The sequence below is a fragment of the Saccopteryx leptura genome, chromosome 3 (genome assembly GCF_036850995.1).
Source record: "Saccopteryx leptura isolate mSacLep1 chromosome 3, mSacLep1_pri_phased_curated, whole genome shotgun sequence".
Taxonomy (NCBI): domain Eukaryota; kingdom Metazoa; phylum Chordata; class Mammalia; order Chiroptera; family Emballonuridae; genus Saccopteryx; species Saccopteryx leptura.
The window spans coordinates 134,179,270-134,323,448 of NC_089505.1; positions in this window are offsets into that span (position 1 = coordinate 134,179,270).

A 144,179-nucleotide genomic window follows, 5' to 3' on the forward strand; every position below is an offset into this window, starting at 1 on the left:
TGAACTTGGAGCTGGGGAGAGATGTTTCAGATGAAAGGAAGAACATTAAAAGTCACTGAGGCAAAGAATTGTTCAGTGTGCCTAGATCTTAGGATGTGAAGAGGGGGTACGAAGCTCTAGGCCTGAGGTGATGATTAACCCAACTATGATGACCTATGTGTGCCCTGCTAAACTGGGATTTATTTTCCTAAGGGCAATATAAAGCCACTGAAAGGTATGAAGCATCTCAGAGGCATTTATATTTTCATTTTAGACTGTGCATTACTACAAGTATGTGAAGCATAAATATGAAAAAGGAAGGAAAGGAAGTAGAAGATTGTTTAAGAGGCCATGATCATAATAGAGACAAGGAATAACAAAGGTTAGAGCTAAGGAAGGGATAGTGGAAATAAGTACAAAGAAACATTTCAAAAATAATCTTTAGAGAGAATCCTCTCTGAGATTTGAAAATCGGTCCATTGAAGAAAAGGGTCAAGGATAATCCCAGATTTCTTGTTTGGAGGTGATTAAGTAAGTACTGGAATACAGGTAGGTGGAAGAGCAACTTGAGAAAAGGACAAGATTTCATTCTGAAAATGATAAGACTGAGATGCTATGGGAATATTCAAATTGATATGCAAATTTAGATATATAGATTTAGAGCTAAGCGTAGAGGATGGGATGAGGTAGAGATTTAGGAATAATTAGCTTAGAGATAATAATTATCAGAATAGATGAGATAACCCACAGAAAGCCTTTAGCAAGATAAGAATATGGACAAGGGTGGGAGGACTATGGGTAATACCATTTATAAGGAAAGATTATTGTCTATCTATTTGTCTCTCTATCCTTCTAAGAAACATAGACTTTTAGTATATCAAACGATTCCCTAGATTTGCTGAAAGGCCCTAAATTAGCCCTATGATATATTGTACTTTTCCAGAAATTGTTTACTATCTCTGACAAATTGAAGCCATCTAAATTAAGAACAGCAATTTTAAGCCCATAGAGAAAAGTAATTAATAGAAGAATTAAAAATTTGACGACCACTGTTTGGAATGGCACATCTCATATTTTCTCTAACACAATAAGGGATAATGGGACACTTGACTCTTAAAGTAATTAAGCATCCAAAAGACACGACTCTATTATATAAGAAAACAGTCATCCATGTCCAACATCGCTAAAATAAAACAAGACATTAAAAGGCCCTATTCATACAGTAATAACAAGTAATACACTCTTTTTTTAAGGGGCAATTTTTTTTATTTTATCTATTTTTAGAGAGAGAAGGGAGAGAGAGAGAGAGAAGTGGGGGAGGAGCAGGAAGCATCAACTCCCTATGTGCCTTGACCAGGCAAACCCAGGGTTTTGAACTGGTGACCTCAGTGTTCCATGTCAACGTGTTATCCACTGCACTACCACAGGTCAGACACAATCATCTTTACATTGTTGTTGGTTGGGAGAATTTTCAACTCATAAACTAAAGGTCTCCAAATGATGTGGGTCCTGTTCTTTTTCTCAGACAATTTAATAAATATGAGACCCAGGACTAATTTAAACAATACATTTTTTAGGAAATCTAGAGTGAGAAATAACCTTAGGACATTTCTTAAGAATCAAAGTCAAGTTCCAATGAATTGGGTGGAGTCGATAGAATCTTGAAGTTTATTTTCCTCTGTATGAAGGACACAATCTCACCGTGATAATGTAACTGGGATTTATATGCTTCATGAAAGTTTCTTTTTTAAAAAAGTAATTATAAATAAATTTTCTAGCTCCTTAGATTCAAAAGGCACCATCCATTTAAATAATTTAATTATTCTTTGGAAAGGGACTTTACAAATATTTGGGAAAAGATTTAGTTTTGGATAAATTAAATCAATGAGTTTTTTTAAAGAAGCATGACAGGTATAATAAATTTATTTACTCTTATGAAATTGAGCTCTGGTAACTATTCTATTATTAGCTGAACTTTGGCCTTCTGCCCCTGTAACTCCAAAACACCAGTGTTTCCTAAACTCACCTAAGTCACATGTTATTCAAGCTACCTGACATGCCTTCCTCTCTTCTTAGTAAACTCTTCATTCTTCAAGATCTGCCACAATTTTATCTTCTGTAAAGTCATTGCCAATTCACTTTATTGTTCCTTTTTCTGTGCCTCAAACATAGTTCGATCATACCTTTTATGAATGTTTATTAACTTATACTATAGTTATTGGCTATATCTCTGTAGTTCCACTGTGCTTAGCTTAATGCATGAATGCAACACACATTCAGCAAATACCTGTTGTCATGATGACATGACTATTCTTTTTATTTATTTATTTATTTATTTATTTTTATTTTTTGTATTTTTCTGAAGCTGGAAACGGGGATAGACAGTCAGACAGACTCCCTCATGCGCCTGACCAGGATCCACCCGGCACGCCCACCAAGGGGCGATGCTCTGCCCCTCGGGGGCGTCACTCTGTTGTGACCAGAGCCACTCTAGCACCTGGGGCAGAGGCCAAGGAGCCATCCCCAGCGCCCGGGCCATCTTTGCTCCAATGGAGCCTCGCTGCGGGAGGGGAAGAGAGAGACAGAGAGGAAGGAGAGGGGGAGGGGTGGAGAAGCAGATGGGCGCTTCTCCTGTGTGCCCTGGCCGGGAATCGAACCCGGGACCTCCGCACGCCAGGCCGATGCTCTACCACTGAGCCAACCGGCCAGGGCCGATGACATGACTATTCTTCAATCATCATCATCACCCATATGTATATATGTATATGTACTTCTACCTGTCTTGTTATGTTTCTATCTCTAATTTACACAGAAAACTCACAGATACAGTCTCTTTTGAATCTGAAGATAACCACACAAGACTGTAAGGACAGCTACTTTTAATACAATTCTTTATATAAAAAAGGTGAGATGACTGGGACTCAAGAGAAATCTTGTCCAGTATTCCATGGAAAGTAAACAGGAGACAGAACATCAATTTTATTGCAACATAGTCAATTAAGTGGAATTTTAAGGCCAATTGCTCATACATTTATTTCTTGTAGTTCTTTTTATTTAAATAGATCTCAGGTGAACAAAATTGGATTAAGCATATCCCTAGGATTATCACTATCATCAGTAGTTAATGCATGTCCCTGATTTTTTTTTTTTTTCTTTTTCTGAAGCTGGAAACGGGGAGAGACAGTCAGACAGACTCCCGCATGCGCCCAACCAGGATCCATCCGGCACGCCCACCAGGGGCGACGCTCTGCCCACCAGGGGGCGATGCTCTGCCCCTCCGGGGCGTCGCTCTGCCGCGACCAGAGCCACTCTAGCGCCTGGGGCAGAGGCCAAGGAGCCATCCCCAGCGCCCGGGCTATCTTTGCTCCAATGGAGCCTTGGCTGCAGGATGGGAAGAGAGAGACAGAGAGGAAGGGGGGGGGTGGAGAAGCAAATGGGCGCTTCTCCTGTGTGCCCTGGCTGGGAATTGAACCAGGTCCCCCGCAAGCCAGGCCGACGCTCTACCACTGAGCCAACCGGCTAGGGCTGTCCCTGATTTTATGTGCATGTGTTCATTATTTAATAATATGAGTAACACTCATAAATCCATCACTCATACAACTAAAACACTACTATTAACTACCTCACTGTACTCCTTTTCTAGCTCACCAACCCCTGATTAATCACCTAACCCTAAGCTATCTTTAATTTAAATCTTATGTTTATCATTTGTTTCTTTATAGTTAGTATAGTCTTCTTATTTTTGAGCGTTATATTAACATCATATTGTATGTAGTCATCTGGAACTTGAGTTTCTTAATTAAAGATTATATTACTAATATTTATCCACAGTATTTTATATAATTCTAGTTCCTTAATTTTCACTGCTAAATAATATTCCAATTCATGAATATACCACATTTAAAAATTATGCTAGCCACAGAAAATTGGGTCATTTTCAGGTTTTTTATTTTTGCTACTGTAAATAATGTTGCTATGAATATTTCAATATTCATTTGAGTATATATCTGGGAGTAGAATTGCTGAGTTGTAAGTTATGTAAATATTTAACTTTACAAAACAAATGCCAAATTGCTTTTACAAAAGAATTATTATAACAAATTTATAAACCCACCAACAAGGTATGGGAGGAGAGTCTGATGGTTCACATTCTCTGGAGTTATTATAATTGTCAGGCTTCTTATATCTTGTCAATCAAGTAGATGTGAAATACTATCTCATTATGGTGCTAATTTGCAGTTCCCTTTGAGCTTGAGAATATCTTTATACATTGGCCATCCATATGTATTTATTTTTATTTGTAAAACTTCTTTACATATTTGTGATACAAATCCTCTGTTATTTATACATCGTATAAGTATCTTTACCTGGTCTGTATCTTGTCTTTTGATTTTCCAAGTAGATGCAGTTTATGAATAAATGTTAAACATTAATAGTAGTTTACAACTTCATTCCTCTTATAATAATTGTACCTGGGCACTAGATGCCTCACCCAAACCGTGGTGATCAACCTGAAGCCAATAACTGACTAATGCTATACAAATATAAGATGCAGGCCCACATCCCTCAAGGCAGGACTTGCCCTGTGGTACAATTTGTGCCTCAGAGCTTCCCAGGAGATTAGGTTAAAGCTAGACTGCTGCTGAAACCACATCCTTGCTCAGTGTTTTCTCCACCCTATACTCCTTCCTCCTCTCTCTAAAGGTTCCTTCCAAAAGCATGTCCTCAATAAATTACTTGCACTAAGTTCTCTAGCTTGAACCTTGTTTCTAGAAAATCCAACTTAAAGATACTTCCTTTGCAATATCATTTTTCCTGATTAACACTTTTGATTTTAGTAGTCAAATTTCAGTCCTTTATGGATTTATTTTTTTTAAATCTATTAATAGATTTAAAAAATATATTAATAAATCCTTTCTTTTCCCATGTTCAGAAAGATATCATGATCTGTAATTCCCATAAAATTTCTAAATTTTACTTTTGACATTTATGTTTTTAATCATTCTGGAGTTGATTTTGGTATATAGTATAAAGTAGGAATCCAATGATTTACTTTATAGTAAATAACCATTTTTTTTTCTATTTTCAGCAACCTCAGTTTTTGAGTGCTGGCTAAGAATTCAGAGCCAAGGCTCAAACTATAAGTGAAAGTTTATTTAGAAAGTCATAGGCCCTGGCCAGTTGGCTCAGTGAATAGAGCATTGGCCTGGTGTATGGACATCCCAGGTTTGATACCCAGTCAGGGCACACATAAGTGGCCATCTGCTTCTTCTCTTCTACTCCTTCTCCCCATTTTCTCTCTTTCTTCTCCCACAGCCATTGGCCCAGTTGGTCCAAGCATGTCAGCCTCGGGCACTAAGACTAGCTTGGTTCATTTCAGCACTGGCCTAAGATGGGGGTTGCTGGGTGGATCCGGGTTGTGGTGTATGTGGGAGTCTGTCTTATTTCCCTTTCTCTCACTTAAAAAAAAAGTCACAGAGGTAGGAAAAGTGAGCCAGCTGTGTGTGGACTCAGGAAACAAGTTTCAGAGCCCAAAGATGGGCCCCTGAAGCTTAGGAAAGATAAAGGCAAAGGTAACACACCTGGGTGGGGGGAGAAGAGAGGGAGGGAAAAACAGGAGAGCCACCAAATAACCTTTTTTTTTTTTTTTTTGTACTTTTCTGAAGCTGGAAACGGGGAGAGACAGTCAGACTCCTGCATGCGCCCAACCCGGATCCACCCAGCACGCCCACCAGGGGGCGATGCTCTGCCCACCAGGGCACTGCCCCTCCGGGGCATCGCTCTGTTGCTACCAGAGCCACTCTAGTGCCTGGGGCAGAGGCCAAGGAGCCATCCCCAGCGCCCGGGCCATCTTTGCTCCAATGGAGCCTTGGCTGCAGGAGGGGAAGGAAGAGACAGAAAGGAAGGAGAGGGGAGGGGTGGAGAAGCAGATGGGCGCTCCTCCTGCGTGCCCTGGCCGGGAATCGAACCCGGGACTTCTGCACGCCAGGCCGACGCTCTACCACTGAGCCAACCAGCCAGGGCCCAAATAACCATTTTGACCAAAGTAACTTATTGAATCTCTCTCCTCCTTTTCTTATCAATGTATCTTTTTAGAAAATGTGTGTTTTATTCAATGTTTATTTAACACATTTTTAATGCTTTTTATATATTAAGGGCTTGACTTGATGTTGTGGAGATAAACGTAAAATGATACAGTCAATCCCCCCACTGCTGCCATTTAAAGGGACTTATATACTGTGGAAGCAGGATACGTCTACAGTGGAAATACATACAAAGAAAATTGACATCTACTAACAGGAGTTGGGATAAATGTCTTAGAGGGAGTGAAACTAAAAGAAATATTTTCTAGTTGAGAATGGTGGATGATTCATGATGTTTCCAAACTGAAGAAATACCATTTGCAAAACCACAGATTGTATACCAGCATAGACTATTTTATAATGCCTGGAGTTCTGTATGGCACAAAAAGTGTGACAGCAGGTAAGAATTGAGAAGTGTCTACAGCCATACCATCCTGAACTTGCCTGATCACATCTGATCTTGGAAGCTAAGCAGGGTCATCAGGCCTGGTTATTACTAGGATGAGAGAAATAGACAGGGGTCTATTTATAAAGGCATTTTTTGATAGAGTACCATGATTACTATCCTGCGTCTCCCAGCACACTCCCCTTCCCTTCCTAGGTGGCTTCCACTCTTCCCACTGGTTGGAGGGAATAATGTGACCCACCCTTGAACATGGTACTCTAGTCCTTTGGACACAGGGATTAGGCTAGCAGTGGGCATGTGATGCAAACGGGTCCAACTGCAATCTTCTCATGAGATGAGTATGGTATATAGATGTTAATACAAAAAAGTCCTTCCTTTCTGTTCAAGTTGCTCATCTGAGGCTGAGAACATCATGTTCCCTACCACACAAAAAACACCAGAATATCATAGTAGAAAATAAAGCCCAGATTCACAGAAAAAAGAGAGAGAGAGAGAGAGACTGGAAAGAGAAATAGTAGAAATGTGAAATAAACATGAAAGATATTAGTGTAGCATTGAAGTTCCTGTTCCATTACTTGAGGCTCTGTGTCCTATAGATCTTTAACTTATTAGCTACCCAGATTTATTTGCAGCAATATAAGTCAATCAGTTATCCTTTTTTATTAAACATACTGACATTGAATCTGATATTTTCAACTGAAAGAGAGAATAAACAGGAAATGATTTATTCCTGATGCCAATAGAGAGTTTCACAAGGCTTTTCTTAGGGAAGTATCCTGGTTAGATTTGCCTGATAGAAAGTCTCCTGTGGCTACAAAAAGGAGAGTTGATTACAGGGGGTAAAGATAATCTGGTAAAAGAAAAAACAAAAATAAATGGAAAAGGAAAGTGATAAAGGGCATGGTCTCTATCGACTTGATTACCCTTCCTTTCCTCTCTGAAAGCAGGCAGACTTGATTATCTACCTGTGTCAAATGGTTTAATAATACTTTAAGATTCCTAAAAAATGGTTGGTGATACATAATTTTATTCTTGAGAAACAAACAACAAAAAAAAAGAAAAATACATTGAAAACTTGTATTCTTGTTAGCTATAAGTCATTAAAGACATAAAAATTCAGAATAATTAGAAAGTTCTAAGAAAATTAAAATCACCCATAACCCTAACAATTCAAGGAAAATATCCTCTTAAAACATACAGTTAAAAACATACTGTCTTATCCTTCAGGCTGATAAAAATGTGGAGATTTTATATTACAAAATATAATTTATCTCATTTTAATCAAGTATTATACCATAAATAATTTTCCATATAAAATATGTTGTGAATATTCAATTGCTACATTTCATAATATGGATGTATTATATTACTTAGCCATTAGTCTGTCTTTTAAAGACTTTGGTTGCTTCCAATTTTTATAATTTTAAATAATGTTGCCATAAGTATCCAATATATAGATCTTCTTCTGCATTTTAGATTTTGGGTTGGACAAATTCCTAATGCAATTCCTGGGACAGAGGTTATATACATTTTTAAGACACTTTCCACAAGAGAACTTTTCAAATTAGACTATATGTTTTATTTTAGCAGAATATGACAAGTCTGAAATGACAGATGATCCCAATTCCCAGAATTTCACAGCACTTAAGGTGCAGGGCAATCAGATTCAGCTGATCTTCTGCATTGCGGCATAATGTGATGGACTGATTTTTTTTCTCTATCTACGGTGTTTTTTGACTGATGCAATCTTTTTAAAGTTTCCCCTGCCCCATAGGAATGACATAGTCTAAAAAAACACAGAACTGGAGATTTGGAGTCTCCCCTGAATTTTTAAATGCTACTTTGAGGGTGAAGTGGAATGTGGTATTATTTCTCTTCCTGAAAACAGAAAATGGATTACATATTGAAGGCTGGTTTTTTTAAAAATATAATTATACCAAAAATCTTACACTCGCAGTCTCATTTAATCTCTCTCAAAGCATTTGAGAATTTAAGTAGTATGTCAGAAAACATGTACGTTTTGCAACCAGCCTCATTTGTAAATTGAAAGGTAAACTCAGGTGTCATCAATTAATTACCAGTAGTGTTACTTGAGTTACCTTCTGAAAATTATTAATTTCTCAGAGTAAAGTATATTTTATAAAATCCTGAGGGTATGAATCAATGAACAACTAAGGTGCCACAACAATGAGTCGGTGCCTCTCATCTCTCTCCCTTCCTATCTTTCCCAGTTTGACCCTCCCTCTGTCTCACTTAAAAAAAAAAAAGAAAGAAAAGAAATCATGGGGATATAAATAAATATATTACTGAGTTGATATTTTAAGTAAATGAGAAATGCAGGTGTGGGGAAAACAGCTGTGTTAGTCTTGTTCACTAGGTTCCTGCCTGTAAGCACTTTACACAATTAGTGTGTGAGCACATAGCAGAAAGCCATGTGTGTCTCTCTATGAAAAGTTGTGGGTGCTTTCCCTTGGGGGTGATTTTCTCAGATTGCTCTTCCACCACTGCAAGGTGTGGTTCCCTGATCCCTTGTTCTTCACTGTAAAAAGCAGGTTTCCTTTGTTTATTTGCTTGCCTGTCTCTGTAAGCCTCTAATAAACAGGAATGACCTGACACTTTCTGGCTCTGTAGTGTCTCTACCATCTTCCCAAATTCAATGTGAACCTGCCTGGCCTCAACCACCAGCATTACATCTGGCATCATGAGCAAGACTCGGATCAGATTGGTATGGAGCCACCAAGTGCCTTGAAGGGTGGGATAGAGGAGAGTAGTTATTGTTCTCCAGCATATGGTTCCCCGTGGCTGTCCTTCTGGGTTTTTTATAGCTCTGTGAGAAGAAACCAACAGCTCTGTGTGAGAGGTTGCCCATGATCAAAAGATCCAGAACGAACTGCAGATTGAGTGTCAATAATGACATGAGCTGGAACAGTCACTGGAGAGTTACAGATTTGAGAACTGCAGTTCAGTCTACAGGCTAAGAAACAGCAATGACTTGAACTGGAACGAGTGTTAGAGAAGGAGGCTGACCACTATCAGAGCTGCAGTGTGAAATGCAGACTGAACACCAAGGCGCCCGGAACTGGAACAGTCACTGGAGAAGGAATTATGGGTTCATGAGCTGCAATTATCCCTAGAAGTTGAATGTTGGCAGCAACATTTGTTGAAGAAACACTCGTGGGTTAAAGCACTTGAGCTTCAGCTTCAAACCAAGAACCAAAGCAGGCACTAAAGAAGGAGCAGCAGCCTTGCCGGCAAAGTGGCTCTGAGCCAGCAAAGGCAGGTGTTTCTAACTTATTTTCTGAGGAGGAGGTTCAGGCTGAAACTGCCATCAGCAGACTCAGAACCTGGCTGGTGGTCACCAGAAGGTAAAAACCCAGCAGCCAAGAGTGCCTCAGGGGAAGGCACAACCCCCTCCACAGGTAGTGGAGCACTCTGTGGTCTGGCCCTACACCCAGGCAAAGCTGATGGAGTTAGGGGCAAAATTCAGGCAGAAACCCACCACGCCCCTGGCAGCCTGGTTGCTGCGGTTGTGGAACAGGGGGTGGATGGCATCATGCTCTCTGGAACAGAGACAGAGAAATTGGCTGCCATTACCATGCACTCCTCAAGACAACATCTTCAGAACTGCCATGACAACCCAGAAACCATACCTTAATAGGTGATGGCTGCCATTCATACAGTCTAGCAGAATACTGGGGACATGCCAGGGGCAGTAAGTTGGTGGCAGTCATCATATATGGAGCTGCAACAAGTCTTCCAGGAACTGGGTATAAAAAATGCTGCTTTCAACTTGAGGTCCTGTGGGCCAGATAAGGAAGTGTCTATGGCAGAAATGAAGAACCTTCTCTGCAGTGCCCCATCAGCCCTTTCTGGGTCACTAGTGGCTATCTTGAGCCCCTATGTGGGGCAGCCTATCAGCACAGTTACACAGATGCTAGGAGATCTGTGCTAGGTATAGGCAGCACAAAATCATAAAGCTGTGAGGGCTGCTGCCTATGCTGCCCCCCACCAACTAACAAGAGAAACAGGCCTGTAAAGGTTACCCCAACACAGATGTGGGTAGATTTGACTGAAGCTTGGGAAGATAGAGAGAATTTAGATGGCAAAGTCTAATAAAGTTCTGTTGGAGCTTTGGTGGAAGCTTAAACCAGAACTGAGGCAAATGCCCCCAGCAGCTACCAAAAAAACAGTTGGTGAGTGGGTGGCACAGTTACAAGATTACATGATGGAGACAGCTGAGGGAGAGGATTCCCAAGGTCTGTTCTTCCAGTTTAAATAGGGGGAAGGCCAAGGGACATGTCTAACAGCTATGGGCAGGGACCAGAGGCCCCAAGTGGAATTGAAAATCTACTGGTCCCCTTCTAACTATGTAATGAGTGTTGGCCTTGGTGGATAGAGGTGCAGAATGTTGCTTCTTACATGGGAACTCAGAGTGGTTCGCTGGGACCCTGGTGGCCATTGATGGTTGTGGGGCCAAATTCTTCAAGTGAAGCCAATAATTATCCCATTGGGGATAGGAAGACGGCTTCCTAAGCCATACAAGGTTTACATATCTCCTATTGTTGAATATATTTTGGGGGTAGATATCTTACAAGAACTGTGGTTGGAAACCACAGCCTGGGTGTTCTGTCTGCAGGTCCAGGTCATGAAGGCAGTGTTGTGGGAACATACAGTACCTTCCTCTTTGCAATTATCCATTCCCCAGCATGTGACTAGCACAAAGCAGTACCACCTGCCAGAAGGATATGAAGAAATCACAAGGATAATCCTCGAACTAGAGAAGGTGCGGATCATCCGGCTGGGACACAGCCCTTACTCCCCATTATAGCCTGTGAGTGAGAGTAGATTACAGAGAACTTAATAAAGTTGTTCCCCTTTTGCATGCTGCTGTTCCTTTGATAGCTAACCTGATGGACTGGCTAAGCCATGAGTTGGGGACATATCACTTTGTGGCAGATTTGGCTAGCACCTTTTTCTCTATTGATATAGCTCCAAAGAGATAAGACTAATTTGCCTTCACTTAAGAAGGGTGGCAGTGGACATTTACAGGGTTATTTGCATAGCCCCACCTTGTGTCATTGGCTGGTGGCTGCTGACCTGGCTAAATGGCAACAGACAGACATGGCTTGTATGTACCATTATATCTTTGATATTATGCTACCCAGGGACTCTCTTCCAGAACTGAAGCTAGCAGTCCTTAGCCTCCTATCCCATTTGAAAGTGTGTGGCTGGGAAGTCAATGAGAGCAAATTACAAAGACCTGAATTATTTGTTAAGTCCTTGGGGGTTTTTTGATCGGGTAAGACAAAAGTTATCCCTGAAGCAGTTATAGGTAAGATACAGGCATTTTCTGTGCCCACTATGGTAAAACAGTTATAGGAATTCCAAGGTCTGTTGGGGTATTGGTGAGCATTCATACCCCATTTGGCTCAGTTTCTGCACCCCTTATATAACCTTATTCAGAAGGGAGTTCACTGGAATTGGACTGAGAAGACACAAGGCGCATTTGAAGTGCCTAAGAGAGCTGTCAAGGTGGCACAGGCCTTGAATGTGTTTGATCCCACCAGGCCCTGTGAGCTTGATGTCCATGAAATCTCTGAGGGGTTTGGATGGGGCTTGTGGCAACGAACAGAGTGCTTACAGCAACCTATTAGGTTTTGGTCCCAACTGTGGAAAGACACTGAAGTCCATTACTCATTTGTGGAGAAACAGTTGGTAGCTGTGTATGCTGCCCTCCCAACCACTGAGAGTATTATGACCACAACTCAAATTATGGTCAAGACAATATACCCTATTGCAGAATGAGTGAGAGACTGGCCAACCAAACCTTGTAGTAGTACTGCCCAAACTGCCACCCTGGCCAAGTGGGGTGCACACCTGAAACAATACTGTGCTCTTAGCACCAGCCTGTTGAGGGCAGAACTGCAGGAAGTATTGGGTCCCATCACCTATATGACCTTAAAGTCAGGTGCAGCTGGGCCTCAGGAGGCAGAACCTGAAGTCAGTCCCTACCAGGAGGGATGGATATCCATCCCCTAGAATGCCGGGTATACTGATGGTTCCAGCAGGGGTCAACCTGCCAAATGGATGGCTATAGCCTTCCATCCAACCACTGAGACTATTTGGATGGACACAGGTATGGGCCAAACCAGTCAATGGACAGAATTAAGAGCTGTATGACTGGTTGCCCATAATGAACCTTCACTACTTCTGGTGATTTACAACCGTGAACTGACCCTCAGATAGCTACTTGGTACATTAACCAGTGGATGGTAATGCACCACCCACTATGGGGTCAGGCCATGTGGCAGGACTTATGGGAAATAGAACACCAGAAGCAGGTGACAGTATATCATGTCACAGGGCCTGCCCCTCTAGCCTGTCTTGGGGATAATGAGGCAGACACCTTGGCAAGTGTGCAATGGTTGGAGACTGTGCCCACAGGTGATGTGGCACAGTGGCTCCACCGGCATTTGCTTTATGCAGGGAAGAAAACTATGTGGGCTACTATTAAGGCATGGAACTTGCCTTCATCTTATGCAGAGATAATTATAGATTGCAATCAATGTGCAGTGCAGTAATCAGTGCTCAGAGACAACTGGCATCACCTGGATAGACATCACTGGACCCTTACCAAAGTTAAATGGGTACTGATACGTAGTCACCTGTGCATATACTGCCACCAGTCTGCTTGCTGCTTACCCTACCTATAACTCAGAACAGAGGGCAGTCATACAGGCTCTGGACCACCTGAGTACTGTGTACAGGTAGCCACTGGTCCTTGAAAGTGACAACAGTACCCAGTTCATTTGTTCTATGCCAACAGTGGTCGGCAAACTACAGCTCACGAGCCACATGCAGCTCTTTGGCCCCTTGAGTGTGGCTCTTCCACAAAATACCACATGCAAGCACTACCTCAGTAAGGAATGTACCTACCTATATAGTTTAAGTTTAAAAATTTTGGCTCTCAAAAGAAATTTCAATCATTGTACTGTTGATATTTGGCTCTGTTGACTAATAAGTTTGCCGACCACTGTAATCTATGTTGAAGCAGTGGGCTCAAGACCTGGGGGTGGACTGGAAGTACCATGTTCCCTACCACCCACAGGCCACTGGTATCACTGAGCGTTATAACGGACTATTAAAGCAGGGACTGTGACAAGAGGGGGGCACTAGCTCCTTTACTGGATGGACACGCCGCTTGTGGATGGTACTCTGGATTTAGAATGAGAGACCTTGATGGGGGTTGTGGTCAGCTCTGGTGGAGGCTCTCCTGTACTTGGCAGCTGCTCCCATCCAGTTGCAGATATGTACCAGCACCAAGCACACTTTACTCAAGCTGAGCTTTGGATGGCAGGGCAACTTGCTCCTGCCTTCCCCACAGCCTTCCTTAAAGACCAATGGCTTCAATGGACAAGCCCATGGACTACATGCCCTGCACCTACAAGGGGTGGCCTTGTTGGCACCATGAGGTAGGGGGCTGGAGGTGGGTCTCCAGTTAACTGCCTGGGCAACCAGCACCTGGCCACCTAAAATAGAAGTGAGTGCTCAGAGAGACAGCATTATGAAGGGCACCTTTGCAATTTCCTTATGACCTGTAATGAGTTCTCCCAGTTGGTTATGCATAGAACCAGTAGATCCTGGGGTACAGGCCAATAAGGTTCGGTATGCCTGCCCAGGGCGGCCTCTGATACCTACTATTGTGCTGTCTGTGGACAAAACTCTGGCCTGTATTCTGCCAGAGGGAAAGATTTGCCCCTCTTGGGGCCACTGACAACTCTCTTGCTTCACCCACAGCTTGTGTTCATGTAATTCTGTTGCTGTAGTCTGTACTGTTTCTGTTTATGTAATGTACCTCACTCCTCACACAGGGATCATCGTAGAAGATACTTGTCCACCCAGATTGTGAGGTGAGCAACCCTAAAGGGGTGAAATGTGGAGAAAACAGCTGTGGTTAGGCTTGCTTGCTGGTTTCCTGGGTGCAAGAACTTTGCACAATTAGTGTGTGAGAACATGACAGAAGTCACGTATATGTCTGTGAAAAGATATGGGTGCTTTCCCTCGGGGGCGATTCTCCCAGATCGCTCTCCCATCACTGCAAGATGTGGTTCCCAGATTCCCCCAGCCACCACCATGAGGGCGGTTTTCCTGATCCCTGGCTCCCCACTGTGAAAAGTGGTTTTCCTTTGTTTATTCACTTCCCATTCTCTGCAAGCCTCCAATAGTCAGGTAAAGGCACAATGCTTTCCAGCTCCACAGTTCTTCTACCATCTGCCCAAATTCATGCAAACCTGCCTGGCCTCAACCAGTACCACTTTAACCAGCATTACAGCAGTTAAAGCAATTAGTGTAGTGCACGTCTCTGAGTTGGGGAAGTTCTCTGGTCAGAAATGGAAGCATGCTTATGGTTTATTCTACAAGTGATCTTCAGGAGCAGAAGTGAAGTTCAGGGAAAAGAACAGGGAAGAATGGAAAACTAGTACAAAGATGTTATCGAGTTTGTCACCAGCATAGATGACTGGTGTGTGACTTTTGTCCCTGGAGTGTTATAAAATGCAACTTAGAACTCATTCCCGAAGGAAAAAATGAAGTATTTATTCATCAGCACTGATCCTCACTAGTCAACGACAGCTCAGGGGCACACATTTCCAGGGTGTAATGTTTCCTGGGAGTCCCTGCAGCCATCAGAGAAACCTTCAGCAAGATATGTAAGGGACAAGGTGCACCTGGCTGCAGCTTCACAAAGCTAGTCAGGTCACTATAGCAGCAGCTGGGCAAAATATGGAACCCATAAAAATGTTCAGTGACATACAAGTTCTGCCATTGTTTCCTAGTACTAGTATGGCACATTATCACAAAATTAGAAGCTTAAAATAACACCAGTGTGTTACCTTAAATGCTGGAGCTCAGCAGTGTAAAAATCCTTTTACCTGGCTACAGTGAAGGTGTCTGCAGGGCTGCCTTCATTCTGGTGACTCTGGGGAAGTTCACATCTTGCTTTTTCCAACTTCTAGAAACTGTCCTCATTCCTTGGCTCATGGCCTCCTTCCAGCAGTGACATTACTCTGACTTCTCCTTACAGCATCACACTTGCTTCTCTAGCTCCGACAATCTTACCCCCACTTATAAGGATGCTTGTGATTACATTGGGCTCACCTGACAACCCATAGTAATGTCCCCATCTCAAAATCATTCATGTATTTGCAAAGTCTCTTTTGCTATTTAAGATAACATTTCCACAGGTTTCATGGATCAAGATATGAACATCTTTGGGGAATTAGTATTCTGCCTACCAGTGTCCAGTATATGAATCTAATAAATGTGTATTAGAATTTTTCCTTTTGTTGATCACTGAGTTTATATCCTGCCTCCAACTTCACCTGACACAAGTTTTGATGAGGACATTTAAGTAGTAAGTAAATAGGTAAAGCCACAAATTCAAATCATCTGGTTGTAAATCTGTTGATTTGGGAGTCTCGGCCATCAACCTGGTGAAGGATGTGGGTGTGGTGCTGCTGCTAGAACAAGAACCAGTGTAATTTCACTAAAAAGGTGAATCACTAGAAGCCCCAACAATTATAGCTTCTGCTTCCAATGTGATTATATTAAATTTCTTTAAATTCACAGGGAATGAGAATGTACTGTTTTTAAGGTGTCAAAGACAAGAATTTTTTTTTTTTCTGAAGCTGGAAACGGGGAGAGACAGTCAGACAGACTCCTGCATGCGCCCGACCGGGATCCACCCGGCACGCCCACCAGGGGCGAAGCTCTGCCCACGAGGGGGCAATGCTCTGCCCCTCCGGGGCGTCGCTCTGCCGCGACCAGAGCCACTCTAGCGCCTGGGGCAGAGGCCAAGGAGCCATCCCCAGCACCCGGGCCATCTTTGCTCCAATTGAGCCTTGGCTGCGGGAGGGGAAGAGAGAGACAGAGAGGAAGGGGGGGTGGAGAAGCAAATGGGTGCTTCTCCTATGTGCCCTGGCCGGGAATCGAACCCGGGTCCCCTGCACGCCAGGCCGACGCTCTACCGCTGAGCCAACCGGCCAGGGCCAAAGACAAGAATTTGTGACTGAACAATCAATTTTCAGAATCTAAAATAGATTATAATTTATCTGGAACCTTGACTAAATACTAAAGAAGAAATAATATTTAGCATGCCTTCTTAGCAGAACAAAACTATTCTCAGGCTTTTTGTAAAAATCAACACTTATTAGAAGGTCTAGGTGAAATTACAACACAATTTCTCCAATTGGAATATTTATTTAAAATGTACATTTAGAAAATAAACATTTCAGGCCTGACCTGTGGTGGTGCAGTGAATAAAGCGTCGACCTGGAACGCTGAGATTGCCGGTTCAAAACCCTGGGCTTGCCTGGTCAAGGCACATACGGGAGTTGATGCTTCCTGCTCTTCCCCCCTTCTCTCTCTCTCCCCTCTAAAATGAATAAATAAATTAAAATAAATAAATAAACATTTCAGCGTGTGGATGTCCCAGGTTCAATTCTCAGTAAGGTACACAAGAGAAGTGCCAATCTCCTTCTCCACCCCTCCACTCTTGCTCCTCTCTCCCACACACCCTCCTGCAGCCATGGCTCGATTGGAGCAAGTTCGCCCTGGCTGCTGAGGATGGCTCCATGGCCTCTGCTTGAGGCACTAAGAAAAACACCTAGATGGCAGAGCATCGCTCCCTAGTGGACTTGCTGGGTGGATCCCAGTGGGGGTGCATGTGGGAGTCTGTCTCTCTGCCTCCCCTGCTCTCACAGAATTAAAAATAAATAAATAAACATTCATATAACTACTATCTAATGAGAAAAAAACACTTTGCCACAACATGGTACATGATTATACAATGCCATGAGATTTCCTATACAGTACTTCTCTCTGACCTAATTTTCTACTTCACTCCCTAAATTGTGTATTTAATATACCTTTTCTTTTCTTGATTGTTTTTTCAAATTATCTATATATCCCTGAACAGTATATTGTTTGCTTGTATTTTATATAAATGGGATCATGTCAATGAGTTCTTATGCTATTCAGCAATGGTGCTGTATGTAGCTTTAGTTGATTCAACTTTTTACTGCTGTGTATTAATTTGCTGCATTAGTGAACTACAATTTATTTATCTACCCTCTTGCCAATGGAGTTGTTTCCTCTTTGATGGTACTTGTTGTTATTGCTTTGTTTTTGTTCCTTTCTTGGCTTTTACAAACCAATAAACATGTTTGTATTTGTCTTTCCATGCACATGTGCAAGAATTTCTTTAAAGTTCTAAATCTAAGAGAGGAATTGCTTATTAGGAAGATAGGGGTATCTTCAAGTTAAAAGATAATTGAAAATTGTTTTCCAAATAGGTGGTAAAATGTAAAATAATTAAATGTACAAAAATTGATTTTTTTTTGTGGTAGTGCTTTTGTGTCTTTTTTTATAAAATCTTCTCCTACCCAAAGGTAACATAAATATTCTCCTATGTTACATTTTAAAATTTGATAGTTCTCTTTCAGATTTGAGTCTGTAATCTAACTGAGATTAATTTTTGCATATAGAAAAATAGAAATCCAACTAACTTTTCTCAGTGTTTTTCAACTGCTTGTCGTAGACTGGTCTGCCAGAAAGTTCATGCCACTGTGGGAAAGAGTTAACCACCCTAATGTTGAATAATGATTACAGACCCAATAATCTTCATCAAATTTTCTTATGCTCAGGGTGATTTTTGCCTCAGTGGTTCCCAAAATAATTCTACTGTCACCTGTCCCCAACTGTAAAAAAGATTGAAAATCATTGAGATAGACACTGTTATATATTGTATCATTATTTAGTCTCTTTACCCAATGACTTGCACTGCATGTTTTGTTATATATTGTTTATATATAACTTATGAGTTGGTTTTTGCTACTTTTATTCTAATTTTGTTGGTTTATTTGTTCCCAAAATTAAGATGCACTATTAATTATTAGTGCTTTATATAAGGTTCTTGATATTCAATAGGTCATATCCCTACTTTCTACTTTTTTTCTCTTAGAATTGTCTTGGATTTTTTTTTTTTAGTTCTTCCTCCCTCATAAAAATTTTAGAATCATTTTGTCAAGTTGCACAAAAGCCTTGGTAAGAGTTTCAAAAGAATAGATAAATTTGAAAAACCTTGAAAGTTTTAAACTTTGTATATTTTTTTATTGTTTTAGATCATTTTTAATTTTCTTAAATTAAATTTTATACTTTTTTCCATTAAGTCTTGCAAATATTTTTAAGATTTCTTCTTATATGTGTATATGAATATAGGTAATATTTGTTATTATATCACTTATTAATTTTTAATATTTCCATTGGTAATGCAAAGACAATTTTATAAAATGATATTGCTTTGTTCAATGGTACAAAATTTCCTAGTCAAGTCTAGCAGTTTATTAGTACATTCTTGGCATTTTATATTAAAACAATCAGTGTATGTACAAATAAGAATGGCAACAATTTATCTTCCTTTTCTATATTTATTCCTGTTATGTCTTTTTCTTTTCCTGGAACCCTAGGAAATCATTGAAAAGAAGTGGTTACAGCAGGAGTCAGGAACCTTTTTGGCTGAGAGAGCCATGAGCCACATATTTTAAAATATAATTCCATGAGAGCCATACAATATGTCTAACACTAAATACAGGTAACTGTGTGCATTTTATGTAGGACCAACACTTTTAAAGTACAATAAGTCTCGGCCCTGGCCAGTTGGCTCAGTGGTAGAGCATCGGCCTGGCGTGCAGGAGTCCCGGGTTCGATTCCTGGCCAGGGCACACAGGAGAAACACCCATCTGCTTCTCCACCCCTCCCCCTCTCCTTCCTCTCTGTCTCTCTCTTCCCCTCCCGTAGCCAAGGCTCCACTGGAGCAGTTTGCCCGGGCGCTGTGGATGGCTCTGTGGCCTCTGCCTCAGGCGCTAGAATGGCTCTGATTGCAGCAGAGCGACGCCCCAAGATGGGCAGAGCATCGACCCCTGGTGGGCAGAGCATCGCCCTCTGGTGGCCGTGCCAGGTGGATCCTGGTCGGGCACATGCGGGAGTCTGTCTGACTGTCTCCCAGTTTCCAGCTTCGGAAAAATACAAAAAAAAAAGGACAATAAGTCTCTGAATTCTTTTTAATAACATTGTTATGCTGTTGCTAACCAATGATGAATAAAGTACTTCTTACCATTAATGCGACTTCTGGTGCTGCATGGTTTTGCTGATGGCTTTGTAGTCTGGTTGATATGTGGTGAGGTTAAGCTTCATGCAGGCACTGAGACTTCCATACATTAAGCCTGATTGTAGGTTGGTCTTAACGTTCTTTAGATGTGAGAAAGACTGCTCACATTCATATGTAGAGTCAAACATTGTCAGTACAGCAATACTCACACGCTGCAGTGTGTGGTATGTGACGGGAAGTGTGTTCCAATTTTTTTTTCTTTTTGTATTTTTCTGAAGCTGGAAACGGGGAGAGACAGTCAGACAGACTCCCGCATGTGCCTGACCGGGATCCACCCGGCATGCCCACCAGGGGGCAACGCTCTGCCCACCAGGGGGCGATGCTCTGCCCCTCCGGGGCATCGTTCTGCTGCAACCAGAGCCACTCCAGCGCCTGGGGCAGAGGCCAAGGAGCCATCCCCAGCACCGGGGCCATCTTTGCTCCAATGGCCTCGCTGCAGGAGGGGAAGAGAGAGACAGAGAGGAAGGAGAGGAGGAGGGGTGGAGAAGCAGATGGGCGCTTCTCCTGTGTGCCCTGGCCGGGAACCGTACATAGGACTTCTGCACGCCAGGCCAATGCTCTACCACTGAGCCAACCAGCCAGGGTCAGTGTTCCAAGTTTTGACAATCAGCTGGTCCACGGGTTGAAGTTTTTTTCATTTCTCCCCACTTATGTTTGCTCGTCAACTTGCTTGCTGTCGTGCAAGTCTTTCCAAATCTTCATTCAGTGACTTGAACTTATTCACCCACATGTCTGAGGCCTTCAGGTCAGCAGCTTGTAGCTCAAAATCTCTGATGGAGACACCGGGGATGTAACTCAGGTTGGCGCTGTCCACTGCACACTCATGTGGATGGGTAATGAACTTAAAAAGACAAGTGCACTCATGAAATTCTTCAAAGTGTGCTTTGAATGACTGCAGGAGATTAGATGTGAAGCCTACTAGCTGCTGGAGATCAAGATGTTGAGCAGGGTCACTTGCTGTGCATGCATCTTTAAACTCTCCCTGTTTTTCAAAGTGTAGTAAACGACCTGTTTCAATGTCAGTGATGAAGAGTTTCAGCTTGTTTTCAAATGCAAGCACTGCTTGTTGAAGGGATAAAACTGTATTTCTAACACCTTGCATTTTCACATTGAGCTGGTTCAGATGTTATGTCCAAGAGATAGTAGAATTTCAGGAGCCACTCAGTGTTAGCTAAGTCAGGATGCTTGATGTTTTTCATTTCAAGAAAAGTCCAGATTTTGCTCAGACAAGCCAAGAAACGGCTGAGCATCTTCCGTCTTGAAAACGAATGCATACTGCTGTGCAGAAGCAGACCAGGATAATTCCCAACTTCATCCAGCAGTGTTTTAAACTGGCCATCATTTAAAGCTCGGACAATAATAAAGTTGGTCATCCAAATGACCAGTGACATCACCTCACCAAACTGCTCGCCACACATCTGAGCACAAAATGCCTCCTGATGTAGGATGCAGTGAAAACTTTGGATTGATCTCTTTTCATGTTCACAAAGAAGCGTTATGAATCCTCTGTTTTTCCTTACCATGCATGGAGCACCATCAGTTCACACTGAAATAAGTTTATGCATTGGTAGATTTTTTTCTTTAGCAAACTCAGTGTAAGACTTAAATAAATCCTCCCCTCTTGTTGTCTCTTTCATAGGCAAAACAGCAAGACTTTCCTCACATAGTGTGTCACTGACAGCATACCTTGCAATCACGCTGAACTGGGATAAATGGCTTATGTCTGTTGGCTCATCCAAAGTGAGAGAAAAGAATGCAGCGAGGTGCTGCATTTATGTCCTTCACTTGTGTTGCCTCAATTTGATTTTCCATCATGATGGTATGATCGTGAACAGTTCTTGCCAACAGAGGCGTGTCTTTTATTTGTTTGATTATCTTGTCTTTATCTGAAAAGTCTTCAAAAAGTTTATTGGCAACATCAAGCATGAATGTTTTGGCATACTCCCCATTTGTAAATGGCTTTCCGTTTCTCACAATTGCTAAAGCACCAGCAAAGCTAGCTGAATTCCAGTCACCTTGTTGGGTCCAAACACGGAGTTGCTGCTGACTAGCTTGCACTCTGCACAGTAGCTCTTGACATGCTTTCTTCCTGCTGTCCCCCACTGGATATTTCGATGCAAATGTAATATGGCATGTGTCGAAGTGCCGCTTTATAATTGACCATTTCACTTATGCACTTTTATCATTGCATATTAGACACATTGCAGAACCTGCTCTCTCCACAAAGGCGAATTCCTCTGTCCATTCCTGCTGAAAAGTAAGATACTTCTCATCTTCTTTTCTTTTAGCTATCTTCTTCGTCAAAAGGGTTTCTGCAATTAGCTAGCTAACTACTTGATTAAAAGGAGGGAAATTTACTTCCTGACCTCACAACAACTCGTGTACATTACACATTATCTAATAAAAATTTTGTATTATCCTGGAGGACTGCTGTGATTGGCTCCAGCCACCCACAACCATGAACATGAGCGGTAGGAAATGAATGGATTGTAATACATGAGAATGGTTTATATTTTTAATGTTATTACCATTTTTATTAAAGATTTGTCTGCGAGCCAGATGCAACCATCAAAAGAGCCACATCTGGCTCGTGAGCCATAGGTTCCTGACTCCTGGGTTATAGTGAAGCTTTCTGTTTTGTAAATATTTTAATATTTCTCTATTAAATGTCCTTCCATAGATATCAAAGGGAAAGTAAAAATACAATGAACGTTTTTTTGAAAAATTACTATTTTTTCAAAATATGGGTATTTTCTCATTGTTACATCTACTCCTGAAAACAATCCTTGATGTAGGTATTATTGCACTTTTTTTTGATGAGCAAACTGAAATTTGTAAAGGATAATAAATAGGTTCAGGAGTTCATATCTGAACTGCACTGTCTGGTAAAGGCAAGAGTCATTGTTAGTGAAATTGCATGAAAGATATTAATCTCAGTAAATAGAATTCCTTGCCTCGCAGTAATAAGTAGAGGATTCATGGACGAGGTAAGGCTCCTCTGTCAAGATGAGACAATGTCCAGTATTCACCGGAGCAGACCACAGATTTTCACACTGAGACTGGAGAGCTTAGCCATTGAACTCAGGCAGATTGTGACTAGTGTCCTAGAGTTGAGGATGTGAATTGTTGCAATTTTCTTCTTTTTTACCTTGTTTTTGACATGATTTTGGATTTAAGGAAAAATTTATGAGAATAATACAAAAAATTCCTCTATATCTTCTCCCTAAGTTTTTAAATGTTAACACATTTGTTTTATCACTCACATACATACAAACACACATTCATTTCTGAACCATTTGAAAGTTAGTTATAGATATGATGACCTTTAATAGTTCAGTGTGTATTTTCTAAAAACAATGGCATTTCGTTACGTAAACATAATACAATTACAAAATCAAAAATTTAACATTGATCTAATTCTATTATAACTTTCAGATTGCATTCATATTTTCCCACTTGTCCCTATATTGCCCTTTAAATATATATATACATACATAAAAAATAATAATCCTGGAGTACATGTTACATTCAGATTCTGCCTTTTATGACACTGACATTATCAAAAAGAACAGGTCAGATACATTTGGCCCTGGCCAGTTGGCTCAGTGGTAAGGTATTGACTAGACGTGTTGATATCCCAGTTTCGATTCCCGGTCAGGGCACACAAGAGAAGCGACCATCTGCTTCTCCACCCCTCTTCTTTCTCTTTCTCTTTCTCTCTCTCTCTCTCTCTCTCTCTCTCTCTCTTTTCCTCCAGAAAATATAAATCAGTTGGAGCAAGTTGGCCCTGGGCGCTGAAGATGGCTCCATAGCCTCACTCAACACAGGTACTAAAATAGCTTGGTTGCCTAGCAACAGAGCAACGGCTCCAGATGGGCAGAGCATTGCCCCATAGGGGGCTTGCTGGATGGATCCCAGTCAAGGTGCATGCAAGAGTCTCTCTGCCTCCCTGCTTCTCACACACACAAAAAAGATATATTTTAGAATGTCCCTCAGTTTTGAGTTTTCTTCTGAGTTTTAGTCTGTATTTTTTACATGATACTCCAGAGGTGATGTTGTGTCCCTCTCAGTACATGACATCAGACAACAAATAATATTACAGTACTTGTCTAATTTATTTTTAATTAATAATTATCATATAATACAAAACTTTTGGGTTCAGATAGATATTTTAGTCCCATCAATGTTTTTCACTGACTAGTTTTATCATCAGTGTATAATTTTACTCTTAATCAATGAATATTGAGATGCTTGCCAAGTGGTGACTTTTTTTCTTTTCTTTTTTTTTTTTTTTTTAGTGATAGGAGGGGAGATAGTGAGACAGACTCCCACATGCTCTGGACTAGGATCCATCCAGCAATCCCCATCTGGAGCTGATGCTTAAATCAACAGAGCTATCCTCAATGGCTGAGGCTGATGTACCAAACTAGGCTCAGTACCTGGGGCCATACTCAGATCAACTGAGCCACTGGCTGCAGGAGGGGAAGAGAGAGAAAAGGGGGAGAGGGATAGAAGTAGATGGTCACTTTTCCTGTGTGCCCTGACTGGGAATCAAACCTGAGATGTCCATACCCCAGGCTGACACTCTATCCACTGAGCCAACCAGCCAAGGTTGGTGATTTTTTCTAATCTCATCATTATTTCACCATTATTTAGCTGAAAGAGGAATAATCTAAGGAAGACCTTTTGCTTTTTGCCATTTATTTATTTGCTTATTTATTTATATCATTCTGTACAGAATCTATGTTGCAATTTTCTTAATCTTCACAAGCCTCAGTTCTTTCTCTGTAAAATGGCAATGATAATATCTGTCATCTAGACTTGCTGTATAGATTAAATACACTGACATATGTAAAATTCTCAAAAGCATAACCATCAAATAAATTGGAGCTATTTGTATTTGTAATAGTAATAATAGTAATAGCCTAAATCTCTCTGTTTATATAGTGAAAAGATTTAGATGCCATATTTTTTCAGTACTGTATGATCTTGAGCAAGCCATTTAACCTCTCTTAGTCTCAATTTTCTTACCTGTAGAACCACAGAGTTTGGTTAAATGGTCTCTAAAGTCAATTAGAGTACACGTGTAAGAAACGAAGATTCTGAACCTATAATACATTTGTACATAAATCCATTTTCTTTCAACAAACTCTCAAGTATTCTGTAATAGCTTTGCAATATAAATATCTTCCATTATTCTTACTGTTCTTTCAAAACTTCAAAGAATATATTTTTTATCTCCAAATAAATATTTTTGTATTTTATTTACGCATACTTTACATTTAGTAATATTAGTTGGTCACAGCTATTTTCTAAATATGTTGATAATTTTGACAAAATGTGAAATAGCTAAAGACAGATGGCTTGCAGCTCCAACTGTTGGCGTTTTTTTTCCTTTGCCAGCAGTGTCCACGATCCTTTAATGAACTGTGGCCTCAGACCACATGATGGTTCTAATTTGCATATTAAAGGAGAAACAATGTGTACTTTTAAAATTTCTTTCTAAAAAACACCTCTTATCATAAAGTATGACCAGAAAATAGCATGGAACTTTTTTATAGGTAGCCTGAACAAGTCTAAGCATATCTTAAAAATGAAGAATTTTTTAAATGTATTACTCTTATTAGTAAACATTTCCCATAGGAAAGATTGTCTGGAATAGTGGAAAGGTCTCTGGACCTGAAATTTGAAAATCAGGGCTTAAATCTTATTTCTTTCTAGTGCTGTCAACTGGGTAAAATTCTCTGAGTTTGAATTCCTTCTCATGAAAATTGGAATAACATGACACATCTCATAGAGATATTAGTGAAGCAAATAAGTCAGTTTTAGTGAAAGTACCTATCATATAAATGGAGCTTAATAAGTATTCAATAAATATAAAAGAATAAAATAAAGTCCTAGGATAAATAAGGTTCATGGTGGCCTAAGCAACCATCTTTAAAACTTTCTACTAACTCTTGAATTTTTGTAATCATCAGTGACTTCCTGTCATTCCCAACACAATAAAATAGTCATATATTTTTAGTTTTCTCTTTAAATCATCTCCCTAATCTATTATCTCCAAATGAGAGAATATCTTGAATATAAGCATATGGGCAAGAAATATTAATTAATTTTCACAGTACTTTATAGTTTACAAAGCTCTATCCTTCAAATATTATCAAAACAATCGTATAACAGTGAAAGAACAAAATATTTGATTTGCCAAGGTTATGTAACTATATGTTGCTCTTAAACCCAACATGGATTCTAGACCTTTGATTTTGAATCCAACACTATTTTACTGTATACATTGGATATGCTATATGAACATAGGTACAATCACTAGAAAGTGTGTGCAGTAAGAACAAATTATTTTTCCAATCTTAAAGAAGAAAGGCAAAGATAAAAAAAATATGGGCACCCTTCCATTTAGAGTTACTAAGGGAGAAAACAATGATTACCTGGGGGTCTCCTTGTTTCCCCCTGCTGGAGGAATGGGAACTACTCCATACTAGTCTGTAGATAAAGAGGGAGCAGCCACCCTTGGTGACCAACACCTGATAACTGGATTTTCTGAATTGAGTTGTTTCTTATGCAGAATTATTTTTACATAAATTAATCATTAATATTCTGAATCAGATTTCTCAATCTGACATTATTTTGTCCACGAGGGGACATTTCACAACATCTGTAGTTACTTTTGTCAGCACTGGGTGGGAGTTGGGGGTTGCTACCAGATTCTAGTCAGTTGAAGCAAGGGATGCTACCAGATATCCTACGATGTACAAGATAGCTCCAAACAAACAATTTTCCAGTTTGTGGCACATGCCACAAGGAAAAATTAAAAATGAGAAAAATGTATGTACATTGAGTAAAAACCCACTAGCACCACAACTCCCATCATAAGCACCAAGTATTTTTAGAGGACTACCTGGGCTTCTCTGCAGATAACCAGAGCAACAAAAAAACCCAAGCCCTTCTGTAATGCCAGTGGCTAAGGCCAGGCAGGTCCACATTGGATTCAGGCAGACGGTAGAGGAACTACAAAACCAGAAAATGGTGGACCATTCCCGTTTAATATATTCTTGCAATGGCAGGGGAGCAAGTAGGCAGGGGGGAACTGCTTCTCAAAGCAGCAGGGGAACAAACAGCAAAACCAGCCCCTCACAGTGGCAGGCAAGCAATCCCCCCGAGAGGAAGCACCCATTGCCTTACATAGACTATACACATGTGGTGCTGCCAAATGATCACACACTAATCAGCAAAGTACAAGCGAGCAAGCTTAACACAGCTGTTCTCCCAACACCCACTTAACTTTTAGCTAGAGTTTCTCACACCCCATGGTACTGGCCTGACAAATGTGTGCTGGTTTCTTTGAGAAAATAGAATTTTCTCAAGTCTTATTATTCTGCATGAAATGTCTAATATTCAATAAAAAATTACAAAGACGCAAAGAAAACAACCCATCTTCAAGAGGAAAATCAATATCAAAATCAGAAAGTCCCCAAGTGTTGGACTTTAAAGTAACTGTGGTTGATATGTAAACAATTTTGAGGAAAACATATGAACATTATTGGGAAATTTCAGGAGAGAAGTAGAAATCAGCAGAGGCAAATGGCAATAGGATAAATTAAAAAATGACTGCATTGGAGATGAAGAATTCCCTTGTCAGGCTCATCATTATATTAGACACAGTCAAGGAAAGAACCAGCGAATATGAAGACAGATCAACTGGAAAGTGAAAACAAATAGTACACAGAAACAAACAGAACACAGCATTCAAGAGCTGTGTGATACTATCAAACAGTCTAGCATACAACTGGAGTATGAGAAGGAGAACAGAGACTGAAATAATTATTCAGAAAACAATATCTAAAGGAATAAAGGTCAAGAATATCATGAAGAAAAAAAACAAAATGAAGCAAAAAGTAAACAAAAATCAAATGGCATCAGCCACAGATCCAAGAATCTTAGAGAATACCATGCACAATAAATACTAAATACCCCATTTTGCCTATCCTCTCAAGAACTATGATGGAGCCATAGTAAATGTCCATATTTTTATTGAAAAGGAAAGACAGTGTTTTGTCTACATTCATACAAGTTGTATGGGAGACAGAACTCTCCAGATTACCAAAGGCTTCTTTTTTCCATCTGCTACTTTGTTGAATTTGCCACCTCTCCTACATACTTGCTGTGCAATCATGGTCTTATTACTTAAATCTCATTTCCTCCTCTTTAAAAAACAGTCTACTAATACAGGGTTGTTTTGGGGAAATATATTTAGAGACTATAGCACCAAACTTGGCATAATTCTGCATTCTACAATTGCTATGACTTAGTGCTGAGGGGACCATCTGTGAATCTACTCTCTCAGAGTTATGGGCAGGAGGTGAGGATGGGCTTCTCCTATTCTTAGATCCCCATATTTATCTGAGGTTCTATGGTGTATTCCTCATCATGGCTGGAGGAAAGGGGGGAACAGGAGAGGCCATCAGTGGGGACTAACTTTTCTATTCTATATTCTTCAAATTTTCTCTTCTTCCCTAGCTTAGAGAATCATATTTAACTACTGTATTGCTTTGGGGTGAGCATGGGAAGGAAGAATTGGATAAAATAACTTCCTGCCTCATCTTTTTCCAAGTCTTTCTTTTTCATACCCCAACTATTGTTTTTTCTTTATTTTTTTTTTAATTTTTATTTATTTATTTATTTTAGAGAGAGGGGACAGAAGGAGAGAGAGAAAGAGAGAGAAGGGGGGAGGATCAGGAAGCGTCAACTCCCATATGTGCCTTGACCAGGCAAGCCCGGGGTTTCGAACTGGCAACCTCAGCATTTCAAGTTGATATTTTACCCAATGCGCCACCGCAGGTCAGGCCAACTATTGTTTTTTAAAACATAAAAACAATTTTGTTTGTTTGTTTATTTATTTATTTATTTATTTATTTATTTATTTATTTTGCTTCTCATTCTCTACTGGCAGCTCTCTTTTGCAGCAATACTTATTTCTTGTTTCTGAGCTGGAATGCAAAACTATCTCAGGGTTAAATAAACATGCAAAGTAAAAGCATAAAATAAAATTACTTTAGTTCATTCTATCACATACTATCACTCTCATCAATAATGATAATACTGATTATCATCATTATTAAATCACAACTATTTTAAAAACAAAATTTTTTGTTGTTTCTTAAAGACATCTATCCCCATGGTTTACGAAATAGCCAACTAAAGTATGCTGTGAACACTCTGGCAATCAACTAGCAACCTCTGCAATTATTTATAAAGTATCTCCTATGCCTTTCCAGTTCCTGGTTCCTGCCCCTTAGCTTGGGGACTTTCTCTTTGTTTTGGTTTCCTGGCCCTTAGAAAACTTCTTACTTCTAATGCATTGACTCTTTCCATGCTGACTGTCTCAACTAAGATACTTCATCCTTGTTCTGACCCCAGAGACCCAAACTCCAAAGTAGACCCTTCCCAATAAACAGGCAGGCTCTTTTTAAGACTGAGTGATAAAAACATTGCAAAGGAACAAAGTTTCAACTTGCTCCAGCCATAATTTCTGTCTGTCTCCCTCCTTTTCTTTTTTCTTTCTCATAAAAAAAAAAAAATCTGCTCCAAAGTATGCAAACATTTATTGTGAAACATATTTCCTCTTTCTGTATAAAAGAATATAAATACAACGGCTGACATATGGGCCCATGTGTTCCATCACCAAGATGTGATGAGACTCGGAACAGCATATGGACCAGGTGATGGAGAGCTTGCCATGGTGCAGGCGGGAGTGTTGCTGTCTTGTGAAACAGGTGCACTAAAGCCCATGTGAATAGAAAGCCCTGTGAAGTGAAATTATGGTTACTCAGACCCACCGTACTAACACAGGACTATTAAGTTCAGATTCAGCTCGGTTTATTTAGCACCTTCCATTTGAACTTAGTGGACATTAGGACTTATTAAGGCACAGTAATCACTTTGCAGAATGAAAATTATACCCACATATCTTTGAGATTTGGGGACTCAAAGAAAATAGGTAAACTTTTTATAGTGGTCATTCTTAAATGTTAGCATCATAATAATTATAAGCCATTAAAACACAGATTGCTGGGCATGACCTTCCCACCCCCAGAGTTTCTGAGCCAGCAGTTCTGGAGAGCAGCTATATGATTTGCACTTCTAACATATTCCCAGGTGATGTTGCTGCTGCTGCTGGCCCAGGAACCACACTTCCAAAACCACTTTTCAAGCATGCAGTGCATGTGCTGAGGGAAAAAACCCTGAGAGACTAAAGTCTGAAACATCTGTACTATTACTCAAAACCTGGAAAGCCCAATCACTCATTATGCTCAAGGGCAGGCATAGGGTGCAAAATTAGATACCAAGCCAAGGAAGTCAGAGTAGTTCCAGAAGTAAGGAGCCAAGTCAAAATGTTTGAGGTGATTGCCACAGGTACATCTAGACTTCCCCGACAGTTAACTGCTAAGGACGGGGTTTGAGGTGGGTCCATCAAAGTTTAAATATATAAGATTAGAGTGATCAGGATAAGATACCAGTTTTTGATTTTTAAACGTTTCATTTTTACTGTTCCTTTGCCATATGGTAAACTCAATTTACAACAAAAGTCAATAATCCCAAACAGAAATGATCAGTCAATGTATGTGTGCATGTGTGTGTTTTTTACTAAGAATAGATGGGACTCCATTCAACTCATACACTGACATTTTCTTTTTAGTATGAGCACCCCATTGACTATGGGAGCAGGAATGAGTTCAGGACTAAAAGTAACTGCCTTTGACTTTAATGATCTTATATCTAGTGAGATGTGTCTACCCCAGGTCAGAATGTGACAAGGGGCTGGCACAGAGGGAGGAGGGATTAATTAATTAATTCTAATTAGAGAGAAGCAGTGTCTGAGAAAGACCTTCTCATGAAAATGGTGTCATTTAGGTACACCCGGAAGATGAGCAGGAATTTTACTGGCAGAGACACGTGAAAATGACCATTGACTAACATGAGAAAGGAACAATATTTTCCTGTTTTAGTAAGGAAATGATATTCTACCTTAGAATTATTTCTATCCTTATTGAAAGAAAACTATTTTATATATTTTTTAAAAGACTTCCGAAATAGCCTGACCGGGCGGTGGCGCAGTGGATGGAGCGTTGGACTGGGATGCTGGGGACCCAGGTTCGAGACCCTGGGGTCGCCGGCTTGAGCACAGGCTCATCTGGTTTGAGCAGAGCTCACCAGCTTGGACCCAACATCGCTGGCTTGAGTAGGGGGTTGCTCTGTCTGCTGAAGGCCCACGGTCAGGGCACATGTGGGAGGGCGGTCGATGAGCAACTGGGGTGTCGCAATGTGCAACGAAGGGCTGGTGATTGATGCTTCTCATCTCTCCATTCCTGTCTGTTCCTGTCTATCCCTCTCTCATCTGTCTGTCCCTGTCTATCCCTCTAAAAAAAAAAAAAAAGACTTCCGAAATATAGAGTAAATACATAGGAGAGAAGGCAGTTAAAGAAAAACACATTTTACAAACATAAAATGTCTCCCTGAGGAGGAAGCATTTTGTTTCATCCTAATTTCTTTCCTGCTTTATTCTACAAAGGAGTGTTACCTTTAGACTTGAGACGTTTCCTGAATTCCATTGTGGGTTTGCACAAACTTCTGAGAGTCAGAGTTTAAAACAAAGAAAGTTTTGTACCTCAGAGGCATCCTTTCTCATTCTATACAGTATATTGGTTGTAAAAATTAGCTGCTAGTATTAATAGTAGTAAAATATAATACTTATAATATGTATTGTTTTATAATTTCCAAAAGTAGACTTATATTAGTTTGCTTGAGCTGCTATAAAATACCACAGACTGGGTAGCATAAGCAACAGGAATTTATTTTTCACAGTTCTGGAGGCTGGAAGTCCAAGACCAAGGTGCCAGCAGGGTTGGTTTCTGGTGAGAGCGCTCCTCCTGGACTGCAGGCTGCCCCTCACTGTGTCCTCGCACAGCTCCTCCGCTGCACATAGGGAGAGAGAGAGGTCTTTGGTCTTTGGTGTCTCTTCTTTCTTATAAGGATATCAATCCAATCAGATTACAGCCCCACTCTATGATCTCATGAAACTTAATTCTTTCCTAAAAGCTTTATCTCCACATACAGTCACACTGAAGGGTAAGGCTTCAATACATGAATTTGGGGGCAGCACAATTTAATCTATAACAGGACTGTAAGATCTTCAATGTCACATGCCTTATTTAGTTTATTTTATTCCCCTTTTTCCCTTGCATTTCCTACCCTATTTCCTAGTACATATAGGTTATTTGACTTGAATGTAACTTACATTTACTCTCTGAATCATCCCAACATGATGAAATGTGTAGGGGAGCCCTTATCATCACCCCAAATTTACACACGAATGACCATGGCTCTCAGTTATGTATATACAGTATATGCCAGAGACTGTTCTAAGCTGTGCATGAATTAACTAATATATTCTTATTTTAGTAATAAGGAAGTGAAGCCCAGAGAGGTTAAATAATTGCCCATGGTAGTATCTATTATGTGGCAAAATCAGTATCCAAATACCAGTAGTCTGGCTATAGAGCCCCTGCTCTTAATCACTATATTACATGTTATCCCCTGAGAGCCACTGAAGTCATACAACTTGCCCTAGATTTCTTATCCTGCACCTGTATTAGTTTCCTAGGCCTGCCATAACAGGTTACCGCAGACTTGGTGGCTTAGAACTATATAAATTTTCTCTTTCACAGTTCTAGTGGCTAGAAGCCCAAAACCAAGATATTGACAGGGCCACACTCACTCCCAGCACTCTAGAGGAGCACTGTTCCTCCTCTTTCCAGCTTCTGGTGGCTCCAGGCATTCTTTGGCTAATGGCTATATTACTCTAATCTCTGCCTTTATCTGTACATGGCCTTCTCCTCTCCCTGTTCTCCTCTGTGTGTGTCTCTTATAAGGACACTTATCATGGTACTGAAGGCCCACCTGGACAACCAGGATGATCTCATCTCAACATCCTTAATTATACCTACAAAGACAATTTTTCTCAAATAAGTTCACATTCACAGGTTCTAAGGGTTAAAATGAGGACATATCTTTGGGGGAACTATCATTCAGACTACTACAGCACCAATAGCAAGCAGTGAAACAGTATATGGAGCAAAAGCAACACATTCTCCACCTAGCACTTCTTTCCCAGAAACTTTTCCTCTTGCCTCTTCCCAAGTCTCATCCAAATGGGCACCACGGTCCTCACAGTGTGAACTGTACCCAACTCCTGACCACAGTTAGTTGAATCATGGTGCACACTAACTCAGACTGATCCGAGACATACCTTCCCTGTTGGCTTGTGACCAAGAGAGAAAAATGACAGAAAGAGATTTTTTTTTAAGTTTGGTTTCTCTTGGAAGCCATATTTTTCAGAAGGGCAGGGTCTAGGGTGAGGCAAACAAGACACCCAGGACACACATTTCAAATCAACACTTGCAAGACCTGAGAGTGAGAGTCTCATTCTACTTCAGGCCCGAGGTGCCACACTTTTCCCCCCTCATCTTGAGTCTGTCTCCCAGAATGAGCTCCAGAGGTTTAGAGGAGACCAGCATGGAAAGAGAGAGAAAGAGGAGCAGGGAAAGAGAATATAAACAGACCTGTGAAGATTAGCTGTCATGGAGGAAAGACAGTCCTGGTGGCATTCAAGCCACTGGCTCCTTTAGCCTTAGTAGCATGATTTCTGGGATTTGTTTCTATGCTTCAGTGACCATATTAAGATATTAATTAATATATATATGTGTGTGTGTGTGTATGTTAGCATAGACTAATTACCATTTAATTTTTAGCTTATCAAAAAAAATCTCTATTTCTTCTGTAAACTCTAGATCTCACTCTGACTTTGAGAGAGCCCTTCTCATGTCAGACACAGAAAATAAAGAGTCCTAAGTAAGACTGCCATAACATGATGCCCCCTTCTAGAAACTTTAAGGGGAAAACAAAAGGAATTATAGAAAGTATTGAGTAAGGCCAATTTTATTGGTCTCATTTGCTAATTTGCTTATATGGCAAATGGGTTCCCCTTCTGTCTAGGGACACCATCACCTTTGAAGGAATAACAGTAATCGCCATTTGCTGAATGCCTATTCTGTCCCAGGAATTTTATATAGTCTATTTCAGGGGTCCCCAAACTATGGCCCATGGGCCGTATGTGGCCCCCTGAGGCCATTTATCCAGCCCTGGCCACACTTCCGGAAGGGGCACCTCTTTCATTGTTGGTCAGTGAGAGGAGCATGGTTCCCATTGACATACTGGTAAGTTTGTTGATTTAAATTTACTTGTTCTTTATTTTAAATATCGTATTTGTTCTCATATTGTTTTTTTACTTTAAAATAAGATATGTGTAGTGTGCATAGGGATTTGTTCATAGTTTTTTTTTATAGTCCAGCCCTCCAATGGTCTGAGGGACAGTGAACTGGGCCCCTGTGTAAAAAGTTTGGGGACCCCTGGTCTATCTCGTTTAATCCTTGACAGCTCTTAGTTAAAGATTAGCAGCCCCATTTTTTTTTTACAGAGACAGAGAGAGATAGATAGAGACAAACAGACTGGAACAGAGAGAGATGAGAAACATCAATCATCAGTTTTTTGTTGTGGCACTTTAGTTGTTCATTGATGGCTTTCTCATATGTGCCTTGACCATGGGCCTTCAGCAGACCGAGTAACCCCTTGCTCGAGCCAGCAACCTTGGACTCAAGCTGGTGAGCTTTTTGCTCAAACCAGATGAGCCCACGCTCAAGCTGGCGACCTCAGGGACTCGAACCTAGGTCCTCTGCATCCCAGGCCAACGCTATATCCACTGCACCACCTCCTGGTCAGACAAGCAATCCCATTTTATAAGTGAGAAAACTTGGGTTGAGAGTAAATAAGGAAGTAGGTTGCCCAAATGCACAGACCTACAGAATGGTAAAATGAAGTGAGACCCAGCACCTGTGTTCTTTCCATGGCTCTAGACAAGGCCAGGGTAGGTCTGCCCTTACTTGGCCAGCATTTAGCCTCCACTCCAGGGGAATGGGGAGAGGGAGCCTTGGGATCTGTAGTGCTCTTGGGAAGTTCACAATGATTTATTATGTACCTCCATTTGTTTCAGAGTGGCAAAGTAATCTATTCTACCCCAAAGCTATTGAGAATTCTTTTCCTCTCCAAAGCCAGACCCAGCATCAGGCTGGCCTCAGTCTGATATATAAGTTAATAAATTTTCCCCTGTCTCTTTTCCTGCTGTAGTTGTTAGTGCATTTTTCTTCATTTGCCAAATGTTTAATGAATTTTTATTTTCAAACCCTTTCTATAAGGATAGTGGCTAATGGTTCTTTTCTTATTTCCCCAGGGCTGTTCTATATCTCCAAATTGTTCATCATGGGTTCCCACCTGGGCCCTTCTCAGAGTTATGTGACTATGGGCACGTTTCTTTCACCCTCTGAGCTTCAGCATCTGTTTGTAAAGTGAAGAATTGAGTTTCAGAGACTCCCCGAGCCTTGCCTGCTAAACTCATAGCAATCTGCACAGCCTTTTGTGTTGTGAGCGCTACTGTGTAAGACAGGACTTTACTTCAGAATTCTCTTCCCAAAAGAAATCAGCTACCACAAACCATCTTTCTCAGGTAAGAGGAAGGTTTAGTTTATTCATACTCCCAGGATTCATCCCTGTCATTGTTCAACATTCATATGTTTAACTAACCATTAAATTAATAAACTAACCATGTGGTAGAAACGGGAGATTCAAAGAGGAGCAAGACACAGACCCTGCCCTTAGGTACACAGGCAGGTACATAGCAGGGACTCTAGAGAAGGGAGCCTCCCTCACCACGGCCAGTCCCAGCATTCAGGAAACTCCCCCAGAAGAGATAATAGCTAAACTACGCCTTTAAGCTAGTTACTGGGTGTTTATGAGCCTGGATCCTGCAGTCAGACAGATCTAAGATCAAGCCAGGCTTAAATAATCAGTAGCTATAAGACCTTAAACAAGTTGCTCAGCCTCTCTAGGCTTCCCTTTCCTTCTGTGAAATGAGAATCACAACACTAAAACCATAGGATTGTTAGGAAGAGTGAATAATATGATTCATTAGAAACACATAAGTGCATATCATGTGCCAGGAACTATGCTATATTCCAAAAAACAAATATGAATTAAGAAATTATAAAAATTATATATCTTCAAATAAATCCTAGGCACCGTCCTAAGGGCTCTGCATGTATTAATTAATTTAATACTCACTACAACCCTATGAGATAGACACTATTATTATCTATACTGCTCATTATCACTTTATATTCATTTTGAAATATCCCCCAATTATTGTGAGCAGTATATTACTAGTCTTATTTCAGGATGAGGAAATAGGCTCAGAAAGATTAAGTGATTATTGACAGAGCCAGTAAGTAGTGGATCCCCACATCTGACTGAGGCAGTCTGACTCCATAGTCTCTTCCTTTATCCACTATATCACCTGCCCTTACAAACCTACTCACAGCCTTTTGCTACTTCTAGAGGGTTCTGTGACTCTCTAAGTGCAGTGAGCCCTTGTGAAGCTGTCAGTAAGGTGGGGAAACACAAGCAAACACAATCAAAATGAAGTAGAGAGTTGCCCTGGGCTCTAGGGCTGGCCCCGCACCCAGGCCTTCCGATTGGAGTACTATATCTCCCTATCCAAAGAGATTGGTTCAGTTATATAAACTGGCCCTAGAAATTCTACTGGGATGAATGAGAAAGAAAAACTCTTTCTAGAGACTTTCTGAATTGGGAGTATGCAAGACTGGTGGTACTGTTGGTAACAGGGCTAGCATGAGACCAAAGCCAACAGGGGCGGCAGAGCCATTAGACCAGGGGTCCCCAAACTTTTTACACAGGGGGCCAGTTCACTGTCCCTCAGACCACTGGAGGGCCAGACTATAAAAAAACTATGAACAAATCCCTATGCACACTGCACATATTTTATTTTAAAGTAAAAAAACAAAACGGGAACAAATACAATATTTAAAAAAAAGAACAAGTAAATTTAAATCAACAAACTGACCAGTATTTCAATGGGAACTATGCTCCTCTCACTGACCACCAATGAAAGAGGTGCCCCTTCCGGAAGTGTGGTGGGGGCCGGATAAATGGCCTCAGGGGCCGCATGTGGCCCCCTGAATTAGACCCTAAGGGACAGAAGCATGATGACAACCATCCTTGTATCATGAGCCATTAAAAATATTTTGTTTCAGCAAGTTTGTCTTGGGTTTCTCACTTGCAACCAACAGTCCTGACTAGTACACTCAAGAAATTATATGTAATATGCATTATTCATAGTACCACTACTCACTTGGTAAGCCAGTAGGGATTAATCAAAGTAGAGAAGGAAAAGGCATTCTTAGCAGATTGGCCAACATGTGCAAAGGCAGAAAGGCACAAGAGATCATTGCCTTTTAAAGGAAGGACACTGAATGTCCTATTAACCCAACGATTACATCCAGACCTCATCTTATTAATGTCATCTGCTGACCTCCAGAGAACTCATTTTTAATGAGGACTTTAGTATCTGGCCTAGAAGTTTTCTTTATTTTCATGCTCTGGTGAATTTTATGCAACTACAGAAATATATTCTACTTTGCTACTTCTGTTACATCTGCAATGAATTGGCCAAAAATGAAAGATTGCTGATGTCAGGGCATTGGGTTTTTAAGATAGACAAAAGTATAATCTCATCAAGTATTTTATCAGGCAGCTCTAGCATATTGTAGAGCAGGGGTCCACGGGCTGCATGTGGCCCCCTGAGGCCATTTATCTGCCCTGGCTGCACTTCTGGAAGGGGCACCTCTTTCATTGGTGGTCAGTGTTGATTTAAATTTACTTGTTCTTTATTTTAAATATTGCATTTGTTCCCCCCTTTTTTTTTACTTTAAAATAAGATATGTGCAGTGTGCATAGGGATTTGTTCATAGTTTTTTTTTAGAGTCCAGCCCGCCAACAGTCTGAGGGACAGTGAACTGGCCCCCGGTGTAAAAAGTTTGGGGACCCCTGTTGTAGAGCTCAGTCCTTTCTCATCAGCCTGTCCTTCAGCATGTAATCTTTATAGCTGCTATCTTTATTTCATGGTAAAGAAACAAAGTCTCAGAAAGTGTGAGTAGTTGAGTTGACATTGTAGTAGTTGACTTGACATTGTAGTTAGGCTATCCTGGTTCTGGAACTGGCCCAGAGTTTGCCTGACTCCCAAGCCCATGCTGTTTGCTTTATGCAGCCTTTAGTTAACACTTTTGTCCCAACTGAAACGTGACACTTGGCAATAATATTTTTTATTACCCATTACCATTATGTGATTTCACAGAGATCATTTTTATTCGTCTTCAAACTCCTATACAGGCTTAAGCGACTGTGTCTTGACTCTGCATGGAACACAGATAACACAGAATTACTGCTAGCCACCCACTGGGAGAGACTACAATGAGAAAATAGATAAAAAAGAAGACAGATAAACTTCCCTTGTCAACACTGGCTGATTGATTAACTGTGGCAGGGACCTCTTGCCTGGAACGACTAGGACTCTTTTCTCCTTTTTATTTGTTAGTTTCTAATTCATATATTTTTGGGTCTGTTATAAGGTAAATATAATTTTAGAATTGAAATGTTTTACTGGTGGATTTGCCTCACCTCTTTAAGCAATTATGAAAAAATCCCTGTTTATCTCTATCAATACTCTCTGCCTTGTGATCTACATTGTCTGATAATAATGAAGCTATACTAGCAATTTATGATAAATATTTGGTATATCTTCTCCCATACTTTTAGCTCTAAATATTCTGAGTCCTTATATTTAAGATGCATCTTTTATAAACAGACTTTATTTGAATAACTACCTTGATATGCTTTGACATTTTATTAGAATATTCTGATTACATTTAATGTGCTTATAGGGGTATTTGGGTTAAAATTTCCTATATTCCTATTTGGTTTCTCTTTGTCCTTTGTAATTTTTATTCTTTTTCTCCTTAACTTTATGGTGTATTCTTTTATTATATCATTTCCCCTCTATGAACACACTAAGTATGCATTAATTTTTGTGATAATTTTACAGATTACAATATATATCTTTAGTTATCAGAATCTTCTATATATTAGTACTTTTATCACTTAACAGACAATTCAAGAACTCCACAGCACTTTAACAAAATTCATCCCTATTGTACCTCTTCTGTTCTTCTTGTTATGAACTTTGATTCTATATACATATTAAATGCAATAAGCAATTATTAGTTTTGTGCAGTCTATTTTTATTTAGATTCACCACACGTTTACCCTTTTTATTACTTTTTATTACATTTTGAATTTCTGTATTTCCACCTGAGATCATTTTCCTTTTGCCTAAAAAACTTACTTTAGTATTTTTTCTTGATAGATCTCTGTCAATAAATATCTCTATAAGTTTATTTTAAATGTCTTAATTTCCTCTTTATTTTAGAAAGATGTTTTTATTGTGATTATAATTCCACATTAGCAGTTATTTTTCTCTTCATACCATTAAGATGTCACCCCATTATCTTCTAGTTTCTACCAGTTAATTCTCACCAAATTGATCAGCATAGCTCAAGATGGCCCTAGAATAGACAAAACAACTTTGAAAATAAAGAACAAAATTGGGGTACTTAACTTGATTTTAAGACTTATTGAAAAGCTTCAGTTTTCAAAGCAGTTTGATTTTGGCTAAATGATTACATATAGGTCAAGGAAACAGAATGGTGAACACAGATATAGATCTACACAGATATGGTTCATGGCTTTCTGAAAAAGATGTCAAGGCAGTTCAATGAGAAAAGAAAAGTGATTTCAACAAATGGTACTGGACCAACTAGACACCTATAAAGCAGTAAACATCAACTCTTATTCCAGACACAAAGTATACTCAAAAGAATTTATAAAAATAAATATAAAACCTAAAACTATAAAACTTATAAAGTCTAGAAAAAATATCTTTGCAGCTTTTGAAAAGGTAAAGTTTTCATAGAACATAAAGAACATGAGCTATAAAAAAGTGATAAGGCTTTATCAAAATTAAAGTTTTGCTCTTTAAAATTCCTTATTAAGAAAACCAAAGGAAAGTCATAAGCTATAATAAACTATTTTCAACACATACATCAAAAGACTTCTAGCAAGAATATTTAACAAATTCTTACAGATTAACAGTAGGACAAACAACAGATTAAATAAATGGGCAGAGTTTTAAATGGACACTTTATGGACAAAGATATATTAATTGTCAATAGACATTTAAAAACATGCTCAAAAATTTTAGGTATATAAAATATTCAAATTGAAACAGTATAATATACTAAAAATTCTTTAAAGACAAACTTTATCAAGTGTTGGTGATAATATAGAGCAGGTGAAAAATCTCTTTCATTCCTGCTGGGAACAGAGAATGTTACACCGATTTAGAAAACAACTTTATAATTTCTTACCAATTTATGCATATATCAGTCAGAGGATCCAACTATTCTACTGGTAGGCATTTACTCAAGAGAATCAAAATCAAATGTCCATGCAAGAACTTTTACACAAATGTTCATAGCAACTTTATTTGTAATAGGCAAAAGCTGAAACCAACTTAAATGCCCACTAACAGGTAAACGGATAAACAAACTGTGGCATAATCATGCAATAAAAAAATTATTTATACTCAGAATAATGTGAATGAATTTCTAAATCTCTACCTTGAGTAAAATAAAATAAAATAAAATAGTGTATACTATACAAAGTGTATACTAAAAAGACAAAAAAAGAGTGTATATTATATTGGTCTATCCATATAAAAAATTATAGATGATCAAAATCAATTTTCAGTGACAGAAAGGAAATCCATTACCTGGGGATGGGGTACAGAAAGGACTGGATTACAAAGGGGCACAGGAACTTTTAGGAGTAACAGAAGTATTTAGAACCTTTATAGTGGCTTTGGTTTCACTGGTTTATGTGACATATGCCAAAACTAATCTAATTGTACATTTTAAATACACATAGTGTAGTGTACTTCCATTATACCTCAATAAAGTCTTATTGATCTTTTAAGGGCAATATGTATTTTTTTTCATCTAACTGCTGTCAAGATGCTCTCTTTGTCTTTAGACTGTCAGCAATATGCATGAAATGTTTACCAAAATTATTTGTAGTGCTGCTTCTTCTTTTTTTTTTTTTAATATTTTATTTATTGATTTTTTAGAGAGAGAGGAGTGAGAGAGACAGAGAGAGAGAGAAGGGGGAGGAGCAGGAAGCATCAACTCCCATATGTGCCTTGACCAGGCAAGCCCAAGGTTTCGAACCCGCGACCTCAGTGTTCCAGGTCGACACTTTATCCCACTGCGCCACCACAGGTCAGGCTGTAGTGCTGCTTCTTAAGGTATATAGAGTTCTTCCATTTCTGTTGCTTGGTGTTTTTTGTAAGTTTTGGACAATTCTTACCCCATTGTTCTTCAAACATTCCTTCTATCTTCTCTTCCTTTCTGACTAGGCCTCTAATTTTATATATATATATATGTATTATATATATATATAATACATATATATAATATAATATATATCTATATGAGACCTTTTCTCCATGCTCCACATTCTTTTGTGCTCTTTCCTATATTCTTCATCCTTTTTTTCTGTTTTTTATCTTTTCTGTTAATTTTTATTTTAATTATTTATACTCTCTCCTTCTGTGTTAAATCTATTAACAATTTAAGTTTTTTATAATTAAATTGATGTGGATAACATTGGGTAATGTACAATTCCATGATATATAATCTGTATATGGCATTGTGTTTCCACTATCCAAAGTCAAATCATCTTCCATCACCATATATTTGCCCTCCTCTACCCTATACTACTTACCTGACCCCACCTTCTGGTAACCACTATACTTTTGTATGTGTTCACGGGTTTCAGTTTTATATCCCACATATGAGTAAAATCATATGGTTCTTGGCTTTTTCTGACTGGCTTATTTCGCTTAACATAATATTCGCAAGGTCCATTCATGTTTTCACAAATGGCAATAATTCATCTTTTCTTATTATTATGGCCAAGTTGTATTCCATAGTATATATATATATATATATATATATATATATATATATATATATACCACATCTTCTTTATCCAGTCCTCTATTGAAGAACATTTTGGTTGTCTTCATGTCTTGGCCACTATAAATATTGCTGCAGTTAACATAGGGGCGCAAATAAGTGATTTTGAGTTTTTCGGTAGATACCCAGTATAGGAATTGCTCTGTCATATGGTAACTCTATTCTTAGTTGTTGAGAAAGTACCATACCGTTTTCCATAGTGGCTCTACCAGTTTACATTCCCATCAGCTGGGAATGTGGGTTCCCTCTTCTCCACAACCTCTCCAGCACTTGATGTCTTGTTCATAAAAGCCATTCTACCAGGTATGAGGTAGTATCTCATTGTAGTTTTGATTTGCTTTACCTTAATAGGTAGTGAAGTTGAGCATATTTCATATATCTGATAGCTATTTGTATGTCTTCTTGGGACAAGTGTCTGTTCAGTCTCTCTGCCCAGTTTTTAATTGGATTGTTTGGTGTTGAATTGTATGACTTTTTTTATATATTTGAGATATTAACCGCTTTTGGAGCTGTTGTTTGCAAATATCTTCTCCTATGCAGTTAGTTGTCTGTTGGTGGTTTCTTTTGCTTTAGAGAAGCTTTTTAGTCCCATTCAGTGGAGGGATTCAGCTAGTTTGTACCAGTTCAGCAGAACTGATACCTAATTCTTTGTTGAGTTTGGTGAACTGGTTGTTAATATGGGACTTGTAATCAGAGTTCTCTCTAAGGTGGGAGCCTAGGCAACTGCCCAATGTGGAAATCACAAATTTACAGTCCTCTTTTTTAATGTTCACCTGTGCAACAGCGTATTCTAAGCACCTGTAATAATGTTTATTCCACCCATAGGTGAAGAAATTTCATAGAACTATGCTTGTAATATTAATTTATTCATTTCATAAAACTCATTATACCTTTGATGAAATACTACATTTTAATTCCCTCATGTTTGTTACTTCACTAAACAAACATAGAACGTAAAGAGAAAAAATGCCAACCAACCTGGGAGTGACAAGCAGTCATTTGTTTTAGCTTTGTGTTACTCCCAAAATTCCCCTGAGATATTATGAGTGCACTGATGTTACCTGAATGGTGAAACCAATAGGAAGCTAGGACACAATGAACCAATAAAAATATAGATTTCAGAGGTTATCTTATCATTAATTTCGGAAGCTGTAGAAGTATTAAATGCATGAAATAACAAACTACCTTTCAGTATATCTCTTTTTATACTTAAAATGGTTATTAAGGCAAAAAACTAGTTGTTAAATTATTTGAATCCCACCACTAGTCCCATTCATTTATTTTTTCTTTTACTACCCTTGCCTTTGGGATCAAATAACAAAATCTTCTCTAAGACCTAGGTCCATAAGTTTAGTACCTATGTTTTCTTCTATGTAATTATTTCATATTTTAGATTTAGGTCTTTGATCCATTTTGAGTTAATTTTTGTGCAGGGGGATAAACTAATCTTTTCTGTGCAGGGGGACAAACTGTAATCTAGTTTCATTATTTTTCATATAGCTTTCCAATATTCCCAGCTCCATTTATTGAAGAGGTTTTCTTTATCCATTGTATATTTTTGATCCTTTGTAAAAAATTATTTGCCCGTATAAGTGTATATTTTAGGGGACTCTCAATTTTGTCACATTGGTCTATGTGTCTGTTTTTCTGCTAGTACAGTGCTTTTTTTCTTATAACTTTGTAGGATAATTTGAAATCAGGTAGTGTGATACCTCCAGCTCTCTTCTTTTTTTCACAGGATTGCTTTGGTTATTCAGAGTTTTTTGTGGTTCCATACAAATCTGATGATTTTTTTTTTTTTTTTTTTTTTTTTTGCTGTAGTTCTTTAAAAAATGATATTGGGATTTTGACAGGGATTACATTAAATCTGTACATTGTTTTGGGTAATATGAACATTTTAACTATGAGGATTTTTCTACTCCATGAACACAGTTTATCTTTCCATTTCATTGTGTCTTTTTCAATCTCTTTTAATAATACTTTGTAGTTTTCAGTATATAGGTCCTTCAGATCCTTTGTTAAATTTATTCCTGGGCATTTAGTTCTTTTTGTTGTAATTGAAAAAAAAGAATTTATTTTTATTTCTGAAGTTTTATTGTTAGTATATGGAAAGCAATTAATATTTGTAGATTGATTTTTGTATCCTGCAACTTTACTGTTTATTGTTTCTAATAGTTCTTTGGTGGAGTCCTTAGGGTTTTATATACACAGAATAATGTCATCTGCAAACAGTGACACTTTTACTTCTTCATTTATTTTATGTCTTTCTCTTGCCTGATTGTTTTGGCTAGGATTTCCAGTACTATGTTGAATAACAGTGGTGAGATTGACACCCTTGTCCCCTATCTGATTTTAGAGGAAAAGTTTTCAGTTTTTTACTTTTGAGTATGATATTGGCTGAAAGTTTGTCATATATGGCCTTTATCATGTTGAGTTATTTTCCTTCTATACCCATTTTTATGAGTGTTTTAATCATAAATGGATGTTATATCTTAACCAATGTGAGGACATTGAAACAACCATCAAAAACCTCTCAAAAAATAAAAGTTCAGGACCAGAGGCCTTTGTTAGTAGATTCCACCAGACATTCAAAGAAGATCTGGTACCTATTCTCTTCAGACTCTTCCAAAAAAAAATAGAAGAAGAGGCAATACTTCCTAATATATTTTATATATTAGGAAATATGATACCAAAATCTGGCTAGGATAACACACACACACACAAACAAACTATAAACCAATATCTCTGATAAATACAAATATAGAAATTCTTAACAAAATACTAGCAAATTAAATGCAACAATACATTAAAAATAATATATCATGATCAAATGGGGTTCATTCAGGAACACAAGGATGGTTCAACATATGCTAATGTAAAGCCAGTAGCCACAGCCACCATCACAGCCTCCTGGCCAGTGCAGGTTTGCATTTGATTCGGACAAACGGTAATGAAACAACAGAGCCAAGAACTGGTGGGCCATTACCTTTAATCCTAGTTCGCATCTGGCAGGCGAGAAATACACACAGTGGGAAAACACTTTCCTTTCCATTCAGGGTTCCCAGAGCCATTGACTTATCCAAGTTTCCTAGAATCAAAGGTTTCTACCTCACTAGGCTCATTAATCTCAGTTCCCCATCTCCTTCTCTCTGCACAAACTGCACAAACTGGCTTCTCCTTCAGCACTCCGCCATCTTGGCTGCTTCTCCTCTTCTCCACATGGCCTTTCTCTGCTCTCCTTCAGCATAGGCTCATCTTCCCCATTTTAGAGTGTAGAAATCAAAACCTTTAATCCAATATACAAACAAGGAAGTCTCTGATACAAAGTCACTTATCTGAGGCATAATGGAATTCCTCATGAGAGTGCACCACCCCACATCATGCAACAGTCAAGGGTGTGGGGAAAAGCTTAGTGTTAGAAGATCCTAGTATTAAAAGGATGGGAAAGGTTTAGTCTTAAAAGTAAGCCTTAGGCTATAACAACCCTGCCTGCTTACAGCCTGTCCCCCATACCCTATGCAAACTATAAGCAGGCAAACATATACATCATATCTGCAAACTTATTTGACCCACAGCTAATCAATCAATATAATACACCACATTTGCAAAATAAAGAATACAAATCCTATGATCTTAACTTTTCATTCTCAATACTTACATTTTGCACTGTAGACTTTCTTTTTGCTTATATTTATAGATTTGTTTCACTGATGAAATTTTTAATCTTATAAAGGCATTTTATATTTTATGTGATGCCTGTCTTACATATAAATCAAGATGAGGCTGTTATAACAAAATACTATAGACCATGTGGCTTAAACAAAAACTTATTTCTCAAAGTTCTGGAAGTTGGGATGTTCAATATCAAGGTTATAACAGATTTAGTTCTTGATAAGAGCTCTAGTCCTGTCTTGCAGACGGCCATCTTCTCCCTGTATACTATCATAGTAGAAAAAGGAAGTTCTGTTTCTTCCTCTTCTTACAAGGACACTAATCCCATCATGAGGGTGACTTGCTTGGCCTTATCTAAACCTAATCACCTCTCAAAGACATGACCCCCTAATATCATCACAGTGGGTATTGGGGTCTCAGCATACGAATTTAAGAGGACACAAACATTCAATCCAATGTCCTTTGTATGTAATTTCACTTTAGTCATTAGTCATAGGTTTGTTTTGTTGCTATAAATTTAATTCATACCAAGAGGACGTGAAACAGAATATGTATAACTAAGCTTGCTTTCTGATTGCTGATTCTACAATGCAGTTCTCTGAAAATGTTAAAGTTTTTTTTCTTCTAACAAAAATGACGACTACTTTGCATATAAAAATGACCACTATTTCAGACAGACTCATACATAAAGAGCAGGATGACAATTGTCAGGGGGGCTGGGTAAGGGCGGTCAAGGTATTGCACAGAAAATGACAAAAAAATACTCATGGATATGAACAACAGTGTGGTGATTGGTGGGGAGTAGGTAGAGGAAGGTATGGGGGGATAAATGGTGATGGACAAAGACTTGACTTGGTGGGATGAACACCCAATATGTTATACAAAAATGTGTTGTACAATTGGGCACCTGAAACCTATATTATTATGTGAACCAGTGTCACCCCAATAAATTTATTTTAAAATGATCACTATTTCATATGATCTTATTTCTTTTGGGCTACCTTTATTTTACTGGATTTAAGCCAACCCATGAAAGTGTTAAATCCAGTTTGTTGGTAAAGTATAATGTGGGGGGAAAAGTAATCTAAGAATTGTATGTGGCTCTCGACTCTGCCATATACTAGCTTTGAACAGAATCAGATTTCTTTCCTGAAAACAGAAATTCAATGACAGAAGAAAAAGATAGGAAGAAGAGGAGGGGTAGAAAGTAAATCTGGCAGAACTTCACTATATTATTGGCAAATTTTCTCCAGAGTCAATGCAGGCCAACTCCTTAGTGCTAACCCAGCCATTCCATTTGAATGAAGATCAAGACAGGCTGGAGGAGTAGGTAAGGGTAGAAAGCAGAGGGAATGTTTAAAGATGTAAGAGAAATAAATTTGCCCAAAAATGACTGGTCACAGTGGTTGAATACCAGATAAGCAAAGATATACCTTTGTCTGTGATTCAAAGACATATCTGCAACTGGTGATTTAGCATTTATGGATTTGAATATTACAGAGAGATTGTGCTCACTCCTGCTTCTCATAGCCCCCAACAGACCAGACTGACTTCCATTCTGTGTTCACTCATTTCCCTTGACCCTGAGGCATGAGAATTTGTGATGTCTATAGTCTTAGGTGGAACCTGTACACATTACCATTTTTGCAATGTGAAAAGGATTATATTTTCTGGCCTAGTCCTGTTCTCTCCCACTTACAGGCATTGGAATCTTACAATAATTATTTTATAATAAATAACTAATTATAGATACTTCACTTTTTCAAATGATCTAAATTGAATATTAATGTCAACCGTTGTAATTTAGAAACTGACCTTTTAAAAATGAATATAAAAAGCTTTTCAAAAGCCTGAATGGACACTCCTAACTTTCTTTGCAGTCTAGTTGGTCATCAGAATGTTCTTCATTTACTTTACTATTGTGTATATTGTGGTTAGTACCCTGCTATGAAATCATGATTGCTGCATTATTTACTCCACAGGATGTAATAGCTTTATCAGTTCTAAATAAATACTGTACAGTGTGTTCGTAAAGTCATGGTGCACTTTTGACTGGTCACAGGAAAGCAACAAAAGATGATAGAAATGTAAAATCTGTACCAAATAAAAGAAAAATCCTCCCAGTTTCTTTAGGATGATGTGGCAGCATGTGCGCATGCGCAGATGATGACATAACACCGTGTATACAGCAGAGCAGCCCACAGCCATGCCAGTCGAGATGTGGACGGTACAGAGAAAAGTTCAGTGTGTTCTGTGGCTCGCTAAATTTGAATCCGTGACCAAAGTGCAATGTGAATATCAGCGCGTTTATAATGAAGTACCACCACATAGGAATAACATTACTCGGTGGGATAAGCAGTTGAAGGAAACTGGCAGTTTGGTGGAGAAACCCCGTTCTGGTAGGCCATCAGTCAGTGATGAGTCTGTAGAGGCTATACGGGACAGCTACCGAAGGAGCCCTAAAAAATCTGTGCATGAGCCCACATCGAACTGCACTGAATAGGTATGAAACTGGGAGAGTTTTCCTTTTATTTGTTGCAGATTTCACATTTCTATCGTCTTTTGTTGCTTTCCTATGACTGGTCAAAAAGTGCACCATGACTTTACGGACACACTGTATATAATTGTATCTTCTCCAATGGATTTTTCAGCTAAAATGCCCCAAGGCACAAAGGCCTTTTCTTAAAAGGCTCAAAATATATAACATTTATATTATAAAGTTTACATGACCTAACATTGTATACATGAAGAGAAAGTCTCTTGTCTTGTAATGACTAAGTGCTGAGTATTCCCAAGATAGGTAAGTAGGTATCTACTGTGATGAGACACTCATGTTCTATCAGCTCGCCTTACAGATAGCAACCGTCTCTGCCACTGGAAACAAAAGGGGAAATGGCCTATGTATTATTATGGAGTCAGTGGCCGAGATGGAATGTGCCAGGTTTTTGTCAGATTCTTAGAAGATCTTTCAGTCCTTTTGGATATAATACAGTTGGGGTGAATGGGGCAGGACATGTTGAAGGTGGCATTTAGGAAAATCCATTTTTCCAAACACATATGTGTACATTCTAAAGGAAGTGGAAGCCATATGTTTCTGATTCATTTACATGTAATCCATCAAAATATTATTTTGTAAAAGATATTTAATGTCCAAGGAACCTGCCAAGCCTTCTTTATAAACATTTTTTTTTCAAAAAAACCAGCTGCCTTGAAGCAGCTGTATAAGAAGTTATACTTTAAAAATGGAACTGGTTTCAGTCTTAAGCTCATTTTAAACTTCCCAAGGACAGCTTGGCATGATAGAAATAGCACAGGCTTTGGATTTGAAAAGACTTGGATTTAAAATTTGGTTTCCATCTCATAACCTTCAAAGAATATATTTCTTTGTATTTATTTGTTTGTTTAGAGTCTAATTTGTGCTGGGCAGAAAATACAATATTGAAATAAGGGTATAACATTATGAGTGGAATAATCAACATCCCTCCTGTCATTAATATAGTTACTTAACTTATCTAGGACTTATCTGGACCTCTGTAAGGCTGGTGGCCAAGGCCATGCAGGTTCACCTTGGATTTGAGCAGACGGTAGAGAAACTGCAAAGCCAGAAAATGCTGGGCCATTCCATTTATTAAAGTCTTGCAACAGCAGAAGAACAAGCAAGAAGGGAAAATCGCTTCTCTCTCAGGGTTGAGGAGCAAACTGGCTAGGGGAGAAACCCCTTCTCTGCCAACAATAGCAAAAAATGGCCCCTCCCAATGATGGCAAGGAATCCTCAATCTACAATCTGCTATTCTGAGGGCAAGCACCGGCAGCCTTACATGGACTATACACACGTGGTGCTGCCCAGTGCTCATGCACCAATCAGGCAAGGTACAAGCAAGCAAGCCTATCACACTTGTTTGCCCAGCATTCCAATTCTTTAGAGTTGTTCACTTCACAATCTACATGACCGGTATCTTCCACAATGATGGTCCATGTGTGAGGCATGAGGTATAAACAAACAGACTACAACAAAAGCACAAGTTATACAATTACAATAATTAGAGGTACCCTCACAATGTCTCCCAGAGCACTCTGCCCAAGGCACTAACTGGAGGCTCATCTCTAGCCCCCTACCCCACGGTAGGTTGGAGGGGGCCTATACATTCAAAGGCTATGTCCATTGAAACCATAAAATGTTCTTGGTGCATCTCTGCAACTGGGTCAGAGCAGCTTCTGGGTGCAGGAGGGCTTCCACCAGAGCTGCCCCTTGCGCCCCCCCATCAGGGTCTCTCATACTGTCCAAAAGCTGCATGTCCATCCAACAAGGGAGCTGGTGCCCCCTCTGGTTGCAGTTCAAGAGTTCATTACACTGCTCAATGATCAGTTCATGATAGACAGCCCAACTGTCTGTGCAAATCACTAAGGTAAAAATCCATTACAGGCAACTAGGCATACAGTTCTTTATTAACAAACCTCAGCACCTTTCCATAAGTGCACTGTCTATTGCCACAATCCCCATCCAAACCCCTCAGCAAGCTTATAGGGCCTGGCAGGTCAAACACATTCAAGGCCTGTGCTGCCTTGATAGTTCTCTTATCTATTGCTGCTGCCACTGCAAAAAAAAAGCACCTATTATCTTCTAATGCCAACACCTGCTATACATTAGAAGGTGATCAATGGATTGTTGATTTCACATGGGGCCTCAGGCCTCCCCACCCATTGCTGTTAGGCAGGTCTTTCTGCCTTCCCCTTATTCAAACCGGAACAATAGGTTTTGGGGAGGGTCCTACTTTCACACAGCTGTCACCAATGAATAACCCTGCAACCGTGCAATCTGAATGCCAGCCATTTTCTTGGCAGCTGCAGGGGCTGCCCACTTTTTCAGCAACTGAAACTTCTGTTTCAGCTCAAGCTGCCACCAAAGCTCTAAAAGGACTTTATTAGACCTGCCATCCAATTTCTCCCTATCTGCCCCAGCCACAATAAAGTCTACCCACATCTGTGTTTGGGTAACTTTTACAGGCCCATTTCCCTTATTAGTTGGAGGGGGCAGCATGGGCAGCAGCCCTCACTGCTTTATGATCCCGTGCAGCCTCAAGCTCTCCCAAATCTGCTACCATCTGAGTAACTGCATGGATGGGCTGCCCCATATAGGGGCCCAAGATAGCCACTAGTGACTCAAAAAGGGCTGATGGGGCACTGCAGAGAATAAGGTCCCTCATCCCGGCTATAAACACTTCCTCATCTGGCCCATGGGACCTCGGATTGAAAGCAGCATTCTTCACACCTAGTTCCTGAAGGACCTTTACTATCTCACTATAGAAATGCCACCTACTTACTGCTCCTGGCACATCTCCAGCCTTCTGCCAGACTATACAAATGGCAGCCATCACCCACTCTAATAGTGTATGGTTTCCTGGGTTGTTATAGCAGTTCTGAAGATGCTGCTTTAAGATGGAGTGCATGGTAATGGTGGCCAATTTCACCATCTCTGTTTAGGAGAGAGAGCATGATGCCATCCACCCCTATATCCCACAACCATAGCAACCAGGCTACCAGGGCCTTGGAAGGTTTCTGCCTAAATTGCACCCCCAACTCCATCTGCTGTGCCTGGGTGTAAGGATGAACCACAGAGGACTCCACCACCTGTAGAGGGGGTTGTGCCTGCCCCTGAGGGACTCTTGACTGCTGGTTTTTTACCTTCTGGGCCACCACTGGCCAGACTCTAAGTCTGTGGACAGCAGCTTCAGCCCAAACCTCCCTCTCCTCCTCAGAAGAGACAGAAACTTCTACTCCCATTGGCTCAGAGCCACTCCACTGGCTCGGATGCAGCACCATCTTCAGCACCTGTGTTGTTCCTGCAGCTGCTGGGTCTCAGCCTGAAGCTGAGATTCCAGCTCTTGAACCCACAGTTATTTCTCCACCATCTGTCAGTACCAGCATTCTGCTTCCAGGACAAACTGGAGCTCATGAACCTGTAACCCCTTCTATGATTTTCAACCTTTTTTTTTCATGGCACAAACACACACTAATTACTAAGGTCAGTGCCCCTGACTAAATACAACCATTTTCATCTCATGGCACAAATAAATTAGATACTGAAGAAGAAGAGGTCAGGGCCCCTTTTTCTTTAGTAATTAGTTTATGTGTGCGTGAGAAACAAAGGTTGATTGCTTCCATTCCAGATGACATTGGTGTTCAGCCTGCATCTCATACTACAGCTTTTGAGAGTAGTTGGCCTCCTTCTCCAGCGCTCGCTCCAGTTCAAGCCATCTTTTGTTCTAAGTTTGTAGCATGACCTGCAGTTCTTGGACCTGCAGCTCTTTCTCCAGTGACCATTCCAGCTCATGTCTTGTTGCTGTTTGGTCTGCAGCTCATCCTGGAGCTTTTGACCTCAGGCAACTTCTTGCACAGAGATCTTGGTTTCACTCAGCCCATGATCCCTAAAAGGAAAACCATGGGGAACCATTCACTAGAAAGCAATGACCACTCATCTACCCCACCCTTTAAGGGTGTTGGTGGCTCCATACCAATCTGATCCAAATCCTGCTGGCTGTGTGAGATGTAAGGCCGGTGGCATTACCACACAGGTTTGCCTTGGATTTGGGTAGACGGTAGAGAAACTGCAAAGCCAGAAAATGGTGGGCCATTCCATTTATTAAAGTCTCGCAATGGCGGACAAGCAAGCAGGCAGGGAAAACTGCTTCTTTCTCTCAGGGCTGAGGAGCAAACCAGCCAGGGGAAAACCCCTTCTCCGCCAACAATAGCAAAAAATGGTCCCTCCCAATGGTAGCAGGCAACCCGCAATCTACAATCTGCTGCCCACAATAGCAAAAAATGGTCCCTCCCAATGGTAGCAGGCAACCCGCAATCTACAATCTGCTGCCCTGAGGGCAAGCATCTGCAGCTTTACATAGTCTATACACACATGGTACTGCCCCCTGCTCATGCATCAATCAAGCAAAGTACAAGTGAGCAAGCCTAACACACTTGTTTTCCCAACAGCCTCTATTTTCTTATCCCAAGAAATGAAGCTAGTAACGCTCATCCTAAATGGTCTTCAAGAAAAGCATCTAGAACAGACTCATAGATAACAGAAAAACAGGCTGATGACTGGCAGGGGAGAGAGCGTTTGGGAGTCTGGGTAAAAAAGGTGAAAGAATTGAGAAGTACAAATTGGTAGTTACAAAATAGGGTCAAGGATGTAATGTGCAGGATAGGAGATATAGTCAATAATATTGTGATAACATGTATGGTGCCAGGTGGGTACTTGAAATATTGGGAGGAACATTTATAAAATATCTAATTGTCTAATCACTATGATGTACACCTGAATCTAAAACAAAATAATGTGGAATGTAAACTGTAGCTAAAAAATAAAAATTTTTAAAAAGGAAGAAAAAAAGAAAGAAAATCATTCTACATATTCTACAATGCCTGGCACGCTAAACACACTCAACAAGTTTTTTTTCTTTTTTAACCTCTTTCCCTTTGAAAGCACTTCCCCCTGCAAACTGTCTGCCCATATACCTTCACACAGGCCACTGCTCCTGGAGACCCACAGAGACCACAATCATTAAGTGCCTCACATATATTTGGCTCATTATTCACAATGTCAAAGTGGCTTCTTTCTTAGAAATACAAAGCCATATGCTTTAAACTGGGAATAAATGACAATTTATATTGAGGGTAGTAGGGAAAAAAACAGCACAAACTTTGGACTCAGGACAAACCAAACTTGAATTTTGGATTTGCCATTCACAGCTTTTTTTTTTCTTCATGGTCAAGTTTCTGAACTTCAGTTCCTACATCTGTAAAATAGGATTAAAATAACCTAATGTGCTGTATTACTGTGACAAATTAAATGATATAATATATGAAAGGTGCCTAGCTCAATAATAACAGATCTTACTACTGCCATAAAAAGTAAATCAAAATATTGAATACTTCAATTTAAAGGTTTAATGTTCAAAGCCACAATTTCATAATCTTCTTGTAAGCAACTTAATGAAATTATCAACACCATCCACAAAAAGTACCTACATATATATACCTGTTGAGACTCTTGATGATGCCCAAGCTTAAATCTATAACAAGAATGCAAATATGCGATAAGTGGCTTGCTGTTCACCTCTTAATAGTTCCATTGAAGCCATGAATAATTAATCACAGAAAAGTTTTCCACTAAGCATATGCTGCCTCAAAGTCCTCTGGTCAGCACTTCATGTGGCCACTACAAATCATTTGGAGCTGGCAAGTAAGGTAGCACATTCGCATCCCTGATGTAATTCATCAGTTTGCATGATCCTCCCTTCTGAAACCTCAGGTCTATTTACCCAACATTTATTTAGCCCTTACTGGGTACCTGGGCATGGAGTTATAGACATAAGGAAGCAATGGCCCTGCCCATCAGGTTTACTACAAGGCAGAATAAATAATTGCCAAATGGAGATATGAATTGCTACAGGAGAGGAACATTAAAGAAAAGAGGAATTTGTTGTTTCTTATTTGTCCATTTTATCCGGTGTGCCTAGAACAGAACTGGCAAATTATAAAGACCAAAAACTGTTTTAAGCAAATGGATGAAATGATTGTGCCGAGCACCTATTGTCTTCATCTGACAATGGTTCATTTAGAGAACAGTGCATACTAAGTGGGAAAGTTGGGGGACATCAAAAGGAGAGCAGCAGTTCAGCTGGATTTAAAGCTACCAGAGAGAAGGAGGATGACAATGCAAACAAAGAAATGACCTGACAAAAATACAAATAATATGAAAATTCACAGCCTAAAGATACTTTATATTTTTACAGATCTGGACTATATGCCTCGTCCAGGCCACCTTGTTATGCTGGACAAACAGCAAAATAACAGTGCCTGTGGTTAAGTATATAGAATAAAAGAGCTTGGTCAAAAAAAAAGATGGTGAAAGATGCCAAAGAAGCTGCTATTTGTGGTTTTTTGGACTTTACTAATGCTATTTTTCCCAGCAGTCACTGCTGCCTGCTTGATCATTAGCACCCGAACATCTTGTTTGTTTCCACCAGACGGAAGTAATATACAATTATGCAAATTATCTTTACTCCAAGTAAGGAATCACAGGCCAGTCAATAATGTTGATGCATTATGAAAGGGCAGTTCCTCCCGGAAGAAATAACACGAGGAGCCGATCATAAGCAAACATTTTGAAGCCTGCAGAGGACTGGTCCCTGCAGCGCAATCTATTATCATATTTCCACATAATTAGTTTGTTTTCCACTTGAAATCAGAAAACGATTCGACATTGCCTTCCCTGCCTCAGGATGGAAGAGCATCCAGTGGAATTCTCCTGCGAAGGTTCATATGGTGAATAATTAGTAAGAATTAATCTGTGGAAATTAAAGTTTGGAATATTGTAGAACTCATGAATAGTGCATGGGACAACGGGATGGAGGAAGAGAAGAGCTGCACTTCCGTAGTAGACAATCACAGATGACTGCTGGCAATTCGGTTTTTAATCAGTGCTGCACAAGCCAGAGGGTTCTATCTGGCTACAGGCTGCAGAGAAGTAATGTCAAATTTTACAGGCAGGAAACAGAATCATTTAAAGACACCTATCTTTCATTTTTAGTATTTTTTATTTGAGTGGAATACCCTGGAATCAGAGGGGTTTTCTTCAAACGATGCTGATGGTATTAACTACTTTAATCCTTGCAACTGCCCTGTGTCTTCAACTCTCTTATCCCCATTTTACTGACAGGAAAACTGGAACTTAAAGAGGCACAGGAATTGGCTGGAGTCAACAGCTGCTCAGTGGAGGCACTGAGATCAAAAGGCATGTCTTTCTGAATACAAAACCCAATAACTTAAGGGTAAACGTGCCTGGCACATAAAAGGACATAATGAATTATATTTCTACAAAAAATGATAAAACAAATAATTTCTCAAGGATTACTGTGACACTAAAAAATATAGGCATCTCAAATACACCTTGGAAATAATGGCCTCAAATGATTTCAGGATCAAATCAAGTAACTGCCTGGGTTTTACAGCACCATGAAGGCAGGTTTTCCAAGTTTCTGCTAACCTGAAAATAAGTTTCAATGTGAAATTTGCAAGTGATCAGGGTTAATGTCTCCAATTATTAAGTAAGTACAAAAAAAAATGGAACAGCAGGAACACACAGCAGGGGAGCATTTATTTAAGAAATAGAAAGCAAAGATATTTTTTGTAGATTATAGAGTGGTTTCATTTTCCATAACTATAGCACACTATTTAGCACAACTATTTAGCAATAGTTGCTTATGATTACCAGAGCAATATGCTCACCAGAGTTAAAAATACAGTAAAAGAAACAAAGCATGTTTCCAAAAGGAAAAAAAAAACAGTGTATTTTCTTTTTCTCCAATTATGAATTTAAAACTTATTATAGATGTGTGTGGAGTATGTGTGTATGCTCAGACAATTGTTTGGTTAAGAATGTGAATTCAAGTGCAGTTCAATATTAACTTTAGTATAAAAGCTGCAGAGTTTTGTATAGCTGATCAAGTTCTTTGTACAGAAAATACTTTTTTAAAAATGCAGGTTATAGCTTTCTGAGGGGCTACTGCATACAGTTAGATTTTAAGTCTTCTGATGTTAAATGTTTCTAAATATTTAATTGTTTCTTTAATTTCTTAACTTATGTATGTAGCAATGCAGACTCATAGGAATTAGTCTCAATAGTAAATTTGGGGTATTTTAGGATGTTGCATTTTGGTTTTTAAAAATTTTTTGTAATAAAATTGTGTATATTAAAAAAACTTATTACAGAAGAAAAAATACATAAAAATAGAAAGAAAAAATTTAATATATACTTAAAGGTCTCCCCTGTTAACATTGATATTTTGGTTGTTTTCTTCCAATTATTTTTTTCTGGACACATTTTTTTCCATAATTGTTGTCATAGTCTATCTGAAATTTAAATTTTTAGTTTTACTTAAAATAATAAGTGCTTTTACAAAGGTTTTTAAAAGTATGAAGAATTTTTAAAGTAAGACATAATCAATGTACAGAATATTAATTGCTCTCAAAACAAGGAATTGTTTTCGAGTCCAAAGATCACCTTTTGTTGCTTTATCTGAAAGAGTGGTTTCTGATCCAAATGCACATTTGCCTCTCAGGCATCTGTTGGACTTGGAAGAGGTTTTCAGATTGAGTTGAGAAATGGTCATTACAGTTAAGCTGCAACTTCAATCTTGAAAATGAATGAATGGATCCAGTCCAGTCCTTTGGCTGGGACCCAGTCTTTAAAATACAGCAGAACAATGAGTGTGTGGCTTCATAGCCAGCTGGTATCAGACTTGGGCAGGGAGAGTGTCAAAATATTAGTGACTTTTTTATATTTGTCAAAGCTGAGGCCAATACAAGAAATGCAGACAGCTTGCAAATGTGGGTTGGGTTGTGCACCAAAAGGTTTGTGTGTGTGTGTGTATTTTTTCAGTCTTGCCCACCGGATGTCAACATTTCCTTGCTTTCCGTCTACATGTCCAACAAAGACAGAGTGAAATATCTTTTACTTTGAATATGAAAACCACTATAGGTTTATCATGAACTCATCAGCCATTAGTTTATTGTTCTAGGGCAATGTACTCAGCCGGAAGGAAAGAACCATCAGCATTTCTACGGCACTTCTTCCTTTCCTCTCCTCGGTTTATAACTCGTCTGCTTACTCAGTTGTTCCGGAACCTGGCAGGCAAGGTCTCAGTGGGAAAATAAATATATTTATACAAAATGTTTAAGAAAGGCTGCCCACATTGAGTTAGAAAAATAAGCATATGCTAGTGCTGTCTGGCACTATCTTTGCAATTCCTGTATCTCTCCAAAAGAAAAAAAAATCTACAACTGAACATTTTTATTTTATTTTTAAAAGAAACATCACTGGCAGCCAATGTGCAATATGGGCTTGATGAGGTTTTTTTTCTTTCTCTTTTTCCTCTTTATCTTTTCCTGGAAACACACACATACACACACACACACACACACACACACACACACACAAACTATACAAATGACTAAGCTCATTACTTTCTGAATAAAATAAAATCAAGTATTCACATGTATATATAGCTGAGGTGTCTCTTTCTCCATCTCTCTTCTTCATTCCTGAGATAAAAAGTGGGCTGTTTAATGCACATGACCAGCTTATGTTCGATGTACCTGGTGAGAAACAGAGTGAATCAGACACCTCTAGATTCATGTCATCTTCTACCACGTGTGAACTGTGTAAGCTTAGGCATATAAACCTATTTGTAATATGGACACACTAAATATACATTTGGGAATTTGCAGTCTCAGATGAGAATTATCTTTATTAAAATGGAGGAAGGTGAAGGAGGAAAAGGAGAAAGAGAATAAGAGGAAGAGGAAGAAAAAGAAAAAGGGAAAAGAAGGGGGCGGAGCCTATAGAGCCACTAATGATGATAATGAAAGATGAAATAACATTTCTACAACATTTAAAGCTATGAGGTACTTGTATTTTCAAGGTCACTTAAGCTTCACTATATTCTAGTGAACTAGTTGATATTATCATAATTATTCCCATTTGGCTAGTGCAAAAACTGATGGTCTGAAAAGTTAGGCAACTTGCCCAAAGGTAGTAGATTTTGAATGACTAACCAGACACAAGGAAAATAATAACGGTGATTTTTGACAATGTTGAACTGTATATCTAAACCTTGTGTTCCTGGGAAACATCAAGGGTCAAGTGGCAGGTCTAAGTTGGGAGGCAAGGGACATAAAGCTGCAAGGTGCCAGTGGCTGGGAAAATAGGTGAGGAGCTTTGGGCAGATAGGATATACTTTATTAGTCACAGCAGCCAGGTGTAGTACAGTGGCAGGAACAGCAGTAGCCTGATGCAGTTAGAAGGCATTTTATAGTATATAAAAACACACAAAACTAGAACCAAGCCATGATTACAAAAAGTGGAGGTAACATTATCAGTTATATAAGACGGCACACATGTGTACTATACTGGGCCTGTTGCCCTCAGTCGTACATGGTTGGATCGGATGTAGAGGATCTGTCCATACTGACTCCATCTTGTGCAGGCTGTTGACCAATTCTGGGGAGACCAGCTTCCCCACATCAAGAAATCCCCTTAAACCCTTTTTATGTTTCTAAAAAATGGCTCACTGCGAAGAACCATTTTTCCCTGTGACTTACCCATGACTCTGGATGACTCCCTTATTTATCTTTGAAAAGACCAGAAACAGACTTTTCAAATTCTCATTCTTTATCTCATACAGAATTAGCTGGACTATTATTATCTTTCAACCGACTGATTTGGACAAAATGTCCTTAACCTGCCTTGACCAAACTTAACTCAGAGTTCTCTAAACTTTGTCCCACCATTGAGCATGTAACTGGAAACGATCCCTCCTTAATGGCTCCTCCTGAGAATCAGCTGACTTTGGTGGTATTGACTGTAAACAAAAAATTCTTTTTCTGTCTGAAGTTCTTACAGATCTTATGGTCAAAGCATTTTCTATATTGCCATAGTCTCACTTTTGTTCTTACAATATAAGTACAGGTATTCTTTTCCAATAATGTTTTTATTACTTAAGCTCAGATTTTTTGTTATTATTTTTTAGCGCGCATGAGAGAGAGAGAGGAGAGAGGTGGGGGGCAGACAGGGACAGACAGACAGGAAGGGAGAGAGATGAGAAGCATCAGTTCTTCGCTGTGGCACCTTAGTTGTTCAGTGATTGCTTTTTCATATGTGCCTTGACTGTGGAGCTCCAGCTGACCCAGTGACACTTTGCTCAAGTCAGCAACCTTGGGCTTTAAGCCAGTGACCTTTGGGCTTAAGCCAGCGACCATAGGGTCATGTCTATGATCCCACGCTCAAGCCAGTGACCCCGGGCTCAAGCTGGTGAGCCCGCACTCAAGCCGGCGACCTCAGGGTTTTGAACCTGGGTCCTCAGCATCCCAGGCCGATGCTCTGTCCACTGTGCAACCACCTGGTCAGGTCAGATTTGTTTTTTTAATTTGACATGCTAGTAATAACATTAATGATTATTAACATATGTGTAATACTTAGAATTAAGAATTTTTACAAGAATCATAGCCTATATTTGCATGGAGCTACATGGTTATGTTTTGTTTTGTTTTTAAAATTACTTCCCATTAATTATCCCTTCAAAATCGTTCTTTATCATTAATAGGACAATTATTGCTCTACTTAAAAACTAAAACGCATAAGGATGAAAAACTTCACAGACTCTAGTAAGTGGAAATAAAGTGAGTAGTTCCGGACAAGAACATAAGCCTTCAGTTTGTTATCTGGTTCATTATCCTTTTACTTTCTGTGTGAAAACAACCAAGCTTGGCTTACACCAATTTGAGAAAGGCCAGTCCTCTGTGGATTGATGATAAAGGTAATGAAGCTTAAGCTGGAGGGCCTTAATTTACACAAAGCACCTCCAAAACTTAATTTTGATTCATAATTGCATTTTCTATTTGTAAGAAAGTCCCTACCAACTGTATAATCTTCAAGTCCCACAAAGCCCCTGAGAATAATGTTGATATGTTATATTTGAAGAAGCATACTCATATGACTCTACTCTCACAAAAATCACTCCTTCCGGGCAGTACAATGCCAGAATTTCCACAAAGACAGTTTTTTATTAAGGCCCTGGGTTTCCCAAAGTGTGTTTTGCATCATGCTGATTTTATGAGACATTAACCGGCAATCCACAAAAAGAGAATTTATTCAAACAAAGAAAAATCATTAAGTTAGAATAGCTAATTTTTTTTTAATCTTCATGATTCCTCAGAGCTTTAATATGTTAACCAATAGAGTGATTTTTAAGAATTCTTTTTTATTGGAACAAGTCCTTGCATTTACATTTCTAAGAACAGCTTTAAGACATGCTGGATTAAGGAACTGGGTCTCCAAGTAACTTCTGTATAAAAGAAAAGATACAATACAAGGACATGAAAATAAGCTAATAAAAGTCTTTTATATCTTAGGATAAATCAATTAATCAGATGAATTTTAAGTTCTTAGTAAGACCCTAATGCAATAATAGATACCAGAAACAAGTCGATTTGTACAGGTAATCAGCGAGGACCTTGAATCCAGGTTATTACCTTGGTAGCAGTGTAGGTGGTACTCCAAGATATGTGGAAGCACTTTGTTTATAACAAGAAGCAAGCCCAAGAAGACACAGGAAACCTGAATGACAGAAACCCTGGGAAAGGGGGGGGGGGGTTTAGCAGACATTGACTTCACCCACTGAAGAACAATAACTAGTATGTGTACATTTTTAGTTAAAACACAGTTATTTTTAAAAATTCTCCTTTGCTTTTTTATTATTAAGCAGCTGTGGTCTGGACAGATAGCCCTGGATTTTAAGTCCAACAGATAAAATTTTGAATACCAACTTTTCTACATCTACCTTATATGAAACTGAACAAACACTTTACTTCCCTGAGCCTGAGTTTTCCATTTTAAATGAGGAAACAATGATTTCTCCCTCAAGAGATGGCTATAATTAATTGAGAGCCTGCCTATGAAAGAGTAAGGTCAGAAACTGACATATAGTAGGACTCTAAAAATACATATGTTAGATCTGAATGATAACTCTGGGAAGTAAATATATTTTAACTTCCATTGTATAGATGAAGAAACTGAGACTCAGAAACATTAAATTTCTTGTTCAATGCTACTCAGCTGGAGAGCAGGTGAACAAACAGAAACTGAAACTTCACACTGTTCATTTTGAATCTTGGCTCCTTTCTACCTGCCATGAGTTTCTTTTCATAAGTGTGCTTTGGGTCACTCCTAGAAAAAAGTTCTGAAATAGCTGGAGGACGCCTGAGAAGATAGTCTGGATCTCCTCAGAGAAAGAATCAGAACTGGTCATTTGACAGATTGGAAACTGAAACAATAAAGCCCAAACTCCTTAGAACAGGGGTCCCCAAGCTTTTTACACAGGGGCCAGTGCACTGTCCCTCAGACCGGTGGAGGGCCGGACTATAAAAAAAACTATAAACAAATCCCTATGCACACTGCACATATCTTATTTTAAAGTAAAAAAACAAAAACAAAACGGGAACAAATACAATATTTAAAATAAAGAACAAGTAAATTAAATCAACAAACTGACCAGTATTTCAATGGGAACTATGGGCCTGCTTTTGGCTAATAAGATGGTCAATGTGCTCCTCTCACTGACCACCAGTGAAAGAGGTGCCCCTTCCGGAAGTGCGGCAGGGGCTGGATAAATGGCCTCAGGGGGCTGCATGCGGCCCGCGGGCCGTAGTTTGGGGACTCCTGCCTTAGCATCTTAATTGGTGGATCCACTATGGTGAATCCTCAAAAAATTAAGAATAGAGCTACTATAAGACCTAACAATCCCTTTCTGGGTATCTACCCACAAAATTTGAAAACATTTATTCATAAAGATATAGATACCTTTAGGTTTATTGCAGCATTATGCACAGTAACCAAGACATGAAAAAAAACTGTGTCCCTCAATGCATGATTGGATTTAAAAGATGTGGTACATTATACACTGGAACACTATTCAGCCATAAGGATGAAATACTGCCATTTGCAACAACATGGATGGATCTTGAGAGTATGCTAAGCAAAATAAGTTATACAAAAAAGGACAAGAACCATATGATTTCACTCATATGTAGAAATATGAAACAGAAAGCAACAAACTCATAGATACAGACAACAGTATGGGAACACCTGGGGAAGGGAGTCGGGAGAAGATATAGAGGGTAAAGGGGTCAAATACATGGTGATGAAAGGAGACTAGACTCTGTGTGCTGAACACACAGTGCAATATACAGATGATGTATTATAGAATTGTATACTTGAAACTTGTACAATACTATTAACTAAGGTCAACCTAGTAAATTTCATCAGAAAAAGAAAGACACCCTTATGGTCTAGCCTATACTTACTTTTCCAAATGCTTTCTTGCCATTTTATCACCACATCCTTGGAGCTCCAATTATATTAACTTGTATTACTCAAATATGCCTACTGTTTCACAGTTCCTTGGATTTGTTCATGCTGCATAAACCTCCCTTTTCCTCCCCCCCTATTTTTAACTAAGATGATTATTACTATTCATAACTCACTGTAGGTGATGCCTCCTGTAAGCTTTCTCTGACCTTCTGGGCCGGGTTTAAAGCACCCTCCTATTTGCTAACATAGCAACTTGCCCAAACCTCTATCATAGCACTGATCACACTGAAGAAGTATATAGACATTTTGGTTTATGTGTCTCTTTATATACATAACTGTTTTTTATAAAATTTTTATTGCAAGATACAGAAGGCTACTCAAATTCTCTTGAGGCCACTCTAAGATCCAGAAAAGAAAGAAACAATCAGGTCTCAGGACACCAGGTGGCCTTCCCAGGGATCAGAGCAGGAGGAATTCATATACATCTGTGTTTGATCATTTATATAACCAAGAGGCTAACTCCCTCAGGATTTGTTTCTTTAATTCAAACTTTTAATAAAGAGAAACTGCCTCCACTGGGTCAGGTGACTACCTATAGACAAATACTGTGTCTAGAAGAGGAGACAAACTGTTATTAACACCTGACTCATCTTTTTTTCAAGGATGTGAGACCCTTCCAAGGATCTTGATTATGCGAACTAGAGACAGCGAAGTCCTTAAGAAAAGGGACAGTATCTTAACCAACTTTCTATTCCCACTGGTCAGCATAGTGAGAGAACATTATGGACACACTATAAATAAAAATAATGAGAGAGATGACTTTTACTGTTTAGAAAGCTTGCAGCCTCCTTGAGTCCAACTCCCATCACTACAAATAGATAAGACCTTGAGTTACGAGAGATTAATTTCATTTGGCCATCAGGCAAGAGTGCTCACTCAGCAATTTTTAAATGCAAATCCAATTGTGAATTGCTCACAAAGTAATTTTGCCTTATTTTCTCCTTTTTTTTGAAGGAAAGGACTAGGATTCAATTCCAAAGGATAATGACCACAACCAGTTATACTAAAATGTCAGATATAAAGTAGAAGTAATTATCCATCCTTCAAGAAAATCTTGATATATGGCACCAAAAGCCCATTATATAATCCATTCATCAACATTTATTCAATACCCACTATGTATACAATATTGTACTAAATGAATAAGAAACGTTCAAAGGGAGGTGAAGGCCAGCTTCTGCTCTGAGGAAGTATATAGAAAGTTGGCTGGAATAGATTGTGACAATGGAACAGATTCTAGTCAATGAACTCACGCTGTACTCATATACTATACTTTACCAAGTATTGGAAAGAATGGGAAGATTTAGCCTGAAAAAGGAATTAAGGAGGAAACCTTTAGTTATTCATTTAACAAGTATTTATTAAGTAGCAATTATACACTACACTTGTTATAGGCACTTAGTGTATTGGTGTGACACTTGTATTCTACTGCAGGAAGATGGATACTAAGTAAACAGATATAACAATTTTACATAAATAATTATGTGAAAATGAAACAGGGTGATTCAGTAAAAGTGATATATAGCTTTAAAGTGGTTTATTTAGATAGGGTAGTTAGGAATGGCTCTCTGAACTGAATTTTACATGACAAGGAGAAACTAAACATAAAAAGTTTCCAGTCTGACTAGGTGATGACTCAGTGGATTAGAGCGTCGGACTGGGATGCGGAAGACCCAGGTTTGAGACCCCGAGGTCGCCAGCTTGAGCGCGGGCTCATCTGGTTTGAGCAGGGCTCACCAGCTTGGACCCAAGGTCACTGGCTTGAGCAAGGAGTTACTCAGTCTGCTGAAGGCCCACAGTCAAGGCACATATGAGAAAGCAATCAATGAACAACTAAGGTGTCACAACGAAAAACTGATGATTGATGCTTCTCATCTCTCTGAGTTCCTGTCTGTCTGTCCCTATCTGTCCCTCTCTCTGACTTTCTCTCTGTCTCTGTGAGAAAAAAAAAAGTTTCTAGGTTCAAGGAATAGCAAGTGCAAGGTCCCTCAGAAATAAATGAGTTTAGTGTTCAAGAACAGAACACCCAAGAGGGTAGTGTGAATGAGCAGAGAGAAGAGTGACACAATGGATTCGGGCAATAGCCAGAACAGGTAACATTAGCAGGACACAGTAAGAAGTTTGTATTGTTTTTAAATTGTAATGGAACATCATCATGATCAAAGCAGGAAGCTTCTTATACTATTTAGATAAAGAAACAATAAATTTGTAAAGGTTTGACAGAATAACAAAACATAGTTTTGGGTGCTCATTTATGAGAAATCTAAGCAAAATCTTGGCTTGGTTAGTAAATTAGTAAAGAAGTGACAAGGCTTTGCAAGCTATATAGTCTCTGTCTCAATTTTGCAACTTAGCCCATGTAGTGAGAGAGCCATAACAGTATGTAAATGAATGAACCTATCTGTGTTCCAACAAAACTTTGTTCATAAAAACAGGAACTGAACAGGATTTTGCCTGTGGGCCATAGTTTACTAACCCTGATCTAATGTATGGTGCAAGGTATGAGAAAGGTTTTCAGTGGTATCCTTGGTGTACAGGTGATGGAGAAAGTCTGAATTTATCTGGATTGCTATTTAATTGCTCTTAGTGCTATATTTATAAGACTGACTGCAGGAAATAACTAGGTAAGATTAGATAGCCAATTTCAAACGGAGGGTGAACACAGCATTTTCTCCCCTGAGAGTGCTCTCTTTGCATATTACAGGCTGTGTATTGCTATTGCATTAGGAAAATGTTTGAAACGGGGAGGTGATGTACTACTTAGGAGAACTGCTCCTTAGTTATGTGGCTTGGACAAGTTACTTAGGTTCTTAAGTTCAAATTCTTCTATAAAGTGTGGATAATATTAAGACATATTTTATTATCTTACTGTGATCATCAAATAACATAAGTGGAAGACAGCACATTCTCTAACAAACAAATACTCTAAAGTCATAATTAGGTGTAAATACAATTGTATATTTAAGCATATAAAGTCATCAGTAGAGCTATTGGTATATGAACAAACACAGCAGTACGGGGATAACTATAGACATGGATGAAACAGTGGGCTCTTGCCCATTGGAGGTGTTCAAGGGAGGGCAGGATATGCAGCTTTTACAAAAAGAACAAGTTAGACAAGGAAATGCCCTAAGTTTCTGATTTTTTATTGAATTTATTGGGGTGACATTGGTTAAGAAAATTATATCCATTTCAGGTGTACAGTTCTCTAACACATCATCTGTTCGTTGTGCACTGTGCTCACCACCCCAAGTCCAGTCTCCTTGCTTCACCATCTACCCCCTGTACCCTCTTCTACCTCCCCCACCCCTCTGGTAATCACCTTCTTATTGTCTGTGTCTGTGAGGGCTCTTTTTGCTTATTCTTTCACCTTTTTCATTCAGCCCCCCAACTTTCCTCCCCTCAAATTTATTTTGTTCATTAGATTCCACATTTAGGTGAATTCACATGGTACTTGTCTTTCTCTGACTGGCTTAGTTCACTTAGTGTAAACTCTTCAGGGTTATCCATGCTGACGCATAGAAAATCAGTAGCTTTCTGATTTTATATTTGCAAGTTAAGGACAGGGCTAGGATGTTTAGGCACTGCTTAATATTTTTAATTAAGGTTTCCCATCAGAGCTAGGTTAATTAAATATCACGCAATTTAAAAAGGCAACATACTGCAGTGGAAGAAGCGTGGACTTTGGCATCTAACAGGTATGAGTTTGAAATACCAGCTCTGCTATTTTACTATCTATTTGACATTAGGCATGCTGTTTCATCTACTGCACCTCTCCCATTAATTCAAAGAGGATCATACTCCCTAAAATAATTGAATTAGAATATATATAGGAACTTTCATGTATTAGATAAAGTTACTCCCTTCTTAGCATTTTATTTTTATGCTGAATACCCCCAATATATCCCATGTGTCATTCCAAATGAGGTTTCCACCTTAAGTTTTTCCCTTAATCTTCCCATTTTCTTCATCAGGAGCAAAATTAAGTTTTTATGTAGTGCTCAGTGATATTACACTGGCATCTGAACTATCCAATGTGACACACACACACACACACACACAAATATTTAATGTGTAGACATGCTAATCAGAAGGGAAATGTCAAATCTGCATACATTTCAAGTGACCCAACAATATTTACCTTCCAGCTAAATCTCTTATTTTTCTGACAATTGCCTCATTGAGGAAGTGACTCATTCAGCATACCAAGCCCTGCCTCTTCCATAGGAGAACTTTACCTCAGACTGGTTTGGAAGCATCAAAAAGATGGATGTCACTGTCTTGCAGTTAGTAATAAACCTAATTTGATTTGACAAATGATGTTGATTTTGAAGGGGTCACTAACCATTAGAACTGCTGAGGACAAAGAATGCCTTGGAGATGGATAAAAATTGAATGTTGAAACAGTTTGCTATGCAAATTTGCTTTTTACCTGTCAGGAGAGGGTAAAGGATAGGGTAGAGAGCTTGTGGTAAGGTCATCCCCAGGATTGATGGCCACCTGGCACAGTCCTTAGTTACTGCACAGAGAAGGTTTTGCAGGGCACAGACTGAGGGCATGCTGCTCCATTTACCCAGGCCGGGAGGGGGAGGTAAGCACACTTCCACAAGGAGTTCTGAGCTGCTCCGTGCTCCAGCTCCATATCCAGTTCTCTAAGGCCAACAGAGAAAGTAAGAGTTCAAATCAAGCTTCACCCGGAATGCCAAATCCTACACTGGCAAACCAGCTTTCAACTGGCAGAAAGAGATAAATGCATCCTCTTGAAGGGGAAGCTGACATCCTCAAGGACCGTGAGCCTGTCACAGAGTCAGTGCCTCCTTCTTGTCTCTTGTGCCCATAGGAAAGTCTTTGTCTCTAAAACTGCCCACTCTCCATCTTTACTAGAGACTTCTTTGTTGTTGCTGGTTCTGTTTTTAAGCAAAGTATCCTAAAGGAAGGCTGTGGTCTCCTTTATGCCCCAAACAGTGACTGCAACTTAGTGTGGTTCCCTGAGAAATGGCTCTGTCTTTCAGATGGCACTGCAGCCCTGTTTTTCTCTCTGTGCTCTGTGCATGTGGGGCGGTGTTCTATTCTTTTTTTTTTTTTTTTTTTGGTTTGGGTTTTCTCAAACCCCACCACGAAAATGGAAAGGTTTGCCCCCGCTTACTTTCCTGGCTAGAGCCTGAGCTGAAGCCGGTTCTCTCACATGGGGCAGCATTACGAAGACCATATTATTCCCGTGCTATTCCATTGCACCCCCCCCCCCATATCTGCAAAAGTGCAGATGTTACAGGTGTTAATCTCACTCACAATATTGTGTTTCCTACACTCAGTTTATGATAGCATATTGGTCATGAATGGTTTTGTGAGCTGTCATGAGAACATTTGGCACTACCTTGAGTGAGACAGGAAACCACTGTAGAGTTCTGAGTACTTTCTTATTTTACAACTTCTGGACAACAATATGCCCTAAGAGGGTCATTGTAAAATAATGTATGTAGAACACATAGCACAAGGCCTGTTACATAACCGGTACATAATAAATGTTAGCTACTGCCTCTATGAACATTAAATTCATAGCCTCTTCACCATGGCCTTTTCATCATATTTTACTGCATTACTCTTTCTTTTGGTGGAAGGGAGGGTATATAATAAATCGAAAGGATGCCCTTGCTCTTGTAACACTGATATATACTTCTGAATAGTTTAACAAACACCCAGCAGTTCCAGACTACACATGCTTTTAGCCACTGAACCAAAGCCAGATTCCTTATTTTTAAAATCTTCATGGCAAGAACTAAAAGAACATCTTGTGATTAAAGGAAAATGAAAGCTGGGTATGATTCGCCTTTGTCCATTAATTCAATAAAAAATGTACATGGAATACTTCTGTAAAGTACTGTGCCTTTGAACCCAAAAGTCCTGGTTCAAATGTCAGCTCTGACATTTATTTAATGCAGGCATCCCTAAACTATGGCCCCATGGGCCGCATGCAGCCCCCTGAGGCCATTTATCTGGCCCCCCGCCACACTTCTGGAAGGGGCACCTCTTTCATTGGTGATCAGTGAGAGGAGCACTGTATGTGGCGGCCCTCCAATGGTCTGAGGGTCAGTGAACTGGCCCCCTGTGTAAAAAGTTTGGGGACCCTTGATTTAATGTGTCACTGTGGGCTTGTTACACAATTTCTCCAAGACTATATTCTCACCTTCAAAATGGGAATACTTTAGAAGGGACTTTGTTGAAAGGATTAAAAAGATGAGCTAAAATAATATAGTATGATCTTGGTAGGAGAGATCAGAGAATAATAATAATAATAATAATAATAATAATAATAATAATAATATAAAATTGTGTTATATAGGCATCTATCATCTTCCTAAATAAACTAATTGATAATTAGAAATAGTTTGGTTCAAAATCTACCATCCTGGAAATTTTCATTTTAATCATTGAGTACCTATTAGGAAAAATATTCTGCTAATCCCTGAGAAGGACATAAAATTGAATGCTGTCTGACTCATTTAGGATCTACACTGGGGAACAAATTTTTTTTCATTTTCTGTTGCATGAGGTCTTAGAACTGTTTCTATATATTTCTTCATTGCTGATTCCAAATCTGAAATCCATTTTTTGGTGCATGCTCTAGTTTTTATGCAATTTAAATTTCTTTTTGTTACAGTTAATGGCATGCATTGGTTTTTAAATTGGGCAACGACTCTTGATTTGAACATAACCACAAGGCAATTAATGTTTTACAAACATCACTTTTACATAATTGTAGTTGTTTTTAAATGTAAAAAATTACTATCTTATAAAAACACCCTCTTATTTTATTTTATATTGAATCATGGCTTCTTCAAGTAGGCATAAATATGAGAATAGTCCTGACACCTTCTGTTATATATGTGGCTGTTACACACTTCAACGTCAAAGGCACAATATATCATCATTTGTGACACGTGCATATATTGCCTATTTTCAAGTTCTCCTTGGCAATCAAGACAAGAACTGGGCTCCTCATATTGTGTGTCATAATCGTGAGAAAATGCTTCATGACTGGACAAGAAGAAAATGCAAAGGAATGCCTTTTGGTATGCCCATGGTTTGGCATGAACCTAAGGACCAAAACAATGACTGTTATTTCTGTCTGATCCATACAAAGGGCATCGGCAAGAAAAAACAGCATATGATTGCATATCCTAATATTCCTTCAGCAATAAGACCTATCCCACATCTGAGACACTTCCGGTTCCAGTTTTCAATGGTTTTATTTCTTCTAAGGATGAAGAAAGTGAACAAGGTGATCAAGTGTATTTTGATAAGATGCATGAGGAAATAGTTGTACCATCTGAAGGGTCTTCTTCTGATGCCAAACAGTCATTAACCCCTCAGCAGTTTAGCCAACCCAAATTGAGTGACTTAGTAAGAAATTTGGGCCTATCAAAGAAAGCAGCTGAGTTATTAGCCTCCAGGCTTCAAGAAAAGAATGTATTTCACCTGTCAGCTAAAATATCCCATTTCAGGAAGCATGAAGAAATTTTTGTGGACTTTTTTCCTCGAAAAAATACACTTTATTTACTGTCATGATATCAGTAGTTTTCTCAGCCAGGTAGGTATTACCACTTACAGTCCAACAGAATGGTGGCTATTTCTTGATAGCTCTATACGGATTCTGAAATGTGTTCTCCTATACAATGGTAACATTTATGCAGCGGTTCCAATTGGTTATTCAACTCATCTGTGAGAAGATTATAATGACATTAAAATTGTCCTCGACTTTCTGAAGTATGAGGAGCATAACTGGATCATTCGTGTGGATCTTAAAATGCTAAATTTCCTGCTAGGACAACAGAGAGGTTTCACAAAGTATCCTTGCTTTCTGTATTTGTGGGACAGCCGAGCTCGGGAGAAACACTGGACACAGAAGGAGTGGCTGAAACATGAAGCTCTGGAAGTAGGGATGCAAAATATTGTGAATGAACCTGTAGTTAATCGAGACAGAATCATTTTTCTCCACTTCACATCAAACTTGGCTTAATGAAGCAGTTTGTTCAGGCTTTGAATAGAGAAAGTGAATGCTTTCAACATATTATTTCTACTTTTCCTGGCTTGTCTTTCGAGAACATAAAAGCAGGTGTATTTGATGAACCTCAAATTTGAACCCTCATATGTGACAAAGAATTTGCCAGGAAGATGAATAAGGAGGAGAAAGCAGCAAGGAAGTCTTTTGTGACAGTTACAAAGAACTTCCTTCGCAACAAAAAAGCAGAAAACTATGAACTTCTGGTTCAAAGGATGCTGTTGACTTTCTGCAACATTGGATGTAACATGAACATTAAGATTCACTTACTGAACAGTCACCTTGATAAGTTTCCTGAAAATCTTGGAGCTGTTAGTGATGAGCAGACTACCGCTGGAGCATCAACTGAGATTGTCCTCAACAAGTACACAAATGCAAGAGCTACAAATGCAAATTTTTGCCTGAATAAAATTTAAATAAGTTTTGCACATATTTTATGATTAAAATAAGTGTTTTAATATGTTCTATTTTGAAATTGTAGGCAAATTCTGATGTAATCATTTTTTAGTGTATTAGGGTATTTACTGCATTATATAAATTATTATATTTTCACAAAGATGATACCCAAGAAGACATTCTCCTTCATTATGTTAAACTAAATGTTAAAAATTTTACAATAAGATGAAAATCTAAAATCTTGAATTCCAAAAAAACTGTAGCTTACAGAGAAAAACTAATGTCAGATTTGGGATCAGCACACTCGAATTAGGTAAGAACAAGTGTTTCTGTGGATGCAACAAAAATTTTGCTCCCCAGTGATATTGTCACTATCCAGCAAAGCATGCTGGGAAACACATGCTGGAAAACAAAGCATGCTGGGAACCCCCAGGTTATAACCTGGGTTCATGGTCTATCTACCAAACTATCCCACTCCACAAGCAAAGATCTTGCTTACTTTCATTATGGCTATAGCCCTTACAATATTTCTGTAAATATTATCATCTCTATTTTCAGATGAAGAATGAAAGGCAAAGTCACTTATCCAGTTTTCCAGTTCTGATTCTCACTTTATTAAATTTTAGCAAATATTTGTGCAGTACCTACTTTGAGTCAGAGACTTTCATAGGTGCTGAAGTTATATTACTGTGGGTAAACCGTTTCTGACCTCTTGGAGCTTATGTTCAAGATTTGAACCCAGATCTGACCTGCTTCAAAACCTTAATCTTTCTACCAACTCAATTGCATTGGTACTGTGTGGGAAGATGGACCTGACCCCAATTCAATGAATTATGATGTTCCTGTTATGCTATTTTCATTCCCTTTATGATTTAATCAGAACACTTGCTGAAATTAAAATATAGCTTAGTCATGTATATGATCTTTTTCTCCAAAACATTTTTTCATTGGGCTGTCAGTTTTGCAAACTGGCTTGATTTAGCAGAGATTTTATTCAGAAATAAATTGAATTAACAATTTAAAATGCAGAACAGAAAAGCCTGCCAGTGTGCTAATAGCTCCATTTCCCTGATTAAGAGGGCTTTCTCCAAGATGGCATAAAGAACAGAGCCCTCTTTGACCTAAAACTCATTTAGACAATGGTCTTGAAAAAGGTAGATTCTAGAAGAATGTTATCTTGTCTGAGGAATAGACATCCACCCCAGATCTTACCACTATACTAATCTTTAAAAATATTACTTTACACAGGTATGTTGATCATAAACTTTTGTGGTTTGAATGCTTACAGAATAAAAATTCCAAAGTCACTCAAAGTCACAATCTTTTTTCTGACTTCTATAGTCTTATTCCTCGCTGTACCAGTTTCCTACATCCTAAAAGGTTGCAGATTATAGTTTGAGGCTGCACACTACTACTTAGTAGAGGTGTCACCTTAGTCAAATCACTCTGCCTGTCAGTTTCTGTTTCATCTTTATGCTTCAAAAGGAGATACTAGAATTTGTCCACTTCTCCTCTAAGATGGGAGGAGAAGCTCCAATGAGGCAAAATAGTTTGTAAACTTCAAAGCACAATACATAACCTACCGTTATGTATCTCTGCTTCTCCCATAATGAGAGATTCTTCTTCCATACTAAACTATTCACATTTCTCTTAGAAGTCATAGTTTCCTTCCCACAATGTTCTTGCTCCCTACTTCCTGTCTGTATAAATAAGAGTTGGCCTTCCTTCAGAAGCCCAATCTTCTAAAAGAAGTCAGTTGTTCTAACTCTCCTAGCCCTCAAGAATTTCTACTAACCTGCCAATATATATATATATATATTTTAACTTGGCACTTGGTATTTTTCTGCCTTAATGCTGTCATTCTTCAGTGTCTTACCAATTAACTGTAAACCACAATGAAGAAGAGATTGAGATTGAATTTTACACCAATTAATATTAGTGCATAATACTATAATTCAGATTCAACTCACATTTATTGAATGCCAACAATATGCCTGCCCTGTGTCAAGGACAGTCGTAGGTGCTTTCCTGTTTACTATCTCACTCTTCATAAGATAAATATTTTAAACATTCACATTTTATACATATGGAGATGGAGATTCAGAGGAGTTAACTCCTCATTGTTCCACATCTCATGGTTAGTGAGTGGCCGAGCTGAAAACTGATTCCAGGACAGATTTCAAAGCCCATGTTCTTTCCACCAAATTATGCCGTCTCCTTTATTAAGTGTCGGCTGATGCCCGTCCTGATCGTGATGATGGTGGGTAACTGGGGCATCAAATGGGGTCTCCAGTAGCTCAGAGCACTAACCATCTGGACTTCATTATAATTGACCATACGGATTCATATCTGACTATTCATCCTATAACTGGATGTTTCTCTGGCTTTTATTTTTTACATAGGTTAAGCACGTAAAAGCAAAGGAAATGATATAGATAAAAATGTATAATTCAAAACTGAAATGTCCTTTGTACTTTTGTTATACTTTTAGTTATTTTTACTTCCTTGTGCCCTAGTTTCCTCCTATGAAAAATGAGAGCACTATTACTAACTTCACAGGGTAGAGCAAGGCTGAGATATATAAACCAAAATCTGCCTTAGTAGTTGTTACAATAATAGTGGAAAACGCATAGGAATTACGTTCAGTAAGTTCGTGCTTATGCCAATATCAGGTGAATGCTCTCTTTGTAAAATCTCTGAATAGTGATTATTCTGGGCAGTATGAGAGGAAGAGAAATGTGTGTGGAGATAAAAATGGTTAAAACTACTTATGAAAAGGCAAACTCTTCACAAAAATATATAAGACATTTTAAAAACCTGTACTCTAGTATGCTTTTTATTACTAGAGGATTTCTAACACAGAACTGTTGAGAAATAAATTTCTGTTGGTTAAGTCACATAGTCTGTTGTAATCTAGTGGCCCGAGTTAACTGAGACATCCTGCTTCTCCTGCCCCATTCTGCCAAAAGCATTCATAAGATGTGTACTTAGTAATGTTAAATATGTGAGTAAGTTCACAGCAACCCACTCAAAAATGGTCCCTTCACCCTCCTACACAATATATAAAGCTATGTTGTTGAGCTTTCTCACGCTGTCTGCAATAGCCAACGCATGTCTAGTGTAAAGGGGAAAACCAGAGTTCCTTTCACCTTCCTTTCTAGAGGTTTAGTTAAAACCTCTTGATTGGCTGGGAAAAGGTTATTGAGCAAAAGTGATGTAATCAGAATTTAGGTACAGGAAAATTAAAATGGTGAGCATTTGTAGGATTAAACAAACGGGGAGAAAGGACTGGTGAGACCATTTAGAACTCTAATTGAAAAATGTGGCATGAGACTCAAAGGAGCAAGAAATAACCGTGTCAGTAAAACCTTAACATTTGTAAGTTTAACATCAACATATTTTAGGTATATATTGAAGACCTAAAACAAAGCAAAACAAGCAAGGTCCTTAGTACAAAAAATTTCTCATTCTATTGGGCCATGAACATGAATTAAGTGCTCTGTAGGACAGATATATAGAAATGAGTCCCTCAGTCTACTAACTGAACCTAGCTGAATGCCCAGTAACCACCCCTCAACACAATGTACTCTACTGCCTCAAACATGGAAAGGGGCCAATAGTCACATGAATAAATGGTTGGCCAGATACAAATTTAAAGATTAGGAGTTCATTTGAATTCTACTACCCAGTGTAGCTTGAAGCAAGGAATTTTTGTCAAGTACTATAAAAGAAGCAGGAATATTAGATACCTATTTCCATATCTGTTGATTTACCTTTATCTTTTTTCATCCACTAACTTTCAGTCTTTCATGACTGTGTGTTTTAGATATGGCCCTTGTGAACAATATTTATCTAAAGTTGGTTTAGTAGCGATATCCTCATAATGTCTGTCTCTCAAATGAAGTGTTGAGTTCATTTACACTATTCATAGAATGACTTACTGAACTTCTTACTATAAGATTATCATGTACTTTCTCTTTGTCCTGGCTTTCTGTTTTTTTTTCTTTCTTATCTACTTTTAATTGAATATTTTTCTCATTTAATTTTTTCTCTCTACTCTTTATTATATTTCTATCATTTTAGCAGTCATACTAGAAATTTAACATGAATACTTAATTTATCAAAGTCCTAATTTTATCAATACCTATGCTTCTTCTTATCAGTACTCACCCAGTTTATGTACACTATTGTTGCCACATACTTTTGTTTTGCTTTGTTTTGTTTTAACCCCACTAAAACATTTTTGTTTTACATAGTCAATATTTATTCATTTAGTCATTGTTTCTACTATTGTTTATCATTCCAACTTACATATCAGAACTTTGATCCGAGACAATTTCTGTCTCCTCGAAGTTCATAATTTGGAATTTTTTGTAATAAGAATCTGTTGATAAACTCAAATTTTGTTTGAAAATAACTTTACTTTTATTATTAAAAGATAGTTCCACTGGTTATACAATTCTGCGTTGACAAATATTCTCCCTCAACATGTGGAAGATATTATTCCACTGTCTTCTAGCTTCCATTATTGCTGTTCAGGTGAATTAGTATTGTTTTGTAGGTAATCTGTCAATTTTTCCTATGGCTCTTTTATAGCTATTATATCAGTGTTTAATTCTTTCCAATTTTACAGTGATGTAAATTTTACTCCAGTTTCACCATTATGTGTCTAATTGTGGATTTCTTTATATTAATCTGCTTGAAATTAATTAGGCTTCCTCAATTTGAGGATTTTGTTTTCTTTAAGTGCTGGAAAATTCCCAGCTATGCTTTCTTCAAATATTTCCTCTTTCTCATTCTCTTTCTCTCCTCTGGCCAAATCTTTGTTATATTTTCTCACTCTATCCATGTTCTTTTACACTCCTAATCATACTTTCTTAATCTCCTTGTTTTAGATATATAGTTTAGTACATTGATTCTCTCCACAGCTATGTCTATTCTGCAATAAATTTTCCACTGCACTTCTTTTAATTGAGTTTACTGAGGTGACATTGGTTAATAAAATTATACAGGTTACTTCAAATATTATACTTTTCATTTTATATATTAATATGTTCTTTTTCAAATTTTGTCATTTGTATAGTGTGCTTATAAATAATATTTTCCTACTCTCTTTTATTTGATTAAGCATACTGATTATGTTTATTTTAGAAAAATTGAATTATTGTTCATTAAAATATTTATTCTCTTCTCCTCCAAACCTGTGGGAGAACTATTCCTCTTTGCATCATTGATGTTGGACTTGGCTATGACTTGATTTTCCCAATAAATGTGAACAGATATTATATGCACCTGGTTTAAGCAGGGTTTTAAATATGCTTGCATTATTTGGTTTGGTCTCTTGTACTCCTGCAAACCACCATAAGAAAGGCACATCCCAGCTAATTTTTTTTCCCCTAGTCACAGAATTAGAAGCATATGACATAGACCTGAAGTGTTCAGCTTGAAGTCAAGTTCAGCTAAGCCCATTGAATCCCACTAAATTCAAAAGGAATACCCACACCAAACAAATATCTACACCAACACTTCCTTAGCAAGAAATTAATGCTTGTTTTTGTAAGCCATTAAATTTTTAGGTAATTTGTTAAATAGACTTATGTAAAATGTATTTATACATTTAATTTATGTTCTGTCTAATAATTTTAATATCTGAAATTTTGAAGGTTAAATAAGATTCTATTATCTGTAATGTGCTGACTCTTGGGTGTGCGTTTTTGATGTTTTGTATTTTTTTTTCTTTATTATTAATTTTAATGGGGTGACATTGATCAATCAGGGTACATAGGTTCAGAAAAAACATCTCCAGGTTATTTTGTAATTTCTGTTAATTTATATTCTTTGAAACTTTAGGTATTTGTCAAAGCTTACTTCGAGGATTTCTAGAAAGTAAATACATTTGTTTCTGCCAGGCATTCTGGGAAATCTAAAACTTTTTTAACAAAACTCTCAAATTGAGATATTTTTGAACAACTCAAATATCATCAATTTATATACAAATTCCAATGATAGTTATTTTGTAATTTAAATTGTTAGTGTTTATCTCCAACAAACACAAAAGACTAATATAGACACTTTTCTTGCTATCTTCTCAAGGTTAGGAAGTTCACACTAAACAGTGGGTGCTCTGAGAGGTATCCTCAATCATCAGGAGGGGAGACAGGATGACCTGCATTAGCATCCCTACACCATAGGCTTGACTTTTGTTCATGGTGCCCTTCAAAGTCATGCAAATCAAGGTTATCAGTGTTCACCAAATACCTTCAGAGCAAAACCAATATACAGTGCTATGCTTATCTTTCTGGGTTTCTGTTTTCATGTTGGTTTTGACCTTGTTTCTTGCTAGCTAATTAATTCATTTTAAAAGATTCACATAAAATCTAGAGCTTTTATTTTTTTTTTTCAGCAAGAGAGTCAATTAGGTTATTTAATCAGACATATGACTAAAAATAGACTTTTTCACCTGTATTGTCTTTCATAAATTTGTTTAAATATCCCACCCCCTTATGGCTTCTCCTCAGCTCTTTGTGTTATTCATTTAATCATTGATACAATTAACATTTATTAAGTGCCTACCAGGTAACAAGCACTTTTCTAGGTTCTGGAAATATTAAGTAAACAATGCAGAATGAATCATTGTTATCATTATGGGTTTTAATTTAATTATTTACTATAATTATACAGCTAAGTAAGAAAGGTGAAATAAACATGAGTGACCAGTCAGTCAATGTTAAGTGACAATCTCTGAAATACTATTTAGTTTCTACCACTTTTTTGAGCTTAATACAGATTGTATGGTATTTAAATTATTTATGTACTTGTTATACATTCATAAAATATTTCATCATATGAATGAAAGCACTTTATCAACTTTGATGAGCTAAGCAAATATTAGGTATCAATAATATTTCTGTTGTCACTAGGTTATAAAGTCAGTGGATGCAAGGAGTATATAGAAATTGTCGTGTAAAATAGCATGCTACACTTAAAAATGTCAGAAAGTATTTTTCACTTGAAAACACCACTGGTAAGGGAGGTAAGGCAGAAAATTTGATGATTCGTCATCTGCTAGAACTAGAAAGAACAAGAGTAGAGACTGAATAAATGATCCCAGTTTACAGAGATAAACTGAATAGAAAACATGCCAAGCCCAGAGAAGTGAAATTACTTATTTAAGGTCTTGTCAGCTTAATAAAACAACAGGGGCCAGTATTTATTTGGTATTTATAAATACACTAGAGCTTTTTATATTGAGTTATTTTTTTAATTTTTTCAATATTTTGTCTATAAATGCTTTTGAATTTTCAATGTAGATGATCATTTCATTTGTAAAAAATTAAGTTTAATTTCTTAATTTCAAGTCTTTGTGATTTTAATATATTTTTCTTTATCTGCTGAACTGCCTGAAACTTGAATACAAATTCCTTGACTTAAAAATCCTAAATTCATTATTATACTTTTGATTTTAATATAACTAGTAACTAATACTACCATTACAAACACTTTTATATAACTGCTATATTTCAAGTACTATTTTTTTATCTTTACAACAACCTTACCATTCTCTGCATTTTATAGATAAGGAAACAGAAGAAGTACAGAGAATTTAAGTAAATTACCTAAGTTTATAAAGTTAGGACAGATTTGGGTTGAATATTGGCATTTTGGATTCAGAATATATATCTTAATCTTAGTATCCACTTAATTTTTTTACTTAATTCTAAAATTTCTCAGGGTTAAAAACTCTAATTTATTAAGCCAAAGAATTATATCAGACCACAAAAATCTTTCATATTATCTTATGTAATGTGGGGTTACCTTTTTCACTTGCTTCAACTTGCACAAATACTAAAGATTATTGCTTCATTAGTGACTTCATAACGCAAAAGAGGTTCACATGTAGACCAAAGCTTATATACTGCTCACAAAAATTAGAGGATATTTCAAAATGAGTATGAAGTGATAAAAAAAAGCATTTGATTTTTTTATTAAACAAGAACATCAAAAAAGCAAATGACAAGTCAAAGAAAGTTGTTTGATTATGTAAATAAGATGCAAGACCAACTTTTATTTCATTGGTGAAAATGCACTATACAAAAGGCTGAAAGTACTGAAGTAGCTGCAAGTTCCCTGATCCCCTAATTTTTGTGAGCAGTGTACTTAAGTTATAATGTACATGCCCACCTAGTAGCTAAGCCAGTTGATGAAAGTTTGTAGTTTTTAATTCATAATATATTTAAAGACCTTTAAATATGAGAAGAATCAAGAATTGTTTCATAAACATTAACTCTGTCACATACATTAAAATGATACATTTCCAATATAAGCCTTCCATTACAAAAATGACCACACTGTATTTGAATAATAGTGTTTTTGCACATCTATTTCTCAGACAATGATTTGTTATGACATGGGCTCTTTTCATCTTTGCATTCTCAGTGTCTAGCATGATTCCTGTCATATAGCAAGTACTCAATAACTTTGTTGAGTTAACAAAAGGCAGAAACCCACAGGGCAGGTGTAATATCCCTATTTGGCAGATGATAAAAAGAAGTTTGCTAGAATAAATGTGACCTGAAAGTTACAAAATTTGTCAGTAGCAGAACCAGAATTCAATTGCAAAGCACAATTTTTCACTAAACCACACAATGTATAGAAAAGACTTTACTGTGTATTTTTTTCAGCTAGATTATGACTAAAAATAATGTGACTTCTTATGCCATTTACATAAGAAAATCAAAGTTTAATAGGATACGATGAACGTACTCAATTTAAACGTGAATTTATAAACTTATCTCTAAAAATAGTTTATTTTATAGATATAGTAACATATATCAAAAGATCATCCCAAACTTTGTCTTACTAGAAAAGTTCTTTTTTTTCTCTAAAAAATGACATCTTTTGCCAACTCTGAATTTCAGAAAGTGTAATGAAAAGCTGTGTAAAATAAAATGAGAGAAAAGATAATCAAATGGGACTACATCAGCCTGATCAGGTGGTGGTACAGTGGATAGAGAGTAGAACTGGGACGTGGAGGACCCAGGTTTGAAACCCCAAGGTCACCAGCTTGAACGCAGGCTCATCTGGTTTGAGCAAGGCTCACCAGCTTGAGCCCAAGGTCACTGTCTTGAGCAAGGGGTTACTCAGTCTGCTGTAGCCCCCAGTCAAGGCAGAAAGGTGCTGCAACAAAGAATTGATGCTTCTCATCTCTCTTACTTCCTGTCTGTCTGTTCCTCTCTCTATCTCTGTCTCTGTCACAAAAAAAAAAGAAAATGGGACTAGATCAAACTTAAAAGGATTTGCATAGTAAAGGCAACCATCAACAAAATGAAAAGACAACCTGCTGAATAAGAGAACATATTTGCAAATGATACATTTGATAAGAGGTTAATATCCAAAAAATTTACAAAGAAACGATAAAACTCAACACACACAAAAAAATTCCAATTAAAAAATGGGCTAAAGACCTGAATAGACACTTTTACAAAAAGGACATACAGATGGCCAATAGATGTATGAAAAGATGCTCAACCATTAATCATCAGAGAAATGAAAATTAAGACCACAATGAGATATCACCTCACACCTGTCAGAATGGCTAGCATCAATAAATCAACAAACAACAAGTTTTGGTATGGGTGTGGATGAAAGGGAGCCTTTGTGAACTGTTGGTGGGAATGCAGATTGGAATAGTCACTGTTCAAAACAAGTACCTCAAAAATTTAAAAATGAAAGTACTTTTTAATCCAGTGATCCCATTTCTGGGAATATATCCTAAGAATCCCAAAACACTAATTTGAAAGAATATAGGCACCCTATGTACATTACAGCATTATTTACAATAGCTAAGATATGGAAAGAACCCAAGTACCCATCAGTAGTCAAATGGACAAACAAGTTGTGGTAGGCCCTGGCCAGTTGGCTTAGTGGTACAGCATTGGACCAGCATGTGGATGTCCTGGGTTGGATTCCGGTCAGGACACAGAGGAGAATCAATCATCTGTTTCTCCACTCCTACTCTTAACTCTTCTCCCTTCCTCTCTCTCCCTTCCCCTCCCACCACCATAACAGGATTGGTTTGAGTGCATTGGCCCCAGGTACTGAGGATGACTCCATGGAGCCTCCACCTCAGGTACTAAAAATAGCTTGGCTGTGAGCATGGCCCCAGGTGGGCAGCATCAGCCCTAGAACAGGGTTGCTAGGTGGATCCCAATCAGGGCACATATGGGAGTCTGTCTCTCTGTCTCCCTTCCTCTCACTTGGAAAAAGAAGAAAAATAAATAAATATTTAAAAATCTGTGGTACATTTACACAATGAAATACTGCATGGCCATAAAAAAGAACAAAAACTTATCTGTTGCAACAGTGTGGATGGACCTAAAGTGCATTATGCTCAGTGATATAAGCCAGTCAGAGAAAGACCACTACCATATGATTTCACTCATATGTGGAATCTAATGAACAAAGTGAACTAACAATTAAAATAGGAACATGCCTGAACTGGTAGTGGCACAGTTGATAGAGCATTGGATTGTGATGCAGAGGACCCAGGTTCGAAACTCCAAGGTTGCAGGCTTGAGCATGGGCTCATTTGACTTGAGCACAGGCTCACAAGCTTGAGCTCAGGGTCGCAGGCTTGAGCATAGGATCATAGACTTAATATCATGGTTGCTAACTTGAGCCCAAAAGGTTGCTGGCTTGAAGCCCAAGTTTGCTGGCTTGAGCAAGGTGTCACTCTCTCTGCTGTAGCCACCCCCGGCAGGGCATATATGAGAAAGCAATCAGTGAACAACTAAGGTGCTGCAATAAAGAATTGATGCTTCTGATCTTTTTCTCTTTCTGTCTGTCCCTCTCTGTCTCTCTTTCTGACTCTCTCTCTCTGTCTCTGTCAAAATAAATAAATAAAAATAGAAACAGACTCATACATAGAAAGTAGCTGTTGGGCAGGGGGCAATGTGGTTGGATGAGGGGAGAAAAGTCTATAGTGAAAAAGGACCAAAAAAAGAAATCCCTAATGGATACGAATAACCATGTGGTGTTTGCCAGGGGGAGGGCGAGGCAGTAGAGTATATTGGGTTGAGGGGATAAACTTGACTTGGCGATGGGGTTGAACACACAATATGATTATGTGTTGTGGAATTGGACACCCGAAATCTGTATAATTAAGTTAACCAGCGTTACCCCAATAAATTCAATTAACAACAACGAGAAAGAAAAGCTCTGCAAAATTTTTTTCAAGTTCCTACTTACTTGGGAAAATCACAGAAAACCAGAAATAAGACAGAATATCCAAGACTAAATGTGGTATAATTTCAAAAAAAGTAAATTTTTAAGCAAATTTCAAGAATAAGGTGTGGAAGTATGACTTTATCCTTGGCAAGAGAGATGGTCATAAACAGACTTTTTGTTATCATGTGGGAAAAGAAAGGTGATCACTTGGAGCCATCATGAATTCACTTGGAAAATATTCTACAAAAACAACAGAAATGCAATACCATGGCTTCTGACAAGTAATAAAATGTCATAAAATCTCTCATGTAACAAAGTCAAATGCCACATAATAAAATCTTTCATGAGAACTCTATGACCAAGATAAGGTAGTTATAATTTGCTACAATATTAAACAATAGTTGGTAGAACAACTTTAATTATTGATATTAACTCCTTGTTGCCATAACCATTAGGTCAGTCAACCCCGCTTTCCAGGGATGGAAGAGAGACAGTGATGAGGGGGAAGAGTTGAGAAAAGAGCAAAACTGTGGAATGAAAACCACCTTCACTAAGGACTACATTTATCATTTATCAGAGTCATGTCAATTTGATGCAGTTCTAGATTAAATGTCAAGAGTCAGAGAAATATTGTCTTGGGGACTAGGCATAGACTGGAGAAGTATGAAAATTTCAATACAGACATGAATCCTTGCAGGAATCCCATCTAGAAACAAAGAGCAAGAGGCAAAAGGCAGGTTACATTTTTCTCTCCCCTGATCATGAGAAAATTGTTGTGGGATTAAACAGAAAAGTCAGCTCTTCATAATAAAGAAAACACTATGTTCAACAAAGTTATCAGTGATCTCCACCACACTAAAGTTTCCATTTTTGTCTTCATCTTTCTTGACCTATCAGCAACACTGCGTTTGCACTGCTATGCCTTGCTGGCATCCAGGAACACCCTCTAACCACTCTCTGTCCATCTCCTTCCCTCAGTTCTCCTTGTCTTAATGTTGGAGGGGCCAGGAACAAGTCCTCAGTTTTCTTCTCTTCTGTATCTGTACTGACTGGCCTGGAGAACTAGTCTAGTCTCATGGTTTTAAATGTCGTCTACATTTTAACATCTCTATTTATTTCTATCTCAGACCTATCACTTGAAGTCCAGACTCATCTATCCGGTGGTTTACTCAACATCTTCACTTCGAGTGTGTAATAGACATCTCAAAATTAATATGTCTAAAACTGAACTTTGTTTTCCCTCTGAAACCTGCTCCCTCCACAGTCTTTCCTATCACAGCTTCTATCAACTTCTTCCAGTTGCTGAAGTCTAAATCCTTGGAGTCATCCTTGACACTCTGCTTTATCTCATGCAACACCTAATCAGCCAGGAAATTCTGGTAGATCTATTTTTAAAATATGTCTAGAGTCGGCCAGTTTGTGTTACTGCTGCTATCCCAGGCCAAAGCATCAAAACTTATTTCTGTAACAACAGCTCTCCAATAGCTCTCCGTTTCACTCAGACTAAGACCAAAGTTCTACAAAGCCCACTAAACCCAACATGACCTACTCTTCCATTAATTTTTTTGGACTCCTACTATTTCCTCATTATTGACTCTGTTCCTTGATGTTACTCAGAGATGCCAGACTCACTTCTACCTCAGAGCCTTTAATCTATTCACTCTGCTTGTAATTCTCTTTCCCCAATACCTATGCCAGGGTTCCCCAAACTTTTTACACAGGGGGCCAGTTCACTGTCCCTCAGACTGTTGGAGGGCCGTACTATAAAAAAAAACTATGAACAAATCCCTATGCACACTGCACATATCTTATTTTAAAGTAAAAAAACAAAATGGGAACAAATACAATATTTAAAATAAAGAACAAGTAAATTTAAATCAACAAACTGACCAGTATTTCAATGGGAACTATGCTCCTCTCACTGACCACCAATGAAAAAGGTTCCCCTTCCAGAAGGCAGCGGGGCAAATAAATGGCCTCAGGGGGCCGCATGCGGCCCGCAGGCCGTAGTTTGGGGATGCCTGACCTATGCGATTCAATCCCCCACTTCTTTCAGGACTTTATTCAAAGTTTACCTTTTCACTGAGGTCCTCCTTAATCAATTAACACAACAATCTGTTCACCCATCCTATCCACCTCTCATCTCTCTGACACCTCAGCTTTGTTTTTCTCCTATAGTAATTATTAGGTAGCTTTTAAGAAACTGCCTAATTTACCTGTTGCTGTTTTTTTAGTGTTTGTTATCTAATTATCTCTGTTAGCACAAAAGCTCCCTACAAACATGGGTTTGTCTTTTTTCCCATTAGTCTGTCAAATCACTTTAGAAATGTACCTGGAACATAGTCAGTGGTCAGTTTAGAACCGTTTCTACCTGTACCTTGTCTCCATATCCTATACTTAAGGAAATAAGAGTTCTGCATTCTCCCACCAGGACAGAGACATTCCTAATATTGAATAAATCCAAGCAAAGGAGATCAGGTCCTGAGATCAAGGGAATTCTGGACCACCTGAGAGCATCAGGAAAGCACTTTCACCTTTTTGACAGTGGAGTAGTATTGATATATTGCCTGATTGGCTTGTCCTTAGTTTGGGGGTTAGGAAACCCTACTTTTGGAAGTAATTAATACTCTTTCCTATTAACTGAGATAAAGTAACAATCCAACCAAATTTGACAGTATAATAAAAGAGATGATTGATGTCAACCTATCTTCATTCAGCATTACTCTCATTAAAAGTGCTTGGCACGCCTGACCAGGCAGTGGTGCAGTGGATAGAGCATCAACCTGGGATGCTGAGGACCCAGGTTCAAAACTCTAAGGTTGCCAGCTTGAATGTGGGCTCATACAGCTTGAATGCAGGCTCACCAGCTTGAGCATGGGTCACCAGTTGAGCATGAGATTCTAGACATGATCTCATGGTCACTGGCTTGAGCGCAAGATTGCTGGCTTGAGCAAGGGGTCACTGGTGCAGCTAGAGCTCCCTGGTCAAGGCACATATGTGAAAGCAATAAATAAACAACTAAGGTGCCACAACTATGAGTTGATGCTTCTCATCTCTCTCCCTTCCTATCCGTCCCTATCTGTTTTCTCTCTCTTTCTCTCTCTCTCTCTCTTAAAAAAAAGTGCTTGGCACAATCATACAAGAAATTATCATATAGATTAGATATAGATATAGATATAGATATAGATATAGATATAGATATAGATATAGATATAGATATAGATATAGATATAGATATAGATATAGATATAGATATAGATATAGATATAGATGTATGTCATGACCTCCTACTGTTTCTCTAGAGAATTCCTAAAGGCTTACCTTCTATAAGTTATGAAACTAACTTATAACTTCCCCTGGTCTCTTTTCCCCACACTAGCTAATTCTCTGTAAGATATCCCTTGGGTATTGAACTTCCTCCTGTGGAGTAGAACTTCTTTGTCTATTTTCTTGGATAGCCACTTAAACATGACCAAGTGGTACTACACTGTCCCTAAATCACACTGATTATCTGAAATGCTGCCTTGTCAGATTTGCTCCACATCCAGCCACAGCTGAATGAAAATAAGAGTTTGAAAACCTAAGAGAAATATTGCAGTGGTTTCTGCTGTCTTCTTTATTAGTCACAATCCTGTTCAAAATATTTCTTCAATAACTTGAATAATTACAAGGTAACATGCTTGTCAAATTTGCAGGTGACTAACAGCTGGGAGAAATAGCGAATATTTTAGATGACAGACTCAAGAGCCCAAAATAACTCAAGCAATTAAATCAGTAGACCAAAATAAATAACATGAATAACGTGGCAATTCATAGTGATAATTAGGCCAGTATCTGACACATAGTAGGCACTCAATAAATGTCTATTAGATTAATAAATAAGTTAAAAAATACAGATTTTTATACTATGGTCTAAAAATCAACTTTACACATTCAGAATGAGGAATGACCTGGAACAAGAGTAGTTTATGGGGAATATATTTATAGGTTTATTGAACAAGTGCCATATGAGTCAGTTCTGTGAGAAAATGGGTCCACTGCTGGTGAGAGCACACCTACAGCTATTGGGTTAATTTTTTGGATTCACACTTATCAATTTATGTTGAGAAATTTGAGTGATACCTGAGAAAACTGTGATACTGAAATGTTATATCTATATTGATTTATTAATTTATCTAGTAATCTTGAGTCTCTACTATGTGAAAAGACTTTGGTTAGTCATTAAAAATTTAAGATGTTTACATATGGAATGGTTGAAAAAAATAAATATACAGTGGTACCTTGAGATACGAATTTAATTCATTCTGTAACCGAGCTTGTAAGTCAGTCATCTCATATATCAAACTGCCAATACTGGACCCATGCGCCAACATGCCAACTAGTGGCAGCTTCCCAAATCACGACTTGTATCTCGGAATTTCACTCAGATCTTGAACAAAAATACGGACCGAGTCACAGCTCATATCTTAAAAAATTTGTATGTTGGTCTGTTCATACCTCAAGCTACCACTGTATTATTATTTTGCTATTATTAGCTAATATAAGAATTAATGTTATATAATTAATAATACTGACTTTATTTTAGTAATAATATATTGAATAATATGATATAATTATATAATCATTATTTTATACTGAGCACAATAATATACTATGATATAACAATCTAATCTTTTTTAAAAAATTTAGTTAGGAGGGGTATAGACAGGGACAGTTAGGAAGGGAAAGAGATGAGAAGCATAAACTTGTTGTTGCGACATCTTTAGTTGTTCATTGATTTCTTTCTCATAAGTGCCTAGACCATGGGGCTCCAGCTGAGCCAGTGACCCCTTGCTCAAGCCAGTGGCATTGGGCTTAAGCCAGTGACTTTTGGGCTTAAGCCAGCGACCATGTCTATGATCCCATGCTCAAACCAAAGAGCTCGTGCTTAAGCTGGTGAGCCTGTACTCAAACTGGCGATCTTGGGGTTTTGAACCTGGATCCTCCGTGTCCCAGGTCAACTCTCTATCTACTGCACCACTGCCTGTTCAGACTAACAATATAATCTTATGTCATATTAATATGGCAGTATTTGACTCCATGTTATTAATAGTAGTAAAATTACATACATAATTATTTTTATATGATAATCTTTCATATATCATAGTTTCCAATGGAAACTAGAATGTTATATCCATGAGAGCAAGGATCCATCACCTCCATATATTGTTTCAAGTTAAATAAAAACTTTAACATATGTTTAAAAATCTAAGTACAAAATTTTGATATTTTCCTTAATCTTTATAATTCTCTTGCTCTCATCTTTGACGATAATTCTTTAGCATGCACCTCTATTGAGTTTTTCTAAAGCATTAAGTATACTTTTGTTGAAACAAAACCTGTATTTTTGCTGTAATATTTTATTATTTTACATAATATTTACTCAAATTATGTGTCTATGGTATGAAATGCAATTGGCATAAATGAGTTGATAACTAGCAAAGTAACTGCAAACATAGAGTTTGCTGATTAGAGCAGAAGTATATGAGAACACTAGAGAATTATCTGCCAACCATAAGCATGCTATAGAAACTCATCAGAATGTAGAGGGGACAGAGAGTGGCATTTAATCTTGCAAGTCAGTCAATTTAGTCAATTGCTTAAGTAGAAGTTGGTTAATACTAACTGAACACTCAACCAACTTTCATATAGCTTCCAGAGATTTCTCTCTAGAAACTCATTCCAAACATTCCAGTCTCCTCCTTAAAATCCTTGGCTACCAAATAAAGCCAAGCTCTCTGGACAGAATACTATTTCAAAGATGAAATTTAATTTATCTAAGAACAATTCCCTTCAGGTTATTATTGAAATCTGAATAGTTTATGTGAGAAAAAGTTACTTACAGAAATAATCATGGCCTACATCACATATTTTCCTTTAGATTTGACTCTGACAGTAGTTAGGGGCACTAGCAATAAAACCTCACCTTAGGCCACTAATAGTGATTATCTGGAAAGTCATACTACTTCTGACTTCCTCTCCCATCTTAAGTGGAGGCTGTTGAATTCCCAATTCAAAGCATGAGTAATTAAATGGGGTTCCTTACCCACAATAGGCCTTGGATGTCACTTCCAACCTCTCACCTGCCTCTGCCTACACTGGCAGATATTTCTGATGGCAAAGAGCTCTATCTGTTAGACTTAATTTCTGAGTTTGCTTCTCCCAAATGAGACCCTGTGATTCCTTACTACATTGATAATGTTTTCATTTCTGCAAGCAGATGTTAATATTTTATCCAGTAGAGTGTTGATTTGCATCACTTATTCCTGTATTAGAACTCTTCCCACCCTTAACTCTTTGTAAATAAAGAAAAATGGGGTCCCAGAGCTGAGGCCAGAAGAACAAAGTACTATATCTGTTTTTATTACTTACTAGATGTGTTACCTTGGGCAACTCTCTCAAAAACTACATTTCCTCTAAAGAATTTTATGCCCCTGTATTAATGGGTTTATGTGCAATTCACTGAGGTATTGGTAGAAAAGGATTGTAAATTTCAACTATAATTACATTAATATTTGGTTGTAAAGCCCTGGCAGGTTGGCTCAGTGGTAGAGCTTCTACCTGGCATGTGGAAATCAGGGGTTCAATTCCCAGTCATGGCACACAAATGAAGCAACCATCTGCTTCTCCACCCATATTCCTTGCCCTCTCTTTCTCTGACTCTTCCCCTCCTGCAGCCGTGGCTCAAATGGTTTGAGCAAAGTTGGCCCTGGGCACTGAGGATGGCTCCATGGCCTTACCTCAGGCACTAAAATAGCTTGGTTGCCAAGCAATGGAGCAGAGGCCCAGACAGGCAGAGCATCACCTGGTATGAAACTTGCCAGGTGGATCCGGTCAGGGCGCATGTGGAAATTTGTCTCTGCTTCTCTGCCTCTCAATTAAATATATATATGTATATTTGATTATAAGATAGGGTACAGATTAATTTTTCCCTTTTTTAATGTCAATATTTTTTCATTTTATTAGATTAATTTATTTGCTTAACATTTATTATATGCTTGCTCTGTTATGGGCCTGGTTTCTTCCTTCCTTCCTTCCTTCCTTTCTTTCTTTCTTTCTTTCTTTCTTTCTTTCTTTCTTTCTTTCTTTCTTTCTTTCTTTCTTTCCTTCTTTCTTTCTTTCTTTCCTTTCTTCTTTCTTTTTTCTTTCTTTTTAGAAAATTAACTTTAACAGCATATTGACAAATAAGAGTTCCTAGGTTACAGGTAAACATTTTTATAGCATTTGAACTGTTGATTATGTTGTATACCCATCACCCAAAGTCAAATCATTTTTCATTACCTTATATTTGTTCCTTTAAACCCTTACCCCACTCCCTCTCTCATCCCTCTCCTTCACGTTCCCCTTTCCCTTGTAACCTCTTCACTTCTATGTTTATGTGACTCAGTTTTATATCCCACCTATGTGTGAAATTAAACAGTTCTTAGTTTTTTTTTATTTACTTATTTCACTCAGTGTAATGTTTTCAAGGTCCATCCATGTTGTCGTAAATGGCACTATGTCACTGTCTCTTCTGGCTGAGTAATATTCCATAGTATATATAAATATGTACCACATCTTCTTTATCCAATCCTCTATCGAGGGACAGCTTGGTTGTTTCCATGTCTTGGCCACTGTGAACAATGCTGCAATGAACATGGAGGTGCACGTGTCTTTACATATCAATGTTTTTGTGTTTGGGGTAGATACCCAGTAGAGCGTTTGATAGGTCATATGTTAATTCTATTCTTAATTTTTTGAGGAACCACCATACTTCCTTCCATAATAGTTGTACTAATTTGCATTCCTACCAGCAGTAAATGAGTGTTCCTTTTTCTTCATAGCCTCTCCAACACTTTTTACCCATGTTGTTGATAATAGCCAATCTAACAGGAGTGAGGTGGTATCTCATTGTAGTTTTGATTTGCATTTCTCAAATAGCTAGTGAAGATGAGCATCTTTTCATATATCTATTGGCCATTTGAATGTCCTCTTGAAAGAAGTGTCTGTTTAGGTCTTCTCTTCATTTTTTAATTGGATTGTTTGCTTGTTTGTTGCTGAGCTTTGTGATTTCTTTATGTTTTAATATTAACCCCTTTTCATAGCTATTGTTTGTGAATATCATCTCCCATTTTAGTTGGTTGCCTATTTGTTTTGATGTCAGTTTCTTTTGCTGTGCAGAAGCTTTTTAGTTTGATATAGTGCATTTCTTTATTTTTGCCTTTGTTTCCCTTACTTTGGGGATCAAATTTATAAATTGTTCTCTATGGCCAAGGTCCATGAGTTTAGTACCTATGTTTTCTTCTATGTAATTTATTGTTTCAGATCTTATATATAGGTCTTTGATTTATTTTGAATTAATTTTTGTGCAGAGGGACACATTGTAGTCACATTTCATTCTTTTGAAAGTGGCTTTCCAATTTTCTTAGCACCATTTATTAAAGCTTTCTTTTCTCCATTGTGTGTTTTTGGCTCCTTTGTTGAAGATGATTTGTCCATATATACTGTATTTCCCATGTATAAGACGTACTCTTTTCCAAAAAATTTGGGGTCTAAAAACTGGATGCATCTTATACAGTGGTTGTAGATTTTTTTTTATTTGCATTTCCCACTTTTTCTTGTGCATGAGGAGTTGTATGAATTTTATGATGAATAAAACTTGAGTTCAATAACTTTATGTAACAAGTTTTTTTCAAATTCTGACCCCCCAAATTAAGGCGTTTCTTATACATGGGAGCATCTTATACATGAGGAAATATGGTATGTGGTTTTATTTCTGGATTCTTGATTCTGTTCCATTGGTTTGTATGTCTGTTTTCCTGCCTATACCATGCTGTTTTCATTATTGTGGTTTTATAGTAAAATTTGGAGTCAGGTAGTAAGATACCTCTGGCTTCATTCTTTTTCCTCAGAATTGCTTTGGCTATTAGGGGTTTTCATGGTTCCATACAAACCTGGTGATATTTTGTTCTACTTCTTAAAAAAAAGTGACATTAAGATTTTGATAAGGGGCCCTGGCCGGTTGGCTCAGTGGTAGAGCATCGGCCTGGCATGCAAGAATCTCAGGTTCTATTCCCAGCCAGGGCACACAGGAGAAGCGCCCATCTGCTTCTCTACTCCTCCCCCTCTCCTTTCTCTCTGTCTCTCTCTTCCCCTCCCGCAGCCAAGGCTCCATTGGAGCAAAGTTTGCCCGGGCGCTAAGGATGGCTCTGTGGCCTCTGCCTCAGGCGCTAGAATGGCTCTAATTGCGGCAGATCTATGCCCCAGATGGGCAGAGCATCGCCCCCTGGTGGGCGTGCCGGGTGGATCCCGGTCGGGCGCATGCGGGAACTGCCTCCCCGTTTCCAACTTCAGAAAAATACAAAAAAAAAATTTTTTTTGATAAGGATTGCATTAAATTTGTGTATTGCTCTGGGTAATATGGCCATTGTAACTACGTTGATTTTTCCAATCCATGTACATGAAATATTTTTCCATTTTATTGTCTTTTTCAATTTCTTTCAATAATGTTTTGTAGTTTTCAGTATCAAGGCCCTTCACATCCTTTGTTAAGTTTATTTGGTATGATACTAGCTGATGGTTTCTCATATATGGCCTCTATTATTTTGAGGTACTTTCCTTCTTTTCTCATTTTATTGAGTGTTTTAAACATAAAGATGTGTTGTATTGTATCAAATGCCTTTTCTGCATCTATTGATAGAATCATAGAATTTCTCTTTTTTGTTTTGTTGATGTGGCATATTACAATGATAGATTTATATATGCTGAACTTCACATCCTTGTTCTCCTGGAATGAATCTCACTTCATTGTGATGTATTATTTTTTTAATGTACTATTGTATTTGATTTGCTAGTATTTTGTTCAGGATTTTTGCATCTGTATTCACTAGAGATATTGGTCTGTAGTTTTCTTTTTTTGTGTGTCATTTGTGCCACGTTTTGGTATCAGGGTTATGTTGGCCTCATCAAATGTGTTAGGGAATATAGCTTCTTTATGTAATTTTTGGGAGAATTTGACAAGAATAGGAACCAAATGTTCTTTGAATGTTTTTTAGAATTCACTAGTGTAGCCATCTGGTCCTTGAATTTTGTTTGGGGGGAAGTTTTTGATTGTGGTTTCTATTTCCTTCCTGCTTATAGGTCTATTTAGGTTTTCCTCTTTGTGACTCAGTCTAGGAAGATTGTATAGTTCTAGGAATTTATCCATTTCCTCTAGGTTGTTTATTTTGGTGGCATATTATCTTTCAAAATATTCTACTATGATCCTTTGTATATCTATGATGTCTTTGGTACTTTCTCCTCTTTCATTTCAGATTTTGTTTATATTAGTCCTTCCTCTTTTTTCCTTACTGAGTCTAGCCAGTGGTTTGTCAATTTTATTAATCTTTTAAAAAATGAGTTCTTTGTTTGTATTAATATTTTCTATAGTTTTTTTGTTCTCTATTTCATTTAGTTCCGCTTTAAATTTTACTATTTCTTTTCTTCTGCTCACTTTGGGTTGCTTTTGTACTATTTTTTCTAGTTACCTATGAGGTGATGTTAGGCTGTTTACTTGGGATCTCTCTTGTTTTTTGATATAGGCTTGTAATAATATAAACCTCCTTCTCATTATTGCTTTTGCTGTATACCAGAAATTTTGATATGTTGTATTGTCATTTTCACTTGTCTGTACATATCTTTTGATATCTGCTATTATTCTTTGACCTACTCATTTTTTAGAAGTATGTTGTTTAATTTCCACATTTTGGGGGTTTCTTTACTTCTTTTTTATAAATGAATTCTAATTTCAAAGCCTTAAGATCAGAAAATATATCTGGTAAAATTTCAATCTTCTTGTATTTGTTGATGTTAGTTTTGTGGCCCAATATATGGTCTATCCTTGAAAATATTCCATGGACACTGGAAACAAATGCAGAATCTGACATGAGTTTTTTCTGGTTTTTTTATTTTTTGTGGGGTTTTTTTTATGACAGAGACAGAGAGAGGGACAGATAGGGACAGACAGACAGGAACGGAGAGAGATGAGAAGCATCAATTCTTCGTTGTGGCACCTTAGTTGTTCATTGATTGATTTCTCATATGTGCTTTACCGGGGGGCTACAGCAGACCATGACCCCTTGCTCAAGCCAGCGACCTTGGGTCCAAGCTGGTGAGCTTTGCTCAAACCAGATGAGCCCGTGCTCAAGCTGGCTACCTTGGGGTCTCGAACCTGGGTCCTCCACATCCCAGTCCAACACTCTATCCACTGCGCTAGGGCCCGGTCAGGCAGAGTCTGATGTTTTGGGAGGAAATGTTTTATAAATGTCTATTACATCTTTTTGGTCCAGTGTGTTGTTTAAGCCCAATATTTCTTTATTGATTTTTGGTTTGGATGATCTATCTAAAACTATCAATGGTATGTTGAAATCTCCAAGTATGATTCTGTATTTGTCTGCTATTTTTAGATAAGTTAGTAGATGTCTTACATATTTTGGTGTTTCCTGGTTTGGTGCATATATATTAAGAAGCATTATATCTTCTCGATACAATGTCCCCTTTATCATTATAGAATGTCTATCTTTGTCTCTGGTTACCTTTGTAGCCTTGAAGTCAGCATTGTCAGATATGGCTACACCTGCTTTTCTGTGGATATTATTTGCTTGGAAAATCATTTTCCAACCTTTCACTTTGAGTTTACTTTTGTCCTTGCAGCTTAGATGAGTCTCTTGAAGGCAGCAAATGGTTGGGTGTTGCTTTTTCAAATCCAATTTGCTACTCTGTGCCTCTTTATTGGTGGGTTCAGTCCATTTACATATAGATAAATTATTGACAGTTGAGATTTCCTATAGCCATTTTATGTTTTGTTTTCTGGTAGATCTGTGTCTTGTTTGGTTCTTCTCTTTGTGTTTCTGTCACTTTTTGTTTGGTGGTATTCCATACTTTTTCACCCTGTTTCTTCTTTTTTTTAAGCTGTGTTTCAGTAGTGGCTTTTTCGTGGCTGGTTACCATTAGGTTATTAAGAGAAAAATGTTCACATGTATAAGAGTTCTTTATCTTATGAATGCTTTTGCACTCCATCCTCCTTTGCTACTACAGATCTTTATCCTCTCCCCTTTATGTTATTGTTGTCACAAATTATCCTTGGTTTTATTGTGACCTTGTTGGAGCTTTTACTTATAGTTTCGATTTGTTTTGTTCTTTGTATCTGGTTGAAAAATCCCCTTGAGTATTTCCTGCAGTGGGGTTTTCTGGTGATAAATTCTCTCATCTTCTGTATGTCGGAAAACATTTTTATTTCTTCTTCATATTTGAAGGATAACTTTGATGGATATAGTATTCTCTGTTGGTAATTTCTCTCTTTCAGTATTATGAATGCTTGGGTCAACTCTCTTCTGGCTTGTAGAATTTCTGCTGAGAAGTCTGATGATAACCTAATGGGCTTTTTTTTTTTTTTTACATGTTATGTTCTTTTTCCTAGCTGCCTTGAGGATTTTTTCTTTGTCATTGATTTTTGACAATTTTATTATGATATGCCTATGAGTAGGTCTATTTGGGTTGAAGTAACTCAGCATTCTGTTTGCTTCTTGAATTCAAGGCTCTAACTTTTTCCATAAGCTTGAGAAATTCTCATCCAATATTTTTTTGAATAGGCTCTTGATTCTCTTCTTCCCTCTTCTTATTCTGATGTACCCATTATTCTTTATTGCTCTTCCTGATGGATTTAGACAATTCTTGCAGAACTCTCTCAGTTTTTTTAATTTGTGAGTTTTTCTCCTCTTCTCTCTGTAGCATCTCTAGTTGCCTATCTTCGATGTCACTGATTCTTTCCTCTAGCTGGCTTTTTCTATTAGTTAAACTTGCTACCTCAGTCTTCAATTCATGTATTGAGTTCTTCATCTCTGTTTTTAAAGTTTCAGTCTCCTTGCTGAGCTCATTATGTTGCCTATTGTTGTTTTCTTTCATCTCATTGAAAATTTTTAGAACTCAATTTTTAATTCTTTATCATTTAAGTCCAAGGTTTTCATTTGATTGAGGTTTATTTCTGGAGATTTTTTATTTTCTTTCTGAACTACATCTTTGTCTTGTGTAGCCATAGTATTTGATTTCTTCATCCTTGATGGCATTTGAGAGTGATATTGTTAAGAAACCTAACAAAAAAATCTAAAAAAATGAAAAATATAAATTAATAAATGTACAATAAAAAATTTAAAAATTATGATAAGAAGAAAAATACAGAAAAAGATTGAAATCAAACAAAAAAATAAAAAACATAACATCCACCAAAATATAAGAATAAAAAATATAAAAAGTTATAAAAATGAAATTCAAAAGAGAAAAAAAATAAGAAAAAAAAGGAAAAATAAATTTTAGTTTTAAAAGGTTTCTTTCAGTAGGTGTCACTGTATTACAAGTTTTAGCTCTGTGAAGTTCCTGGGTTGTCCTCCACGGAGATGTTGCTGTGGTAATGATGTAGGCAGGGCCTCGGTCACATTGGTGGGTGGGGTGTACTTGTGAGCTTTACAGCTTTGGCTTTACAGCTTATGCTTTACACCATTATGGTTCTAGCAATGGTGATCTCAGGCTTCTGGGCATTACTCCCCACTTCTCAACAGAGCCAGGGACCCAACACTGAGCAACTCTATTCTTCAGGGGAGAAAGTAACTCTGGAAAGCGAGCTGTGGGGTTTGTCTCCATTATTCTTTATATCACGAGGTCTGGGAGATGGGATTTGGGAGACTTGGGACCACATTTTGGTTTTCTCTGTCTCTGCCAAGTAAAGGCTGCAGGCAGACCATGGGAACACTGGCCGTGATACTGTGTTCTGGCCACTTTATTTTTTCTTCCTCTCTGCCCCTCTGTCTCACTGCTCCTCTGGCAGAAGGAGTCCCAGTCACTCTGAGTTTACCTCTTCACACCCTTCAAAAAAAAATCCAGAGAACCTGAGCTTCCCTCCTCCTGGTAGTCCAGCAGAGAAAAAAGCCCAGTCACTCCAGGTTTGTCTCCCCTCCTGAGCCGATCATAAATGCATTTTACTTTCCACCCCCCTTTGCAACTCATCCCACCCTTAGTCCATTTGGTGCATGGATCTTTCATGAATGCCTGCAAGCCCAGTTGGGTGTCTTCTGTTGTGTTATAATTGTTCAATTTGTTGAAATTTCAAGGGGAGAGATCAGGAGTGTCTCTCACACCATCATTACTCTGATGTCATTAAGAGAAAACTGAGGCCCTGGCTGGTTGGCTCAGTGGTAGAGCGTCGGCCTGGTGTGCAGAAGTCCCAGGTTCAATTCCCGGCCAGGGCACACAGAAGAAGCGCCCATCTGCTTCTCCACCCCTCCCCCTCTCCTTCCTCTCTGTTTCTCTCTTCCCCTCCTGCAACAAGGCTCCATTGGAGCAAAGATGGCCCCGGGCGCTGGGGATGGCTCCTTGACCTCTGCCCCAGGCACTAGAGTGGCTCTGGTCGCAACAGAGCGACACCCCGGAGGGGCAGAGCGTTGCCCCCTGGTGGGCATGCCGGGTGGATCCCGGTCCGGCGCATGCAGGAGTCTGTCTGACTGTCTCTCCCCATTTCCAGCTTCAGAATAATACAAAAAAAAAGAGAGAGAGAAAAAACTGAGCCTGGTTCTAAGTCCTGTTGATATAATAATGACATAAAACCTTCCCTGGAGTCAAAAACTTTTAAAGGACTTTATATAGATCTCTTGTTTTTCATGAACCCATTCATGATCAGGCTTCCCTGTCATGCAGCCTTCTGCCATTCTTAGCTCAGTTATAATTTAATTTCATGGTATTCATTATAATTTTATTTCTATTTTATATTATTTTAAGTGTCTATTTCTACTACTAGACTCAATACCATAAGAGTCATTATCATGCCCACATTATAATTTATAAATTATTTTTAAAGACATGAAAGGAATAGAGGAATGATTAATTATTTGGGGTTAGGTGATCTAATAGAGCATGGCAACAGATAAAACTAAAAAGGCAGGTGGTGTTTAGTTTTTGAGGGGCTTTGAATGCCCTGCTAACTCATTGAGGCTTTATACTTCAAATAGTGAGGAACCATGGCAAACCAGATAATAGCATAAACAAAGGCAAGAAGATATAGATGCTCATCCCTGAATAGAAGAACAGCAAGTAATTCTACTAGGCTAGAGCATATAGCACAGTGCTGCCTCAGGTCACTAACTCAGAGAAGGGCAAATAGAAGCATCTCGTTTCTTCTTATAACAAATTTGGCTCCTCAATCTGGGAAATTGCTTCACATCCTCATGATTTTATAAGATATTCTTTAAGGGAAGAACAATAGCACTGATTGGGATCAAATCTCTGGGGTGAGTTACATCTCTTAAACCAAACTTGGGGGGGGGCAGGAGTACTGTAGCAGTCAAGTAAATTGATTGTGACTCTTTTTATTGAATTTATTGGGGTGACATTGGTTAATAAAATTATAGAAGTTTCAGGTGTACAATTTCAAATTATATCATCTGTATATTATACTGTGTGTTCAACATCCCAGGTCAGGTCTCCTTCTGACACCATTTATCCTCCCTTTATCTTCTTCTACCTTCCCCCAACTCCCTTTTCTTCTGGTAATCACCATAACTGTTGTCTGTGTCTATAATGGTTTTTTATTTGTTTATTTGTTTGTTTGTTTTATCCATTCATTTCTTTCCACCCAGCTCCATAAACCCCTTCTTTTCTGAGATCTATCTGTTCTCTGTATCTAGGAGTCTGATTGCGACTCTCTTGATATTGTCAAGGACATTTGAGGATCATCAGTGCTAATGCGAATGTTGATTGTCACAATCTTAAATGGTGTCACAGGGAGAGAACCCACAGGAAGAGCTGGAGCATGTGAATGGAAATCAGGGACTCCACTGCTTGGCTGAATCACCCATTGCAGGATTTCAGAGATGGGCAGGATATTTGCTTAATTATTTACTGAACACTTACAAGGTGCCAAAGTACTGTCTAAACCGAACTCTAGATTTACAAATTTGAAGAAGTGATCAATGCTGCCTAGAAGTGCATAGTCTATCTGGGGAGAACGACAAGAACTAGGGATTTAAATAAAGTATGACAATAGAACAAAATGTGAGTCCAGAGCAGTGATCTCTAAATGTGGCAGCATATTCAGAAAAGGTTTTTGGAAGGAAAAAAATTTCAACTTAGACATTTAAGCATAAGTCCAAATTAGCCTAGTCAGAGAGCTGTGTTGTTTAAAACTTTTAGATGCAAGAAAAAAACCTAATGCTACAGAAAGTAGTTTTCCATTATTGCTATCATTATTACTCTTATTAACAACAACCATGATAGAAACTAACATTTTTTAGTGTAAACCGAATGCCAGGCATTGTTTCAATCACACTGCATACATAGTTAATCATGTCAAGCACTCTTTGTAGTAGGTGGTATTATTATCCCTACTTTACAGATGAAGAAACTAATGTAAAGAAAAGTTGTGTAGTTTGCATAAGATTACACAACTAGTAACTGAAATAGAGAAGATTTGGACTCGGGTTCTCTGACCTTGAAGCTCTGTTGTTGCTGTCCCTGTCAGAAAATACAGGTAATGTGTGTCTGTTCCTTCCTTCTTGTGCCATGAGCTCCTGAGCCAAATTTTTATTGGCAGAGCTTACATGATATGTCTTGATGATCAGAAAACAGAAAGAGTGATAAATATCAATAACAGGAATTAAAAATATTATAGAAACAGGAAGACATTTACAAAGGCATAAAAGCTATAGAGAATACAGGTTTGAGAAATTACAGATAATTTTTATAACCAACACAGAGAATAAGTACAGAAAGGATACAAATACAGCCAGTTCAGATCATGAAGGGCCTCATATACCCTTACAAAGGCACTGGCTTTTATCTCTAGGGCAATGGTGTAAGGAGTTTTAAGCAGAGGAGCAATGCAATCATAATTGCAATTAGAAATATTCTACTGAATGCAGAGAATGAAGGCAAGAAAAACACTATTGTCATCCAGAGCATGACTATATAATTAATTGTATCCAAATGGAGACCGTGAACCTGGCATTTATGGTCACCACACTTCAAGTATAAAGAGGAAAAGAGGAAAAGGAAATAAATTATTTGCTAAATAGTTTCATCAATCAATGGCCTAGACAATTCAAATACATTTTCTCATTTACTATTCAGAAAGGAGTCATTTAGTCATACCCATTTATTGTTATGAGAAATAGGTTCATTGAGATTAAATCGGTTGTCCAGGAACTCAGTGGTAGGAAACCAAAGAACGCTGATTCCAGTCGAGTTCCATCAGTCCTAAAAGTATGACCTCTACCCAATTTTCTTGACCTCTTCCCTATCCCACATCCAAAAGACTATTGCCCATCTGCTATAAACTAAAATGGAAATTAAATCATGACTGGCCACAAGCAACTCTAGGTTTGAAGACTTGTTATACCACTAACTAACCAAGCGAGCTGAACAATTCCTTTAACTTTTCCAAGTCTAGTTTTTCTTCTGTAAAACAGAAATCCTAACAGTATCTACATCAAGATTTGTAGTGAAAATGAAATGAAATAGAGTAGCCCAGTGCCTGGTAAACCAACTTTCATATTACCAGGACTTGATATATTAACTGGAGCAAAATAAAGAATGAGTAAATAAAATAAGAGGCTGCTTTTACACTGAGGCCAAGGGTGCTTTACTTTGGCTCATTATTGGGAATTAGAGCAAGGCCACGTCATCTAGTAGAAGGATCTTTGGGACTAGTCAGATATGAGAGGGTCCAGTAAGGGGAAGCCAAAGAGGAGAAATGGAGTGGAAGCTCATGGGAACTACTCTATCCACAGAACATCGGGCCAATAGATCATGTCTAGAGAGTTAAACTAATTTCTAGAACTTTCAAAGAAATAGTTGAAAATGGAATGCAAGAAGAAGAAAGAAGCTATGGTGGTAAGATGCTAAAAGTAATGGCTACAGAAACTGAAAATGTTTAGCCCAAAGGAAAATGGACTGTTATGAGAATCTACTCACCCTTTTAAAGTTCTCTGTGGGAAATGAAGTTCTAATTTCCAAGAGCTGACTTGTACTTTCAAATTGGTATAGTTTGTTCATAAATTAGATTCTGCCTGTTCTTCTGTTTTCCTAAGTAACGTAACATTCTAGTGATAGGAATTTTTCAATGCAAAAAGTGCTAGGGCCATAATAGCACAAGAGGCAAAGCATTAAAAAATCTAAAAGGAAAAGGAGATCATTCTCACTTAAGGAGAACCAGGGAAGACTTTGTGATGGCATTGTCCTTTGAGCTGGGTCCAGATGGGTAGATGATCAAAGATGAACCAACCCTACAACCAAAGACCTTGAAAAAGGGAAACAAGTCATAGATGTGAACAATAATTTCTCTTAGAATGACTGCTCAAATAAAGACTTTGGTTTTCTACAGTCAACATAAAAGAAGCAACTGCTTCTTCTGACCGGTACCTTGGATCAGCTATCACTGGGATGTTATAAACAGGTTTGTCAGTGATGGTTTGGTGCCCTTTCTTTCTCTGTGAAACATTAAAGAAACATGAAAGACAGACAAGATCATCGGGGAACCACACACTATCAGCAGCTGCTTTCAGATATTGTCAACCCATTCTAAGTGCCACTTTTAGCTCATGTTCAATGCCTAGTGAAACTGACATAGCCCTTCTAGCAAATGGACCACGAGGTTCCTCTAACATTTGTTTCTGAGCCTGACAGCTGAGGTTTACATATTAAAGTACTTTTCATTAAAACTCTTCAAATTTAGAAACTGGTTTATATATCTTTATTGATGATAAGAAAAATACTTTTCCAATTACGTTATAGTTTTCACATGTATTATCTTTTTTTAATTTGCAGAGTAATCCTAAAGGTTAGGAGGACAGAGACTATTGTTCTTCTCATTTTAATGAATGAAGAAACTGAAATCCAAAGAACTTAGTAACTTGCCAGGAGTCACACAGCTCATATGGGCACAAATAGGGCATGACTTTCAGCTAATTCCCAGACCTGTACTCCTTCTCATCATATCCCCAAGCTTATCGGAGAGACAGATGGGACCATGATCTGCACTATTAACTGCATCCATTGCTCACTGTATTAATGAAAACATCAAATAAGAAAGTTTGAGGTTTAGAAAAAAACTAAAAACAAGTGGTATTCTTAGTGTTTCTCCCTTTCTCTCTTCCCAAGTAAGACAGATTTCAGAATTAGGGATTTTTAAAGGGAACACTCCTGGCCATGCATTATCAATTAACCATCCTTTTATGTGGTCAGGAGAGACCATTCTCCATTCAGCAGGGTGTAACTTGATGGCAGACTTATCTCAAATGACCAGAAATAAACACTACGCTACACTACCTGTGAAGTTTTTGCTTGTTTGCTTAAGAATAAACATAAGTTTCAATTACTTTAAATTGTAGCCTCCAGTTAGATGGAGCATTGCTGAAGAACTGGAGGGTTATTCAATTGACCAGCCTTTGTTGCTTCTGCATCAGCTATAAACGTCCAGTGTCCTTCCCTGATGTCTGCCATTATTTTGACTCACCCAATCTTCTGCTACTACCAACAAATTCTGGGCTAGTCTCCTTTCTTGTTTACTCAGTTGGGTACTCATGTCTTCTATTACCTCAAAGGGGACCTTCTAGTAAGTCCCCTTTTTTATGTGCATTATGGCTTCTGCCATCACTACTAATTACTGTCTTTCCCTTGATGTAGCCTACTCAAATTCACTGAGGTCATATCTAATTGGTTCATTTGATAATTAACATCTCTATTGGACATGATCTATTATTCCAAGCCCTTGACTGCCCTTGAGCTAGGTATCCACCCCTCGCTCGGTCAGCTGCAACCAATCTGCTAGACTCACACAGGCAAGTGTTCTATGAAATAAAGTAGTGCCTCATAAACTCCTCTTTAATAAAATTAAAAAGAAGGTGGAGAATATCTGACTTACCAAAAGTCAATGTACATGGAGCCTAGAGGAAAATAGTCCAGGAAAATAAAATAGTAAGGAAATCCTAACACCTTTTAGAATATAATATCCAACTTCAAGTTCTTTTGGCCTGATTCACTGTGAAATTATCAAATGAGTCATAAAGAAACATAACATAACAGAAAAATTAGAAGGCTCAAACACTTCTTTAACAAGGCAAAGCTAATGGTTTGGGTTAGAGTAGAGAAAATAGTACATTACACATTCTTTGTATTAGTGGCATGGGACAATAAAAAGAACCTAGACTTTGGAAACAGAAGAACATATTTTATACTCTTGTCTGGGAAGTTTTCTCTTTAGATAACCTTGGATAAGCTTTAACCCATATTTGGACATGAGAATAGAATATTTAATTTGTGAGGGTTAAAATGAGAGAATATGTGTAAAGTGTTCAACATAGAGTAAACTCTCTAGAAATGGTACTCAATAGTCTACTTCTACCACTTAAAAATGAATGAAAGACCTCATTATTAACATCCTCCAACTTCATATTTAATAAGTAATTGAAAATGATAGAACTTCTTTAGATATTTGGATTTATAATATTTGTACATATAAATGGTTTAACATTTTGGATAATTTGAAGAGTGAGTTCTTAAAGTGCATATATGTGTGAACACAGTGGAATTCCCAGAACCTCTCGTGGACAATAAAAAAAGAATATTGAAAACACCCTATATCCACTTTTTTAAAGAATAATGTATATCATATTCTCAATCTAAAATTAATACTGTATTTTCACATGAAAATATATTGAAAATGGAAGTGTAAAAATGAAGAAGAATCACCCAGTTTTCTCCCAAAAGAAAAACCTCTGTTATTAGTAAAATATACTTCCATTATAGTTTCTCCACCTTTACTTTTGTTTTACATAGTAGTTATCTTCTTCAATATGCAGTTACTTAGGTTATTTGCTCTTAAAATTATAGTATATTTTGACCCTGGCTGGTTGTCTCAGTGGTAGATCATCAGCCTGGCATTTGGAAGCCCTGGGTTCAATTCCCCACCAGGGCACACAGGAGAAGTAACCATCTGCTTCTCCATCCCTCCCCACTCTCTCTCTTTTTCTCTCTCTTACCCTCCTGCAGCTATGGCTCATTTGAGCAAGTTGGCCCTGAGTGGTCAGGATGGCACCATGACCTTGCCTAAGGTGCTAAAATGGCTCGGTTGCCAAACAATGGAGCAACAGCCCCAGATGGGCAGAGCATCACCCACTAGTGGGCTTGCCAGGTGGATCCCTGTTGGGGCACATGTGGGAGTCTACCTCTGCCTCCTTGCCTCTCACTTAATAATAAAGAAAAAGAAAAAAATATATAGTATATTTTTCATGTCATATAAATTCTTCACAATGAATTATATTAAATATATGTATAACAATGCAGAGTGGATGTGTGTTGATTTACTCAATCTTTATAGCCCATGGCAATTGGGTTTTGTTGTTACTGTTGTTCTATTTGGAGGAGGAGGTGGGTATTATAAATAATGCTGTGATTAAAAAAATTGGATAAGCCCTGGCCAGTTGGCTCAACAGTACAGCATCGGCCTGGTGTGTGGAAGTCCTGGGTTTGATTTCTAGCCAGGGCACACAGGAGAGGCACCCATCTGTTTCTCTACCCTCCCCCCTGTCCCTTCTCACTGTCTCTTTCTTCCCCTCCTGAAGCCAAGGCTCCACTGGAGCAAAGTCTGCCTGGGCACTGAGGATGGCTGCATGGCCACCACCTCAGGTGCTAGAATGGCTCCAGTTGTGGCGAAGCAACACCCCAGATGGAATGAGCATTGCCACCTAGTGGGCCTGCTGGGTGGATCCCGGTAGGACTTATGCGGGAGTCTGTCTATCTGTCCCCCACCCCCTGCACTTCTCACTTTGGAAAAATACAAAAGAAAAAAAATGCATAAAACTTTGTCCATATCTTTGATTATTTCATGAGTCCAGATTGTAAAACAAATATATCTCCTTGTGGAGTGAAAGTGTGCATTCCACTGTAACTGTGATAACATTATGTACTCTGATTTTTTGTTGGTTGAGTTTATAGTTCATAAGTCTCTTTGTGGGGGCTCTGGGGTTCTTTGCAGCTCCAATGAGTCTTCCACTTCCTTGAACCTTCTATTGGTCCTCCCACCCAATGGGATCGCACAGAAAGAAAAAGTATCTTCCCCTGCTCCCATATGACAACCCATATGACAATCGAAGGGAGTTTTCATATCCCAAGACTTATTTTTAGAAAGTTTGAGAGAATGCCTCAAACTGTGGCTTTTTTTTTTTTTCAAGAAAATACAATTTTATAACAAATGACCCTAAGCTTTTGGTAGTAAAGTTTAAGTTTGAGCATTGGGACTTTCAGGGGGAAAAGAAATGTCTTGTGTCCAAGGCTTTTCACTGCTGCTGATATCATAGTTCCTCAGGGGGATAAAGGACACTCTATTCTCTAGGGCAGTGGTCCCCAACCCCCAGGCCGTGGACCGGTACCGGTCCGTGGGCCATTTGGTACTGGTCCGCAGAAAAAGAATAAATAAATAACTTACATTATTTCCGTTTTATTTATATTTGTCTGAACGATGTTTTATTTTTTAAAAATGAGCAGATTCCCTCTGTTACATGCATCTAAGACTCACTCTTGACACTTGTTTCAGTCACGTGATACATTTATCTGTCCCACCGTAAAGGCCGGTCCATGAAAATATTTTCTGATATTAAACCGGTCCATGACCCAAAAAAGGTTGGGGACCACTGCTCTAGGCCTAGGGGAATGGAAAACTGAAACAGAACTTATAAACGACAATAATGCAACAATGGCAGCCATAAAGGTAATACTAGCTAACATTCCACTGATTGCTATATTGTTATTTCTATAGGCTTATACAAACTCTCTCAGTAATCCTTAAATAAGACAACAGAGTTTGTATACAAGCTGCCCTGACACAAAGTTAAATCTACTTGTTTCAAAAATGAAGAAAGGGAGAGATAATGTCGTTGTCATTAAGACCATATGGGTTACTCTCTGTATTCATTTCCTACTGCTGCTCTAACAAATAACCACATAACTTAAACAACCTAACACCTTTACATTCTAATTCTGTAGGTCAAACTCCAGTGCTGCCGTCATCGCTAATGTCAAGGTGTCCACTTGGTTGCTGCATTCCATTCTGGAGGAGGCTCTGTTTCCTTGCCCGTTTTAGCTTCTGGAGGACATATGCATTCCTTAGTTCATGGTCCCCTGTCCCCATCTTCAAAGTCAGTGACAGCAGATTTAGTCCTTCTGACCTTGCTTCTCTCTGACCTTTCTTCCATTATGATATAGCCCTCTCTATCCTTCCCTCCCTGCCTCCCTTCTTCCCTCTAATCACAGCCTAAAAATATTTCCTACTCTTAAGAACTCACATGATTAAATCAATCTCACTGTCTAACCCAGAAATATCTCCCCATCTTAAGGTCTGTAATGCTAATCACATCTGCAAAATCCCTTTTGCCGTACAAGGTTCCTAGAATTAGGGAATGAACATATTTGGGGTGTCATTATTCTGTATATGACAACCTGTCAGTGTGATTTTATTTATTCTTTCCAGGAAACCTCCAAGGTAAGTATATTAGTTATCATTATTGTATAATAAATTACCCTAATACTAAGTGGCTTAAAATGACAGTATCTGTTACCTCACAGGGTCATAAATCTGGCTGAAGCTTAACTATGTCCCCTTTTTCAGAGTTTCCCAAGAAACTGCAATCAAGGTGTCTGATTAGGCTGCAGTCTCACCTAAAGGTCTGACCTGGGATAGCTCTGCTTTCAGCTCACCACCTGGTTATTGGCAGAATTCAGTTCCTTAGATGCTGTTGACTGAGGGACCCAGTTACAACTGGCTATTAGCCAGAGCCCACCCTTAGTTCTTTTATAAATGGTAACTTTCCTCTTTGGACTGAATAAGTAGTTAGTGAGAAAAAGTGCCAGCAAGATGGAAGTCATGATCTTTTAGAACCTAATCTCAGAAGTGACATCCCATTATTTTTGCCATATTCTATTAGTGAAAAGCAAGTCATGATGTCAGTATGTCTAACCCACATACAAAGAAAGGAGATTACACAGGGTGGGGTGGGCAGTTGATGATCATGAAGAAAGAATAATTGGGAACCAATTTAAAAGTAGCTTATCGCAGTATTTATATCAGTTATCTGTTGCTGTATAACAACCCAACAGAAAACTGAGTGGTTGAAAATTATTCATTTTTGCTCATATGTTTGTGGGTCAACTGGGACAGAGCTTCCCTGGCTGGGCTCCTTGCTGTGAATTAAGTGTAAGTTTGCTTCACTGGGGTCCAGGCTGAGAAGGCTATAAAATCTTAGGAAAGTTCTGGATTTAGCAAACTAAATAAATCAGAAAATGCTAAGAACTATATAATTTCACAGATCAGTGGGATATAAAAATGAGACTCATGGACATAGATGAAAGTGAAGTGGTTATCAGGGGAAAGTGATATGAGGAAAGGGGGCCAAATATAAGGTGACAGAAAGTGATTTGACTTCGGGTGATGGGCACACAACAAAATCAACAACTCAAAAGCTATAGAAATGTTTACCTGAAACCTAAGTACTCTTATTAATCAATGTCACCCCATTAAATTTAATTTTCTAAGTAAAATTTAAAAAGAAAAGGAAACAGCAAAATTGCAAAAAGGAAAGAAGAAAGTAACCCCCCATCATATTTCATTGGTCAAAGCAAGTCATATGACTAAACCTTGAATAAAAGAACAGGAAAGCATATATCCCTCTAAATTTTTCTCTAATAGGAGCAACTGTTGTCACAAAGTAAAAGTAAAAAATACAGGGAGAGGTAAAGAATCGGGGCCAATAATTCCACCTCCACAGCATCATTCTCACATGTTACAGATAAAGATAATTATGACACAATGAAGCTAGTTGACATACTGAAGGTCATGGCACTCAAATTCAGGTTGGTCTTATTTCAAAACTCATTCTCCATTGTTTTATACTACAAGGCTTCAATATACAGCCTCTCTGGATCCTTGCCTTCCAGATAAGGGAGTTCACTAATTGCCATTAAAAAATTCCTTTTGCAGACATTTGTCAAAAATTCCATTTTGCTCTTCTGCCTTCTGTTTCACTTTATTAGCCTAAATCTGTAACATGGGCCCAAGCATGGAGATAAAATCAGCTCTGAAAATGAGAAAATGAATTCTCTTGCCATACCTTTGCATTATAAATGGACCCAGTCCACAGCAATCATGGCTACACCGGGAACAGTGCACAGACCCATGAATAATCCATGTTCTTTGCACACGCTCCTCACGCACGCTCCTCCCTGAAGTGCTGACTCAGCAACGGTTCTCCCACTTTCTGCAAAGCAACAGCAGCATATAGGTCAGGTGAAGCCTAAGAATGCGTCAACACTCTGAACATTTGGTTGATTCTCGAAGACAGACAAGGGACTTAAAAAATCTCATTGGACTTTAACCAGACTGTGACGGTTCCCATCTTAGACCATTTTATTACCTTCAAGACTAAATCCAGTCTCCCTTATATAAGTGGCTCACAGAAGCTTTCATGATTTGACCATGGCCTCTCTAACCAGCACTTCATCTTCCCATTTTCTTGTCCTTCAACTTGACTCTTTTCATCACCTCCCTTAACCTTTAATGCCAGTTATACCTGTGTTTGTACTTTTCTGAACACAAATACATTACCTGCAATCCTTTGCATTATTCTTCCTTTTTCCTAGAAAACTCTTCCTCACTTATCTAAACTGAATTCCTTTTTTTGAAGTAACACAGGAGTCCCTCTTTGCAGAAAGTCTTTGCTAACCTAACCCTCTCCTGGCACCCGGCTCATTTGGGGTTAGGGGTTTCTTTCTGAGGAAACACTGGTGCTTCCTCTACAGCACTTATCAGTCTATATTAGAATCACCTCTTTCCTTGTCAATCCCATAAACATGAAGCACTTGGAAACTGACTATCTTTTGGTTCTAAATTCACACTGTTCTTGGCACAGTGCCCAACAGTCATTAAATGTTTGTAGAAGAAAAGATTGGGAGAGGGGGGGAAAGGAAATATCAAAAAGAAAGGATGGGAGGGAAGGAAGGAAAAAGGATGAAAATGAAGTAGAAAAGAAGGGAAAAGGGAAAAGAGAGAAAAAAGAAAGGAAAGAGAAAAACCAAAATCATGTCTGACAAGGAATTTTGCAAATGGTACATGGCTGCATGACTAGGAGAAACCTCATTCATTTTCACCTAGAATAGGCTCATTTACATGGCATGCCAATCTAAGGACAAGCCTGTCTTAAATCCTACACTTTCACAGTTCAGACCTGCTAGCATCCTTTGTAAATTCAAGCGAGTGAACTTTTTAAAAGTGGAGCTTAACTAGTTCCTCAATGAGTTCCAGTGCAATCAATAAGCTAGCCAGATGACAAATTAATGTTAAATGCAGTTTGAAGAATGGCAGGAAAAAACATAGTGGGAGGGGATTAGTGGAGAGTCCAGAATTGTGGTCTCATGGAATGTTTACGGACCCTGCTGTGACTCAGTGTGTAAGAGGCAAGAAGGCTAGGAAGATGGACGGTGTTTTAGTTTGGAGATGATCGGCGATCTGGTGGGTGGGAGGGCCCTCCAGAAATGGAGTCATCATTTCTGCTGTAGAAATTGGACTCTTGAATCAACATGAACAAGTTACTAGATAATAGTTCCAAATGCCAATTGCTGCTATTTTTGCTTCAACACCAGACTGACTGTGATTGCTTGATGGTTTTGAAGCTGCCTTTACACTCTAATAATTGCACTCTCCGAATTGCACCTGAGGCATTACCATACCTGTTAAGGCTCTTAATTGAGGTTTTAGTATAATTACTTAGAAAAGGCATCCTTGGAAAAAATAGTTTGAACAGAAGATAGATCAATATGCTCTAGGACTATTCTTTGCAGTCATATGATAAACGCTTCTTTCTGCCTACCCCCTGCCCCCAAAACATCAACAATTTACGGTATTAAGGCTGCAAAAAGTTGCTAACACTCTGGTAGCTTTGCTCTTCTAAAAAAAAATCCTTATTTTACTTTCTGTGACACCACCACAACACATAGCTGAAGAGGGGGAGATGTAGCTGTTACGATTTAGGGTTGCAAGCTGCTGATTTGAGTAAAAACAACAATAAACTAAGAGCAACTTACTAGCTGAAACCCTCTGAACCTCAGTATTTTTTATTTGTAAAAGAGGGGTAACAATATTTTCACTGGACTGTAGTAGGAATGTAGTGAAATTTCATAGATAAAAAGCAAAGCGAAAGCAAAGCTACTCTGCATGGTTGGGAAATTATGGATTCAAATTAAATCTGTGGTCTAGAGTTAGCTGGCTGGATCCAGAAAAGAGAGTAGACATAGTGTATTGGTCTGCTCGGGCTGCTGCAACAAAATACCATAGGTATTTTAGATTGCATGGCTTAGATAACAGGAATTTCTTTTCTCCATCATTCTGAAGACTTGGGAGTGCAAGATCAAGGTCCAGCAAGGTTTGGAGTTTGGTTTCTTACGAGAGTTCTTTTCTTGGCTTGCAAATTACCTCTTTAGCCTCACATGGCCTTTTCTCTGAGCATAGACAGGGAGTTCTCTGGTGCCTCTTTCTCTTCTTATAAGGACACCAGTTCTATCAGTTAAGGGTATCACCCTTATGATCTTATTTAGACTTTATCATCTCCTCAGAGGCCCAACTCCACACTGAGGGTTAAGAATTCAACTTATGAATGTGTTGTGTGGTGGGGACACACACAAATATACATTTCATAACACATAGGTTACCAAAGGACTCTTCTTTAAAAGCATCTTTTGCCCAACCTGTGGTGGCGCAGTGAATTAAGTGTTGACCTGGAATGCTGAGGTCGCCAGTTCGAAACCCTGGGCTTGCCTGGTCAAGGCACATATGGGAGTTGATGCTTCCTGCCCCCCCCCTTCTCTCTCTCTTTCTTCCCTCAGTAAAATGAATAAATAAAATCTTTAAAAAATAATCTTTTTTTTTCTTTTACCTCTTACAGAAATCACACATGACTTCAGATTCCATTTACTGTATCGTGTTTTAGGCTGGTTCAGAATGTCACCTTTTTAAAGAAGTCTCCTCCCAGCGGGACCAATGTCTGCCCTCTCTTTGCATCTGCTAGAACTCTCGACTCCAGCAGCACTTAGTTCATTATTATTTGGCTATTTTGCTTATGAGTGGAGGTTCCTCTGGGTCAGAGGATGTGTCTTCTTTTCAATTTTATATAACCAGATAATTGAGGAGTCTCAATATAATGTGATAAATACAGAAATATGTTTGAACTTTCTTGTCATTAACACCTTCATTCATATTCTGACAAAAAACTCTTTCCAATTTCTTTACAATATCTTGGGCATATTTTTTTAATTTCTACTCATTTTTATAACAGAAGTACAGTTGAAAACTTCAATCTCAAAATTGATTTAAAATTCATTTCTTCCTCCTTTCCCAGGAAAGCCTTGAAATGTGACCCAGGCTTATCAGAGTAGAAGATCAGAAGTGATACCAGGCAGACTAGACTGAGATTCTTACAGGGCAATGGCATGGATTTATGCAAGATTCTTATGGGCCCGTTTTCCCTATGGCTGTCCAGTACAAAATCTGCAGAACCATAAAAAGAAGCCCTGAATACATAGCCTTCTACTCTCTCTTCCAAGTTTAGTTATTCCCGAGTTTGATAAGGATTCAAAGGAGAACAGAAGAAGAAAGGGATTGTTGTATATAATTAGTCACATTATCAGTAAAGGAAGCTATTTCTGATCTTGCCCTGATTTTGTCTGGTTTCTCTTCTCATGATGATTTCACAAATAATAACAAAAATTATAACAAATGATAACTATAATTATAATGATGTCATATATAATGTTTTTGAGTACTCACTATCATACTTCATAAATTGTAAAATATACTCTTTCATATTCTAATATTTTTAAAATAGCAGCATGATTTGTAGCTGATGACGTATCATCCTTTAATTGCAAGCATTTTTTTCTCTCTTAGCAGTAAGATAATGGTGAATCTAACAATTGATGGCTTCTGAAAATTAATGAAATGCAGAATGTAGAAAACAGTTCTAAGCATATTGCATGTACTAACTTATTGAATACAATAATATTGTGAGATTATCTAAGATAACTATTCCATATTACTGATGAGAAAACTGGTAAGAAGGTTAAGATGCCCACAGTCACTCCTAATAAGCGGAGGACAGAATAAACTTTATGTATGTGGGGTACTTCTTGGGCTTTCTTGTAATGGTGTTTGTCTTCCTCCTCACCCCTTGCTTCCACGTAGAACCTATCGGAGAGGGACAGCCATGTGCTCTTTAGCCACACCAGTAGTTCATTCCCCAGTGTCCTTTCTAGGTGGATGTCTCATGCTTGGCAATATCCTGAACACCCTGTGGTTTCTGCCACTTCTTATCTTTGGGTAAGAGTGTATTTTACAATTTGGAGAACTGTGAACTGCTAAGGTCTTCCTTTCCACTATCCTTAGGACTGAACAACCACTTTAACGATCCCAGTTCGATAAACATAGTCTTTCCTTGGCTTCCTGGTTCATTGGCTCCAGCAAGTACTTTACATTCAGGAAACCCCATAATGGAAAAGATGGTGTCCTCTGTACTAAGTAAACTTTCCAACTTCCAGGCTCACATGTCAAGCTCTTCCAAAATTTTTCTCATCAGGTTCCCAAGACAACATTCAAATAAGGCTAAAGATTCTTCAGCTCAAGTCCATACACCCAGGGAGCGAAATGCCAGTCTCCGTATCTTGTAACTACTGCAGTCTCAACAAGTAACTCCTTAGAGCTACACCTCATACCCACTCTCACTCCTAGCTTTCAAATGAAAAGGTACGTCCTCTGCAGAAATATCATATTTTTCATACAATTGAAAACACTATGCTTCCTTTACATAGAGTTGGGGAAAGAGGGGTTTAATTGTTGCAGGGCCATTTCTGGGTAGAGTGTAGCAGCTTCTACCCCCAATTCTTGATAGTTATGTTTTAAATTGATAGGGATTTCTGTCCTCAACTTTGACCCTGTTCAATAATTATGGCAATAGATATAATTAGTTAACATTCTGTTATGTTAGGTTTTCCCTGAATCTAAAATATCTCAGAGCAGCCAGACCTCCCTTTTAAAGAACCCGCTGTGTGGAGAATAGTTCACTGGTGGCTCCCGGTGGCCACACCTTTGGATTTGATGTGGTATTCATGCCAAAGCCACACTTCCTCCCAGCTGCTGCCACGCAATGACTGGGCATGGTAGGAAAGTTGTTAAGTCCCAAACAAGATTTTTCTACTGGGAAACCTTTCCTTGCCTAATCCCCAAGGTCTGTTATTTCTATTTGTATGGTTAATTATATATGCTAGATAAAATACAAAGGTGTATTGCAGAGAATGCTGAAACATCTCCTTTCAAAGCCTTAAAAAACATTTGGGTTGTTAAGAGTAAGGTCTAAGGAGGAACAAGTAAACAGTGAACAATAACAATATAACACTAACAACAATTAACAGCGTCCACTTAGTAAATTAAGGGCCCAGGTTAGGAACATATAATAGAATTCTCTGTAAGAGGCATAGGGGCGATATTTATGCACATGCCCAGACTCTTGCATTTCTAAGAAACCTTTCCTTCTCTAAGACTATTATGGATGGTTGAGCGTGAATTGCTCTTTAAGCATACAATGTGAAATGTAATATTTACAAAGTTGGGTCTAGTGATGTCTTATCAAATGTTGGTGTTGGGTGAAGACTGGAATTCCAGAACCCTATGTTTCTTCTGTACGTTTCACTGGCCCATGTAGATGCACAACAGGGGTTCTAAAAAGTAATGCAACTTGAACAAAACCACAGAAGTTAAACTTCCTAAAAGGATTTAGGTCCTATTTTGAATTTGGTAAAATTGCAAGAAGACTTTGAATGCTAGTGGGCACTTGTGAATGTTCAGTAGGCTATGAGGAATTAATTAACATTTTGACAAATAAAATAGAATGATATGTAATATACTTTAGAAAAAGTAATCTTGCCACAGTGTATAAGGAGGATTGGAGTGAAATATGCAAGTATAGGGGACAAATAATTAACAGATAATAATAGTAAAGTATAGAATATACTATAGTCCAAATGATAATATAGTATGGACTCATTTATTCTCAGTTATCAGATTATAAGTAATGAAAAATTGGGGTTGCCAGTGAAAAGACTTCCAAATCTCATCAGAAGTCATTAAGTATTAGGAAGTATCAAGTTTACAATGGTAGATGCAGTTTTCAAAATTCTGATTGTTATTTGAAAGTTCAAATTTTATCATTGGCAACGAATATTATTAGTTGTTTCCCTTAAAATGACAGGGTTATTTTGTTTATGAGCGTGTCTGCCAAATGATCAAATGTGAATGCAGTTTTCTGTAAGTTATTGTTCAATGTAAAAACGGTTTCCTGAAAAAAGGCAGCTAGTGCAGTCTGCAACTCAAACAATTGCACTACTAATCTTTTTCAAGGTAACGTTAATACTTCAGTATGCAGCAAAATAACTTTATGGCATAACTACTTTGTCACAGATATTAAAAGGCATACAAACAGCATTAATATTTGATAAAAATTAATAGCTTAAAGTTTATTCAAGGGCATTCTTAAATTAAACTGGCATTTTTAGCTGTGAGTGCAAGATGCTAAAAAGTGCAGTAATCACCTTCCAGCTGGATATCACTGCTCTGATTTATGCTGAGGTACCAGCAGCTTTACCTACCATTGTTTTTGTAACATCACTGCAAATGTCAGTGTAGTAAACAACAACAAGACAAAAAGGAAACAATGTCTTGGTATTATTAACGAAGTAGTTTTGACCTCACAGACTCCCTAAAAAGGGTCTTGAGACCCTCAGGGTCCCACGGACCATACTTCAAGAACCACTCATCTATGGAACCATTAGCTTGATCCTACTTTCCCTCTTTTGAAAACTGCCTCTTTCAGCTCCTCTGATAGCTCCCTTTTCAGCTTCCTGTGGAAGTTGTCTATATCTCAGTAACCCTGCTCATAGCCACATATGATTGGCTTAGAAGTGAACCAATGAATATTTTCCCCAGAAATTTTAGCCTCAGAACTTTGGAATGTGGACAGTACATTGAAGCCGCTTTTTTCCAGTGTCTGAAGCTGTAAAATATAAAACTTTGGAAAGGTCAGTAATAATACTTCCTGCCAAAGACACCAAGAGACAGAGATAGCCAGTCTGCAGCAAGATTGAAGCAGAGATAAGAGGTGAAGAGACAACTGGTTAATATTCAAATAAATGAACCCAGTTTTCTATGGGCTTATCCATGTTGCTATCTTTGATTACTATGTAACTCCCTTGTGTCTCTATAATAAATACCCCTCTGAGATGAAATAATTGATATAGATAGACTTTCTATTACTTAAAATTAAAAGAATCTGGAAGAAAACATTCTGCACAAGGGGACTCCTCATCTTCAAACCTCCCTGGTGGATTCCATCCTCTAAGCCAGGGGTCCCCAACCCCCAGGCCGCGGACTGGTACCGGTCCGTGGGCCATTTGGTACCAGTCCGCAGAGAAAGAATAAATAAGTTACATTATTTCTGTTTTATTTATATTTAAGTCTGAACGATGTTTTATTTTTTTTTAATGACCAGATTCCCTCTGTTACATCCGTCTAAGACTCACTCTTGACGCTTGTCTCGGTCACGTGATATATTTATCCATCCCACCCTAAAGGCCGGTCTGTGAAAATATTTTCTGACATTAAATTGGTCCGTGGCCCAAAAAAGGTTGGGGACCACTGCTCTAAGCCAAGTTGATAGCCCCACCTTTGAGCCAACATTAAACCTAGCTGTCATCTCTGGCATAGCATCTACCTCACTGCAATCTCACCACACTGTGGTGCTTTCTCACTTGGAAGCTTCCCCTAATACATTGCAAGCTCCTGGAAAGCAGCGGAGGTATAGGACTTATTGTTTCTTTTAACCTACATCTTAACAAATAGATAAGTAAGGGGAGAGAAAGAGGAAAGATGAAGAAAAAAGAAGAAGAAGAAAAGCCCTTGGTACAAACATAAAATTTTATTTATTCCTTTGTGGCTAAGTCATTTCATTTTGTTATACTTCCATCCACCCACCTGAAAATACCTGGGCCCCTGGGCTTTGCTGGACTAGGTAAGACACTTGAAATACATTCAGTAAATAAAGGTCTCCTCAGTTCAGACACCGCCCCCCCTTGCTGTCTCAGTTAGGAACACGGATGCTACAGAAACCATGTCTTTGATCAGGGGTCCCCAAACTATGGCCCGTGGGCCGCATGCGGCCCCCAGAGGCCATTTATCTGGACCCCACCGCACTTCCGGAAGGGGCACCTCTTTCATTGATGGTCAGTGAGAGCACATTGACCATCTCATTAGCCAAAAGTAGGCCCATAGTTCCCATTGAAATACTGGTCAGTTTGTTGATTTAAACTGACTTGTTCTTTATTTTAAATATTGTATTTGTTCCTGGTTTTTTGGTTTGTTTTTTTTTTTTACTTAAAAATAAGATATGTGCAGTGTGCATAGGGATTTCTTCATAGGTTTTTTTATAGTCCGGCCCTCCAACGGTCTGAGGGACAGTGAACTGGCCCCATGTGTAAAGAGTTTGGGGACCCCTGTCTTTGATGGTTCCTCTTGGAACCATGATGACCTTTATGAAACTTTGCATTGTGTAAATTTAAGGCATCCAAAATGATCCCACCCACCCTTTCCCATTCAACTACTTTATTCAGGAAACTTGAAAATTAAGTCGCCCAAACCATTAAGCAGACCTCACCCAGATATAAATTTTATAGCTCTCCGAAAAATCTTTTAATCTCTATTTCCTAGTTCGTAAACAGGAAAAATATTATCCTATATGGGGTTCAATGAGACAGTTTGTTGAAAAAGGTGCTAACAGTGCCTTTTATGGGGTAAATCTATTCTTTCACAAGCTTTTTCTTCTTTCCTAGAAACATTATGTACTTCAGGTTTCCTCTCAGGAAGTTTAGATCAAAATAACATTTATCTGTGAGCTGAAAGGCTGAGAGGAGTCATGAGATTGGCCTAAATTCCCACAGCGAGTGACCACAGCCGCAGAAGCCGAGCCCAGCTTCCTGACGCCAAACCCTGCGCTTCCCACACCTCTGGTCTCGCCCACTTGATGGACAAGCATCTTATTTCACCTCTGGGTATATGAGCAAATAAATTTTGTAAATAATTTAAAGGAACCAAAAAATGATGCAGAGCATTAAAAGACATTATGGGATGATAAAAATAATGAGAAAAAGATTGAAAATAGGAGGAGGTGAATTTCCCTCACTTACTCTGACACTTGCTAGCTTGGGGAGTCGGGCAAGTCAGTTATGCAAAATTACAGCAACTTCATCACATGTAAAATAAAAGCCTTTTTTCCTTGCCTTGCCGGAAAGAGAAGAAACTAATTTTCTGAGCACCTACCCATGTACTTTAGAAACATTATCTTCTTAATTCTTATAACAATTCTGCTCATCGGCTCAGCAGGCATTACCTATTTTCTCTGACAAGGAATCTGGTATCCAAAAATTTAACTAAGTTTTTCCCAAGATCAAAGAAATACCTGTGAGTCCCACCGCCACAGACCATTCTACATGCTTTTAAACGATGTTTGCGAGATGACATACAATAAAAGATGAGAACAGCCTGACCTGTGGTGGCGCAGTGGATAAAGCATCAACCTGGAATGCTGAGGTCACCGGTTCAAAACCCTGGGCTTGCCTGGTCAGGCACATATGGGAGTTGATGCTTCCTGCTCCTCCCCCTATTCTCTCTCTTTCCTCTTTCACTCCCCTCTCTCTCTAATAAAAATGAATAAATAAAATCTAAAAAAGTAAATAAATAAAAAAATTTTAAAAAAAGATGAGAACAAAAATGTCACACTGTCCAAACCTGGCAGCACTAGTGACAGCAGTGGAATGATCCCTGACAGTCAAGTCGGGAAACCTGAGCTCTAAGTTTTTACTTCACCACTTAGAAACTGTGCAATCTTGACCACATTCTGTCTCCAAACCTCAGTTTTCTCACCAGTAAAATGGGGCACATAGAATCACAAGTCTAGATGGCTGACTTCCAGAGCAGTATGAGGCCCCAGCAAGACCGCAACTGTAACAAGATTGTGTGATCCAGACAACCCTATCCAAATGTGTGCTTGTATTAGTATTATTGCTATTACCATTATTATTACACCATGTTCTTTGGGTAAGACATTTATGTTAAACTGACATAGCACATAATTGGAGCGCTCAAGTTAAATAAATGAAGTCAGCTGTCTGACTCCTTTAAGATAAATGATGTTATTATAACATAATTGTATAACCCCATATAGCTTACAGCAGCAAAAGGATGTGTATTTCACATGCCCTCCTATAATTACACCCCCATTATAATTTTGCAGTTAGTTGTGATGAGCTCTGGTCATGAAAACATGCCAGTTTTGTAAGGGATTGAAGTCTGCCTAATTTTAGCAAATTGAGAGTCACACAAAAGAAAAGAGATAAATACTATGTTGTTATTTTTCATTAGAGAATTGCTATATTAAGAGGCTGCGATCCAGCTGTGTTTGTTTAAATAAAAGTGTGATTTGAATACCTCCTACAGCTAATGTTCCTGCCAATGAATAAAAGATAAAAATGTGGCTCCCCTCTCGTTGTATGGGAGTCTCTGCATTCTAGCTGACTTGGAGATTTATTGTTCCACATAAGGAAGTTGAAAGCATGGAGGGCAGACCACACACAGGGGCCTTTTGTGTATTGTTTCAAGCCATACCACTAATAGATTTCTTCCACCAAAGCTCTCAGCAATTCAGCTGTGCTCATATGCTCCACTTAACTGTGAAAAAATAATAATAAAATAGTAATTATGCCTAAATGGCAAATGCAGCCAGCTCAATGCCACAAGAAAAAAGTAAACAGGAACAAATACCATTTAGAGAAAGACTGCTATATTTGAGTGGCAATGTGATAATGGATTTAAGACTCCTTTATTTCTTCCAAACAGAACCTCTCATGGATATCCCAGTGCTTCTCTGTCCCCAGTCTCCCCCAAGAGCCAGCCATTTCTCCCGAAATTTACTGCTCTGCAAACTGGATAACTCAGAATGAAAGACAAGATGTGATATCCAAGCTGTAGTTACAATGTAGTGCAATTTTAAAGCATCTAGAATGATGCTCTAGAAGTCTGACATACCAGAATATAAGAACATTAAAATCTCTCTCTGCTCTCTGGTAGATCATGGTCTAATGATGGATGTAAGATACATACACATTCTCCATTCTCTAAACCATTAAGTATGATTTTTTTATAATGTCATTATCTGGACACTGCTTGCTCTTGCTGACTTTGCCCTCTATCATAGTCAAACCAAACTTCACACACACACACACACACACACACACACACCATTCTGTCTTTTACCTTCAGGCCTCTTCAAGTACTACCTTTACCCTCTACCTGACTTGCCTACCCTCTCTTAGTTATGTAGTGATCTCATCTTTATTTAATTCAAACATCAGCTCCCAAAAGTTTTCCCTGCACCACCCTCATGAATGCCCCAAGTGCAGGATGAACATCTGTGCTCACTTCTGATGCCGAGCCCCAGCGGAGGAGGCTGGCGAGACATGCAGAGTGTTCCCCATCTCCATTCTGGGGAGAGAGGAGCATATCTCTTACCTTCTTTCCCCTTTTTCTCTCCATCTGTCCTCACTCTCCAACAGAGTCATAGCCATCACAAGCAACTGTAACTGACAGAAGTGCACTTTTCAAATGTGTTGATCTGGAATGGAAATAGAAAAGGATGCTTGCATTGAAATATTCTGTTTACTCATTGGTCTCTCTACCAGACCTTTGAGGAGAAACTGCAACTTTTACCTCTGTATCCTCAGGGCCTATAACAGTGACTAGAACTTTATAGATATATAGTAAATGAAGGATGGATGAATGAGGAAATAAACATAGTTTAGGAGAGAAGGTGACTAGTGACATACAAAAAGTGAAAACAAAATGCAATGAGAATCAAAATAAAGAACAGTTTATTTACAGCTGGAAAAAATTGGAGGAGTCTTATGGAGAAAGTGACCATTGATCTAAGATTTAAAAGACCTTGTTATTAGGAACTTGGCATTCCAGGAAGAGAGAACAGTAAAAGTGACTGTTTAATAAACACACCAGAACCTATACTATTGAAAGGCTGTAGTTACTTTAGAAATAAAAGCTGTGAAAGGCTACCTCTTGTTCTAATAGTAGCCAATCTCTGAATACTTTAGGAGTAGTCTTCAGGATCTACCTACAAAGGCACTGAAGAAAATCTATATCAGAATGCCTTGAGTTTGTTTTTTGTTTAACTAAATCTGGACTACCTAGCTTAGTTTCCTGCCTCACAATCTCTTCAAAGATTGAATAAATATGATTCATATGCACAGTATGAGCTGACTATATTGAATGAAGTCAGAGGACTAATAAACTTAGAATTGTCACCACTGGGTACAAAGAAAGTGTCTCATCACTTCATCACAATCACCAGTTCACAGTGAAGAAGAATTGCCTGATGGAAAAATGGACTATCTGACCCTGTGCGTATCATATAACCTAGGTAAGCTTCAATTTCCTCTTTTGAAAAATGACATTAATAGTTGTTTAGTAAAACTATTTTTAGGATCAAACAAGACAATATTAGGTTCAATAATATGACACTGCTATTTTGTAGATGGAAAATCAGCAATTTCATGTGATAAAACCTAATAGAACAAGATTAGAATACAGTAAATGCTTGATTCCTGTTAAGAATAGATCTTTATTGTATATTCTTGATAAATGCTAGTTTAGACTTTAGTTATATCATTTAACAGCAGTTAATGGGTAAGTCACTTACTCTTTTAATCAATTTTTATTCTTTCCTGATCTTTAAAATGTAGTTGATAACACTTGCCTTGTAGGTATGCTGTGAGAATAAAATAAACTTAAAATATCTGATACAAAGAAGCCACTCAACCAATAGAAGCCTGTATTATTGCAAAAGACCAAGATCTGTGAAAAGGCTATGGTACTCCAGAAAAGAGTGATAGGGGGCAAATTACAGCCTTATGTTGGAATATTCCTTATTAAAAAATCCTATGATTGTGTAGGTAATTCTAAAGAACTGCTCTATTGGAGCTGAGTTAGTTAAAACCAAGTTGAAGATTGAGAGTAGTACACTTGCCAGAAGGCACTGACTCTTGAAGGTTCTGGAATGTCAGGCAGTCTGGTTTACATTGTCTGAGTCAATTTAAATAACCACTATGCCTGAAGTCTAAAATATTTATTCAAACAGTAACCTTCATGATCAAATTAAAACTACATGGCTTTTTCCTAAGGATATGGCATGGGGATCAAAACTAAATGCAAAATACTCAGAGGGATCTGATTAACAGCAAAAGGTTTCTGACCTTGAAGAACATAAAGAATGTATTCATTCATGCCATCAGAAATTATTATTACTACCAAGAATAATAATAAATGTGCAAAAGTGCTGAGTAGACATGGGTTTTATCAAGTGTATAATGCTAATAGTCATCTAATAAAGTCATTATTTTGGTTAAATTTTGGAATATCTGATAAGTAGTGTGTGGGGATTGTAAAAGAATACTGTTTGCAGGGCGTGTGCAGAGGAGTGCTTTATCAAAGTGTGGAATGTATATTTGGGGACCTCCATCTTACCCACGAACTTTAGAGAGCACATCTTAATGTGGTGCTGGAAATAATTGCCAAATTTCAAAAGGTTTCTTCACTTAGAATGAGGTAAGCTATTCTCAAAGGACTTTCTTTTTTGTGTTGTTGTTAATTTATATCATTTATTGATTCGGGGGGAGAGGGGCGAGAGGTGAGAGAGAGAGAGAGAGAGAAAGAGAGCAAGAGAAAAATAAAGAGGGAGGAGAAGCAGGAAGCATCTACTCATAGTAGTTGCTTCCTGGATGTGCCTTGACCAGTCAATGCCAGGGATTCAAACCAGTGACCTCAGCGTTCCAGATCCACACTTTATCCACTATACTATGACAGGTCAGGCTCAAAGGAATTTCTTAAAAATATATTTTATAAAAGGAATAAAATGAAAGATAAAAAAAGACATTCTGAATGACTGTATGAAGCATTCAAATGAGACGAAGAAAGTTCTCTCTCAACCCCAGGACATGAAAGAAAGTCTGCCAGTCAAGCAATTTGGCACCAAACAACAATGGAGCCTGGGGGTCTAAGAGCACTGGCTTTGGGATCATCTGCATCTGGGTCTGGGAACCAGTTCTGCCATTCTAATACCTTGGACAAATCATCTAACCTCTTTAAACTTTAGCTTCCTCATCTGTTTAGGAAGCTAATAATCTCAGCCTCATGGGAAGTAGGCAGCGAGGACTCGAGAGACATACTGGAAGGCTAATGTGCACATTCAGGTAGGCTCAGCCTCTTGTGACCAATCTTGGACTATAAGAGGACAAACACCAGGACCCTTCATGAAGTGTTGGGTGCCCAGATTCCTTTCCAATGAAGCTCTGTGTTGGGGCAGGGGGAAAGAAAGGGTGCTACCCAGGTGGACTCAGATTTTGAGGTGCAGGAGGACACTAAGGAGACTAAACTCTATCTCGGAGTAACATGCGCTTGGAAGCCCTGCGGCCCTGGCCTGGCCCTGGGGAGGCCGTGGCCTGGACAGACTAATCAGATCCAGGCTGTTGTGTGATTGCTGCAATATAGTGCGGAAATGATAGGGTTTGTCCTATGGGAAGTCTGAAACCAATTCAGCGTGAGATTTTGGTCATTTGAGAAAGAGCTTGAATGAAAACCAGGAGAAGTAGAATGTGAACATATCTTTTCAATATCCTTGACAGATGCCAAAAAGAAAGTTAAGAAACAAATAGGATAAAATAATGTTTCCTAAACTATTCCCAGAATACATATTTGAGATGTATATAAGAGTTCCACTGAAAGTGCTCTGTAGTCAGATAAGTCTGGAAAATGCTGCACACCATATTTACATCCATATTGAATAATGATAACTCACCTCAGTAAATCAAACATGCTGAGAAAGACTGTAATAACATAAATATATTTAATTTTGTTTAACCTCTTTGTTTGGAATTGTTTTGTTATCTTTTCAAAATAAAATACCTATGAACCTCTTAAAACACTATGATCTTAGCAGTTCAAATTGAGAAGGCTAAAACTAAATAAATAGAGAGAAATGGTGGTGTGAGAGATTCTCCCAATCTCTCCCCTTGATATTTCAACAAATTTAACAACGAAACACAGATAAAAAAAAAAAAAAAAAAACCTTAGGAGCACCCGAAATTTACACATACCAGACAAAAGTATGATTGGGTGAAAAAGTGGCTGAATATATAAGACGGAGGATGGGGCATTTTGCTTTCTGTGCTGATCTGAGGTAAAGGCACTTTTGTTTGGAGCCGGGCAAAGAGGAGAGGCTGGACTAATAGGGATGCAGCAGAGTTAGGGCAGGTGCCCAAACAAAGGAAAGAACACATTGGCTCTGCATGAGATCACGGACACTGGGTGTACACACGGGTGGTGGGATCCACATAAAATGACCAGCACAGGGTGACCATGTGGGCCAGCTCCAGCATCTTTCTGTATTCCCAGCAGTACTAGCGGCTCCACCTAGCATCACCAGCACAGGGAGTGAACAAGTACACAAGTGGGCCGAGGTGCTTTGCCTGAGATTAACAACACTGGGCACATATGTGAGCACCAGAATTTTGGGGCACTCCCAGTTCCACGATCAGCATTGGACACTGGGGGCATTGGAGACACCAGCATCTTTGGGCATTACTGGCTCCATGATCTCCAGCACCAGGTGCGCACTTGTGCGAAGACCCTTGGCCCAAGAATGCCCGAGCTAGGCACCTAAACGGTGTCTGCAACTATCTGTGTGCAGTCATGGGAGCTCGACACACACGTGGCCTGTCGCAGGCTACCAAGAAGCACAAGCAGGAAAAGCCCATAGAGATTAAAGCAGCGGCATGCTGAGACATACCAGATAAGCCCACCAGCCCACAGAATTTTGCCTGTGTGTAACAAAAAAGGAACTTGGTCCTTGGTCGGTGCCCTACCCTGCCTGCTCGCACAGGCAGCTCTGGTTCCTACTGCCTTTCCCAGAATTGTGCTTTGAGCAGTGTTGGAGGAGGGACTGGCTGTGCATAGATTCCCTTGCTATGAGGACAGTAGTTGAGGTGGACACCACAGCTAAGTCTCCAGGCTGCTAGCTCCAGTGGGAGAGACGTGTGGAGAGGTGTCTGGAAAACTGAGATTCCCATTACTAGAGCCAGATAATTACAAAGCCCTAACGAGCTCCACCTGCCAATGGGACTGAGGCACAGCCTACATCAATGCCACAGTAACACACCAGAAGACCTCTGACCAAGAACCACACAGAGGCAAAATTTGTAGTACAGCGCCACCTGCCGAATAAAAAGGAAGAAGCTACCTCTCAAAATCAGAAAAAAAGTACACTATTTTAATGGTTTTTGTCATTTTTGTCATTTTCTCTTCTTTCCTTTTTTTTTATTATTTTCCTTTTGAACTACATTATTCACAGTTGTTACATTTTTCATCCTTGTTTTTAGTGAGGGTTTCATTTGAGAAATATTTACCTCTGTTTTCTTTCTTTCTTTCTTTTTCTTTCTCTTTGTTTTGTATTTTATTTTTGTCCTTTCTTTCTTTTTATTCTCCCTTCTCATTTCTTCTCTGTTATCTTTCCTCTTCTTCTTCTTCTTCTTCTTCTTCTTCTTCTTCTTCTTCTTTTCTTCTTCCTCTTCCTTTTCCTTTTTCTTGATCTCATCCTATTGTCATTTATCATCAAATTATTATATTTTGGACTCATATTGTTCTCTCTGACACTTTGCTTGTTTTTTTTTTTTATGTATTTTGTTATCTCTCCTCGGTTCCTACTCCTTGTTCTCTGTAATTTTTGTTCCATTTATCATTATAGAACTTTCATTTTTCACTGTATTTTTTCAACTTTTATTTTAATTTATTAATTTTATCTTATTAGTGTTATTAACAATACCATGTCTCAAATGCCATTAAAAAAAAGAAATTAAATATCATGGCTACAAAAGACAGAGACAGACGTAGCTCAGATAGATGATGAAAAATCTCTAGAAAAAAATTTCAATTATGTGGAAACCTTGGAGTTAAATGACAGGGAATTCAAAATTGAAGTCCTAAAAATACTCAGTGAAATACAAGAAAGCTCCAGAAGGCAATTTAGTGAACTCAAAAAACAATTTAGTGAACAAAAAGAATACTTAATCAAGGAAATTGAAACTATTAAAAGGAACCAAACATAGATGAAAAACTCAATACATGAACAGAAAATGAGGTGACAAGCTTAGCTAATAGAACAAGCCAGATAGAAGAGAGAATTGGTGACATAGAAGACAGGCAAGTAAAGATACTACAGAGAGAAGAAAAGAGAGACTCACGAATTTAAAAAAAATGTGAAAGCCTTACAAGAATTGTCTGACTGCATCAGAAAGATCAATATAAGAATAATGAGTATATCAGAAGGAGAAGGGAGAGAAAAAGAAATGGAGAACATATTCAAACAAATAATTGATGAGAATTTTCTAAGCCCATGGAAAGAATTAGAGCCTTGAATCCAAGAAGAAAACAGAACACCAAGTTACCTCAACCCAAAAAGACCTACTCCAAGGCACATCATAATGAAATTATCACAAATCAATGACAAAGAAAAAATCCTCAAGCCAGTCAGGGAAAAGAAAACGACAACATATAAAGGAAGGCACATTAGGTTATCATCAGATATTCCAGCAGAAATTCTGCAAGCCAGAAGAGAGTAGACCCCAATATTTAAAGTACTGAAAAAGAGGAACTTCCAGCCAAGAACACTATATCCATCAAAACTTTCCTTCAAATATGAAGGGGAAATAAAAACATTCACAGATATAGAGAAGATGAGAGATTTTATCACCAGAAAAAAATCCACTTCAGAAAATACTAAAGGGGGTTATCTGACCAGATATAAAGAACAAAACAAAACATAATCACAAGTAAAAGCTCCAACAAAAGCACAATAAAAACCAGAATAATCTGTGACAATAAAAACAAAAAAGGGGAGAAGACAATAATTAGCAGTAACAAAGGAGGACGGAGTGCAGGCGCACTCATGAGATAATGTATTACAATGAATATAATATATATCCTTTTAATTACCTAATGGTAACCACCCCTGAAAGTACCACTACTGAAACACATGGCTTAAAAAAAGAAGAAGCGGAGGAAAGAAGTATGAAATACAACCAAATAAAAACAAATGGCAGAAAAACAAAAGAGAAGAACCAAACAAGTAATACAGCTATTAGAAAGCATTATATAAAATGGAAATAGGAAACCCTCAAGTATAAATAATTAAATTAAATGTAAATTGATTGAGCTCACCAATAAAAAGACATAATAGATTAGCAGAATGGATCAAAAAGAAAATCCAACTGTATGCTGCCATCAAGAAACACATCTAAGCTACAAGGATAAAAATAACTCAAAGTGAAAGGCTGGAAAACGATTCTCTAAGCAAATAATATCCAAAGAAAGGCAGGTATCGCCACACTCATATCTAACAATGCTGACTACAAGACAACCAAAGTAATCAGAGACAAAGATGGTCATTTCATAATGATAAAAGAGACATTGAATCAAGAAGATATAACAATTCTTAATATATATGCTCTAAACCAAGGAGCACCAAATATATAAGACATCTACTAACTGACCTAAATATTAAATCCAACAAAAATATAATTATATTTGGAGACTTCAATATACCACTGATGGCTCTTGATCGTTCATCCAAATAGAAAGCTAATAAAAATATATTGGCCTAAAATGAAACACTATAACAATTAGATATGATAAACATCTATGGAACATTTCATCACAAAATGCCAGAGTATACATTTTTTCTCCAGTGTACATGGTACATTCTCAAGAATTGACCACATGTTGGGACACAAAACTAACATCAACAAATTCAGAAAGATTGAAATTATACTGAGCATATTCTCTGACCATAAAGTTTTGAAACTAGAATTCAACTGCAAAAAAGAAGTAAGTAAATACACAAAAATGTGGAAATTAAACATCATACTTTTACAAAATTACTGGGTCAAAGAAGAAATAAAAGAAGAGATCTAAAGATATATATGGACAAACCAAAATGACAACACGACATATCAGAATCTCTGGGATGCAGCTAAAGCAGTAATAACAGGGAGGTTCATATTGTTACAGGCTTATATGGACAAAAAAGAGTGATACCAAGTAAACAACTTAACATCACATCTTAAGGAACTAGAAAAAGAAGAACAGAGGCAACCCAAAGCCAGCAGAAGAAAGAAAATAATAAAAATTAGAGCATAAATAAATGAAATAGAAACAGAAAATCTATAGAAAGAATCAATAAAACAAGGAGCTGGTTCTTCAAAATGATCAAAAAAATTGACAAACCCTTGGCAAGACTCACTAACTAAAGAAGAGAAAGGACATATAGACAAAATTTAAAATGAAAAAGGAGAAATTACCACAGATATCATAGATATACAAAGAATACTATGAAAAACTATATGCCACCAAATTCAACAATCTAGAAGAAATGGATAAATTCCTAGAACAATATAATCTTTCTAGACTGAATCATGAAGTAGAAAACCTAAACAGACCAATAAGCAGGGAGGAAATAGAAACAACCATCAAAAACCTCCCAAAAAATAAAAGTCCAGGACCAGATGGCTATACTAGTGAATTCTATCAAACATTCAAAGAAGACTTGGTTCCTAGCCTACTCAAAGTCTTCCAAAAAATTGAAAAATAACAATACTTCCAAACAAGGTTTATGAGGCCAACATAAGCCTCATACCAAAACCTGGTAAGGACAACACACACACACACAAAAAAAAACTACGGATCAATATCTCTAATGAATACAGATGCAAAAATCCTAAACAAAATATTAGCAAACCGAATACAACAACACAATAAAAAATAATTCACCATGATCAAGTGCGATTCATTCCAGAATCACAAGGATGGTCCAACATATGTAAAACAATTAATGTAATACACCATATCCACAAAACAAAGAACAAAAACCATATGATCTTATTAATAGATGCAGCAAAGACATTCAATAAAATACATCATCTTATGTTTAAAACACTCAACAAAATGGGTATAGAAGCAAAATATCACAACATCATAAAGGCCATTTCTGACAAACCATCAGCTAATATTATAATAAATGGCAAAACACTAAAATCTTTTTCTCTAAAATCATGAACAAGACAAGGTTGCCCACTCTCTCCACTTCTATTCATCATAGTGCTCAAAGCTCTAGCCAGAGCAATCAGACAAGAGAAAGAAATAAAAGGCATTCATATTGGAAAAAAAGAAGTAAAGGTTTCACATTTTGCAAATGATATGATTCTGTATATAGAAAACCCCAAAGACTCCACAGAAAGACTATTAGAAACAATAAACCATTACCATTAGGTTACAGGATACAAAATTACCATACAGAGGTCAAATGCTTTCTTATATGCCAACAATAAAACTTCAGAAAATGAATTAAAACAATAATCCCTTTTACGGTTGCAACAACAAAAAATACCTAGGGATAAACATAACAAAGAATGTAAAGGACCTATATAATGAAAACTACAAAGTATTGTTAAAGAAAATCAAAAAAGACACAATAAAATAGAAAAATATTCCTTGTTCTTGGATAGAAAGAATAAATATAGTTAAAATGACCATATTACCTAAAGCAATATACAAATTTAATGCAATTCCAATCAAAATTCCAATGTCATTATTTAAAGAAATGGAACTAAAATCATCAGGTTTATATGGAACTATAAAAAACCCTGAATAGCCATCCTTAAGAAAAAAAATGAAGCTGGGGGCATAACAACACCTGACTTCAAATTATACTACAGAGCCATGATAATCAAAACAGTATGGTATTGGCAGAAAAATAGACATTCAGACCAATGGAACAGAATAGAGAGCCCAGAAATAAAACCATGTATATATGGTCAATTCATCTTTGAGAAAGGATCCAAAAACACACAATGGAGAAAAGAAAGCATCTTCAATAAATGGTGCTGGGAAAATTGGAAAGCCACATGCAAAAGAATAAAACTCTACTACAGTTTGTCTCCTTGTACAAAAATTAATTCTAAATGGATCAAAAACCTAAATATAAAATTTGATACAATAAATCACATAGAAGAAAACATAGGTACTAAACTCATGGACCTTGGCCACAGAGAACATTGTATGAATTTGACTCCAATGGCAAGGGAAGTAAAGGCAAAGATAAATGAATGGGACTACATCAGACTAAGAAGCTTTTGCACAGCAAAAGAAACTGACAACAAAACAAACAGACAGCCAACTAAATGGGAGTTGATATGTTTGAACAACAAATCAGATAAGGGGCTAATGTCCAAAATATATAAAGAACTCAAAAAACTCAACAACAAACAAGCAAACAATCCAATTAAAAAAAAATGGGAAGAGGACATGAACAGACACTTCTCCCAGGAAGAAATACAAATGGTCACTAGATATATGAAAAGATGCTCATCTTCACTAGCTATTAGAGAAATGCAAATCAAAACTACAATGAGATACCACCTCACACCTGTTAGATTAGCTATTATCAACAAGACAGGTAATAAGTGTTGGAGAGGCTGTGGAGAAAAAGGAACCTTTATTCACTCTTGGTGGGAATGTACAACCGTTATGGAAGAAAGTATGGTGGTTCCTCAAAAAATTAAGAATAGAACTACTATATGACCTAGCAATCCCTCTACTGGGTATTTACCCCCCAAACTCAAAACCATTGGTACGTAAAGACACATGCAGCCTCATGTTTATTGCAGCATTGTTCACAGTGGCCAAAACATGGAAACAACCAAAAAGCCCTTCAATAGAAGATTGGATAAAGAAGATGTGGTACATATATACTATGGAATACTACTCAGCCATAAGAAATGATGACATAGGATCATTTACAACAACGTGGATGGATCTTGATAACATTATACTGAGTGAAATAAGTAAATCAGAAAAAACTAAGAACTGTATGATTCCATACATAGGTGGGACACAAAATTGAGACTCATGGACATAAGTGTGCACTGATTACCAGAGGGAGGGGTAGGGAGAAGAAGGAGGGTGTGGTGGGAGGGGAAAGACATAAAGAAAATCAAATGAAGCGTGAAGGAGACAATTGACTTTGGGTGATGGGTATACAACATAATTGAATGTCAAAATGATCTGGAGATGTTTACTCTAAATCTATGTGCTCCTGTTGGTGGGAATGTAAAGTAGTACAACCATTATGGAAGAAAGTATGGTGGTTCCTCAAAAAACTGAAAATAGAACTACCTTATGACCCAGCAATCCCTCTACTGGGTATATATCCCAAAAACTCAGAAACATTGATACGTAAAGATACATGCAGCCCCATGTTTATTGCAGCATTGTTCACAGTGGCCAGGACATGGAAACAACCAAAAAGCCCATCAATAGATGACTGGATAAAGAAGATGTGGCACATATACACTATGGAATACTACTCAGCCATAAGAAATGATGACATCGGAACATTTACAGCAAAATGGTGGGATCTTGATAACATGATACGAAGCGAAATAAGTAAATCAGAAAAAAACAGGAACTGTATTATTCCATACGTAGGTGGGACATAATAGTGAAACTAAGAGACATTTATAAGAGTGTGGTGGTTACGGGGGGGAGGGGGGAATGGGAGAGGGATAGGGGGTGGGGAGGGGCACAAAGAAAACAAGATAGAAGGTGACAGAGGACAATCTGACTTTGGGTGGTGGGTATGCAACATAATTGAACGACAAGATAACCTGGACTTGTTATCTTTGAATATATGTATCCTGATTTATTGATGTCACCCCATTAAAAAAATAAAATTATATTAAAAAAAATAAATAAATCTATGTGCTCTAGTTGACCAATGTCACCCTGTTAAAATTAATTGTCTAAATAAAACTATTAAAAAATAAAATAAATAAATAATAGTGTCAAACAACTGTTTCTTTTTTTTTTTTTTTTTTTTAATTTCTGAAGCTGGAAACGGGGAGAGACAGTCAGACAGACTCCCACATGCGCCCGACCGGGATCCACCCGGCACGCCCACCAGGGGCGACGCTCTGCCCACCAGGGGGCGATGCTCTGCCCCTCTGGGGCGTCGCTGTGCCGCGACCAGAGCCACTCCAGCGCCTGGGGCAGAGGCCAAGGAGCCATCCCCAGCGCCCGGGCCATCTTTGCTCCAATGGAGCCTTGGCTGCGGGAGGGGAAGAGAGAGACAGAGAGGAAGGAGGGGGGGTGGAGAAGCAAATGGGCGCTTCTCCTATGTACCCTGGCCAGGAATCGAACCCGGGTCCCCTGCACGCCAGGCCAACGCTCTACCGCTGAGCCAACCGGCCAGGGCCAAACAACTGTTTCTAAGAGTGTCTTCCAGAGACTGATTAATCCCTCCCTTCCTACATGAAAAAAAATCCCATGAGGGACCCTTCCCATTTCTTCACGGATGACTACCTCAGCATTTAAGCAAAACCTGAAAGCCTTCTTTAATTTTCCTGCCAGTATAAGGTAGGTTAGGAAGCTTCATCTGCATCCCTACAGCCCCTGGGGTTTAGTATTTATAATAGTGTATTGAAATCATCTTCAACTAGAGCCTGTCATCTCTACTAAGCTGTGAATTCCTTGACCTCATACTTGCCACTGAGATACCAGTAACTACCCAAAATGCCACAGACACCCAGTTGACATCCTTCACATGATTAATAAACTGTGATAAGCTGAACTTCAAAATGTGAAAAACCCTCTGAGCTCAGACTAAAAGTCAAATCAACTCCAAGCATCTCTCTACAATGGCAATTCCTTGCCTCTGGTTTGGTTGTCTGCGCAAAATTGGAGAGGCTTGAAGGAATGGGAAGCTGGAAAAATAGCCTCTTGCCTGTCACATAAAAGGCTCTTATCTGAGTTATAAGAGCCAAGAAGTAGCTTTATTCTAGAAGATGTTATCTCTACAGCACATTCAGAATGTATCCAGTGCACTTCAATCCTGTCACCACTTTCCTGGTTCCAGTGTTTGATCTCACTCATCAGTGATATTAAGAAAGTTTCTGTTGGAATCCATGGGAGTCTGAAAAGACCAGAGTAACAGGCTTTATTGAAAGGAAGAAAAAACCCTGCCGGGCACTTCTCTGAGAAGAAGGGCACCGGTCCAGACTAAAGGGTGAATTTTATAGGGTTTGGGAGAACCTGAAGAGATACTGAGTCAGAAGTTCTGGTAGGTTCCCTTTTACGGTTTTATGGTTTCGGTTTCCTGGAACGCTTCTCCTTGGGGTGGTCGACCAGCTTCCTGGAACTTTTCTGCCTCAGGGGTGATTATCCAGTAAGTAAGGGTGAGGTCAGGCAGTCAGGCGGAACAACCAAAGGGCAATTGGAATTTCTGGTAAATTCATATACCTATCAGTTTCTACATGGGTATCTCATCTCCCACACACCTTACACAAGATTCATCACTTTCTTTATTAACAATAGGTACCACTTGCACAGCAAACTGTAGGGAATCACGCATCTAACCTTGAACCCTCTATGACTTGGATTGGGGAACTTAATTTAAAAGCCCTGAGTGAATGTCTTTTGGATGCAAACACCAAGAAACTGTGAGTGAGTGACCTTTGTGCAGACACAAAGGAAAGTATGGGAAAGAGCTTTAGGAAATTAACCTAGAGGTTCTAGATTGCCCCTTCCTTTGTGTTAATTAGTAAAAGACAAAGAATGTACTGACCCAAATTAGCCCTTTCTCCATGTCAGCAAAACGGCCATTAGTCATTCTTTCCCCTTTTCACCTGGCCTCCCTCCCTTGTAATCCTATCACCTCTGTTCTGCTTCTGAGCAATAAAAGCTGAGGGAGAAGGAAATTAAGGAGGTCTTTTTTCCCTCCTTGGCAGGCCTCCCTCTCTTCCTTTTGACATGTTTGTGTCTTGAGTAGGTTTCTTCCACACAACACTGGTAGTTTCCAGTGGGCTGGAGTACTACAGAAAACCATGAAATGTGTTTTCACCTAAAAGTATTACTTAATATTATCTAGACCACAATTTTTTCTTGCCTACAAAAATATTTTATAGAACCTCATGAACCTATCCAGTCATTCAAATCATATAAAACCTGGCCCATATTTTATACTGATTGCAAAACTGAAATGGATAGTTATTCACTCATATTATTAAACGTTTTCTGTTTAAGGAATAAATAATAAATTTTATTTTAATTTAGTTCTGAATTTATTTATTTTTTTAACATCACAATCTACTATGCTTTAATTTTTTACTAAACTGCAAAACAATTTCAAATATATTCATTAAACTCAGGTATCCAAAACCATCAATTCCTTCTAATTCTCTCAAATACACTCTGTTCTGAATAACTTTTAAATGTCTCTTTCTTGACTGTGTTTTTAAAAACCAACTTTATTGAAGTATAGTTTATATATAGTAAAATACATTTATTTAAAAGTGTAGCCTGACCAGGCAGCAGCTTAGCGGATAGATTGTCAGAGTGGGATGCAGAGAACCCAAGTTCGAAACCCTGAGGTCACCGGCTTGAGCACAAGTTCATTGGCTTGAGTACGGACTCACCAGTTTGATGCAGGGTTGCTAGCTTGAGCATGGGATCATAGACATGACCCCATGGTCACTGGCTAGAGCCCTGTTGGGCAGATAAAATGTATTATGCTCACTTTGTTAAAGAGGCCGTCGCCCAGGTGATATTAATGTGTGTTGGGGTGGGCTAAAGGCAAGCAGAATCCTTGTAGCCTGGGGCTTGGTTTTGGGATTAAGCCTCTCCCACCCTTTTGATGTGGGGTGGTAAAATCCAATCATGCCTCAGAGATGTGACTTTGTATTAGAGACTTCCCTACTTTGTATATTGGATTAGAGGTTGTGAAGCTACAGTATAAAGTGGGGGCAAAATGGGAGTTTGCCCTCTTGGTTCCTGAGATTATCATTAGAGGAGAGCAGAGAAAGGCCACGTGGAGGAGGCCAGGAGAAGCAGCCAAGATGGTGGAGTGCTGAGTGAGATGCCAGTTTGTAGAGTTTGTATCTGGGATAAGGAAGGAGATGGGGAACTGAGGAGAATAAGGCTGGTGAGCTAGAAACCTTTGATTCTAGGAAACTCAGATAAGTCAGTGGCTTTGTGAGCACTGAATGTGACTGGGTTTTGGAGCCCAGTGTGTATTTTTACTTGCCCGCCGGGTGCAAGCTAGAATTAAAGACTATGGCCCACCAGTTTTTGGCTCCGCTGTTTCTTTACCGACTGTCCGAATCCAATGCGAACTTGCATGGGACTGGCGGCGGCTGTGATAGTGGCCCTGGCCTTGGCTACTGGCTTTACAAGCCCAAAGGTCACTGGCTTGAGCAAGGGGTCACTAGCTCTGCTGTCATTCCCCTGGTCAAGGCACATATGAGAAAGTAATCAATGAACAAATAAGGTGCCTGTAAAGCCAGTAGCCATGGCCACCATCACAGCCGCCTGGCCATGCAGGTTCGCATTAGATTCAGACAAACAGTAATGAAACAATGAAGCCAAGAACTGGTGGGTAATCATCTTTAATCCTAGCTTGCACCCGGCGAGCAAGTAAAAACACACACTGGACTCCAAAACCACTCATTCAGTGCTCACAAAGCTACTGACTTATCTGAGTTTCCTAGAATCAAAAGTTGCTAGCTCACTAGCCTTATTCACCTCTGTTCCCCACCTCCTTCTCTCTGCACAAACGGGCTTCTTCAACACTCTGCAATCTTGGCTGCTTCTCGTGGCCTCCTCCTTGTGGCCTCTCTCTGCTCTCCTACAGCATAAGCTTCTCCTAGAACATAATCACTCTTCTCCTGGAACAATGTGATGTCTCTTCCTTTTAAAATTTTTTGGCATGAAAGCCCTCCCTCAACACATATTAACAGAATCATGCCCATCCCAAGCAGGAAGGGCAACTAATATCATCACCTGGGTGACGGGCTTCCATGTGGGCAGCATCATCTTTAAGAAAGTGAGCATAATATATTTTATCTGCCCAACAGTGCCACAACAAAGAATTGATGCTTCTCGTCGCTTTCCCTTCTTGCCTGTCTGTCCCTACCTATCCCTGCCTCTGACTCTCTCTCTGTCTCTGTCAAAATTAATAAATAAATAAATAAAAACATACAGTTTAATGAGTTTTGACAAATGTATACACCCTGATAACCATTACAATAATAAAGAAACGTAATATTTGCATTCCACAAAAGACCTCCTTTATGCCTCTTTGCTGTCAATCCCAACAATCTTTGTCCTAGGAAACCACTGATCTGCTTTCTGCTATTATAGATTAACCTAAATTTTCTGGAATTTTGTATAAATAGAATTATGCAATATATACTCTTTTTTGTTTACATTTTTTTCATTTGAAATAATGCTTTTGAGATTAACCATGCCATGCATTTAAAAGTACTTTATTCTTTTTAATTGTGGAATCATTTTCCTTGTGTGGATATATCACAAAATTTTTTATTCAATCCCTAACTGATGGGCCTTAAATTGATTCCAGTTTAATTAATAATAAAGCCGCTATGAACATTCCCTTACACAGCTTTGTGGGACATATGTTTTCATTTATTATTTATTTTGAATAAATAACTAGGAATGGAAATACCAGGTTATACAGTTAGAGCATGTAAAATTTTATAAGAAATGACCATACTCTCTTCCAAAATGGTTGTGCCATTTTATATTCTCATCAGCAACATATCAGATATTCAGTTGTTCTGAATTGTTGCCAGCACTTAGATATTGCAGTATTTTTTATTTTAGCCATTCTAATGAAGGCATAGTGGTATCTCATTTTGGTTTTAAATTGCATTTTCCTGATAACTAATGATGCGGATAATCTTTTCATGTGTTTATTGGCAATTCATATATCTTCCTTGATGAAGTGCATGTGTAAATGTTTTACCTATTTTTAATTGGGTTATCTATCTTCCTATGATTAAGCTGTAGAAGTTTATTATATATTCTGTACACTAGTCTTTAACCAAATATATATTATTAATTTTATTTGCCTTTTCATTTTCTTAACACAGTCTCTAAAGAAAAATGTGGGTTTTTTTTTAATTCCAATGAAAACTAATTTATCCTTATTTATGGTTTTAAATTTTAGAAGTCCTGGTTAAGAGATTTTTTTCCTACCTCAAATTTGTAAATATTTTTTCCTATGTTTACTTCTAGAAGTTTTTTTTCTTATCTTTTTTTTAATTTTTTTTAAATTTAGACAATTAAATTTAACAGGGTGATATCGGTGAATCAGGGTACATAGATTTAGAGAAAACATCTCCACATCTTTTGGACAGTTGATTATGCTGTATACCCATCACCCAAAGTCAAATCATTTTTTGTCACTTTATATTTTGTTTCTCATTAAGCCCCTTCCCTTCCCCCATCCCCTCTCTACTTCTATAAGTTTTAATGTTTTAACTGTTACATATTGGTCTGTGACAGGGGTCGGGAACCTTTTTGGCCGAGAGAGCCATGAACACCACATATTTTAAAATGTAATTCCATGAGAGCCATACAATATGTTTAACAATAAATACAAGTAAATGTATGCATTTTATGTAAGACCAACACTTTTAAAGTATAATAAGTCTCTGAATTCTTTTTAATAACATTGTTATGCTGTTGCTAACCAATGATGACTAAAGTACTTCTTACCATTAATGCGACTTCTGGTGCTGAATGGTTTTGCTGATGGCTTTGTAGTCTGGTTGAGGTTAAGCTTCATGCAGGCGTTGAGACTTCCATGCATTAAATGTGATCGTAGGTTGGTCTTAACATTCTTTAGATGTGAGAAAGACTGCTCACATGCATACGTAGAGCCAAAAATTGTCAGTACAGCAATACTCACATGCTGCAGTGTGTGGTATGTGATGGGAAGCGCATTCCAAGTTTTGACAATCAGCTGGTCCACGGGTTGAAGTTTTTTTGTTCTCCCCACTTGTGTTTGCTCGCCAACTCTGTTTGCTGTTGTGCAAGTCTTTCCAAATCTTCATTCAGTGACTTGAACTTATTCAGCCACATGTCTGAGGCCTCCAGATCAGCAGCTTGTAGATCAAAATCTCTGATGGAGACACCGGGGATGTAACTCAGGTCAGCGCTGTCCACTGCACACTCCTTTGAATGGGTAATGAACTTAAAAAGACGACTGCACTCACGAAATTCTCCAAAGCACGCTTTGAATGACTGCAGGAGATTAGATGTGAACCCCGCGAACTGCCAGAGATCAAGATGTTGAGCAGGGTCACTTGCTGTGTGTGCATCTTTAAACTCTCCCTGTTTTTCAAAGTGTAGTAAACAACCTGTTTCAATGTCAGCGATGAAGAGTTCCAGCTTGTTTTCAAATGCAAACACTGCTTGTTGAAGGGATAAGACTGTATTTCCAAAGCCTTTCATTTTCACATTAAGCTGGTTCAGCTGTTCAATCATGTCCATGAGATAATAGAACTTCGGGAGCCACTCAGTGTTAGCTAACTCAGGATGCTCGACATTTTTCATTCAAGAAAAGTCCGAATTTTGCTCAGACAAGCCGCAAAATGGCTGAGCACCTTCCTCTTGACAACCAATGCATATTACTGTGCAGAAGCAGACCAGGATAAATATTCCCAACTTCATCCAGCAGTGTTTTAAACTGGCGGTCATTTAAAGCTCAGTCAACAATAAAGTTGACCACCCAAGTGACCAGCGACATCACCTCACCAAGTTGCTCACCACACATCTGAGCACAAAGCACCTCCTAATGCAGGATGCAGTGAAAACTTAGGATGGGTCTCTTTTCATGTTCATGAAAAGTGCTATGAATCCTCTGTTTTTCCCCACCATGCACGGAGCACCATCAGTACACACTGAAATAGTTTATCCATTGGTAGATTTTTTTCTTTAGTGAACTCAGTGAAAGACTTAAATAAATCCTCCCCTCTTGTTGTCTCTTTCATAGGCAAAACAGCAAGACTTTCCTCACATAGTGTGTCACCAACAGCATACCTTGCAATCACGCTGAACTGGGATAAATGGCTTATGTCTGTTGACTCATCCAAAGCGAGAGAAAAGAATGGTGCTGCATTTATGTCCCTCACTTGTGTTGCCTCAATTTGATTTTCCATCATGATGGTATGATCCTGAACAGTTCTTGCCAACAGAGGCGTGTCTTTTATTTGTTTGATTATCTTGTCTTTATCTGAAAAGTCTTCAAAAAGTTCATTGGCAACATCAAGCATGAATGTTTTGGCATACTCCCCATTTGTAAATGGCTTTCCATTTCTCACAATTGCTAAAGCACCAGCAAAGCTAGCCAAATTTCAGTCACCTTATTGGGTCCAAGCATGGAGTTGATGCTGACTAGCTTCCACTCTGCGCAGTAACTCTTGACATGCTTTCTTCCTGCTGTCCCCGGCTGGATATTTTGATGCAAATGTAGTATGGCATGTGTCGAAGTGCCACTTTATATTTGACTGTTTCATCAATGCAATTTTATCATTGCATATTAGACACACTGCAGAACCTGCTCTCTCCACAAAGGCGAATTCCTCTGTCCATTCCTGCTGAAAAGTACGATACTTCTCATCTTTTTTTCTTTAGCCATCTTCTTTGTCAAAAGGGTTTCTGCAATTAAGTAGCTGACTACTTGATTTGAAGGAGGGAAGTTTACTTTCTGACCTCACAACAACCCATGTACGTTATGCATTATCCAATAAAAATTTGGTGTTGTCCCGGAGGACAGCTGTGATTGGCTCTAGCCACCTGCAACCATGAACATGAGCGGTAGGAAATGAATGGATTATAATACATAAGAATGTTTTATATTTTTAACGTTATTATTATTTTTATTAAAGATTTGTCTGCAAGCCAGATGCAGCCAACAAAAGAGCCACATCTGGCCTGCGAGCCATAGGTTCTCGACCCCTGGTCTGTGATCTACTTTGAGTTAATTTTTGGGCATGATATGAGTTAAGAGAATCTAGTTTTATTTTTTTTCCAATTTGGGTTTTGAATTTCTTCAGACAATTTGAAAAAATCACTATCACTTCCTCAATGGATTGCTTTAGAATTTTTTGTTGAAAATTAATTGACATAAAGGGTAGGCCTATTTCTGGACTCTATTCTGTTTCATTGATGTGTTTGTTCTCCTTGAAAGTTTTCCAAATTTGTTCATTTTCTAAATTATTGTGAAAATACTTTTGGCCATTCTAGGTCCCATTGCATTTTTATATAAATGTTAGAATCATATTACCAATTTCTATATTTTAAAAAACTGATGATATTTTGATTGGTATTGAGTTAAATCTCTCGATCATTTTAAGGAGAACTAACATCTTTAACAACTTTAAAGACCATGTTCCAAATTTTCTCACAATGTTTCTGATGAGAAATATGCTGTTATTTTTAACTTTCTTTTTCTATACATGTATCCTTTTTACCTGGTGGCTATGAAACTATTCTTTATCACTAGTTTTGAAAATTTAATTAAATATTCCTCTGTAAAGTTTTCTCATGCTTGTTGAATTTCAGGTTCATAATCTTACTGATTCAGTGGGTTAATCATATTCATCAAAATGGAAGTTTGGGTGATTATATCTTCAAATATTTTCTCTGTCCTTCTTCTCTCCTAGTCTTCAGGAAATCTAATTATATCTATCATATGTTGGGCTACTTGAAGTTGTTTCATAGTTTACTGATGTTTTCTTCATTTTTTAAAATTATTTTTTATCTCTGTGTTTCAGTTTTGATCATTTCTATTGCTGTGTGTCAAGATCATTAATTTTTAATTCTGCAATATCTAATCTACCACTAATCCCATTAAATGTATTTTTCATCCCAGACATTCTAGAGGAAATATCACTTTATACTGAATAGATTAGAATTCAGCCAGAGACTCAAGGATACTCCTGTGCATATGTCTAGAGATCTTCTGTTCCTAGATCTCTCTTCTTTCTCATAATTTTTTAAAGTGTTTTATTTACTTTTTTATTATTGAGATAAAGTTGACTTATTATATTACATTAGTTTCAGGTGCACAACATAATATACATAGTTTATGTAGATACTGCAAAATGATCACTCATAATTTGATAGCAAAGATCTGCCACTTTTACCTTCCCAAACCTTTAGGCCTGTATCCTCAATGAGAATGCTGCCATTCCTGCACTGCAGTCCAGAACGTTCCTCCAGATAGATAGCAAGGACAATCATAAAATGCACCTAACTTTTTCTCTTTCTGTGAGAGATTACTGTCCTGCAGTGCCTGTTGTCAATATGCAGAAAATTATTTCCTATATTTTGTCCAGTTCCCTAGTTGTTTTCAGTAGAGGATTAAACCTATTTTAAGTAACTCAATCATTGCTGGTAGGAAATCCTGTTTAGGTTTTTCCTCAGCACTTAAAGATATTACACTATTACCTTACAGTTGCTGAAATCTGCTATAATTTTTTTATTTCTCTCCTTCATAAGTAATGTGACCATTTTTCTCTAGCTAACTTCAAATTTTTCTATTTTCCTTTTTTTCATCAGTTTGAATATGATATGCCAAGGCATTTTCTTTTGGTCAGAGAGATTGTTTTCTCTTGGTTATCCTGCTCAGTTTAGGTGGGTGATAGTCTGCCATAAAATTTATTTTTTAATATTTACTTCATCCTCAGATTTTTATTTTCTTCTCATGTTGTACCTCAAAGAGGGTCAGTCTCTTGCATATTACTTGATACTGATTTTTAGTCTAGCAGCAGAGACTGTGGTTCATTCTCTTCTATTCTGTTTAAGCCTCCTATTTAGATAGGTATTATGATAGTGGGTATGCCCTTCTTGATAACTCTGAACCCAGCACACATTTCTGCTTCTCCACCTTTTGTGTTTTAATTAATATGCTACCAAAAGTCTTATTGAGAAAAAGATAACATGATACTTTCTAACTCTGTGGCCTTAGGCAAATGAATTGTTTCTCTGAACTTCTGGGGTTTTTTTCTTTTATGAATGGAGATAATAAAACTAAAAAATTAAACAGTTTTACAAAAGAGACATACAAATGGCCAAAAGGAATGTGAGAAGGTGCTCAATATCACTAATCAGGGAAAATCAAAACCACAATGAGATATTACCTCACAACTGTTAGAATGGTTATTATCAAAATGACAAGAAATTACAAGAGTTGGGAAGGATGTGGAGAAAGGGAAACCATTGTATACTATTGGTGGAAATTGGTACAGCCACTATGGAAAACAGTATGACTGTTCCTTAAAAAATTAAAAATAGAACAATCATAAGATGTGGCAACTACACTTCTGGGTATTCAAACAAAAACACTAACTCAAAAAGATATATTCACCTTTATATTCATTGAAGAATTATTCACAATAAGCCAAAACATGGAAGCAACTTTATTGCCCATTGATGAGTGAATGGATAGATGAAATGTGATGTGTGTGTGTGTGTCTGCGTACACACACACACACACACACACACACACACACATACACATATATATAATGGAATGTTATTCAGTCATAAAAAAGAAAAAAATTTTGTCATTTACATGAAGAGACCACCTCTAGGGCCTTATGCTAAGTGAAATAAGTCAAACAGAGAAAGACAAATATCATATGTTTTACTGATGTGTGGAGTCTAAAAAAAATTAACTCAGAGATACAGTGAACAGATTGGTGGTTGCCAGAGTCAAGGGGTGAGGTTGGTGAAGATGGTTGAAGGTACAAACTTTCAGTTATAAAATAAATAAATCACGGGGATGTAATATATGGCATAGTAATTATAGTAAACAATACTGTATTGTATATTTGCAAGTTACTAAAAAAGTAGTTCTTAAAAATTCTCATCTCAAGAAAACAATTTGTAATTTTATATGTGATGGATGTTCATGAGATTTATCATGGTGCTCATTCTACACTCTATAAAGATATTAAATCATTATGTTGTACATCTGAAACTAATATGATGTTGTATGTTGATTATAATTCAATAAGAAATAGAAAAAGTAAAAGTAAAAATACCTAAAGAGATTATATACCATAAAAACCCAATGTTTTTTAATATTGTAGGTGTTCAATATATATTTTTCTGATTAACTTATTAATTAATAATAGTATAAATGTGGATGAATTACAGCTTTTATTCACACACCTGAAAGTTATACTTTCTACTTCAAACTCAGTTTCTGGTAAAATTCCATTTCTTCAGTTGCTCTCTACGGCAGTGTTCCCCAACCCCCGGACCGTGGACCAGTACCGGTCTGTGGGCCATTTGGTACCGGTCTGCAGAGAAAGAATAAATAACTTACATATTTCCATTTATTTATATTTAAGTCTGAACGATGTTTTATTTTTAAAAAATGACCAGATTCCCTCTGTTACATCCATCTAAGACTCACTCTTGACGCCTGTCTCGGTCACGTGATACATTTATTCGTCCCGCCCTAAAGGCCAGTCCATGAAAATATTTCCTGACATTAAACCGGTCCGTGGCCCAAAAAAGGTTGGGGACCACTGCTCTACGGGGAAGGTGAAAAATAGATGTTCACCATTCAGATATAAGAATTTGTTAAAACATAAAGAGTAATGTGTCAGGGAATGTGTAAAGGGAATGGGATCAAGAGGAGTCCTTTGAACACGGAGAAATTCTCTGATCTGTGAATAGTGTTCAGTGACGTAGAGTAACTAGAAAATACAGCGAGATGACGTGTTATACTAGGAACACCCTCCAGATGTCAGACAATTTGGGGTTTAAAACCCAGATCTTTTATTTATAAGATGTGGCAATTTGAGCAAAATAATTACTCTTTATAAATTCCACTTCTTTTATGGACAATACAGCAATAATAGTGCCTCCCTTATAAATATTTTATAAGAATTAATGAGAATAAATGAGATAATATGTGTGAAAGAGCCTGAGAGATAAAAGGAATTCACTATCCGTTTGTTTAAAATACACATATACTTATTAAAAAAAAAAAAAAGAATGTTTTCTAGCAAGAAACAGTAAAAGGAGCCAAAGGCAACACAAGTCAAAACTCATAAATCTAAGAAAAACATGCCAAACCAGAAGCACTGCTGCCAAGATTAGGAGCAGCGGTGAAAGTCAAGGAACACCACACCAGTCTACTGGAACGGAATTAGTCAAACTTGGGTTAATTAGCAAGAAAGAGTGTGAGTGACAAAAGGATCCCAAGGTCTTATAAACTCTAATGTTTAAAGGTCCCATAGAGATGAGATGTTTGCAAACAATACTAAAAAGAATAAGGGTATAGGGAAAAAAGAATAAAGGTTGGTCAAAAAGCCAAAAAAAATCGTATTTTAGGAAAGAAGGGGTCAATTATACTCCTCCTTCAAATTCTTGTTCATCTTCCTACTAAAGAAAGAAATATCAGGGTTAGAGATAGAGAGAGAATGGGAGGAATATGAATGAGATGATTCTGTAAAGAATGAAAACAAGACTGTGCTGACCCAGGATATCCAGAGTCACCTTGTTTGGTAGTTCCCACAGTTCAATATAAAATGCCTAAAACATTGTAGCTAATTCAAGTGGAGCATGAACACCAGAGGGAATCCAATTTCATGTAATATCATTGGAAAGACTAAGCTACAGGAATCTGCTGGTAGGTTGTTATACTTGAAGTCAAAGTAAAGACTTAGTTAGAATTACCATATAACCCAGCAATCCCTTTACTGGATATGTACCAAAAACACTCAAAACTATTGGTAGACAAAGACACATGTACTTCCATGTTCATCGCAGCATTATTCATGGTGGCCAAGACTTAGAAACAACCAAAGTGTCCTTAATAAAGGATTGGATATAAAAAGAGTTGGTACATATATACAATGTAATACTACTCAGCCATAAGAAATGATGACATGGCCCTGGCTGGTTAGTTCAGTGGTAGAGGGTTGACCCAGCATGTGGATGTCCAAGGTTCAATTCTTGTCAGGGCACACAGGAGAAGCAACCATCTGCTTCTCCATCTCTCCCCCCCTCTCACATCTCTCTCTCTCTCTCTCTCTCTCTCTCTCTCTCTCTCTTTCTCTCTCTCTCTCCCTCCCTCTCCCACAGCCATGACTCAATTGGAGCAAGTTGGCCACAGGCATTGAGGATGGCTCTGTGGCCTCCCCCTCAGGCACTAAGAAGAGCTCGGTTCCTGGCAATGGAGCAATAACCCAAATGGGGAGAGCATCGCCAGTAGGGGGTCTGCCGGATGGATTCTGGCTGGGGTGTATGAGGGAGTCTGTCTCTGCCTCCCCTCCTCTCACTTAACTTTTTAAAAAAAGAAAAGAAATGAGGATATATTGCCATTTAGGACAACATAGATGGACCTTGAGAACATTACACTAAGTGAAATAAATAAATCAGAAGAAGCTAAGAACTGTATGATTTCACACATAGGTGGGACATAAAACTGAGACTCATGGACGTAGTGGTTACCAGAGGGAGGAGGAGTAGAGAGGGGAGTAAAAAGGGACAAATATACAGTGACAGAAAATGATTTGACATTGGGTGATGGACACACAACACAATCAACAGTTCAAATACTATAGAGGTGTTCACCTGAAACCTATGTATTGATCAATTCACCTGAAACCTAGGTATTAATCAATGTTACCCCATTAAATTTAGTTTTTAAATTAAGAAAAAAAAAAGAATCCTGATGAACAAATCTTTCAGAATGTGATACTGGTTTGTTGTGTGTGTTGTGTAGTGTATCAGAGACAGCATCCAAATTAAAAAATGTGACCTAAAAAAAAAAAGATTTGTTC